Source organism: Polyodon spathula, chromosome 18 (genome assembly GCF_017654505.1).
Source record: "Polyodon spathula isolate WHYD16114869_AA chromosome 18, ASM1765450v1, whole genome shotgun sequence".
Lineage (NCBI taxonomy): Eukaryota > Metazoa > Chordata > Actinopteri > Acipenseriformes > Polyodontidae > Polyodon > Polyodon spathula.
Genome location: NC_054551.1, coordinates 27946442 through 28059047, shown reverse-complemented (window position 1 = coordinate 28059047; position 112606 = coordinate 27946442). Strand labels below are relative to the sequence as shown.

Genomic DNA, 112606 nt, shown 5'->3' with positions numbered 1-112606 from the left:
CCATGGCATTTAATTGTTAAGAAAAACAAGGTTGTTGTCAGTGTTCTGGTGTAATTCTAATACAAGTTGGCTAGATTTCTTCATTTTAAACTTTCCAAACTCATAATTAAGGACAGAGCATTGCTAAAAAGAAGATGCCTCATTTCAGTGGATCTATCCCACATTAGCATCTTTAAATAAACTTGTACAGTTCATCTGTACTTCCTTTGGCCATTTTTTGGAGGGGGGGAGGTGGCTCATTCGTGCTTTCAAGCATTTCTAATGAAGCTGTTTTGATGTCAGTGTCTTTGTTGCTTTAGTTTTCTCATCATTCAGTGGTCTTCTTGTTTGTGCAGAGTCCCTTCATCTACTTACAACATTATTTTAGGATGTTGTCTGTATTGTTGCCAGTTTACAAGGTCACCCTTCAAAAATAAATCCGTAATCAAAATGGGTTTTTGTCTGGATAAATTAAAGGATAATAATGGGCACAGGCACATTTTATTTCAATGAAAAAAAGGGTTGTTTTCTTTATTTGAGTAAGGATATTGACATTTGACGACCAGTTTTCGGGAGAGCACATTATTGGCACACCTTATTTTAACTTTTGTTATAATATGTTCTGCAGCATGTTTAGTTTTTTTTTTTAAAACACTTCTTAGTCTTTATTGTAATTCATTGTTTTAGGCTATACATTAAAAGCACAACAGAAACATTAGAGTAATATAATATAAATCCCAAAAGCGTGCTTAATCTTCTGCATAAGGTGTATGTTTAATTCTTAAACATTTGCGTTATAGTGTCAGAATTGAGATGAAAGGAACAGAGATTAAATGGTTAAATCCAATAAATAAATCTTCCACCTCACCTCTTTAGGAAATGAACATATGTGCTAAAATGGCATCTCTGTAAATATATTCAATAATAGATGGACACTTGAATTACAGCACTTATGCTTTCACCCTCCAGTTGTATAAGACTTTAAAAGGAGAGTTCACAGAACATTCATGTTACCTGGAAGCCACTTTCAAGCACTCAGCTTCAAAGCAGTACTGATATGTTGAAAACACCATTAGAATCCAGCCCTGCATTACTTTCTACTGTAACTGTACTAAAAATTGAGAGCACTGATTTGTAATAATGAAAAAGCAAGAACTGAAAGTTTACTTTTTGAAAGAAATCATACCCAATGTGCCCTTCTTTGTTGTTGACTAAGCTACTGGCAAATAAAAATGAAAGCAAATGTAAATGTTTATGGTAGTACCGTAGCAGGTTTTACAATATAAAAAGAGATTATATAATAGTCTGACTACACCTGCAAGGTGACACCACTCAATGAGTACAGGGGAAATTACCTACCTGTCTCAGGTTCTTTTCTTTGGCACTGAAATGGGTTTAGAAACAAATCCTCATGGAGGGGAAACAGGACAACTGAATGGGCTGATCTGAATAATTACAGACCGTTAACTCTAAATATTCAAAAGCGTGATTATTATATTATTGAATAAAATCAGATAGTATAAAAATGGAAGCTTTCCATATTAAAAATAAATAAATGACAATTTAAAACCAAAAATAAATATATAAAGCACAATCTGTAACTTGATAGTATAAAATAAATAGAAGCTTTGTATAGTAAAATAAAATAAAACAAGTATACAGCAATAAACCATACAAGGTACACTGATCAATAATTTTTTTAAAAAAGACTAGAATAATACTAAAATTCTACAAAAAAAACTAAATAAATGGCAACAGAGAAATACAATATAAAATCCACTTGTTCTCATACTGAAACACATCATAAAGCAGTTATAAGGATAATCACACTACCAGGTAATGTTAAATCCAATCACTTTGTATCACACAATCTTTCTACCATAAATAAAGCCTAGGACACACATGTGCGGCGCGACACATATCGCTCATCTTTTATTTCTTATAGAGTGCACACACATTGACGCAAAAATGACGTTATGGAAAATTGTTGCAGCGGCAAATATGGGTCTAGCCAATTAGGTCCATGGTCTGAGATACGTCATGTTCTGATGAACTCGAATGTCGATCAACGTGGAGGAGGTACTGATAGCTGAGGATTCTCAGCATCCCGAGCTATTTGATTATAAAAATAAGAATTTCAAGGATGTTGGTTGTGAGTCTATTGAATGATCTTAATAATACAGCAGCTTCTATAAAATGTGTAACTACAGATAGGCCCGCAGTACCACAGCCCAGTCTTGTTAAGTGCGGTGCTAGATGTATAATAGCGGTTTCTTTATAGAAAAAAGCTTTCACATTGTATCCCAAAATAAATATTTTTTACATACATTTCCAATAGAGCGGTGTTCTGATAAAGGAACTTACAACCTGATAACATTTTCTGGAGATGGACATGGTCGTTCACTCTGGGTTCAAGCAGTAAAAATGATATACATTTTTTGGGGGGTTGTGTACAGTGCTGCGAAGTGTTGGGCTGTCATTCTTTTTTTCTTCCCTTTTTTTAACCGCCACTTCACAGCGGTGATTTGTGTCCACCATGCAAAAGCGGTATTGCGGCGCGCCGCCCTGCTTCGCTGTAAGCAAGAGGTGCCGCACTGCTCACGTGTGTCCTAGGGTTAAGACGATGATAAAGATAGTGCACATTGTGGATTCAGGCTGCTTCGGCGAGATCAGAAGATATAAATAGAACTGGCACGCCGGTGGAGTTTTGTAGTCCTGGCAGTGACTCTGTGCAGTACCCTTACAATAAAAGGCGACGGTGGAGGAAGAGGAAGAGGAAGAGGAAGAGGAAGAGTAGGCGGCGGTATCTATGTAACACTGCTACCTGCATCTACGAGTCTGACTTTTAAACCCGCCCCAAGATCGCTCAACAGGTGAATCTTGTTAATTAATAGATATTTTTGTTAGGGAGGGGGAGAAATGTCCGTGACAAACAGTGCAAATGCTTTAATTTACCAAATGTGAATTATATACAGTAAATCAAATCAACAAACACATGCACAAAGCAAACGTGAATAAATAATGTGTCATTTAAATAATAAAATAAAACTAAAACTTACAAGTATTCAAAAGAAAAGGTGATAAATTAAATAACGAGCCATCGTTACTAATGAGGTGCAGTGTTACACTAGCAGGTGGTTTGCACATTGTGTAGTCTAATAAGAACTAATAAGAATTTTCATGTTCTATATTTTCAGCATTATCACAAGTTTCTGAGATTTTTTTAAATGAATATATTGTAAAATACATAGGATTTCAAGGTGTTTTAAATTAAAACCATGCAAGTGAGATTTGTTGTCAGCTTTTCCCAGGATTCCTATAACAACTCCTTTGCATGACTGTGCAAGTATTATACAATAATAATAATAATAATAATAATAATAATAATAATAATAATAATAATAATAAACAGAAAAACATGATCAGTCAATTTGAATATTTTATTATTGTGTAGAAAATGTATTTTAAAAAGGGCCTTTACATGTAAGAGTAATTCAAGCTATGCTTAACAATTTTATTTCTCATTATCCACAGAATCATGTCAATCTAAGTGTAACACACCACCCAGTTTGTGTCTTCTCTCCCAGTATATTACTGTAAGCATGTGGCAGGCAATGATTCTTGTAATTATTAAAGAAAATGTACATCCAGAGCCATAGAGTTAAGTTATGTCTTTGATGATCCCCTGCGAAAGATTGTGCACATGGTCAACCAAAATAATAAAACACACAATGTGTAAACCACGTCCAACTCCGAAAACAGTTCAAACTGATTAAAACCACTGTCCCTTGGTATGGAGGCCTCACTTTCAAATGTTTAGTCATTTTCGCTAAAGTAACTAGCATTCCAAAAATCTAGATAGAGACAGTATATCATTTTAAGCAACTTCCACATTACACAGCAAGGGTCTAGTCCTGTGGTACTCAACTCTGGCCCTCAAGATTCAATCCAGTCCAGGTTTTTACTCCAAACAGGTTCTAATGTAGTTAACTGACACTGCTAAGAGGCGATTAACTAATTTAAGACCTGGTTGGGATAAAGACCAGGACTGGAATAGATCTCAAGGGCCAGAGTTGACTACCATTGCTCTAGTTTATGCGGGAAATAGCACAGAATACTAAGAAATGCAACAAACCCACCCTACGTATACATTAATTTCCTATGGCTGGAGTTTGTGCTGCGTCTGCCCTTGCCAGGTCTCCTCAAGGCATTAATGTACCATAACCTTTGATAGGCAATCATAATAAATTAGCCCGGTCTATAAACTTTCCCTCAGATGTCAAGCATTGAACCTTGCAGAACCCTTGCAAGTGTAAAAAAAAACCAAAATCCGGAATGTACGCACATCCCCGCACAGTTTCTGTAATGTGAAAGTTAAGGTCACTGCGATTCTTCTTTCAGAAAGGCTTATGGGGTAACTGAACAAAAGAGAGTACAATTGCTGATCGACTGCAATGTTTTTAATATCCTGTAACTTGGTTGCCTCTTGACCTGGCCACTCTTAAAAAAAAAAAAATCTGTACTCTTGATAGGTTTTCTCGTAGCTCATTACGGTAGCTAGTAGGAAACCCCAGCAAATGGTAGAAACGTCAGAAAAAAAAAAAACATGCTTGTCTGTTCCTCTTACCAGAACTCTTTAAGGAATGAGATAATTTTGTTTCAGTTGTACTGTTTCTTGTTTAGACCAATGAATTGGCCAATTTTTCAAGGAAGCTTATAACACTGCAATAGTGACATATGTGATAAATTAAAACAATTACGACACAGGTCAAAAAAGTATAACTTCTCTCTATGGCTTTGCTCTCACTGAAAATTACCTTTGTTTTCCAATTTCCAGAGACTGGCACAAAGCATTGTCGGTCCAGCAGAGTACAAGTTACAAAAAACTGTATATATTGCAGTGCAAATTTCAGATGCTGGTGTTGTCATTGACCTTCTAGATTCTGACTCATTCTGAAAACTGAAAATTATATAGAAACGGATCATTTCTAATGCTAAACATGATAAAATTAAAATGCTATTTAAAAAAAACAAAAAAAACAATAGTATTGTCCTTTATCCTCTCTCCCCTGTTAAGAAACATGTTTAATCTAGTTTGGCTTCATAAGCTAACTTAACTAAGTGGACTGGCATCACAACCAGTTGTAGACCATCGAGTAAGATGTGCAAAGACACAGGACCACTAATGCTTTGTGCAAGTAATAAAAACACAAAATCAACAAATAACCTCAGAAACACAAAGAATGTTTTTTTTTTTTTTTTTTTTTTTTTTTTTTAAGTCATAGTACGGTACAATGTCACAGTAGGTGATTCACAAGATGAAAGCAGGGTTAGGTCTCTCATGATACATATTTTAGTCTTAGAAGTTATTAGATAGTTGGCAGCAAGGGAGACAAAAGAGCTCATACTGTATCATGATTCCCCCATAAACAGTATTTAAAGATACAAGTACTTTCACAGCTAACAGAAGGCAAGCCTATTTCAAAAACAGATGAACCACAGACTAATATTGAAAAAAAAGTATAATCCATTCCATGTTGGCCCCCCACACTTCTGCAATTAACAAAAATTATTTATGGCACTGGCTCTAGTTTCTAACATATAGAGGACTACTACTGATCATTTACAGTTGGGGTAGCCAAGTGTGTTGTCATAATCCTGTCCCACAGCTGGTGCTAATTTAAGTCAGGGCAGTAACTGGTATGTATACAGTATTTGTTTGTGGTTAGTCAACTTCAAACATGAATGATAACATCCAGTGTGCTCAATAACCTAGTCAAGTTCCAGAGGCTGAAAGATTTGGCAATATCAGACAGTCAGACACTCATGGAACAATCTATTGTACATTATTTATGACCACTGTAGGAGTATCTGCAGCAGGTCCAGGCTAGAAAACATTTAAACCCTCAATTCTCTGTGCTTTGGGAAGGTGGAATAGTACAACATCACCACGTATGTATACATTTGTACATGGCTAACTGTACACTTGACAGGTGTGGGTCCATGTCTTTATTGTATTTGCCATGGTGAATTTGCACAGCAATTTTAAAGGTCCCCATGCTTTCTCCATGCTTACAGTATACTATGCATTTACTTGACTTTACCATGGTTTATACTGTACCATGCTGCTCTGTAATTTCAGTTGCTTACTTATGCTTTACCATGCTCTCACAGTGCATTTACTAGGCTTTACTACACTTTGCTATGCTTTTACCATATTCATCTTTTGTAAGGGATATTGTTAAGACAGAGGAGCCTTACCTCTATAGGAGTTTCTGCCTCATATTTTTGGAAGGTTGATAAGGAGGTTTGGTGAGTCTAAATAATCACCCAACACCCTGCTAGTGACGCCCCTTCAAGAGAAGCAAACATCACACAACAAAGACTTTAGGTGTGGAACATTGATTTGCTGAAAGAACATTCCTTACGCTTGTAACAACATTCTGACTACTCTTACAGTTCGTTGAACAGTGTCCATGAAGCATACGTGTGACAGCAAATGCATAGGATTGCCATGTATTTGCTGACATGTTAATGCTATATTAATATGTCCCATCAAGTGAACAAAGGCCTATTTCAAGCAAAACAATAAGCATCAACAACAAAAAGTAATAAAATACAGTACAAGGATATCTCCCATCTTTAAGATGTAGTTTATAATCATTAACCTTAAGTGACGGGAGACCAAATATTTCAATGTTAGGATACAGAAAGGTTATTGGTCCACATGGAATAAGAAGTGGGTTTTTTCCTAAAGTCTTGATCACATTATTCACATTGGAGGGTTCCTCCCCATCCTTACAGAATAGGACAAGGGGAAGTGAGAGAGTGCGAAGAAGCGGAGACAGTGAATGTTGCATTGGTGAGCCAGAGTGCTTAGGGTACAGACCATGAGCAGGCAGGGTTTTGGGGGACAATGCTCTTGTTCTTCCCGCTATTGGGCACTATAGTAACTAGAGACCAAAAATAGTGAAAATATATGCACTTTTCTATATAAATTAGGTACCAAAGCACAAACTTTTGGTAATTTTACATCGTCCTAAAAGCTAAAATGGCCAAATTAAGTTAGTGATAACAAGCAATGTGTTTGTTTTTCCTGCTATGTCCTATTTAATATTCATTAGCCAATTAAAATTCCCTCAACCAACCTCATTTCATTTCTAATTTCACAATTGAGCAAATTCAGCTTCAAGCCAAATTTACCTTCATTTTTACAATAGTCTACTGTTATGCTGCATCAAGTAGCTGGTCCCTGGCTATCTATCAAAACATATTTTTTTAAGATTCATGGCATTTTTAACACTGTGTTGTTTTTCCTTGTTTCGATTGCAAATCTTTGGTTTCATGCCAATCGTCACCATGCAAACAAAAGTATAAAATTATTTAAAACAGAAAACAAAAACATTTGAAAGGGGAAATGAACCTTTGTTTTTAACCAACCCTAGGTTGGAAAATCTCAAGGCTTCCAAATCCAGTTGTGAGGGGGCAGTGCTCTATAGTTATTGTGTGTATATTATGTCTACTTGAAAACCTCACTTAAAAATTGTAACTGGTCCAAAATATGAAAACAAAACAAAGATCGAGAAGGTTCACATGCTATACAATTATACAGATACAATGGAACTTTCAATTGACTGGCTTTACTTTTATACTGTGTATTCACGAGCCAAACCTTTAATTGAATGTCTTCAAACAAATAAATACATAAATAAATACAATCAAATGCTATGCTACTGTAGATTGGTTGCTGTAATAATGTAGTGTTCAGTTAATATTATTGTTATTTTGTTCAGTACATTGATGGTGTAATCAAGCAAAAATAAAACACATAAAAACTAATGCAAATGCTAAGGACTTTTTTTTGTATGGAAAGATACAGTCCATAAAGCAATGTTAATGACTCTGTATAGAAATCGCTATGGTTTTAGGGGATATATTATATTAACAACCAACTCACCTCCAATAACCATGGTGCATCACTATGATTAATACACATGTACTTGCTGTACAAGTCATCTTTAGGCACCCTGATATATCTAGAAGACAGGCACAAAATAAAACACTCCATGTTGTTAAAAACTTGGTTCAGTTCCCCTTATGTGCATGTGAGCCTTTCTGTACGACCATATGACTATTTTGTTTTTTCTTAATGCAGAACTACTTTCCTTTTTCCCCTGCTTAAAAATAGGTAGAGCTAAGGGGTTTGCAGTGATTATAGCTTTGTGGACCTCCTTCTTTTCCCGTTGATATTGCGATAGTTGTATGGCCGCATCTTCATCTCAATAAAGGGAATGGAGAACTCATGGCCTTTCCAGTGATACCAGTTTATCCCCTGTAAAAAAACAGCTGGGTTAGAATTTGTTTTTAATGTATATATTACACATGCGGCTTGCTACTGTACTTACAGTTAAAAGAAAACTGGTCTAATGAATATACTATACACCAGGAGAACACATCTAGGCTTCTTTAATGCAAGTTTTCTGTTGCTTGTATTCTTTATTAAAAGAATGTCACTAGAAAGTAGAATATGTGTTAAGGTCTAAAGTCATCATAAGTGTTTATCTGAAATGCAACAACATCAGATATTCTTGGTACATTAGAATACATTTTAACCACCAAGAACAGAAAATGTGACATAATGTAATTGGGTTGATTGCATTTAATAAAGCTGTCTGTCTGTTTTATTTTCATTTCAGTCAATTTAAAAGGAAATCATATATACAACATCTAATAGTGCACACACAAATACAAACTTTCAGAACACAGCTGGACAAAAGAAAATGATTCTTTACTGTAACTGCTTAAGCCCTATATGTTTATTTCATTCTCTGTGCATGCCAATTGCCTAGAGCAAATGTCAAGTATAACTGTTTCAGCTTTGGTTGTAATTTTAAACCTAACACCTACATGCAACATCTTTTTTTTTATGTAAAAACAATTCCTGCAGCTTTGATACTGAAGTCAACATGATGTCCACTGTTTCATTTGCTGACTTCATACTCTACATACCATAACTTTGGAAGAAACGATTTCCCTTATAAAAAAAGGTACTTCATTTTTATTAAAAAAAAAAAAAAAAAACCCTATAAAAGGTGTGACTACCTTTCTAAGATATGTTTTCTGTTTTTCAAGTACAATTTGACCTCACTAAGAAGTAAAGCCAAGGGAGACTGTTAAAAAGGATAGGAGTCATCATCTGCTCCACCGGCACAGAGCTGTGGGAACTGGTCTCTTGTAGTCAAAATATCATGCTTATGGTGCTATTGTTGAGATTTGATTCTAATAGTTTTTTTTTTTTTTACTTTCCTTTGGAAGCAATAAGACTTAATTTGAACAGAGGCAGGGTATAAGCTGTCTTACATTTTTCTCGATACAAAAAGTCCAACCAGTGTGTTTTAATGCTAAATTAAAGAGCGTAGAGTAGTGCCAGACTACAATAGAGCAATGGGCAGGCTCTGTTCTTTCTCTTCTTTTCTCTGCAGTGAAAAGAGAATCTGGGACAGTTCGTCACCCTAGGGCATTACAGCAATGCAGGTCATCAGCAAAGGAATAAGCAGAGCGCAAAATGAATTTCTATTAGAGCAGTAACATCCGCAACAATGGGTGACATGTGAGGCTCAGGTACAGATGTGGGACAGGCACAGACAAGACAGACACACTCCTAAGTCTGTTTCCATATTAAATTCCAGATCTGATTTCTACGCACCTGACTGTGTCTAGACTCTCCATATTTGCCATTCAGGTTGGCTCGGTGGCAGTTCTTGTACCACCATGCTCCCTTGTACGACAAGGCACAGTTTGTGACGGCAATGTCATTGTCTCTGTCCTTGGTGGAGAAAGGGCGGCCCTGGTGGTAGGTCAGTGAGTCCCCTGAGGGCAGAAAAGAAACACACATATTACTGACATGTGTCATTTAATATGCCTCTGTATCCCACAGATAAACTACAAATACAATTGTGAAGATTTGTTAAAGCACTGTAAAATTAGAGCAAGCCATACACGTTTTAAAATATAGCACTGTACAAAGCTACTGTAGGAAGGTTCTCTGCTAACATGTCAAGAGAATATGAGAGGTTTCAAAATGCCCTGCAGGTTGTACATGCTTATCTACTTATACATGACATTTCTATATTAGGGCACCCATTTTTAATTTGCATCACGTAGATGAACCAGTAAATCCCAGAGCACATTTTACCAAGATTACTCACTTCTAAATCTCCATCATCTTCATTTTCCCAGGAGAAGAAATCATGTTGGTGAATTCAGTTAAAATGCAGATAGTTCCTTCTCCAGTCTTTAAGAACACTGTTGCTTACCTGCAGTTCCATTATACTCCCCTATTCTGAGCTTGTAAAGATTCCTTGCATCTCCAACGAAAAATTTATCATAGCTGGCATAAACCGAATCTTGTCCATCCCGCATATCAATGCGAAGCTCGTAACGACCCTGAGAAGAAACCCTGTGAATATTGTCCAGCCCTTGGGGGGAGGAAAAACAATCCCAGTTTAATTAAACCACATACCTGGTCGATTCATTTCAATATCTGAAATGTTAATGGGAACACAATACGGTATTATAGTCTCAATTAGTGTCCATTTAGTAAAGGTATAGTGGGTGCACATACATCTCTGAAAACCTTAAATTGGATTAGTAAGGTCTCTCCATTCTTATATGCAAAAGTAAGCTGAGTGATGTGTTGCAAATTATTCTTTGCACTTTGTAAATTGGTTGGTTTGCAGAAGGAAATGTCACAATTACATTGTAATTATACATGACTCAATAATCATTACATTGCAGTTAACTATAAACTGTATATAATACTGTGAAACCAAAGTTGCATGCTTTATTCTGTGTAGTATTATGAATTGATAAATTTCAAAGCAACGTACACCCAGCCTGTTTAAATCCCAGCTCAATGTACAAAACATCATTTCTTTAACCACATCCTTCTGTGCACTCAGATTTCTTGTAACTTGTTTCTCAGGGGATTTCTTTAATAACACACTTGCAGCTTTCCCAGTGCTTTATCAGTGTTAGTTCCATTTACTCTCTACAAATAATGCTGTCTGTGAATTATTAAGTTATTGAAAAATGAGCAAGGTTGTTAACATGTTTACAATATTATTTTTCTGTGTATACCATTATATTAATTTATGACAACTTCAATAAAAAGAGAATCTGCTGTGGCCCTGCCGAGTTCTTGCTGAACTTTGTGATCCCAGTCTGGAGAAGCAGCCTGAAGACTCTTAATTCTGTGCTTCATTGCCCCAGTTTTGTGCATAAACACTTACAACTCTTATAAAGACATTCGTCGCAACGACCGATTACTAAAAGAACACTTGGTCGACCTCTTCTTGACGTGAGATTAGAACGTTTTCTGTGAGACATTATCGTCGCGGTGGAGGATCTGTCTTTAGACCAGTTTGCCGCCTTGGAAATACCTGAAATGCAACGTTGGTTATTATATATATACGTTATTATATATATATATATCATATATATATATATATATATTACTTATATATATATATATATATATATATATAGTATTGACACATCAGCAATGTGTGATCTCTTTGATTGGGATTCAATGGGTAAAACTCATAGATACTAGCTTGTCTGTCCAGCTTCTTTACGATCTTTAATAAACAAACAGTTCTTGTTTAAATAATGCTGTTAAAAGCGTTCTTGTAACTGACTAGCTCTGAGAAGATTGTGCTTGCACCCTTCTAAAAGTTTACCACTGTATTTCTGAAGTTTTTCCCATGGTTATGCTATGCATTTACCATAGTTTACCCTGGTTTGCCATGTTTATTATCATGCTTTACCATACCTTGTAATTCTTTACAAGAATTACCTATACTTTAGCATTATTTCACAATGTTTTATTGCACTTTGCTATGCTTTTACTCCGACAAGCTTTTCTGAGGGTATTTATATTTGTCTGCAGTATGCTTGAAGAGTCCCTGCATTATGGTACTTACAATCCATCCCCCGCCATCTGTGGTCATATCGCAGTACACCTGCATGCTTTGGCTTGGGTCCCTGTTCACATAAATGGTGTAAACCCCACTCAGAGTCTCTCCGTTCAGGAGATGCTGGGCGCAGTTCTGAGGGGTGGCAAACAGACGATTTCCTGGCAGGGAATTAATGTAATTAAAATGTGCAGACATTTAAAAAAGGGTAAATATCATCCATTTCCAACAGAGGTTCATGGTACAGAGACACTTATTTGACTATGCTATTGTATAGTTATCAGATAACTCAGCAATGGTTAAATTTGTTTTGGGAGACCTTAATAATAAACCAAAATGTGATAATGCTTGGCAGACATTGTTTTACAACAAAGAAAACCATTGGAAAATCATAGTGAAAATGAACAATGAAGGTGCACATTTACGAGGGTACATTTTCCAAGGGATTATACAGAGGATAATGTAGTACATTGAGTCACTGTGCATTTGGGCATACCAGTGGAGAAGACAGTGGAGACTATGGCACTGGTCTCTGATCCCCGAGCACTCTGCAGCCTCACAGTGTACTCAGTAGTTTCAGAGAGACCTTCCAGCCGGATCCATGTATCTTCAGCATCCAGGATCAACTCCTGTTTCAAAAGGGAGGCATGGATATGAAGAGTGTATTTGACAAGGAAGGTTTCTCTTAGTAGAGAAAGGGTACTGTTGTGTCAAAACCATTGAACACTTTCCTTATTTTATTGTGCCCCCTTGACTCTTTCACAAGAATAACATTTCCATGTTCATTAATGGATAAATGACTATTTTAACCGTTTAAAAAAAAAAAAAACTGTATAGCACAATTGGTACAATAAAAACTATTTATATATACTATATATACTACACACACACACACAGTGTGCTGCTTAAAATAGCAAACAATTACCCACCAAAATAAAAATAATAATAAAATACAAGACTAATAGCTATGACTTTAAAATGTATTTTACTAGTTAGCCCTGATCTTGTGATATTGCAAAGGTTATTGCCTAATGAGTAAGGAATCCAATATTTATTGTTAAGCTATGGCATGTTAAATGTATACTATGCTACAATAAATTAATTGAGAGGGAGAAAGAAGAGTTATGCAAAGATTCGGTGTTAAAGGTCAGAGTAGACTTCATTACTTAGAGTGCTCTGGTCAGGATTGCTTTTCTCCCACATGCCTTTTCAGTAATACTGACACCAATTTAAAGAGAAATCCTGCAGCTAAGACTTTTCAATAGGACTTTATGAGGTGATATACTTTTCAAATGAAGTCAAACCTTAACCACCAGACTATTATAACAAGGGTTTTAAACAGTGGGGAACTCTACTACTGTAAACACTTGCCTTCCTGCTGCCGTCCCCGGATTTGTATGTGAGCTTGTAGTTGTCGATATCTGTGATGGGTGGCTGCCAGGAGATGAGGGCACTCCTGTGGGTGATCTCGCTGGCTGTCAGGTTCTGAGGCGCATCCATAGCTGCAGAGAATAAAAGATTCAGCTGCGTCAGTCACTCAGTCACACTGCCAGACAGAAACAGGACCAATCCATCTTCTGTCAGGTTTTCAAGAGAAGTCACTCACAGTTACTGATGACTTCTCAACATGTCAGTAATGCACAGGCGGTAGAAATGCCCAGGTTATAAGGGATCAAAAATAAATGCATCTTATTCCTTTTAGTTTGCCTGATGAAACTTAGTGGACTCTTTATGTGTGCATGTACCCATAGTTTTTGCAATACTATATTTGCATACACAGCACATTTTAAATGCTTTTTAAAAGTCAGAAAAAATACATATTTGCTTATTCAGTTTGTTATCGTTTAGCCTTTTAAAACATTTCTTACCTTTCACACTGCAGCTGTATATGGTTCAGCTTGTCAGTTGTTTAGATTTTTAGAGTTTTAGTTTAAATTAAACTGCTGATTCAGCTCACACACCTCCTGTTTCTCTCTGGCTACAGGGAGGATTTTTAATGAGACCTCTCCTTCACTTATACTCAATGAACCAAGAAGATGTATGTGTTGCTGATATTAAAGACTGTTAGTCAATTTTAAACAAAAAATAATGAATTTCTCAAACTGATCAAACTGAAAATCTAAACTTCCTGAACCCATGCTACACTGAAATGTAAGTTAGAGAGCACCATAATGCAAGTATCCATTACCAAAATAATACTTACGTGTTATAAAGTTGGCATTGATAGTGCCACTGGTGAGTAGTCCCTTAGTAGCATACATGGTGGCAGAATAGCTAGTGCTTGGTATGAGATTGGTAAGCTTGTACTCTTGACTGGTGCCATCTACCAGTATGGTATCAGCTGCTGCTAAAATGAAAACATGGATGGAAGTGAGAAATGTGTCCATACTAATCTCAGCCTGTTCACATGTGCCTGAATTGCACATAGAAAAACTTTAATCATAAAACAAATGGAAACTTTCTATATCAAGCTACTTTTATTTACTATAATTACAAGGTAGAACTGACCAAACACTTTCACTTTGGCTTCTGTATATTTTTTATTGTTAAGTTGTTCTTCAGAGCTCGGTTCCTCCTACCCTGGTAATGTGTGAGAATCAGAACATAGTTGTCCACACTGGAGAGGGGCTGTTGCCACTGAAGAACAGCATCTGTCGCAGTGATGTTCATAGCAACCAATCCTAGAGGGCTGTCCATAGCTGGAACAGAGGTGAGAGAATATGGACTGTGAAAAAAGAATTGACCCAATGCACATACACACTGTATGTTTTTCAAAGTTGGCAAATGAAAAACTAGGCAGCAAAGTTGCAGTACAAAAGTTTTTAGAGATCACAAAACCTTATTATTAGCTTATTTCCTCAATTAACACCTAGTTGGGACTGACTTTATGATTAAGCATAACCAACTTGTTATTTATTTATGGGTACCCTTATCACTTTTGTACCTTTTCAATAAAGTACAGTAAGTAAGGCATTTAACACATTGGCAGTATAACCTGTGGGGGCCCTTAAGCAGCAAATTAGATACTCAGCCACACTCTCTGTGTCAGGGAACTGGGAATTTAACTTTTAATAGTTATCGATGATTCAATTCAGTTCTCTGGAGGCTTTTCTAGATATCTCTACGACATGTTTAGCAAATGAAAAAAACAAGTCAGTGATGAAACATTATGTATTTTCAAGTAACTGGTACAACCTGGAGATTTTTTAAATTCATTTTAGTAGATGTAAGGTATTGAATGTCCAGCAGGGGTCAGTGGTATACTATACTTATGGTTAGTTTTGAGTGTATTCCTTTGTGATTTTGTTTGGTTAATTGGGTCAGTGGTTAAAACAGAGGTGTGAGATCCAAGATATCCTGGGATGAAATCTAATCTTGGGAGAGGAAATACTTGGTCTCCACCTGGTAAACAGAAATTACAGTACAGGTTCACTTGGAATAAGAAAACACGGGAGCATTTACTTCTGTCAGTGCCCTGTAAGGATGCAGTTCTTAACCCTATTAAGCACAAAAGTGGGGCTCTCAATCCTGCATTTGCAAAACATGAACAAATAAAACAGGCTTTTTAGGTGATACGTAACCGACAAAATTTAAAGAAAATACCTTTAAATACCTTTTGTTTTACAATCAATATTAATAAAGCGGATATGATTTGGAACTCATTATTTGCTGTTCGATATTACTACACAAGAGAGCAGAAAACAGATTAAACTGGAGAAAGGAGATGGTCAATGGACTTCAGTATATTAAACGTATTATATTAAAACTTATTGTTACTATTATTATTGTTAGTACTAGTAGAAGTAGCAGTAGTTGTAATAATATTAAACTATTAATATTATGTTAACTTCCTAATAATGTTGTTATAACATATTCATTTTTAAATGATTTTAAATTACTGTTTTATTTTCCCATTTAAATTAAATAAGCAGTTCATGCGGAACTGAGAATATCTATAACTAATTAAACCACCTTCATGCTTTGCTTAATAGCCTTAAAAGTAATTTAAACCTTTGTTTAAAAATGCATAATTTCCATAAAATAACGATGAAATTAAATCCTCATGCCTCGCTAGCACTGTTACTGTATGTTGGATGTAAATGTAAAACCCCACACCTGTGTGCACAGTGCAGCTGATGAGCTCGCTCTCCAGGCCCCCCCTCACTGCATTCAGGTTGATCTCGTACTCCGTGGCTGGCTTCAGGTTGCTCAGGGTGTAGTCAGTCATGTGACTGTCAATCACAATGCTGTCCACTCTCCCTATGGCAACCAACAGGAAGAAACTTTGAGACGTCTAGCAGGTAGGCCCCAAGCACCAGAACAGGACAGAACAATTAAGTTCACACAAGGAAAGGTTCAGAAACTCAACTGCAGCCATCAGCCAGTATCTCAGGCCAATGGACTGACCAGCTTATCAGATCTATTGCAAATGTATGGTCCATTCAAACCACTTACATGCTCAGTGAGAAATGGGCATCTTTTGATCTTTTCATGTAAAAAAAAAAAACCAAAAAACCTACAACTGTAGTCATAATCAAGTCATATAAATAATAAAGAAAGAAAGAAAGAAAGAAAGAAAGAAAGAAAGAAAGAAAGAAAGAAAGAAAGAAAGAAAGAAAGAAAGAACCTTGAGTTGTCTGGTAGGACATCTTGTAGTAATCAAACGGTGCTATTGGTGGGACCCAGGACAGTGTCACAGAGTCTTCAGTGACATTGGATACAGTTATTTCCCTTGGAGGGTCCATCCCTACATGGGGAGAAAAAGGTCAAGTCAGAATTACATTTCTTCTTCACAGAAACAAAGTGGACACCTGAAATGAGTTGCACGGGAACACTGGCAAAGAAACAAGGTTTTCTGCGAACACTCACGAGATGATGAATGAAACTAAACCCTTACAGTACTTGCAATCTGATTCACAAATTATGTACCATCGCTATCCAAGTATAGCACTGTGTTTTATTCTGTAGAGACCTGATATTTCTGCATATAGGTGCTGTGTAGACAATTGTGTAGAGTTTGGTAAATTTAGAAAGTTTAAACTGGGAACTGCAAAATAAGATACATTTTATAATATATATTTTTTTCTGTCAAATATGATTTACAAACAATGAATATGTTTGTTTGCTGTAGTACTGCATGGTTTATACTACAATATTGTATGCTCATAAAATGTGGTAAAACTAGAGCAACTAAATGTATAAAGGTATCACACTATATGCTTAGGATAACCTTTTTTTCCCTATTAAATGGATACCCAGTGCCCAACCCCTTTAATCCACACTTAAGAACATAATGACAGTTAACAGTAAAGTTTTTTTTTTTTTTTTTATTTACCACTCCCTTACATTGTGAATATGAAAAGGTGATTGAGAGGTTTCTGGTACCTATAGTTCACATAACTATGTGTTATAATCTTATTTTTATTTTGTAAAGTTTTTAAAGGGGTTGTTATAACCATTCTTTCCTATTCTTACCATAGATTTGCACAAGTACTCTTATCTCTATTTCTAATCAGTGTCATTATTCTGCCCTTTATGTATGTGTTCTTGAAAAGTGTTTGGAACTGCTGGTGATTTTTTTTAAAGGAAGGGATTAAGTGATGCACTGTGTTAGATTAGATTCCAATTCATCAATGTTGTCATAAAATAATTGAGAACTGAGAAATAATATTACAGGAAATAAAACACCTCAAATATTATTGGGGTGCAGTGCAGTAGTTTACACACAGTGGGGTCAATCCAATTGATCTAAATGGGGGTGGATATTAATAACATCACTGATGAAATTATTTAGCCCAGCTTACTCAAACTCTAGCAAATAGCCTTTATAAAAAAAAAAAAAAAAAAAACTGACAAAAAAAAAAGGAAATAAAAAAAGAGAGAAACAATGTTATGGGTTTGTAGGTAACAAATTAAAATGTAAAAGTTAATAATAAATACAAATAAAAATACATCTCTGAAAAGCCTCATCTCAATTCTGTAGAAAGCCTTAGGCAAAGAGTATCATGCAGGTGGTTTTGTACACATTTAAAAGCAAATGAAAACAGTCAGAGCTGGTGGTGCTCTGCTTAAAGTCATCAAGCCCATTCTGCTCAAAACTGTAAAGGGCTCATTCAAAAACCCAATGCTGCAGCTACATACTGACCCCAGTCTTTCATCCTTTATTAGATTTTGTTTCTAGGGTATAATTGTTGGTTAAATGTCAATCTGAAATTCATAAATATACAAATACTTCAGAGTAAATGTTTGTACTAAAACATCTGCATATTGTTTTGTGTTTGGTGGAGTACCTGTGGTTATTGATCCCACTACAGGTTTAAATGTTACAGTCCCTTGTATGGTGACCAGGGTAACAATATACTCTGTGGAGGGCAGCAGGCCAGCGAGGGTTGCTTGTGTCTTAGAGCCATCTAGGGTGACCTGCAGGGTATTCTCTTGGTCCTGTGGGTTGTAGTTAAGGATAAACATGTCGGCTGGTGGGGCTGGGGCACTCCAGGCCACCGTCACTGTGGAGGAAGTGATGTCGGAGAAGTATAGCTGTGTGACGGGCCGGAATCCTGGAACCCAAAGCGCTTCATCAAGAACAATACTGGCAACAATATATGCAGCACTGGTGAGACACCTTGCGGTTATTCTCAGCACTGAAGAAACAGTATAGTCGTTCCTTTTTGGCAACATGAAAGAAGATGAGCAGTTCAGAAGCAATGTGGAACAAAATGGAACAATGCGGCAGACAAGAGAGACAGAACTTCCCAGAAGACATCTTTGTTCCACTATTTATGAGTAATGAATTATATTCTAGAAGCAATGAACACCAGCTAAAGTTTTAAGCTAAGATGACAGCTGAGACAGTGCCTAAAGCTTAGGAAGTTCAAGAATGTCCAACAGCAGGTGTGTCTTGACATAAATTCCATTCACCAGTAACTTTCCCAAACAAAGAGATGGAGAGGAAGAAGGGGGTGGAAATGCTGCATAAGTAAAAGACAAGACATGATATCTTTTATAGCAGCAGTATATGGATGAAGGAAGTAGAGAAAGACAAGGATGTCAGAAGAACATAAAATGTAATGCTCAGTAGAAAGAAGAAAGCTGCATGAATGGTGAAATAGATGCATTTGTGCACAACAACAGTATTGCTTAACAAATAAACAAGTTCATAAATCAACATAAAAACAGTATTATGAAAAGGGCAAACATCAGGTATACTGCAATACACAACCAGAATTACATTTTGCAGCCTCAGCAGCCACATGTTCCAACCTGCTGCACTCGTATTCTAAAGCTGTGCTCGGCTAAAGCGTCCATAATATAGGCATCGGTGTCTCTGGGGATGTCATCAATTTGTCAGCTTTAACAGACTCAGTGGATAAAATCAAAGAAGCTAATGTGAAATACCAGTGATTAACGGCATTCATTATGTAGAATATTTAGGCAATTTCTGGTAAAATGTTACATAACTCTCTATGAAAACACAAAGTGTTTTGCATCTAAGAGAATATGTAGTTATTGGTGTTACTGTATAAGTATATGTGTAGAAATCCAGATATTCAAATAGGTCTGGCAGAGTTGTCACAAAGGGCAATCTGTACCTGTGAATGCGTCAATGGTAGCAGCAGTACTCTGCTGCCGGCCTCTCTGTGCTGTCACTGATATGGTGTACTCTGTCCCAGGCTCCAGGTCAGTCAGGGTGACCATAGACACATCCTTGGGGACGGTCACTTCAGAAGCCACACCAGTGGATGTAGTGTAAGTCACTCGGTAGTGGTTGATGGGGCCTTGGACCTTCCCCCAGAGCAGGGAGATGGTATTGTCTGTGGAGGCTGTCACCGTCAAATCCGTGGGGCAATCAAGACCTGCATAGACAAGCTGAATCATGCTGACTGGAAAAGATACAGTTTATTTACACAACCCTTGTTTTCCTGTTGTCTTTGTGTGACAGGTTTCCCCTTGTACAAGAAAATTCCTTGTTTAAAAACACACACAGTATCAATTTGTAGAGTGAAAATGTATTGGTAGCCATATGAAAGAAAATGTGCTTGCATACAATTCAAAACTCTTGTACTCGCCTATCGCTGTCTTGACCTTTCTGCTCTCTCCTATCTCCAGACTATCATGTCCCCCTACACCCCCTCTCGCCCCCTCTGCTCTCCCGCCTCCAGAGACTGCTCCTTCTCCATCCTTGCCCTTCAGTGGTGGAATGGATATCACCACTGCTCAGTCCCTGACCGCCTTCCGATGCCTGTTCAGACAGCATCTGTAAACCTCAACTCTCAACTATACTGGACTATATGGAACCTATTTAAACCAGTTCTTGCATCAGATTGTACTTGCATGGAAATGCGCCATACCTTGCCGCATTCAACTATTGCTCCTACCTATAACTGTATCTTTTATTTGATGTTACTCTTATAGGCAACCGTACTCATGTTTTTTTTGTATTTGCTCTTATTGGGAAATCATTTTCATCCATTTATCATACTGACTACATGTTCTTACTGGACTTTACACATATAAGCAAATATTTACTTTAAGTTATAACTGCTCTTAGTCAAACTTGCATTTACTTATACCTTACTGTATTCTTTATTTTGCTATTACTTAAATTTGATCTTATTGCACTTTCATAACTGCTCATCATTATTATGACATTCTGTAATGTGATATTTTATAATGTGATAACTTGTAATGTGCAAGAAATCTATGGGGATGGAGAAAATGTGGTAAACAATTAACCACAGCAACCTTGTAAAATAGAGTAGTTTGTGGTTGGTTGCACTGGGATGGAGTAACAGCGGAATAATTCATTTCTATTATAATTAGTAAGATAACAGAAACAAACTGTAGTCACATATGCTTTGAGCCTACACAAAAATAAATGCCAGGCATAGAGAGCATACAGAGAGAAAGAAGCTCCCAATACCTCCAGATCATCTGGAACATCAGTGTAGCATCTGAGGCTGTCGCTCTAAGGGTTGAGGTAACAATTGCCTATCTCTGTTAATACAGCTATTGTATTGTATCTTAACAATAATGTTCAATGTAGAATGTAATGTGGGTATTTGGAATTAATACATGGTAAACATTGTTAAAATTTGAAACATGGTCTAGGCTCATCCTTATAGCGTAATAAACAAGTTAGTTCCATGTTTACCTTAATTCACAAACCTTACACTGTGAATTGTTGCCCAAACACAATGGTAGAACCCCATTCCATTTTCATAACTGGACATATTTGAAGCCCTCAAGACAACAGTATGTTAACTCGTATTGTATTTGGCAGTTTTTAATATAACAATGGAATAAATGTTTGATACATGACAATACAAGGATTTGTCTTAAGACCAGATTTGGTAACATATGCATACAATGTTCTGGTTTGAGACAAGAAACCATTTCTGAAAATATGAGGGTAGAATATATGCTGTTCATTAAAAAGTGATCAATGAAGACAGAATAATTATATCATAGTAGTTAACACACACAATTCATCACAACTCATATGACTTACCAGTTCTGGCATTCATGGTTGCTGGAGCACTTTGATTGCTGCCCAAAGTTGCTGATATCCCAATGCCATACTCTGTACCTGGCAGCAGATCTGGAGGTAAAATAATATTAAATAGTTTACCGTAATTTAAAAAAATCCACATGATTACAATGTGTAGTCCTTGGCAGGAATGCCCACCCATCCAAAGGCTTATAGGACAAGCTAAGCTAGTTTACCATTGTGTTATGGAATGTTTGGAGGTATGAAATGAGACTGAATAAATGTTTATGTGCTGTGCAATCTTCAATAAAAACATGTTGAAGAGACCTCATTGACAAATTATTGAGTTTTAAAAAAGACCTTCTTCCACTGTCCCGTTCGTAATTGTTCAGGCTCCCGCTTCAGTACAAATAATTATAAATCTTGCTCATCAATTAGCAGAATCTGAGAAAGCAGCCATTGATTGCTGTATTGTTGAGAAGAGAATTCAAAACCTGGGTAGTTCCAGTACATTTGCATTGAAAACAGATGACGAATGCTTTGCAAACTAATAGATATGTTTCTCTGTTTGGATTGTGTTTGCAATAATCAAAGTTTCTTCCTAAATTGTATTCTGTACACAATATAAGGGCCATGGTAAACGGGCCCTAGGGTATACAGTATACCCACCTGTCAGTGTAGCCCTGGTGGTAAGCCCATCAGTCCTTGGCACAATGACCTCATGATACTGATCTCCAGAGAGTGTGCTGTACACCACCCTGTAACTCTCCACCTCAGCCTTGCTGTTGTCCCACTCCAGTTCCAGAGTCCCGGAACTCTTGGAGACCACTTTCAGGTTCTTTGGAGCATCGATTTCTGAGAACACAAAGAAAGCACTACAGAAATCTCTGCTTAGACGACTGAGTTGATTAGTTTTTTTTTTTTTATTAAAGGATGGGGCAGGATTACTCACGTACAAATCAAAATGCAAGCTCTGTTTGGTTAAAGAAAATTTTAATTTTAATTTCACAGCCACTGAATTATTTACTGTTGTCTGTTACAGGATTGTGCAAATAGTTTAGCAGAGAGAGCCTCTCTTGGTGTATCCTCAGTTCTTAAACATATTCATTACGATGCTTTGTTCTGTACAAGATACCGTAAACACATTTATACCAGTGACTTTCAAGAAATTGTTGTATTGCATCGTATACACTACATCGAGCTATTAGCCACCATTTAAGCAGTCAAGTTATTAAGCAAAATTGAATGGCAAAATTTAGCAGGAGGATGTCACTGCTGTATGGGGTGAATATCATTCTTTACCAGTTGTGAATTCAGCTGAAACAGAGTCACTCTCGTTCCAATTGCGGACACCGGTCACTGAAACCTTGTAGTGGGACCCTGGCCGCAAGACTTGCAGGGAGTACTGGCTGAGAGTGGGCTGTAGTCTGAAGGTCGTTCCGGGTACCTCCTCGTCCACCGGCCCGTACCTCAGCACAATTTGATCAACCTTAGCCTTCGGAGGGGTCCACTCCACAAAGGCCACTGTATCTGAGACATCCCGAATGGTCAGTTGGCTTGGGCCGTCAATCACTGAGAACAACAAGAACAGTGGGTTTATATGAGATCAATCTTTTTGCAAAAAGGATCCTGGCAGATTGGAACAGAGTTGCAGACCTGCTATTGAGCCAAGCACAATAATTAATTAAAAACCCACCCTCTGTATCAATTACAATTGAAATAATAACTGGTGGCAATGACAACAGCATGCCAAAAACTTGAATATTGTGGGACAAAATGCTGTTCTTATATTTATCATCAGAAAATGATTATATTTTTATTAATTTAGAAATGTCAAATTAGAATTGTCTGCCAGACCTCTCTAACAGATTATGCAATTTTGATGATGTTTAAAACATTTCACTTGAATAAAATATCTACAAATTACCAGTAAAGTACAACATTATACAATACAAATTGTTTTACAAAAACAAATAAATATAGTAGAATATTCTTTTCCAGGCCAGCATTTTACTTATTGAGACATCTGAACAAACTACAGGGTGCTCTGCAGGACAGTGCCTCTGCCAGGAAGATGAGTAAGTCTTCAGTTGGGAATAGGAACTTATCCTCCATATGGACAATTTTACAATGTACTGTTTTATACCCTATATTATGGCACCTTCAGGAGGCTTTGAGAACATAACAGGTTCCCAAGTTATTTATTGTTCTTCTTGGTTGTGTAGCTGTATTTTAATAAGTCTGTGAATGACATTGGGAAGAAATGCACATCTGTCTTTTTTTTTTTTGTTTCAGTTTCTTCAAAGTACCAGTAGTCTCTTATTTTATGTAATACAGGGAAGTCTGATTTTTACAGTTGTTTTTATTCTATTTACTCACTGTGGTCGACTCGATTGTGTTCAGTTCAGAGCCTACTAGTTGCCATGGTTTTAACTTACCATAACTGACCTGCCAGTGCTCGTGTTTTATTTTTCACTGATGCAGCCACAGAAAATGATTTGTTTTAGTGGTAGGGGGTCATACCAGAGCCAAACCTGTGCAAAATCTCCACAAAACAAAGAACTGAAGTATCTAGTGTTCCCTTTCAATTGGAAGACAACCAACAATCATATTTTTTGGATATGCCTGCCACAGTTATTTACTGAGCATTTTATGAACTAACCTCTCCAATTGCATGACTGAGTCTTTGTGAAAGAGCTCTCACTACGAGTTTTCTGCTAGTTCCCCAATTTATTGCTGGAAGTCGGCTTGCCACTTCCCCAGAATCGGAAACTTGGCTTCTGAAGACTGAGCTATAAATGCTACGCAACTGCGCTCTGCTTAAAATTTTAACAGCCTACATCGCTTGGCGACTGTAGCCTGCTTTTCTAACCCTATAGCATCTGTTGTCTGCGTGTATTTTCTCTGCTTTTTGCAGCTAAAATAAATAAAAGAGAGAAAAGAGAGACACGTATTTGATTCCATCCCACTGTAGAGTAAACTCCACAGATACACTGACCCACCCATCTCAGTGCGTTGGGTCTTTTTCTATATATACTGTCTGTAGGCTGTGCTTCACTCCACTGTAAGCTATGTGCTGCTCCGGTTGTGTGACTGCACGTGGTCCAGACTATACACCCTGCTCAGTAACCTCAGTGCTTACGCCTCCGGTGCTGGGTACCCTCTGTGCCCTTGGTGCCCTCAGTGATTTGGCGACCCCCAGTGTCTTGGTGCCTCAGAGCCTCTGTGTTTCGCTGCCCTCAGTGATTGACGCTCGGTGCCTTGCTGCCTTGGTGCTTCGGTGCCACAGAGCTTTGGTGCCTGTGCTTAGACTCTCCCTGCCTCAGTGCTCATGGTGCATCGGTGCCTTAGAGCCTTGGTGCCTCAGTGCTTCGTCGCCCTCAGTGCTCCAGTGCCTCTGTGCCTCAGTGCCTCTGTGCTTTGGCACCCTCAGTGCTTAGATGCTCCCTGCATCGGAACCCTTGGTGCCCTTGGTGCCTCGATGCTTCGCCGCCCTCTGTGCCCCAGATCCTCAGTGCCGCAGTGCTTTGGCACCCTCAGTGCTTAGATGCTCCCTGCATTGATGCCCTCTGTGCTTCGGTGCCTCTGTGTTTTGCCGCCCTAGGTGCCCCCGAGCCTCAGACCCTTGGTACTTTGGTGACCTTGGTGCATAGATGTGTCATACTTCGGTGACCTTAGTACCTCAGGGCCTTAGTGCATCGGTGTTTAGCCCGGCACATCAAGATGTCAAAATTCCACCCTTGCACATCCTGTAGAGTGATGCTTCCCCCACAAGACAAACGTCTCCTTTGTGTCAGGTGCCTGGGTAGACAGCACGCCTTAGGAGACAAGACGTTCTTCTCAATCTGCGCAATGTCCCAGCCACGGACCCTGCACAGGAGGCTCGCAGAGTTTACGGGTGCAACTTCTTCCACCAGTTCAGCTGAGTGCTCTTCAGCATTGGGAGCATTGGGAGCCCCGTCCTCCACATTGTCCACCTGCTTTTGAGCCCATCACTTACCATACCCTGCGCACAAGCTCCAGCCCATCGAGCTCACAATCGCTCAAGATCTCATTCGAGACAATCAAAACAGGCAAGGACATCTCCGAACTGAAGAGCCAGATGGCACAGGTTCTGGAGTAACCTGGTCAGGCAGCAGGCTCTCCTCCCTGCTCCTGTCCCAGCTTTACTTCTGGCATCTGCTTCGGAACCGACCCCGCCCTCAGAGTGAGACGTGGCGATGAGCTAGGAGGAATAGGATGCAATTTCAATCACGGATTCCTGGGATGGGGACTCCTTCAGGTCCAAAAGCTAACCCAGGTGATGGGCTCCAGCTCTGAGGTTCCCTGAAAGGCAGTGCCTGAACAGAGCCACACTGTTTTCAGAACGAAGCAACTTTCAACAGAATTCCAGCCGACCGCCATCGCGACCCTGGTGCGAGACCCTTCGGTAGGAGGTTTCTCTAAAGACCCTGCATGTCTTAACGGCCAATGCAGGATAACAGAGGCCCACCTTATAAAGGTGTGTGCAACTGAAGCTCAAGTAACGTGCCTGGCCAACATGGCAGGTCTCCTCATGGTCTACCTGGATGGCATATTACAATCGGTGCCTCTCCCTGAATCAGTAGCTTCAGAGCTGTACTTGGCCTCAAGTACGCTGCTTCAAATTTCAGGCTTCCAAGGGCAAGCCCTGGGCAGAAGCCTGGCAGGCCTTCTACTCAAGGTACTTCCTAGTGCCAAAAAAGGATGGTGGCCTTCACCCCATCCTAGACCTGAGACACCTCAATGGGTTCTTGAGAGAGAGGAGATTTGAAATGGTTATACATCGCCACATCTTTCACTCTGTTCGGTCCGGTAACTGGTTTACCACTGTGGACTTAAAGGATGTGTATTTTCATGTCCCTATTTGTACAGAGCAAAGGAAATATCTCTGCTTCGTTTTTCATGGAAGCATCTTCGAGTTTTCCATGCTGCCATTCGGCCTCTCCTTAGCCCTGCCACACGTTCTTAAAGTGCGTGGATGCCATCCCAGCCCCCTTGTAGCTGCAAGGAATCAAGGTGTTGAATTACCTCTAAGACTGGTTGATTTTCTCCCAGTAGCAGAAGAGAGCAGTGGCCCACACGACAATAGTGAAGGAGAATCTGGCGAGACTGGGTATCACCATCAATGATACCAAAAGCCAATTAATACTGGTGCAATCCCTTCCGGCTACATCCCAAATGCGACAGACACTGTGTGTCTTGCATATGCGCCCTGCATTGGTGGAGGTGAGTGATGACAGACACATCCTGGATTGGGGTGTGGTCTGGGCAGGCACAGGAGTCTACGGGTCCTGGTCGGGTTGCTGGACATCCCTGCACGTAAATGCTCTGGAGCTACGAGCGGTTCAATTTATAAATAATTAAAAGAGCTTTAATTCATAAGTAACACTGATGGAACTGTTAAAAAAAATGTAATCTGTTTTCCTCTACTAACATTGTAAAACATTCCATTTTGAAGTTTACATTAAGTGCATAATTGATTTTCATCATTATGACATTTCATTTTAAATATAGTTTTACTGTAATCCTCTTCATACTCTTGAAATGTTGCTTTACTACAACAAATTATAGAGACTAGGAGGAACAGTTCAGGAAATCACAGTTCAAATCTAACTTAGCTCACCAGTGAAATTAGTTTGGTAGTCTTAACATATCCTATGGTGCACATATGTGCCCTTTACAAAACCCTTCAATTCTGCACATTTCTCAATCTGAATGGCAGTGTTGGTATTGACTGAGGTGCTGTGAAGGGAAGCTCTTATGGAAAGCAATGACACTGTAGTGCCATTGTTCACCACCTTTTGTAAGCACTACATTTACAAAACATCAAACAAGTCAACCATGAAAACTATAATATTTTATATGTGTATACACAAAACTGGTTCTGCCACAACACACAAATCTCAGCAATTTGGACATGGAGCAGGGGGTTTGTGGGTCCATAATCACAGAAAAAAGAGACACAATATCCAAAGAAATATCATCAAAAGGAAAGGATATATATATATATATATATATATATATATATATATATATATATATATATATATATATATATATATATATATATATAAAATTATCATAATAATCGTAGAATTCGTAGAATTGTTTAATAATTATATTCCATAAAATATATAAAATCGAATATTAGAGTATTGGATTACTCTGCACCAGAAATTGAGATAAAATTGTCAAACAAATAGATAAAGATGATTTTTGGGTGAATTTAAACCTTAATCCTAGAGATCTACTCACAGGTTGACACGGTCGCTGACACTGGTGGGCTCCTGGCTTGGTCCTTCAGAGCCACCACACTGACAGTGTACTCTTCTCCTGGCTTTAGGCCTGTCTGGTTGAAAGAGGTAATGGAACTGGGCAGCTGAGCGATCATTCCACCTTCATTGTCCTTAAGAAAAACAAAATAGTTTACTGGGCCTAATAACTACTGGTATTTTGTTGTCGTATATATTGGATGGATTACTTTCAAAGCCCCATACTAATTTTGGACAAAAGTCATAACAGAAGTATTTATCATGCTTTGTAATCCAATTCATGGCCCTGGTGTCGCTGATACAGTATTTTCCAAACACAAAGCAAAAGATTAAGTTAATCCATTTTCAACTGGCTACAATAATCATATTTTAATAACAAGCACCTTAGGGCCTTATTTTCAAAGTGTTTTCTCCATTCTTGTAAATTTTACAAAATGACATACAAAAACACATTGAGAGTGCTACAGAGAACTTGAAATACATAACTTTTTGTTTTGTAAATTTAACAGGTGTTTTACCTGTCTGAATAAATAGGAGTTGATTAAAGACTGGAGTAAACTCTTTGAAAATATAGCCCTTAGTCTCTTATACACAGTACATTACATTGAGATTAGTTTTTTCCTTCAAAGCACAGTCAGTTACCTGCACATTTGAACTTTTAAGAAGACCTTTAAACACACTTCAATATGCAATTCAATAAAAAAGAGACATTTAGTTTCTTCTCAAACTGGCTATCGAATGAGACCAACAGAGTGAAGACCCAGTTGTACTATTGAAAAGCACAACTTGTGTAAAATATTAATTAGGTGACAAAAGCCATTTTCTACAAAAGCTGACAATTTAAACTGAGATATTGGAATATATGTACTAGTGTTGTACTTCAATGCATTTAATCACCTCTGTTAATCTGCAGGCCACCACCTTTAAACTGAAACTGAAGGTTGGCCAGGGTGTCCTGGGCTCACCATGCACCAGCGACCCCTGTAGTCTGGCCGGGCGCCTGTGGGCTTGCCTGCTAGCTGCCTGTCCTCCTGCGCTGTAGCTCCTGGGTGGCTGCATTGTAAATTCGAAGTGTGTAAAGAAGCGGTCGGCTAACGACACACGCTTCGGAGGACAGCGTGTGGGGTGATAGCGGTGAGCTGAGCCTAAATAATAATTGGCCATTTCAAATTGGGAGAAAATAAAAATAATTGGCAATGACTAAATTTATTAAAAAAAAGAAATATACTGAGAGTGTAGGTGGAGAAAGTAGCTGATGAGCTAGTAAGGTGCAAGCAGCAAGGTATAATTTCTTCCTAGTATGTATTTGTGATGATTAATCAATCTTAAATATCTTTAAAATGTCAATGTTGTAGCAATTTCTAAAGATAAAAAGGTTAAGACAATAGTGTAGCGGAGTGGACAAAACTAACAGCACAACTGATGTGATTCCCTTGCTTAATATGTGCATTTTTAAAGCCATTTCTGCTGTTGGAGCATCTTTCAGAGGAAGATTTCTTACATTGCTAAAAAATTTACAATATTTATTTTCATGATCATGCTTTTTTATGGTGAAGAATGACAGGTTTCTCTCAAGTTTGTTTCATGTAAATGCTGGTTATACCACCTTAGTAATCCTTACCTTTGGAATGAAGCTGATTTCCCAGCCATCAAACAAGTAGGAGAATGGCTCCCACTGCACCTCTACCGATGTCTCAGTAATAGATTTGAAAAGTAAACCCTCTGGAGTGGAGAGATCTGTAAGGCAACAGGAGATATAGTATCGCTCTCCATCTGCTATCTTTTCTATCAATCAACATCTCAGCGGCAAGACCCATCAAACTCCCTCGGGATAAATGTAGGCAGCTAGCAATAGTACGATTTCTAACCAAGTGTTTTTATACTCTAGTTGTTCTGGTCTTTCAGATTGACTGCTTCTAAATGGACCACTAAGTCACTGGCTACTTGTGACCTACTTGGTAATACAGTACTCATGCTTTAGATTCAGCCATCAGTATCCTGATCTGACTCTAAATGCTATAAATAAGCGGAGACTTTTTTTTTTTATGTATAACGTATATTTTCATGAACAGGCAATTGAGAAGCATGCTTAAAGTTTAAGCATTTTGGAAAAAGAATTATGTCCATAATATTTGCTTGCTCAACAGTGCTTAGGAAAGTATATTTCTAAGAAACTCACTTTACTGCTGTATTGGAGACAAATTTACCATTAAATTAATTCTTAATGTTGCATATATCTAAGAGATATATACACACACACACATTCTAATTGCAATTTTGTAAGGAGGGGTTTCTTTGGTTTCCATGGTCACCCCAATGCCTATGCTCCCCCTAAAATTATCTACTGTATTTCACCTTCTATTAAACATCACCTTTTTGCCTTTGAGTTCCAAGATTAACCACAAGGTAAAATGCTTGCTACTTTGCCAGAAATCTGCTGAATCTCTTTATTTCTGCCAGATGGGCATCTTGGACCCGAGGCAAGTGCTCTTCAGTGCGAGTTCCCTCCCTCAACAGTCCACAATCCGCAGTGTAACATATTTATTCTACCTGATTTTGGAGGCATGGAGTTGAACTTCTAATGTAATTAGAATTATTATAATTATTTCCCAATTAGCTGCATCTTAACAAAGGTGGCTGATGACTATAATATAGGCTGACAGCAATGTGCAATTGACAATATGTCCATCTGGCCAATAAGGGCCCATATGATTGCTTGTAGTTAAGTGGACATTTTAATTTCATTACATCAAATTTTCCAAAGCTCAGTTTAGAAAAGCATGCCTAAAGCCTGACTGCATGCCAGGGTATCTGGCTGGTGCTTCTTATACCAGATAGCAGATGTCTCCTGCCTCCTAGGTGGCAGACCTTTCTGTCATTGAGGAAGACTGCACTGTCACAGATCATTTGTTTGACATTTTACTGTATTATGACCTTGCTCCAATACCATTGCATTATTTTTGTTTCTGTGACTTTCAAAAATGAATTCTGTTGTCTGTTATGCGATAAAAAATAAATAAAAAATAAAAAAAAGTTATGCATTAGAAGCAGGGTGAGGTAGCCTATAGAATATATTGTATTTCTTACATGAGAGGACACAAACCCTTCTGCACCGTTATCCAAAAATAAGCATTGACAGCCCTGAATTAGTCATTCAAATCTAGGAGCAGTGCCAACTGTGGGCCCAACTGCCATTCTGTTTGCAAGGGGAAAAACAAGGTTAATATTATAAAATGGCCAAGAAACAACATAGGGGCAGGTAAGAACAATTCAATTAACACTGGGTTTCTGCTTAGTAGTTTTATATGTCCTTTCTGAAGGAAATGGGGGCAAACCTGATATAAACAGAATGAAAATTGGGCCCAATAACTGCATTCCTACAGTCAAACTAGACAGAAAACACACTGAATTAACTACCTTGAAAATATTTTATAACCCACTTTGTTTAGTTTGTTTGTATTTAGTTAAGTTAATAAAGTCTGCTTTCCCATTCAAAATGAATACCTCAATATTATAGTACAGTGTAAGATCTGTATTTGTCATGCGTGCACTACTAGTTTCCAACAATACTAGCAGGTTTGAAGGATCACACTTATCAACATGGTCCCTGTGGAAATGCTGCATTCTGCTGTTTTTGTTGGTATCTCAAAGATGAAGACCCTCCTTGGGACGAATAGTGGCTATTGTGTAATGTTAATGCAACAATACAATAAACGATGGTAGCCACAACGTCTGTACAGTGTATGCATTATCAGGTGGTGAATGGGTTTTTCTTAGCCCTTGACTAATAAATAAGAAGTTTACTGTAGATAACTCACATATTCAATTTGCAAATGTAGTGTAACACAATAACAGTGAACATAGTGTTCTAATTGCCATTGAACACAATGGACCAGGGTTTGTTTTATGGTACATCACTAGCAATGACCTCAGCAGTGACAATACAGCATACAAACAACTCTGCTTACATGTGGAGACTTGGGCGTTGACTGGCACACTAAGCGACTTGTTGAGAATAGCGTAGACATTGACGTTGTATTCAATGCCAGGCTCCAGCTCCCTGATGGTGGAGCTTGTCCAGTTTCCTGGCACACTCAGCTCCAGCTGGGCACCCCCAGGGCTAGTTGGCACATAGGTGATGAGGTACTCTGTCACCACGAGGGGGCCTTCCCACTGCAGATCAATGGTCCGTTCAGTGACTCCCGCCACATGGAGCTTTATAGGTGGAGTGACTACAAGAAGAGAGGCATTTGTTTATGTAATAGATCAATTTCACAAGATGTCTCAACACCTACTTTTTTTAAAAAGTATTTGGCAGACAAGCAATCTATCACAGCACTAATTTTTTTTTCCGGATAGCTAATCAAGCTGCTTCAGACAAACATGTAAATACAAAGACAAATAAGATTAAGTCCATTCAAAGGTTAGAAACCTTTGTATGGGCTAACACAGCTCTGAAGAATATATGTAACTGGTGGACACAATGAATCAGATCTGGAAATACAGTTACAGGCTTCTATATATTTTATAGTTTTTAAATCAGCTTTCCTTTTGCTTGTCACAATAACACATCAGTGTTTTACTTTTCCAAAAAATAGTCAATTATCATTACAAGTAGATAACCCAAAATTCCTCATAAAGGGGGAAAGAAAAATTCAAACTGGTACCGTAGATTGATAGCCGGGCCGTATATACAACATAGGGTTTAATTACAAACACCTGACAATTGTTTTATATAAGTTACCTCCCAATGTATATATATATATATAGGTGTATATATATATATATATATATATATATATATATATATATATATATATATATATATATATATATATATATATATATATAGTGGTTTGCAGAAGTATTCACCCCCCTGCAAAGTTTTCACATTTTGTTGCCACCTGAACGTACTCCATGATGCTTTCAAATTAGACTGTAAATGTAGAATCTACACAAACTACTCCACGTTGATAAAGTTAAAAAAAAATGCATATAGAATATAAATAAGTAAGATTTACAAAGAAAAACAGATTCATCTCAGTTGCATAATATTCAGCTCCTTTGCTACTGCAGCCCTAAATCAGCTCAGGTGCAAATTATTTGTTTGAAAGGTCACAAAATTAGTGAAATGGTTTTAGCCTGTGTGTACTCAAAGTGGTTTAACTTGTAGATAATTTCCCTCAGGTATATAAAGACTTTCAAGCTGTAACTCACATAGAGATTCAACAAAGCAACTATGAAAACCAAGGAGCATTCAAAACAAGTCAGGGATAAAGTGGTAGAGAGGCACAGAGCAGGAGAAGGGTACAATAAAATTTCAAAGGCTCTGATTATCCCTCTCAGCACAGTGAAGTCCATCATTAAGAAGTGGCAGATACATCATACCACTCAAACACTACCCAGATCAGGTCGCCCTCCCAAACTGAACAGCCAGGCAAGCATGAAACTGATTCGGGATGTCACTCTGAAGCCAAAAATGACCTTGAGAGATCTGCAAAGTTCTGTGTCTGAGATGGGAGTCAGTGTTCACACATCAACAATAAACCAGTCCCTACACAAAGCTGGCCCCTATGGTTGGGTGGTGAGAAAGAAGCCATTACTCAAAAAGCTTCATCTTAAAGTGCGTATGGAGTTTGCAAAAATGCAAGATGATACTGCAGACGTGTGGAAAAAGGTTTTGTGGTCAGAAGAGTCAAAAGTTTTACTTTTCGGTCTAAATTCCAAGCGTAACGTCTGGTGCAAGCCCAACACTGCACATCACCTAGTCAACACCATCCCAACTGTCAAGTATGGTGGTGGCAGCATTATGTTATGGTGATGCTTCTTTTCAGCAGGGACTGGGAAGCTTGTCAGGATAGAGGGGAGAATGGATGGTGCAAAGTACAGGTGAATCCTTGAGGAAAACCTGTTTGAGTCAGCCAAAACTCTGAAACTGGGGAGGAAACTTACATTTCAGCAGGACAATGACTCGAAGCACAAAGCCAAAGCCACACTGGAGTGGTTGAACAAGAAGAGAATTAATGTTCTTGAGTGGCCCAGTCAAAGTCCTGACTTGAATCCAATCGAAAATTTATGGCGAGACTTGAAGATTGCAGTCCATCGACGATCCTCAACAAACTTATCAGAACTGGAGCAATTTTCCTGTGAAGAATGGGCTAAATTTTCCACCTCTTATTGTGCAAAGCTAGTAGAGACCTATCCAAAAAAACCCATAGCAGTAATTGCTGCAAAAGGTTCTTCTACCAAGTACTGACTTAAGGGGCTGAACACTTATGCAACCAGTAAATTTCATTTTGTACATTTTCTTTGCATGTTTTGCTGACATTTAACCTACTCCTCATATAACAACGTTTAGCCACCACAGCTTTGAATAATAATAAAAAAAAAAAAGTTTGTTTGAAAAATTTTGCATAAATTATTTGTAATTCAACAAAATGTGACATTATTGGTAGGGGGTGAATACTTCTGCAAACCAGTGTATATATTGGCTTATGTACCTGTTGTAAACACATCTACCTATTCAGCTTGTTCTGTTTCATACTGTTGCGTATTGTTTTCTGTAGTAATTAATATTGCAAATGATTGAATGTTTTCTGAATGTATACTTTTATGAACTTGAAGACTGTTATATACTTTTTCTAAAGCCCACAGCAATCTAGAAGAGTTTCATAAATATCAGACTGTTTTATAGTAAGGATAACTGAAGAGTTCATTATTTGTGATCTGGACCCAGTGTCCCTGTCACAGTGTCACTAAACAACACAAGAAGACAGCACCGGGGGGAAAACAAAAGTCTAAAAAAGGGATGTCCGTTTTGTAAAAGTCAGATTCACTCATTTGCTGCGAAAGGGGGATAATGAAGTGCATTTTTTTTAATTTATTTAATAATAACAGTAAACAATATGTTACCATTGATAACAACCCACTTTTTTTTTTCTTTCAGATATTCATATCTTGCTTTACAACTGTTGTAAACCTATGGTGAAATAGTACATTAAACAGGTGTCTGGTACATGGCAAGAAAAGTATTTCAGTATTTCAAAAATTATTTGAGCAGTATCGTCCATAATCTTTACAGATATTTGTTTGTGCTCCTTAGTCGGTATGGGCCTAAAAGATAGCTACCTGGGGCAATAGAACTATTACTAGCTATGCCACATGAGATAAGGGAAATGATTCTCAAGCAGATGCATGCACACCAATATATTGAGCTGCACTGTTATTTTAATTGCCTTTATTGAAGTATATTCAGTGAGCTTGCTTGAAGACCATCCCTTCGAGGTTCAAGTCCAATGTATGCTGCAATTAAATAAAAATAAAAAAAATGTATTCTATTCTATTAGGAAGCTAAAAAAAAAAAAAAAAACAGGCAAGGTGCCATAGTGACAGCTAGCAGAATGCCTGTAAGACTACCCATCTTCTTTTCATTTTTTGTCTTCCAATAAAATGTTTACACAGAAACTAATAACACCATGTCCCCATATAATTGGCATCACTAACCAGTCTCCTTATTTAAACCCTGAAGTATTCCTTATCAATGTTTGCAAGCACTGATTGCACCTGTGTCTACCCAACCTTTGTAACAGACGTTCACCCTGTTTCCTTAAGTAAGCAAATCATACTCCAAAACAGAACTATAATCCCATGTGTAGAAAATGTATCGCACAGAAAGCAAAATGTATTTTCCTCCAGCAGGGCACACATCACACTCCCAGTCAAAAAACCCTCGACACAGCTTGCCTGCGACCTATTAGCTGTAGTATTAGTATTAACACACGTTATCCCAATAACCTTTCTTTCTCCTGGCTGACTTTATTTTAACTGAAATGCAATACATGTTACCAGCTTCACCAGAAACACATTCCAAATATGTTAGAGAGCCTTGGTGGGTTTGCAATTTAGGCATTTTCCTGTCAAGAAATCTACAGGAACCAAAAGAAAATACTCCTTTAGCGATGACAGCTGCCTAGAGTCATACAACAGCATAGCACTCCCAAAAGCTGTCATCACAGGGAGCTTCCTAAATCTGTCAACGGGTTGATTTAAGAGTTGATTCTCAAGTTGTCATGAGCTGTAATTATACCTGCATATGCCAAAAATTATTATCCACAACAAGGAATGGGGTAAATAAGTATGTATTCCCGTAAATGGGCACCAATTTTACAGAATTTATTACAGACCTCATTACAAACCTACATTTTCTCCTGTTGTGTAAAACAAGCCTTCAAGATGAACTCACATATAATCTTTTTGTTCACCAAATTATTTGTTTTCCACAACTGGGAGTCTGTGCCTTCCAGGCAGCCATTTTACAGTAGTTACCATTTTAATAGGGCACTGCTTACGTAACAAAGCTGATAAAAATGCTGTATACCTGTAATTTGATCATATTGAATACAAATCGTACCTGATGAGCAATCGTCGCCTACATAACCTTCCTCACAAGTACAGATGCCCTGCTTGCAGCTTCCTTTCTGGCTACAGTCATTAAGACAAATCAGCTGCGAACAGTCTTCACCCACGCTGCCCTGCTGGCACTGGCAGGTCCCGTTGACACAGGTGCTCCGGTCAGAGCAGTTGTTGAGACAGCGGGCTTCAGAGCAGTCCTCCCCAGTGTAGGCCTCCTCACAGACACACTCTCCATCAATGCAGAGCCCTCTGTCGCTACAGTCTCCTGGACAACGCATCTCAGAGCAGTCATCCCCCATGAAATCTCCATCACAGACACACTCCCCCTCCAGACATAACCCCCGGCCCGAGCAGTCTCCTGCGCATCGCGACTCAGAGCAGTTCTTGCCGGTCCAGCCCTCCTCACAAATGCAGCCGCAGATATCCATGCTGAAGTTGCCGTGCCCTCCACAGTGTGGGACATAATCCAGTAGACCTGTAGTGGAATAGAAACCAATATGCTCTTATTAATTTGTGGTCTTGACATTTAAAGAGGTTCTATTTCTCTTTTGTTTCAACCAGGTCCAAAATTTGTATTTATTTATATCCGTAGCTTTCTATAAAGAAGACCGATTGTGTCTCTGGTATTATTTTGTGCATGCAACGTTACAAACTTATAATAAAAAAAGATAATAGTATGGTTCTGTGGGCCTGGTGGTAACTGTTGGACTTTAACTTTTATTCTTGTAATCTTCCTGAAAATGTTTCACACATATTTAGACATTGACATGGATGAGTAATGCATATTATTGGTGCTTATACAAAACCCCTTAAACTCATGACATACCTGTTGCTGCACTCTCTCCACAGCAATTGGAGCTGCAATGCTGCCTCAGCAAGGACACCTCCCTTTCAAGCACCTCGATGCGGATGGCCAGGTCCTGCATGGTGGATGAGCTAGGGCATGCACAGGCCTGCTTGGGGATGTTGATTCGGTGGGTGAAGGTGACCTGGCTCTCCATGTCTGCTGTCTGCTCGGTGTACTGTGAGACCCCTTCCTGCTCCTCCACCTTCACCACACTGCTTGGGGAAGACTCCAGGTTGACAGCACAGAGCGACTCCAGGGGAACGTTGATGTTGTACACGTGGTTGAAGACCACTGGCTTCTCCTTCAAGCTCTGGTTGACAAAACGACCCTCAGCTTCAGTTGTGTCCTTCTTTACTCTGATGGTCTTCACAATCTGCCCTCCTTCCTTGTGACCTGCAAGGACTCCCACAATAGCCACAGCAATGCTTAGGAGCAGACTCCTCAAAACTGCCATGCTGCTGTCATTACACGCCATCAGCTCAAGGCTGAGGTGCACTTTCTGGAATCCAAAGATAAGCCTGTGAACGTGTCTTTGATGCGTTCTAAAAGAAAGAAAAAAACAAGGGGTAATAAACACACAAAACCTATACAACTGTTAAGCTGCAGAATGAAATGTTATGTTAGACTGTGCTTTATTTGAATTCTGCAGATCCTACAGAAATATTATGTTCGCAGTACATCAAAGTTAGGACAGACACCCAAATAATATTTAGTGAACTATACAGTTCAGGGAGACAAGGACTAAAAAAGGTACTCTATTATTATTATTATTATTATTATTATTATTATTATTATTGTTAAGGTACTCAAGTGTAAATCAAGGTGGCTCACCAACAACCTCAGGACAGAAAACTAAACTCAAACATGCTGTTTGCTGTTTTATATTTTAATTGTACTTTATTGTGTGCTATATTTGTTATAACTTGTTTCAATCACTGGAAATTGCTGCCTGCACAGTATCGACAGATTTTTCCTGGTAAAACGAATTTAAATAGATATAATAAATACATATGTGCTGATACCACTGTTTTTCAGAGAGTTTGTGTACTTCTGTAACTGAGTTATTGCACCAGATAAGAGAAGCTCCTAAGCTGCTATTTGATCTCTAGTGCCCTGAAATTGATTTGTGGACAGCGAGGAGCTGTGATAAGAATACAATGCGTTTCCACATTTCAGTTAAACTGTTTCTGTGATGGCTAGGGCATCACACGGACAAACCACACAGACAAACCGCTGAATAGGAATCAAGCACTGAAAAGCAGTAACTGTGTGGGAGGATACTGCAGCTGCTCAATACCCAAATCACTCACTACACACACCAGCAAGAGTGTTTGAAGGTACTGTATGGGATGCAATTTGTAAGCTTTAATTTGAATGGGATCTCTAATTCCAATTAAAAGAGTTAGTGTGTATTTGAGGTTATTATTTTTGATAGCTCCTTCCCCTGACTCAAGAAAATTAAGCAAAGGGAGGCTGTCATGCTCTTAGACTCACGTGTTGCAGTTTTATTGAGACAAAGTCAAAAGTGGATGTTACCAAAGTTCGACGTGGGTAAGACTGTGCTACAACAGCTAACAGTCCATCTTTAGCAGCAATAACAACAACGACAACAAAAACAAAGTAAAATAAAAGAGAAATCTGAGGAAAGGCCAGATCTGGGTGCACAAATTGGCCTCTCTGTTGCCCAGAGTTCTTCTTCATCAATTCAAGACCATATCATTAAGAGGCTGAGCCATGTTTCTGCACTGTCTGCTGGGTCTGTTGTAAGCAATTCAGATGGCCATTGTTGACACAGTAGGCGCTTTCATCAGTTAAAGATGCATTTTTTGGGGATGGGAGGCAGTGCTCAATTAGTAGGTCTGGATCACACTGATGAGCCTCAGGAGCAGTTCAGCTGGGGGGCTGCGTTTCCAAGCTCCCAACGTCTCGCTGCATTGTTTCATTCCAGTGCAGTAGTTCTTAGTGTCTTCAGATAGAATTACTCTTAGCACACATCATCCCTAAACTCCATTGCTAGGAGAATTGATACAAACCACAATTACAGTTACTATGTAACTACACACAATTACAGTGCATTTACAGTGTAGTTAGAGACATTACCAGTTAAGCTAAGGATTAAAATCAGTATAATCATGATGAATGTAACTTTGTGTTGTGGCCTGTTTTTCATTGGGTCAAAAACTCTTACAGATAAGTTACGTTTTAAAACAAAACCCTTTGTCTTTCATTGTACCTATAAATCCTTACATAATCAGAAGTACATATAACACTTTCCAATAAATACCTCTTCATGATTCTGAATCAACGGAAGTCAGCATAAATCACACATGATTTATGGAAACCTGAGGAAAATGAACATGTATCTGGGGAAAGTCATTCTCATCTATATGGATTCACATGACAGGTCCTAGTAAGACCTTGACTGTAATGAAAGGTAATTTTGAAAAATAAAATTTCCTAAAATAGCTTTCTTTATAGTTACAGTATGCTACAAATCCCATTTCTAAATACAAATGTCATGATATAGAAAAATAGAGAGGTGTTAATTTGTTATAAATATATGATTTATAAAAAGTAGAGTTATATAGTTATTGAATGGTACAGCTTGATTGACAGTTACTAAACCTATAGAAAGAAATGGATGGAAAGTAATTTACATAAAATCTAGATGATGTAAGTGATCCACCTCATGCTTTATATAAAAAAAAAATCAGATATTCTATAACACTGTTTTTTTTAACACATTTATTGAGCCTAAGAGAGGAAGTGGATTTCACCTTGGTACAAACACAATATTTAACATCAAGGGAGGCAACTCAATTTGTCCTCAGCCTTGACAGCGATTGCAGTTTTCACCTTCATCCACAGTGTGTGTATACACTAGCATGATTGACTCTTGTGTGCCACTTGAATTGCCTTTGTTCAGTGGTGTTGTGTGTTCATCCTCAAGAAATGTTAATAAATGATATCTATTCCATATCCATTTCTTTTACTGTTTTATTTTTTTGTGTGCTTTTGGAATTTTGGATTTTGTAACTAAACTTGGTGACAGTGTACACTGCAAAAAGGTGATGCATTATTTATAACTATCTGTGCTTGTTCTAAGTGGTTAGCACAAACACTACCGATGACTTGCGGAAGATAAAACCGCAGAGCGACCTTCTTTTACCTTAACATTTCCCATGTGTAATCTTTAACCCAGCTACTCCAAACACTGCGGTCACCCCTCTTAAATGTGTGTGTCATTTTATGTGTATACCATTACCATACACTCATAAACGTGTATCAGCTTCATGCTCTTGTAGCACTGTGTCCATGTCATGTTTCATTAGTTAGTTACTTCAAGAGCTCCAGTTAACATGGCATGTGGTTCTTGTCACTTACAAATTACACAGCTCCCATCGTTCCACTGGCAATTTTCTGAGGATTATAATCAAAGGAAGAAACATAAAAAAAAAAAATCTTCATTATCAGTGAAAAGTGTGTGTTATGTGCTTTAAGTGCTGTTCAGGGTGGATTCTGATTTGAGTTCTCTGTAATACAAATGCTTGCTATTTGAGTTATGTGACAGAAAGAAAAACGCACGCTTGGCAGGTACTAAAGTAAAAAGCCATTAACTTGCACACCCTTCATCCCTGCATGAGGCTAATCAGACAGAGCTGTGGAAGTTGAACTGTAGATTTCCATCGTGGGCGAGACAAGTGGAAGGAGGGGTTTTGTTGATGATTCATCCATTTCCTTATGTCTATTTGATAGCACACAATTAATGCACTATGTAGACAACCTAAATGTGAACAATAATAAAATTGCATGTTTCTTCGTATTCCTGCTATGTTATTATTTTTACTTTCAATTTATAACTATAAGTGTTTCCAACTCCCTTGGATCTGAGCCCAGTTATCTCAATAATCACTAGAAAAGAAAACTGCCTTTCTTTTTGGTTAGTGATAAATATAACAAGGGCTCTATGACCAGTGAAAAAAATGATAGAAAAATAATACTTGGTGAATAGCAGCGAATATAGTCTTTAAAAAGCTTGTGGCTTCTTATTTGAGGCCCATGTTGAAAACAAATGGATAAAGAGGTCTTGCCATACTTGATTGAGATCACAAAGCTTGCAGCATTGCTAACTGAAATGTTATCTACAGACAGACATCAACGCTGGGAAGTGAATCCGCGACCTCTATTTGCAGTAGGTTAATGCACAAACATCTTGGCATGCTGGCTATGTTATCACACCGTTTTTGTTTGCATGAGCTACCCAGGTTGTAAATTCTAATGTGTAGCTTCAAATTAATACTAATGTGCAGGCCTTCATTATCTTGTCTATCTGGATCACTGGACAATGCTCTCCTCCCCCACCTGTGATCATGCAATAAAAAACAATGTTATTCTTAGCCTGTTCATCTCTTTGAGACTAAATGCAACAATAAATAGCCAACTGCTTACACGTGTGCAATGCAATGTACCTATAACAGGAGTGACTCATACAAATTCCTCTAATGTTTACCTTGCTTTACAGCCAGTCACTAAGGTCCTTCCTTACTCAAAGCTTTTTCTTTTTTCTGCTAGTATCCAGATAGCATGCAGAATACATTGGCAGGAGAAAGATTAAGCAGTCCCTGAGTTCTTTCAATTGTGAATAACAACATAAAAGGAAAATCTGAAATTTAAAACACAATGTATTTATCCTGGGATATCATCTCTAAAAATAAACAACTAACTAAAATATCCGTGAACTAATTCCAAAATGCTCTTTGCTAGAAGAGCATATTGGAATCAAGCATGTCCAGGGACCCATGTAGTTACCCCAGTTTTTTGCCACTTTCATCACAACATATACTTTCCTGTAAATTTGTATTTATTTGATTATAAAATCTTGTAATTTTGCCTAATGAATAAATGTCCAATTCTCAAAAAAATGTAACTGTAGATTAAAATGAGAACAGCTATGTGAACCATTGTTACTTTTTTTTTAATGTGGTTAAAGTAGATTACTTTTTTTTTGTTGAAAGGCCATGGTTCTTAAAAGGCAATGTATCTCTTATCCTGCCTTTTAATAAGGCATTGTCTGAAAGTGAACAACTTAATTTAGATGCTACAGTCCCGTCTTGGTCAACTCCATGCTACTGTGCTTTGTGTGAGATTGTATTTTATATTGGTCTTCATCATGGTTTCATTCATTCCCTGCACACAATTTTCTGGTTTTAGCTCTCTGTTTTATTCCCAGATGATTAACCCTTTCTTTAGCTTCTTTTGACACATCTTACTTAACAAGCTTGGAGAGGCAACCAATCAAGTTTTGCTGATCTGTTCAACGCGTGAAGATGGATTTTTATGTTAGTAATGAAGAACCAGCTTGTTAATAAATTCTATAAATGAACACACAAATTATTCTGCTTGATAACACTTGGTCTCAATACAGCTTATTACAGCAACTTTTAACAATGACTTGTTACTTAGGACCATGTGGCCTTTTTACAAGGGATGTGAAAAAATACTGCAATTAAAGAACCCTCATTATTTTTCTTCCTCCCCAACATTTTTATTTCATTTCCTCTGTTTTCAATTTTCTAATATATTTCTTTAAGACAATGGCTGTTAATATACCAGCTTGTCATAATTATCAAAATCCTACAAGGTTTAAAATTCACATTTATTTATTTATTTATTTTTTAATGAAGAGCACATCTGTGCTACAATCCCTATTCCGTCTAACTAAAGGCTTGACACAGGAATTTATACCAAAAGCCCATGAAGTATTTATCCCCTTCCTTTGAAAGGCATACAGCCCTTTCTATCTCTGTCTGACAGATTGTATTGCATCTAAGTTGCCTTGACTGACAGGTATTGTTCAGCAATTCATGGAAATATTAAAGTCCTTTCTGTGCCACAATGTACAATAACAGTATACAAAATGCTTAAGACAAATATCCTAAACAGTTTTTATATTAGTGTTTATATTCAATCTAAAACCAAAAGTGTGCTAACTAGCCCTTGACTGCCTGCCTCAAGTGTAGATATACAGTATAGATATACAGTGGTATGTATAGTTACCCAGAAAGTATAGCACGTATAGTAAATCATTATTTATAGTATGTAAATCACAATGAAAACATTATGGAAAGACATGGTAAAGGTTAGCTTATAAAGTTTTACAAAAACGCATCATATTATGTCCTACTATTCACACATGAAAGTCACATGCAAATATTCTGCAAACCCACAACGTAAATGGGAAAGTGCAGTATTTTGCAATATATTTTCAGTCAGAATACATTTGGAATCAGGGGTGTTGCAAAGAATAATGTGGGAATACAAGTATTACTGAACAGTATATTAGCAAACGATAATAATACACTTTGATTTGTTGAGAGTGAATATACTGTATGACCAATACTAAAGCAAGGCTGGTCTGCTCATTATGGGGACCAACATCTGCCAGAAACATCCAGTGCTAGCAGTCATACAAAATAGCTTGACAATGTTGTCTGAGAAACATATTTCAAAGGACAAAACATAGTTCTACTTACAGTATGAAGATTATTATTATTATTATTATTATTATACAAGGAATCTGGCTGCAATGCCCAATACTTAACACCCAACATCACTTCCTAACGCACCTGCTTCCAAGATCTGACAAGAATATACCTCCTTCCCATAGACAGGTGTGCTCGAATTGGTCTGAATTCTCTCCCAAAACTTGAGTTGATAGACAACTGGAATTGGGGGAAAAAGGAGACGTTTCCACGCTTTTCTGAGTTACCCAAGTTATCCCATGGGTTGGGTAGGAAATACTGGCAAGTTAAAGGTCAAGATGTGCAGACAGTATTACAATCAAATTGTCAATGATTTAAAAGATAAATTCATCTAGATATTCTTTCGCATTTGTTTCATGCTGTACATATAACTCTGACAGACTGGTATGCAGAACTGGGAAAGAAGTAGATGTCAAAGTAGATATGAGAATTTTAGTGATGAAGCCAATTTGCTTGAAAACATTAAAAGTAGACCGGTCATTTCCATCAAAGGATTTAAAAAATCTGAAATTGATCTGATGTGATCACGGTAAACTGTGCCTGCTACTGTAGTAAGACTGTTCTTTTTTATGTTAAGCATTTTTAATTTTTTTTTTTATTACAAGGGTTTAATTAAGTAACGGCCAAAATTGTTGATGCCAGGCTTGTTAGAAAGTCTGTAAGAAAATGGTTGATTGTTATTGTCGATACAACTATTACAGAAGGCACTCACTGTGCAGGTACCCCCTTCTTGCCTCAGGACAGACTGAGGAGTGAAATCGGACCAGAGAATTCGGGTTCCTGTCCGAATTGGGAGCCAACTTGAGTAATTTAAAAACATGGAAACAGAGGCTTGGGGGCAACTCGAGCATGTATGCTGTTCATGGAAACATTGTATTAGAACCCTAGGTGCTAATAAATTGTTTCCACTAGTTGTTTCATCTTTGAAGTCTGCACTATTAATGTTTTGCCCACCACTGCCTACGGAAATGAATAATGGTGTAATTTATCAATAGACACAAAAGGAGTTGGTCAGAGATCATTGTCGCTAGGCATGGTTTACTGTGGATTTTGACAACAATTCATCATTGTACAAGCTATTTATTACAATCCTAATCATGCATGGCACACGCAGAGATGGTAATCCCCATCAATTAGCGACTTGTTATCTCTTGTACTGTCCATATGCAGTTTCTTTGATACAATACATACTCTAAGCATTTAGTAAGAAACATAAAATATGCTAAACAAATATCCTTATAGCCTATAGCACTGAAGCCTTATGCTGTGGCTTCAGCTCCTGCAACCTCCTATAAAATTCTAGAGTAGTAAAAAAAGAGGAAATCTTTGATCAATGTAATGCAAAAAATGTGCAAAGAGTCTGGAAGGATGTCCCAGGTCCTAAATGTGCAAAAAATAGGACATATTTACATGAGAGCTAAGTCAAACATCCCAAGGTGTAAAAAAGCATTGAAAGTGTTAATGAACAGGCTGCCTGGTTTAAAGCACAATTAGCTTTCTGCTTTCATTGAACGTATGAAAGACTTAATCGCGATTGCTTTGATATTTTTATTAACATATTCCTGGTCATAAATCAGTTTTGAGCAGTTATTTTTGCTTCACATCGGTTTTGAATTGGGTCTTTTCATCAAAATGTCTTCTAAATTCACAACATCGGCACACACATTTCATGATTTAATTATATTGCTTCCATACCAACTATTTACAATAATTGCTAAGCACTCACAGTCTGTACCATTTCCATTTGTTTTTATTTATGTGACTACAGCCACATAACCAATGAATCTACTGTGTCACATTCCAGGCAAATAACCAAATACTTATGCTTGGTAAATTAATAGGGAACTAAAGCCTAGAAAGGGACCAATATGTGTGAATTCAATTACTACTTTCACAGTTGCTCTGCACTAAATATACAAAAGTGACAAAAGTACATCAACCTAGACACATCGCAGGCATTGGATATGCCGGTAATGTTGTCCAAGCCATCTTAAAACATGAATTATCTTGATTATGTCTTGATTAATTAATTTGTGCGGCATTTTCTTGTTTTCAAATTCTTGTGATTAAAGTGAAGAACATGTTACGAGTATATCATTATATCATTAAATGTAGTTAATAAAGTTAATCAAAATACCCCATCATTATAATACTACTACTGCTACTACTACTACAAACTACTGTATTTTTACATACTACTAGAAACTACCCTAGGAACAGTGGACGGTCTGCTAATGCAATGACAGATTCTGTCACAGTAGGTGGGTCAGTGCCCATGCCTTTTTGGGGCTCATTTTCTAATCCAACTGGGTTTGGCTCCTTTGTGCCTAAATACACTGCAACCTACTGTACAATTCAACAGTTCATTTTCTTTCTCTACACATCCTGTAATTTGTGAATCCTGTTGTTGTTTTCTTTGTTGAACTATTGGTTTGCTAAAGCTTATTATCTCTGGAGATCCCATTTCATATGTGTTGATGTTACTGATTTATTTCTCCACTTCAGCTATTTATTACCTGTCACGAGAAAGCTATTTTTGAAACACAATATAAGACTTTGAAAAATGCACTTCAAAAGAAAAGAAAAAAAAAACAACAATCGAAGTAGAAACATTCTTTATAAAATGCTTTTATTCAAGCTTAGATTTTCAGCATTGCAGTCCTTAAGCACTGTGTGGTAGTATATTATAATTATGTAATTGAGGGGGATCAGTGGAGATACTATATGGAAAATTATTGCATCCATTTTGTTCTCCTCTTTAGAGTAATGAGAAATACTGAATTATTTAATATAATCACACTTAAGGTAACTGTCAAGCAAGGGCAACGATAGAAATGATTATAGAGTGTCCCGAAGCACCATTTTCGAAGAGGAAATAGAAGCAGAGGGAGTAAGTGGTAAAATAATACAATCTAAAATGGAGTAAAAAAATATAGCCTGAAAAGAGGAAAACAAAATGAATGTTTTGGCCTGTAGTAGAACTCCAGGAGTTATGTGGGAAGAGAGTGTATGTTGTTTTCCCCTACTGTTTTCCCTTGTAATATAATGTCCTTTTATTTTTAAACTTCTTGCTTCAGGCGTTAACATCACACCCTTTGTTTTGTTATAAGAGTGACTCTGTGACTACTAATGTCAACATTGTGTTTTGCTTGTATGGTTTACTGAATCCCTTTTAAAAAATTACCGCAGTATTTATACATGGTATACCCAAACCCTAATGTGCAGACCCTAACCCTAAAAAAATATACAGATTTCAATTTAGGACACCCAGAAAACCATACAAGCCAAAGAAACCTATTATAATAATATTTTATAATAATATTTGAGATAAGAGAATTGAGCATAAACTCCCTGATTTATAATCAACTGCCTGGCAAACTAGTGGTTGTAATGCCACATATATTTAATTAAATATAAAATGGTTGTTTCCTGTCTAATATAAATCTAAAAATATCAGCAAATGCCTCATTAATTTTGCTTATCAATGCTGAATGTTTCTGCTTTTGATTGGCACTTTTGATAATTAATTAGCTATACCAGTCAGTGAGATTAATAGTGGTGAGTTTTAAAATGAAGCAGAGGTTTACTGAGCAAATCAAGCATACAAGCACATATGAAAACTGCTCTGGAAACTCTGCGACCATACTGCAAGTACAGCACTGATGGAAATAAGACTCCTATTGCACAGCAGTGTCACCTATTTCAGATTTTAATACAAGGTTGATTAACCACATTGTACAGGTAACAAGCTAATGTGTGTCATATTAAGGTCATAGTAAAACCAGGAATGGATCAAACCACTATGCAATGGGAGTCTTATTTCTATCGCTGGTATAGCCCAGGTAGGATTAACTTTAAATAATTTGACGTGAGTTCTTTCGAGAATCAGAATGCTTTTAATCCCAATAGACCAGTAGAACTGGCAGCTGTTATCTATAAATAATGGACATTTCAGGTCCCAAGATTAGATTAGATCAATAAACTGATCAGTTGTCATGGCTACAGCAAATCACAGTCAGAGTGATGCTTATGACAAAAAAGTAAACAGAGTTTCATACCTAACAAGGAAAGTAGCACAGTTGCAATGGGCTTAGATATCGTCAGTGTGCAAAGGACAGAGATTACTGAGCTTTGAAAATGTCAGCACATGGATTTGAACTTGGCATGACATGGTTTCTCCTCACTCACTCACTCTGTCTCTTTGGAAAGCAATGCTTTCTCTCAAGATATTTTACATCAAAATCCATGAATTTCGACATATGTGAAAACAACCAATTCTTTGCTGTCCTTAAAAACAGTGGGGGCTCTGGAATAAACAAGCATTTTCACAGAGCCCCAAATCTAAGCCACAGGGAAATGATCACAGCATCTGCATCAGCTTTTAACTCCAGCAGATATAAAGAGAAATAGCTGGAGAGAGAAAGTTGCATCTGTCAATCAGTTGCTGTTGAACTCTTTCAGAGCAGTAGGTAATCACTAAATGGTTGAAAAGTGACAGTCTGCATACTTTTAAAAGTTAGAGATAGACCCTGCTTGGACTTCATCTGTCAAAGTTTGACTATGATGAGGACACAAGGAGGATGTGTTTTATTCTTTTCATGGCTCAATAACCTCTGAACCACTTAACAGTCCAAGTAGGTTTTACAGACATGAAAGAGTGAAAAACACTGTGTCATTTGGAAGAGTGTAACCCTCCCTGTACTGTTACTCTGTTGTTCAATACTGTATATTTAACTAGGATTCTTCCATGGGGTCTAACATTTCCCACAAGTCCCATTGAATTGAAAAAAACTACTTTTCAAGCCTGATACCAGGCCAACACACATACTGTACATCAGGTTGCATTACAGTAGGTTCAGAGCAATTACCATTTCAAATGGAATGAACCACCAGGGCATTTATAAATTGACTACACTCCTGTCATTATTAGCTGCAACATTGACAATACAGTTTTGGGTTTTTTTGTGTTTTTTTTATCATGAACTTTTACTGCCAATGTTTTTTTTAAAAATTGATTGCACCATAAAACACCACATCCAAGCACTTCAGATTTGCAGTTCTCATCTTTTAGTTTCTTTTAAATTCTCGCAAACACCTGGTACCACTCTTTGCTTCACTTGGAAAGCTCATAAAAGATAAATTACAACCCAATTCCCTGGCTTAACACAACCTGGCCTCTCATCTGAAGCGACTGTCTCTGATATGCATCTGCTCCCTCTGAGCATCTTATTTATGATAGAATTCCCTCAGAATGCTTATAACTTTTTAGTTTTCTTGAGAAGTATTAAGCTCATAAAGCAGTCTAGACAGTCTATGGTTACTGCTAAATACTGTAGCTAGAGTGAAAGCTAAAAACAAGGTGCCAATATGCAAGTAAAATGCATAAAGGATATAAATAACACAATACAGGTGTAAGCAGGTAACCATGATCATCCATAGTAGGTATTTTATTATTATTATTATTATTATTATTATTATTATTATTATTATTATTATTATTATTATTATTATTGTTTATTTAGCAGACACCTTTATCCAAGGCGACTTACAGAGATAATAAACGCCCATGTCGTTTCATCCCATTTAGGCCAGCGGTTTTCAGGGTCCAAAACTCATACAAGTAGGTAAGAATGACCTACTCATTCTGAAGAATGCCCATACCACATTTCACTACAATTGGATGAAAGACTCTGTCAGGATATGCATAAAAGGTAGGCACATTTGTTTTGCCTCTGTCTTGAAATCCCTCTGTTTATAGCAGTTATATTCTGGTAAGATTTAGCATGGTGCAAGCATTCAATCACATGATACACATCATACAAAATAGCCGCTACTCTGATAAAGAAAGACTGGGGCTGGTGACTGGTTCTGTCAGAATTGGCACAAGCTGGTGTCATGCTTATCACTTAAGGCACACAACCGTTCAAAGGTGTCAGCGCTTCAGCAGAACAAGAAGCTCTCTTAGCCTCTAAGACTGTCTGCCAACACACTGATTGCATTTCAACAAGTCGAGAGGATGATAGCACAGAAAGCAATGAAAGGCTGACCTTCATGACATCTGATTTGGAAAACATTTACAGCAAATATTTTTATAATATTTTAAAAAATATGAGATTGCATCAAAACAAAATCGAAATTTGTAGCGGACCTTAGAGGGTTTTATTATAGAACTAAAAAGGCAAGCAATGTTAGGAATAAAATATATGAATAAATTGGCAAGCAAATTGTACCAGCTGACAAGGCAGTGGTCGGCAAGGTGAATGAAGGCCAGAGCAACTGTGTGTCAAATGCCTATGTGGAGATGTGTATATTGTAGATGGGGTCAGGAAGTAAATGTTGGCAGGTTAGTAGTGAAATGCAGCTGTCACAAGTCAAATCAGTTCCTCAGGGGGGATAGTTCCCTTGGTTATGCATACTGATGTGACCTTAAAGGATGTGAAATGTGCTACAAATGTCATGGAGTTGCCCAAGTCTGTGGAATATGAAATAACATAACAATAAATAAACAGTGAAAGAGTCATGTATTCTACCCCAGGAGTCAAAATATCATTTGCTTCCTTTTTACTGAGCCTGATGAGGCCTAGACAATCCTTTCTACAGAGAATGTTCAACTGTTCTAAAATATTTCTCTAACTTTAAAATTGACCAAGAAGTAATTATTCAGAGTAGCTGAACCTCTGATTTTCCAAAGGTAACATGCCTGGTCTCTGGAATGAATTCAAAGATGAAACTGTCTAAAGAGACCTTGAATATGAATTGCATGCTTTCAAGTTGGTATCTTGTCTGCACCAGTGCAAATGAGTTAGTTAATGAAGTATTTAGGCAGCATAAAGCCCTGGCTTGGAGTCTCAGTGGCATCCTCAGGCCCTCCAGGAGATACTTATAGTTTTTTGATGCCATGGCAACTACAGTCACTCATTTCTATTTAAATCTTTTAATCTGTCTCAAGCATTATGATAATGAGCCTATCCATTTATTTTCGTTTATCCTACTGAATTGTACAGATGTTACCATCAATTAAGCACCTGCAAGCACAGGTGTTTGAGCAAACCTGCTACCAGTTGTCACAACGTTCACTGATACAAATGTTTAGTCTTCATCAGTCAAACATTTTTTACAGTAACACTTAAGTACTTGCTTACACTGCATTTGCACATGTATCAGTATTGTTACAAAGTAGTTACTATATAACTACATGTAGCAGTGTAGCAGTGTAATGACTATGTTAATACATTGTGTTTGCTGCAATCTGTTATAGGTCCAGCACATTACCATTTCTCTAAATGTGAATTGTAATATGTGAAGTGAAAAATCTGCAAAGCTTCCAAATGGTTTCTGTGGGCAAGACAGAAGTGATCGGTCATTAAATTAAATCTCTAGGTATTTCATGAGAGCGTGACTCCTCTATCTGTGAAGGTCAATGTCCTTTCAGCACCCTCACCTGCTAAACAACCTCTCATCAGTGTCAGCCCAGATTTCCTATTACACCTAAAGCAATTACAAGCAATAGGGAATCCAGTTGAAACCAGCAAAAAAGGCAACAACTGACTGCTTATGCTTGAGATGAAACATCTTCATCCACTCACAAAACCATTAATATATTAAGAAAGCCTGGGTGCCTGACGAATGGGTAGTGTAATGGGTAGTGTAACCGAATGAATACAGATTTCAGTTTCTTGCTAAAGAAGATGGCTAAACCCATGAAATAATTATTTAAAACATATCCATTGTTGGAGGTGGATGCTCTCAATCTTACCCCTGGCAAGTCTGCAGATGACTTTTATTTTAGAAAATTGCTGATTCTGACTTGGTTCAGATCCAGAGCTATTTTTTTTAAGTGTGGTGTGAGGAATTGTGATTGTAAGCACATTCTGTGTGCACAGGGGGACTGAAGCATGGTAACGTCACAGCCCAGGCTGGCTACCGGCAGGAATTAGACCCAGAGACAGAAAGCTGCAGTTTAAGCATATATGCACACATTTATTAAACACAAAAACAAACAGGAACAAACAAAACATGGCACATGGGCCAAAATAAAAGGTTTTTAAAAAAAAAAAAAACACTTGGCTTGACATTAGTCTTCACCACCATGTTGCAAAACAATAAGAAAAAAATCACAGCACAAACTCTCGCACTCACCCCCTCTCCTTTTTATACATGTGGCCTCTCCCCAATTAGCATTGAAGAATGGCCGCGCCTGTGATTGCTGGCAGGGACATATTTAATCCCATCCCTGCCAACCTTACATTCCCACTATTTACACCAGCAAGGCGTCTGCCCTGCCACAGGGACTGTCCAATTGGCAGCAAGAAACAAAGGCTGGGTTTACATGCACGTGAAAATCGACTCTACAGTCATGACTGTGTGACATTGTCACACATCGTGAAACAGCACGACTTTAAGGTCAGGGTCAATTGCTTTCTTTAAAAACTCATGTAAACCTGAGCAGGAATTGTGGTTGTGGCTCACAAGATTTCAGCAGTCAAAATCCAGTTCTTCTGACTTAATCTCACGCAATCCCCAGCAGAAAGGACAAACAACAAAACACACACACACACACACACACACACACACACACACACACACACACACACACACACACACACACACACACACAAATTGTACATTTATGAACACTAGAAGCACCATGGTTATGCTCATTATTACATATTAATATTAAAATGAAAGACAAACTGTTTATAAATAAAAAATAGAATACTGTAGGTTATATTCAAAATAAAAACATGTATTCTAAAAGGCGGTTCTAGTGTTAAGGAAATTTAACTTTTAGATGTTCCACAAACATAAACACACACACAACACACGCACGCACACACACACGCATGCACGCACAGAAATATAAGTAGTAAAACTTGTACTTAGTAGAAATCATATCTTAAATAATTGTGTGTCTGCATGTGTGTGTGTGTGTGTGTGTGTGTGTGTGTGTATGTGTATGTTGGAAAGGTAACCAGACAAATAAATAGCTAATGTGCGGCATAATTCAGAATGTGCGCAACAACACGTGAATTAATTTCTCTTGTTAAATGTTTTTATTTTCATGGCAATGCATGAAGCTCTCCTCACGATATTCAGAGTCCTTCTTTTCCTACCTAGTAAGTAGACACAGACATTTAAATATCCCCTCCCCTAAATGACTATGAATTGAGTAATCTGCAACGAGCAGTGCATTTGCTAAAAATTACGGCAAACATTTTGTGAGGAAAACTGGCATGACTTCTGCATGTAAACGTCGCCGGAGAGTACAGTTTAAAATGACTCCAATCAGAATTTCATTGCAGTTTCTGTACATCAAGAATGGTATGCATGGCAAGGCCCTGGAGTCTGAAGTATGGGTCAACTTAATATTAGAAGAAAAAAATGCACCTGTGACTAAAATGTTACTTTATCTCAAGGGTAGAAATCTGATGATCTAAACTCTGCACACCAAGGCAATATTCCACAAGCCTAACACAGCTTTTATGTATGCTGCATTTTCAGATAGATTTCCTGCATCTTTTATTAGCTATCGAACATCTTCACAGTTTGACTTAATATGTATTCCACTGGAGCCATTATAAAGAGTCCGCACCTATGGGACGAGCACAGGATTCAATGTTGTTTGAAATCGTTTCCCAGTATTGGACTGGAGCCTCCTGGTGATCTGCACTAGGAAGGTTTTATTCCCTTTTGTAAACTCTGTTATTACGTCTGTTTCTGCTGAATAAACAACTTCTCTTGGGTAAAGCACTGCAGCCTCTCTTTATAAATAAATATCTCCTGGATTTTAGTTCCATTATAATTCTCAGAAAGAAGGCCTGTTCAAGGTGAATTCCACAAGCCTCGAAAACAGCAAAGCTTTTACCCTTTTTTTGAACAGGAATTTTCATATATAAGACGTTCCCAAAGCAATATATTGACTAGAATGTAACAAGACAATATGATAAAACAGATGGAGATGGTGTTAAAGGACTGCATTGCACCATCTATCCATCTGTCCAAATTAGTTCCATAAGTGTGATTTGTTCTAGCAACACCCTGGATAATTGATGAGTTTAAGCAAATTATAATCTAATATTTAACCTACACCTGTGAACCTCCAGCATGAAATTCATACAGTTGGCCAAGCTTCATCAGTTTCTATGGGCTATTTTAATCAAAACATTATTCATCTAGCCTGCTTTATTTTTGTATTTATTTGTGTATTTATTTCTTTATATAAATGTTGTTTTTTTATTTTACTAATTAAGATTTAGAATGTAAATTAGGTTCCCTCACTGCTGTAAACTATACACCTAGGGCAGGGCTGAAATTCTCAACAAAAAAGTACAGGTACACATATGCATATCCGGGTGTAAACATTTTAAAAATTGAGACAATTTGAGTGCCAATGAACACATACTTAATATACTAACAAATGCCTATATATTTGTACACGATACATATATAAATACAAAATAAACTTTACAAAATAACTGATCAATTATAACCAATTCACCACAAACAAAGCATCTGAAAATACTGAAAGATTTGTGCCCTCTGCATGTATCACTCAGTCATGTACTGTAATATAACACTTAAGTTAAACCTTAAATGACAAGCATTATGAAATGTTACGCTATGTGGTAACTGCTGTAGAGAGGGAGTTTTGTTTCAAGATATCCTAAGAAGGGGATGATGTTATAAAAAATGGTCTAAAAAAACAACAACTGCTATGAAAAAATTATACAAAAAGGTCTAAGTCAAACAATGCACAATAGGGCTAAAATACCCCTCAAATTTATTATGTAACAGGCACTACTACTACTAATGATGTACTTGACCATTTTAATCTCCATAGTATTCTCAGCAATCATCCCCATACTTTCCAGACCCTGGGTACTCACTTACAACAGGACCTGGCCATGCTACAATAATAGCCTTGGATTAGAACATAGATCCCTGTTTCTTTTATTGATTTTGTACTTATTACTTATTTTATAATAATATATTCTGTGTATTTCTCTGTTGTGTTTCTGCATAGATTAATTACCATAATTATGATCTATTCCATAAAAAGATTCCATAAAAAGATTTTCCAGGCAGAAACAGTATAAGAGTAGACTTTTTATTTTATCCCTGGTATTGTGGTTTCTGCACAAGAAATAAAGTAATATCATTACTGTGGTTTACTTCTACCTTTTTTTTAGATGTGCATGCAAGTGAAAACACACATTTAACACTCTTCGAAATGTTTGAGAAAAGGGGACATTTTTGTTTATTACAGTTATTACAGAAAATACTAGGATCACATCAAAACAAAACATTGATCACTATGCTTAACATGTACCTTGCAAGCGTGAAGCACACCTGCATCTGTATCTCGATTCTGACTCACTTACCAAATCTGAAGCAGCACTTTCTTGATCCTGTTTTTTTAATGTTAGTCCCTACTGTCCCACACATCACTTGCCATTTTAGAAACTTTCACGGAAATTCTGCCAATGTGGTAAATCAGTGCAAGGCAAAATGCCTTATGATAATTATTTCTAATATTTATCAACTATGTAATTTATGGTGGATTTTTATCTGCATCCTCTATTAATGAATTAATTGATAATAATTTATGAAAAACAACATATAATATTCAGTGAAGTTAAGAGCCAGAAATTACATAGCATAACAACTGGGTAAGGGTGTCTTCTAATAATAATAATAATAATAATAATAATAATAATAATAATAATAATAATAATAATAATAATACAGATGGTTCAGTAAAATATTCTGAAGCCACCTTTTAAACATAATAGGTAAATAAAAATGCATGACCTTTAGAACTGTGAGTGTGTCCACCATGATGTCGAGTTCTTGGCAGAACAAAGCCAACAGGCAAATTAAATATAAAATGAAGTCAAAGTGTCACTTTTTATAAAAACAGCCTACAGCAGTAAACTGAGCAGTGATATTTTTGCCCGATTAGTGATATACTCCACAGCATTACAAATCTCCAAATGACTTGCTACACAAAGCATTGCTTTAGACAGGCAGAGGTGAAACAGTGAGCCAGTATGGTGGCGAGATAATTGTTGTCAGCATGCAAGGTGCCACAGATGTTAGGAATCGGTTTACACAATGATAAGTCCTTAACAGCATAACACAATATGTTTCTTTTTAATTTGAAGGAATAAAGTTAAAATATGCACATTTCATATTAAATAAAGGTATGGAGTAATTCATTATTGCCCTTACTGCAAGTATTTTCATTTATGTAACGTGCTGCATTGTATTCCATATGTGTACCTTTTTAGATTGACAGTACATTTATTGTAAAGCAGAAACCAAAGCATTAATCCTTCCTTGTGTATGACTTTAAATTGCCTGAATGACCACATACAGGTTTGCAAAAAACAGTAGTCCAATAGATGGCTACATGCTGCCAAATTTAAACAGAAGCATTGATGCACTTTTAATCGACCTAGATCATTCAGATTCAAAATCTCTCTCATATCAATTGGTCATTGTCCCAACAGTTCTCGCACTTGGACATTAAAACCTCCAACCATTGAATATTAGAACGTGCAGGTAATTGGAAAACTGAAACTACAGGAAGAAAACATATGGTGCAACATAAATGGCCCCACTTTAGAAATGCCAGCTGTCCAGTCACATAAGCTGTCATAAAACATCCTCACAGGCAGTTTTGTAGCAGTTTCTATGAGCAGCAAGGCAACATGTTGTCAGTGTGAGACAAAACAGAAGGCTAAATATCAATACATTCCTCTCTAACAGTATTCATTAGTTTTAAAAAGTGACAAACTTTAAAGAATATGTGATGTGTTCATATTCATTCCAATGAGCAAACCAAATGAAAAACAAATTAAGTTAAAATTCAATTCTAATTGGCCTGAAATAGAGAACCTTTGCAAGGGGGCACAGTGTGCTAACAAGTCAAGCAACTGAAGCTCCTTTAATGGAAACTGTCTGAACTTACCCTATAGCAGAAAAAGGAGTTTGTAAAACCAAGTGGCCTTCGCCAGGTTTGTTTCAATACAAAGACTATACAGGCTATATATGCTAGGACCATTATTTTGTGAGTGCAGTGAAGTTTTCATGGGCTCTTCAAAAAATCTAAAATCCTTTTATCATTGTAGAAGTTGAGATTATTAAGGTTAGGTTTATGGTTGGGTTTGGGGTTAGGGTTAATTCACTGGCTAATTCAGTTGGTTATACTTTTTTCGCACAAAATACCTTTTCACTCATGAAGTTTCTTGACTAATTAAAATTGAATAGTACTTTATTGCTATCACTCTAGGGAGCTACTCAATAATTGCAGACTACTGTATTAGACAGTGGGTTACACCCCATTTGTAGCATGAAATGGATAGTTATAACAGTCTTACTTTAAGTTGAAATTCAGGGATTATTATTATTATTATTATTATTATTATTATTATTATTATTATTATTATTATTATTATTATTATATTATTATTATTATTAATGTATTTGTTTGTCTCCCAAACTAATTAATTTGTTATTGTCTCCTCTTTCAAAAGATCAGCACTAATCCAATGTTGCTTGTAAAAAATAATAGCATTAACAGTGATTGCACCTTGGAAATCCTACCAGCAGGGGAAGCTAAGGCAGCACTAATTAAGACACTACACCGGTTGATGTCCTTCTTACGATATCAGTCCACTGACCATATTACAGAATACAGTCTTTTTAAAAGACATACACTAAACAGATGGAATAGAAAAGGACTACCAGCTTTTATCAGTTAACAAAGATTTAGAGTCTGCAGTATTAGTAAAACCTGGTATCAATTGACCCCTACATGTGACACCATTTATGCTCAATTTGATACCATTATGCTGCAGTTGAGAAGCGCATTTCTCCAATTGGCACACATACAACTCCAGCTGACAATAACAGAATACTAATCATCAGTATGGGCAGACATCTTAGCTGAATGTGAATGGTAGAAAAGATATTTGTTTTAAACATACAATAATGTTGAAGACATGCAAGTAGAGGAAACAAGCATCCTTTTAAAGATATGCAAATAACCTGCATATTGTTTTCTTGTTTAAGGATTAATTGATTAGCTGGATGAGCCATTGTGCAAGCCCCCTGCAAGCCCTGATGTGGCCTTGTAGATGGGGTATTATCAGGTAATACTGGTAGGATTGAATTTATGACCTTCAACTCCAAAACATGCTGTCAATACATGTATCACAGCATCCAACCAATGCCAGTAAAGCCTGAACAAACACCAAAACAGCTTGGAAAAAGAATGATTGCAATTTCCCTTTTACAAGTCATTTGAATGTGATAATGTTCACAGGTGGGAAAGGCCAAAATTCTGACAGTTCACACCTCTCAGGGCTGGGTTTTCCCAATCAGTCAAATCTCTGACATCAGTATTGTAGTACGGTTTTCACAGTATTTCTAAATATACAGTAAATATGCCCCTTCAAAACTACAAATAGAGTCAGGATATACCTGGAAAGCAAAACCATGCATCTCAGCAGATCACCTGTGTCTTGTATGGAACACAGATTTAGTCAGTGGAGCTACAAATCTGGACAACCCTAGCTCAACGCCTAAGCCTTCCACCTCTATTATTTCACTGACACCTAGATAAAGTGCTTAAGGATATGAGTAGCAGCCTCTGCCTGCCATCAGCAGAATCCATCAAGAGGGCAGGAGTGCTGAGTGGGTATTACTCTGCTGTAAGGTCTATAAAATCTGCAATTACATGCAAATGGCCCTTTCCCCTCTGTCCGCTTAAATTAAGACACACACTCGCAAGCTCTGAAATGAGAACAGAAAATTAAAGATTGAAACTGTGTTATGGGTCTCTGAAGGTGATTAAGTGTCCAATCACCAGAGAGCTGGTGCCCAGTACTAAGCACAATGGGAGCATGTTGAAGTAGAGAAGGCGCTGTACTTTTAACACCTCATATTGACACAAGTTTTTGCATGAATGAATGAATGAATGAATGTACTTTGATACATGAGCATATATTAATATTATATTTCTAACATATGCATTGGGTATTTTTTTTTATTTGCATATGTTGTGGTATATGTTGGCAACAGGTGTAAATACTGTACACAGTCTGGCACAAAAGTCTTAGACCACCATTTTAGAAATTGTTAGAAGCTGTTAATGTTACTGGTATATACAGTACTGTACAAATCCAGTATATTCATGTGAGATTATAGTGGTTGCATGTCCAGTAGAAACAGAACTGAGTCAGAACTCATTCCACCCATTTTACTTTTATATCACTAGCCTGGAAATGAGAAGGAGTTTATAAGAATAAGCACAAAGCACATTTTTTAGACGACCACAGGGTAAGATAGTCATTAAATACCCATCTCTCAAAAGAAAAATGTATTCACTATAATTGCTTCAATTATGCTCAGTCTTTTATTGTATAACTTCCAACACCCACTTAATACTTTAATGTGGCTTCCAAATACTGGAGCAGTATTTATCTTATGTGCCGTTTTACTGAATTGCTGTGCACACTGATACAATCTATGCAGCCTGAGGGAGTTGGAATGTTGGGTGCCTTTGGTACTAGGACTTTGTCCCAGCTATTTTTTTTATCAACATGGAACATTATGAGAATGTAAATGCAAGAGCTTGGCCAAACCCAGGAAATTCCAAACAGCAGCATTCATTTTCATAGGTTAGAACTAATCTGGGTACTTATAGTGTATGTCTTCTTCCATAACTACAACAACAATAATATTAATAATAAATTAATAAATAGAATGTTGACTCTTATGGAATTTAAATAGGCAATCAGAAGATTCTTCTAGATGTTAGTAGAGCACAATCTGGATCACTCAGTGAGATTTAAATGAGTTTAGAATTAATCAGCAATCACGTACATCTCGAATCATTTACCAAACCTTAATAACCTTAAACCTCACAATTGCTTTTGCCATGTTAGGGAAAAGAGTTAATTACAAATCCAAGAACAGTTCCTACCTTATTTAGAAAAAAGAGCAAAAGCATACCAATGCAGCTATCAGAAAGGGTAGGAAAAACCAGTAAAGGAGGATGCATAGCACACAAGTGTAAGTATCATTTTCACCTTGTATCTACTTCCTATATTTCAGCCTTCTAAGTATGAATTTGTATTATTTTTTGTGCTCGCTTCTGGTTTGGACTCATGCCAGACTCCTGATGACTGACAGCCAATCCACTGTGCCATGTCATTTCCCTGTGGACTGTGGGCCACTCTGCAGCTAATTCTTCTCCTGTCACATAGTGAAATAGTTCCCATTCATTAAGAACTGTTCCAAAGTCCGCTGATATCCCCAAATAAACTTATAATCAAGTCTGGATGTAGGTGTTTAATGCAACATGCAGTGACTGGAAGGAAGCTCAGCAGAAATACATATTACATATACACCATTAGCAGAAAAAATTGTTGAAAAAAACCCCAAAATAACACCCACATTTTCTAGTTTACAAAACAGCGATCAGAGTATGCAATACACGTAAAATGCTTTAACATGCTGGCAATGTGTTCTGAACCTTGGGGGTAATGGGTTTGAATCTCACTCTATCACCTCACAGAACGTGGAGCTGCTGTGCTTATACAGATCAGATTCCTTTCTTTAAATGAGATTTACTTTAAAAGAGCCGTGTAATTTGTAAATATTAACCTTTTCAGTATTGTCATTGTTAATATTTCAGACATTCAGTCAATCTGTAATTGAATCCAGTAAAAATCCAGTAAAGTACTGGTACAGTTAAAATGCTGGAAAATTACTATCAAGAAAAAAAAAAAAAAGTAATTGAATTGGACTATAGGGCACAATTCTGAAACTAGTGCAAAAATAAATAAATAAAAATCCTTGAAAATAAAAACCTTGAAATGATATAAAAGCCAATTAGGTTCTGAGTAGAGTGGTTATTATCCCACAGGTAGATGCTAACAAGACTTGTATTTTTAAACATACATTAAAGGGTGAAATACATTTCAAGCAGCCTCAGCTATCCAGTCCAAAATATAACCTTAAATTATCTCTAGAACGATCAGTACCTGTAGATAACTGACCTTGTCTCTTTGGCTCATTTAATCAATTTTAGACCCCTTGTTATAAATTCAGTCAAAATCATAAATGTCTTCACTGGGGATATGTGAGGATCCAAGGCTTTTCAATTGTGAACTGTGCCCTGTGGGGTGAGCCTCTACTTTCACTTCTCAAGGATTCAGGGATGCTTGGACAGAGATCAAAACAACGCATTTCATCTGGTTTAATATCCTTCTCTCGAATCGGCTGGTGGTCTGTCCCCATTTTGGGTTCATCCATGTATTAAGAGGTAAATTCCTGTACACTCAAAATCTAATTTTCTGGTTGAATTCTTGTTCAAAGAAGCAAGTGGCTTGTAGTGAAGGCAGCAGGCAAACTGAAATTGCAAGGGAGTGCCAAAATAGTAAATAATGTAACAATATACCATCGAGAGCAGAATAAAATAAGATGCAGCCAATCTAGATGAGACTTCATCTTTAAACCTCTATGGACCTAAGACAAGTGCACACTAACCCACGCACTTAAAACAATGCAGTTAAAAAAAGCAAGTTCCTTAATTTAAATGTATGTGATCATTTAAAGCTTACCTCTACAACACTGGGAAACACAATCCAAGTTAGGTCATCGATAAACTTTCATGTAGCATATTTATGCTGCTTCATTAAACAAGTCCCATCATCTCACCTCCAAAAAACCTCTTGCAGTAAATCAGGTTTCCAATATTTCTGACTGGAATTATGCACAGACTGTTTCTAATGGGCATTTCATTCCATAAACGTCACCGGTGCATTATTAAATTCTCAGCAGAAGCAGCAGAGAGAATTAATTAGGAGTAAATTCCAATTTGCTAGTGGTGTGTTCTAAAAACAACCTGGGAGTTGGCTCACAGGAGATAAGAGCTCACGACAGAGTAAGTGGCCAAAGGAAAAGATACCAGGAAGAGTCTATAGATTGTCAGATATAAATGTGTACAATGGTTTAGTCAAAGTTGGTTACAAGGAGACTGGCTTTTGGTACAAATTGTATTATTATCAAGTCAGCTTTAAGACCACTGCTTAACTATTTTGTACAGCTTAAAGATTTACTAGTGATTGGACTGAAAAATATAATTGCTAAACTTAAAAATAAATGTATCCAGATGCTATATAAATTTAGTCAGTCATTGACAAAGCACTTTCTTCAATGTACCTTTTTAGCCATTTTCACACACAAACAGCCGGTACTGAGCCATCTCAGAGATGTCTCAAAAATTCCTGAAAAGACCAATTCACAAAAGCACAAAATTGCACCATCTATGCCGATATAATATCATCATAACCCTTCCACACAGCCAAAGGGAACATGAGAAAACAACTTTCAAACTTGTTAGTCAACAAGTCGTTCTCATGGCAATGGAAACCACAACAAAAGCTTCAGCCAAAGAAAAGGGTTTTGTTTGCTTTTCATTTTCAATTACCTTATTCAGTAACACTTTATATTAAGGTGATGCTTGTTAATGTTTTACAAATATATAATATATGCTTAATAACTATGGTAGAGAGTATTAATAAACATTGGTTAGATGGTTTATAACCATGCAATAGCAGTCTCTGGATTACCTCATGAGACGGTTTAGAGCCATCATAAAATATGTCAGCTCTCAACTATGTTTGCAGTGCAAAGTGGCCTCCAATCAGAATACAATATTCTTCAAGAAGCATCTGCTGTACTTCCATTCAAGCTTCCCTAATGTATGCTGTCAAAGTCTATTGTCTTTGAGAGGATACACATCCCTAAACTTCAACCAAGACATACAATCTTTCAGCCCAAAGACAACAATGCCATTACCAAACCTTACTTAGATGCTAAACAGAGGTTCCCACTTGTCATTTTAAACCAAAAATTATTCCAACACTGGATGACAACATTGTTTGTGGTTGGAGTCTATCATGAAGAAACGACTTTCAAACTTTCATCATTCCCTCCTCCCAAAGCTCTTATGGCAATCTTATCATTTATCACATATTGATGCAATGATTAAATTAAGGAAAAGCACACCCGAGGTCCGAACGGAAATTTGAAAAAAATCTGTCATTTTCCAATCTTTACTTGTCATGCAACATCCACATACCTCCTGCCTGAGGCTGCTAACCTCACACAGAGATTTAGTTTGTGTTTGCATAGCTACTGACAAACTACTGTTTCATCATACATTTTCAAAATATCTGTTTTCACTCATAGGAAAAAGAAAGGATTTTTCTTTTAACTTAGCTCCCTATTTGAAATTCCAGCATGACATACAGTGATATAAATCATCTGACCTACAGTTAAATGAATTATACTGTTATATATTTGTTTGTTTGTATTTAAACATTTTCAGGACATTCTCAATGCACACTATTTCCAGGGGGTTCCTACATGCAATATACAACAAACTCAATATGATCAGCAAGTAGGTAAAAATTGGAAAATGAATACAAATAATTGATAAAAAAAAAAAAGAAAAATAGCGTGTTTGTCTATTTTAATAATCATAAACATGGAACTTCAGGAGCATATGTATATTATTCCCCTGCCTCTGATTTTTTTATTATTTATCCTGAGCTCTACATGTTTCACAGGAGAATTTAAAATAATTTCTCAGCACTATAATGTTATGTTATATGAACTAGCCTTGGAATTACCCTATGACCCCAAGTAGAAAAGGTTAATCTCTTTGATTCAAAATTGAACAAAACCCCAGTTAAATAGCTGGTTAGGAATAATAATAATAATAATAATAATAATAATAATAATAATAATAATAATAATAATAATAATAATAAAACATTTCAACTCCTGCTTTCCTTCCCTACCAGGAATAAAAAATAGGATTCTTTTGTCTTTTTTTAAAAAAAAAGCTGCTATTTCTCATGTCCAGCAGAAAACAAAAGAGAGAGCCTAACTCAATTCAAAGTGTTTCCTTTTAAAACCAATCAGTTCATCATCCCTAGTTACAGCTGCTAGAAAATATTTTATATTTCTGTTTAGTTAATGAACAATTGATGAAACAGAGAGGAGAGGAGATGAGATTGAAACTTCTAAAATAGTCTTAGACAATGATACTGAACTGTAGCTCTTGCCAACCCTACTAGGCTTGACCTCTGTGTTGGTGTCCTTCACATTAAGGTAACAAAACTGAGTTCTTAACACAGACACCAAGAATTGTCAGCCTATAACATTGGTGGCTTGTGACAGAGATTTTTGTTAGCAATCTAGACATACATGCATCGAAATATCTCTAACCTTGCAGACAAAACTAAAGGTGTTGAAAGCAATGTAGAATGCATCACTGTGCTAGAAAAAGAAAGATGTTCAAAATTCCCACGATTACTTTCTCAACCATTCTGAAAAAAACGGAATACAATAATATAGGCCTATGAACAACTAAACTCTGCAAGTCATCCAGCTTTCTCAATATCCTGATGTTAAGGACATGTTTGTGGTTTAAAAAATCCTGTGATGAATGAGACATGCAGATTTCAAGTTGCAATGTATATGTTTTAAAAGTGAACTTACAATTATATTTTCAGTAAGATGCACAGAACTTGTAATTTATAATACTACTCATTGCACTGTAAATTGCATTTGATTTCAGTGTTCTTGTAACTTCAATAAAAACTGACATGCATTTGGCCTAGACTTACTGATAAGACGATACCTTGAAATTCCTATTAATGAGTTGATTGCATATAGTCTATCTATCTATCTATCTATCTATCTATCTATCTATCTATCTAAGATATATATAGATATGTGTGTGTATATGACTTGAATAAGGTTACCAGCGGGATCCCTGTCAGTTTCTACTTTATTACTTTTCAGGGGAGGTCTTATTATTCTTCCATATAAAACAAACACCTTGTCAATAAGGGATTCCCACCTGCTGTTTTCGATCAACAGTTTGCTGTCACATGTAGTGCCCTGACAGTATTAGCAGGGTGCTACCAACAGGCTTTGTGACATTAAGCAGCAATCAAGTGACATGCCTGGTAAATTCCTGAAATACAAACATTGTGTGTGGTAGTTGAAGGTTTACAGATTGATGACATTTTATTCTTGTGACTTTTGAAAGACAACATTTAGAACTGGGTGACTGTATCAGGAGTGGCTTTGTGGTGACGTCAGACCAGGAAATGCAAGACACAGTATTGTGGTTGAATGCGCTGCTGCATGTTTTAATGATAAATAAAAAGGTTGAACAATCAAAACACTTCTCACAAAAGTAAATGGCATGGTGGCCAAAACAGACAAACAATACAGACACAGAACAACCAAGTATAGTGCTTTATAAAACCAGCACAGGTGGCAATTGTTTTCTAGACTTTATCTCACGACTCGCGTCTCTCATTCTGCCACTGAACACACTAACCCGAGTAAGAAAACCCTAACTCCTTTAAGCAGCTGTGTTGGGATTTGATTGCTAATAATTCAATCTGGCCCCGGCACAGTCTTCATGTGAAGTGATTGTGACTTCCCTGCACCCACATAACAACAAACATTTTAAATCACCCGTGCTACATAACCCAAACTATACAAAATAAACCAAATACACACAGCGGTGGAGAGTCCCCGTCACAGTGACTTACAGCCGACCTTCAACATGCGACATTCAGGTGTTTCTAATATAATTTCTAAATTGATTCATCAGATTTGAGTGAGGTGGAAGCTCTAGGGGATCTATCTGACCCAGTCAGAACAGCCAATTTATAATAACAGCTAGTATGCTCCTAAAACATGCATAGAGCCAGATGATCTGTAGAAGCAAATAAACTAGAATATTAAAAAATGATCAAAATCATAAGTAGAAACATATAAGACAGCCATATCCTTTAAAATTAACAGACCATCAATACTGTGGCAGCTGGGTCTTGTAATCATTTGGCACTGAAAGTAACCTGATGATACTGTAACTCAGGCTCTCTAAGTCAAAGACCACAGAACCAATCCAATATACTGTGTAACTTGAATGTGCAACATGAGTGTGGGAACAGTGTAAATTATGTTTTGTTTTTATCACGATCAAATTATGTTAATATGACCGCAGTTCATGAAACCTCACAGTCGGATCAGTTGACTGCTACAGGTTGAAAGGAATTGAGGAAACCCATGTTTATAAATACTAAATAACAGAGGTAGCCACAGCAGCAGCTTCAGATTTTGCAGTGAAGCCCTTGACTAAACAGACTATTGAAATCCAATATACAGAGTGTGCATAAAGGTTAATGTGGCTTGTTGTAGAGTAGCCCAGTCGCAGCAGCAATGGCACAGTGATCAATGCAATAGATTTCTGATACCGCTGCAAAGGAGTAAGAAATATGAATTCTCTGCACACTGAATGGTCTGCTAATTAGTACAAGACATATTGAGTGCCCCTCACATCCACATATGGAAGTAATATTTAATTCATTAAACACAATCTGTCAGACAATTTCTCCACTGTATTATCATATCAGCATCTGGCTGGCTAATGAACGAGGTGATCAGTGCGTGAAGAGCTTTCCGTAATATGACCATCATCACCGGTGTGTCCACAAGTCTGCTCCCTCAATCTTGCAGCTTTGCTGGCACTCTGAATTTGTTGGTGCCCCTCTCTCCCATTTCTACATGTTATTACACAGATGAAGAAATTAGCCTGAAATATCTACTTGTTTTAACTTACTGCATCTCAATGAGCTTGTCAACTGCGAGTTGGGATAGCACATGCTGTGGGGAGAATATGTGGGACTTTGTCAAAAGCTTTCTGGAAATCGAAATAAACCATGTCATATGCACTGAAATTATCCATTATCAATGTTGCATCCTCGCAAAAAATCAAGCAGGTTAGTTAGACACAATCTCCCTTTCCTAAAACCATGCAGACCATCTCCCAGGATACTGTTACCATATAGATAATTTTCCATTTTGCATCTTATTATAGTTTCTATAAGTTTACATATAATAAAAGTCAAGCATATTGGTCTGTACTTGCCTGGTTCGGTTTTGTGGATCGGTATTATGTTTGCAATTTTCCATTCTGTCGGTACAACCCTTGTCTCAAGAGACTGTTGCATGATCTTGGTTAGCGGTTTGTAAATAACTTCTTTCATTTCTTTGAGTATTATTGGGAGGATCTCATCTGGCCCAGGGGATTTGTTTAGTTTAAGAGCTCCTAGTCCCTTTAACCCTTATGCCTCTGTTATGCTAGTTATATAAAACTGGACGGGAACAGGTTGATATGTGGGACATCTCCTTTGTAAAAACTTGTGAAAAGTAATCATTATTATATTTGATTTTTTTTTCTCTTCAACTATAATTTTAGCATTTGTATCTCTTAGACATTTTTCTTCCTCCTTGAATGTTCTTTTGCTGTTATAATATTGGAAAAACTTTTTGGAATTGGTTTTAGCCCCCTTGGCAATGTCATTTTATGATTGCGTTTGCAGTACCAAGTACTCTTTGTGTATGGGAAATACCTGGTAACATAATGACAACTATAATCCATCTCCAGCTATATCATTGTTCTTTTAAATGATCTGCAACCTATACCCACTGTATCTGCTAACAGTTTATCACATTTTAAATGTTTTGTGTTAGTCCAGGATTTATTATTTTATTTTAGTTAGGGATTCATCTTTATTCACAGGCTTTAACTTGGTGTTGAAACACACTAGCTAAATATTATAAATCCTTTTATATATGCAGCCTTTGTCTTTCAACTCAAAATTGATACATTTGTAGTATACAGTGCATTGCAGTAATTTATATTGAAATAGATGACACAATTTGATTTGGCAAATGGGTTTATAGTAATTTCCATAAAACCTGTTATTAAAGCTGCACACTTCCTTAAACCAGGGAGAAAATTGTGTCTTACCTGAATCAAAAACATATTTGGCAACCTATTAAATGCTAACTAACCTCTGCCTCAAACTAATGTCTTTTTTATTTGTATTGCCATTGTTTTTATAAACAGTGTGCTTCCTAACATATAATTTATTAGTGTGCGATCTCAGACGGCAAACATTTTCTTTTTCCTCATTCAAATGATTTAGCTATATCTTTAAAACCGTCATTGTAAGATATCTGTCAATGCCAGTTTGACATACCATGCTAGCAAAATCCACACGGTTTCCTTATTTAAATATATCTCAAAATGATTTGAAGATATCTCAAAATAACTTCCTGTTCATTTAGAGATACCTCTAAATCATTTACAGATATCTCAAAATAAACAGGAAGTCATCTGAGGATATCTCTAAATGATTTAGAGATATCTCTAAATGAACAGGATGTTATATAGTGATATCTCTGAATGGTTTAGAGATATCTGAAAAGTATTTAAATATATCTCAACAACATTTTGAGATATCTTAAAATGATTTAAAGAGATCTTTTAGATATATTGAAATATTTAGAGCTATCTGGAAATGATTTAGAGATATCTATAAATTAATTTGAGATATCTCTAAATGATAATTTGGCTTGTCATACATGGATTCTTTACCCTCATCCCCAAGCTCTTCTGATATGAAGCTATGCCATCCAGGAATAGGTCTAGTCATTCCTTGCTTTCACTAAACAAGTTCAGCAGTGCATTTTGTCTGAAATCAGTCATCCAGGCTCAAGTAGATATTCCCCAGTCTCTGAAACTCTCCACCCATCTTGTTACTTAACCTGTTGGACAGGGCTGGTAAATAATCGCTTTGGGGTATATCCTCATATGATGTGTATTATCTTGATGATGAAGAGGGCTGTATTATGGTACTGACACAGAAGCAGCACAGGGGAACTTGATGTCACAATGATTTAATTTGCTACCGGTATGAGAATTAACAACAATGATACAAAGTTGAATAAATGAGCGAAGTCAAAATAACAGCTTGATAACCATTCATACTTTATTAAAAAATGTAAGAGGCTTCAACAACATCCCATGTGGGCTTTTTTTTATTGCATCATTGTGTTCCCCATAGCTTGTTTCCAGACAGTACCAAAATACAGCACTGCATGTTGTTTTTATTATCATCAATGAACCATGAAACTCAATTGATACCTATTATTTTATTTATAAAATTGTTATATGCACTTTCTTTCTCGATAGCACCATCAAGCAACCTAGTATCCTCTAGAGGACTCGGCACAAGGTAAGTATATGCTTGGCAATGTACAAGACTTAACTTTATTGTGTATCAAATGAGCTTATTATGCTTTTTTTTCTCAGTGAGATTTAGAGACTGCATTCAAAGAAGTTACAGAAGATACAGTCTGGTGCATTCCTTAAGCATTGCAAGGTTAAAACGCTCTTCTTTTAAGTGGACTATTTTTAACATGTTTTATATCGTTTTTTTTTTTTGTTTTGTTTTTTCTTTTCTTTATTTATTATTGCCATGTTGCATGTTTCAGGGACAGGTTTTTAAGCTGCATCAGCATGCTATGACGGTCTATCACGGATGACTGTTGCAGTTTGAGATCTGCTTCAAGAGCCTGGCAGTATAGATGAATATTATTTAGATGTTGCTCTTTTGGAGATCTGTGTCTCTGTCCCTACAAAGTAGTTTTAAGTGGTTGGAGGACTGTTGCTCTGACTTAGCATTGTGCTGATGGCTCAGTACATAGCACAATTGATTCTACTTTACAAGGTTAGGCTTGGTTCCTATCTAGATATAAACAATATACACTATATATACCAGTAAACAGTGATATTTACAGCTCTCTAAGTTTTTCTCACTATTTGGGTAGTAACTTGTGGGCAATTTGGATTTTCATGTAGTTTTCTTTTAAGGAAAGGGGTTCTCCTTCCAAATTCAAATAACCAAATTCATATTAAAATATGGGATGATATATTTGAATATTGATGTCAGTCTTCCATTTGGCTTTGCAAGACTGTTGCTATCTGTAAACTCAGTTTACAAGATGTCTTTAGGTTGTGTTGAAGAACAGTCTCATGTGGTCACCAAAAAATATTAAAAAAAGCAAGGGAAACAAAACATAAATCCAGACATAGTGTTACACACACACACACACACACACACACAGTCAAATAACTACATACCAACATTACATGTGTGTGATATATGTGTTCTACATAACATTCCCACAACGTTTGTTTAGTTTGTTTGCACTGTAACCATTGAAGAGTTTATGATGCTGAATTGTACTGTGTATCTATCAAATACATTATTATGTTTGAATCCATGCTTTTAAGGTTTTATACAGCTTCAGTGAACCAGGACATTCAAGTACGCTTTGCTATCACAGAAAGTAGATTTGACTACCTGGCCCTGTATTTAACAGCATAACACAGTAATTGAGATTGACACATCACACTAAGACTGTCTTAATCTGTTCAAAATCAATAATGTTCCGCATTCACACTTTCAACAGTGCAATTATTTATATTTATATTTCAAAAGACTCCAGACCTTGGTCAAAACAGCCGCAAACAGCCTAGCCTGTGCAAGATGACTTTGATGTTAGCTCTACTGTAGGTTTCTTAAGTATAAAATCCAGCAGATGAGATATCAGATAAAATCATGAAAGGGTTGGGGGAAATAAAGAGACCGCCACCTTTGGAGAAGCTGAAATTATCATTTAAATTAGACTTTCACTTTTAGGCAACTGAAAATGTATCCTACTAAGATAATATGATTATTGTCTGATGTCGTTTTTCACCAAAAAAATAAATAAAATAAATCCTCTTAGGAATGGCACACATACATTATAGGCTAAAAACAGATCTCTCAACAGCTGCAATAGAAAAGTGAAATAAACCTTATGTATTAAGCTACACTACAATAAGTGCATTATGTTTTGAGGCACAGCTTCGAATGGCACTACCCTAGACTGGCCTGTATTTAATAAAGTATCTCTAGTTTCTTCCTGCTCTTGAATCTCCTGTTTATGAGATAGCACCATGTCCCTCTACAATCTCAGTAACCACAGCATACTGTCAATCATCTTAGTAGGCATGACACAGGATTTTTGTTGATTGGCTCTAGATAAGCAACTACAGTATGTCAAAAAATAGTCAGAGGTGGCACGTTGATTCCTATCATAAAATTACAACAATTATCGCTGCACATTTTTGACGATGGACTATCTAGTGTTTTGTTTAAATGATATACATCTATCTATCTATCTATCTATCTATCTATCTATCTATCTATCTATCTATCTATATATATATATATATATATATATATATATTATATATATATTATATATATATATATATCATACTATAGTATATATAATATATGCCGAATTATCATGTTATTAAATTACAGGCTTAATATTGTGTGATAACTTCAAAATGTTCAATGTTTTGTGCAATAAAAAAGCACATTACGTTTGTATTTAATTACAGCTTTTATGCACAGTATTAGGCAGTGGTGTCTACTTTGAAGTGGCCTTCATTTAATTAGTCAAGAGAACTCAGACAGTAATGTTATTGGGTAGGATGGCACTAGGGTGTTAAATTATTCTGGAAGGATAACTGACAATTTCTCAATAGAAACACTTGCTAACTGAGTGTCCACTATGATACTGTTTGCTCTTCGTCAAAGTCTCCTTCTGCCTTGTGTGTTGTATTAATAAAAAAGGATATGCAGCAGGGCTAGGCAGCTTTTATACAGTATATTAAAGAAATACCCATGAAGAATTTAAAGTCATGTGAAGGACAGCCAATTAGTCAGTTATGCGAATGACATTTACTGTACTCAAAAGTATGCGCTACATAAAACAGGCGCTGCTCATTCTATTTCTTTTTAAACTGTTGCCACCATTTCGGTTGCTCCTAAAAGTAATATTTTAACAGCACTTTGCGGCTCTTATTTCTAAAAATTTCTGAATTAATTAACTATTATGAATTGCACAAAATGTAATAGGCAAGGCAGGGAATTTAATGGATTTCAAAATTAGCAATAGCCTTAAGAAAATATCAGTAAAAAATTACATCTGCATAATATTATATAGTGACTACTGTATTTTAGCTAAAACTGCACAGCATTTATTTTTGGAAATACTTTTGCAGCCATTCAAATGCAGACATCTTGAGATATGAGGAGCTTGTTTGAACTGCTGGGATTGTATAAAAGTGCACCACACAACACAGCAGGACCCTTTACACTCCTTCCACAGCGAATGGCTGGGTGTTTTCCTGAGGAGAGCAATCTGTTTTGCTGTATAATAGAACCACATCAAATTGCATAGGAAACCAGATGCTGAAAAAGTGATGTGGATAACTTAGTGCTATCAAATGTAAATGTATTTTCTCAGAAGCCCAAGAAATGAAAATTAGATGGTGCATCTCTGTGTATCTGTCCTGTTTGCATGCTTATCTTCAGATTTCTACAGCAAGCACTCAAATGAATACTTTTCTATTGTCTGTGTACCTTTTTTTAGTAAGGAGTTCCTATGGAAATGTGGTGAATGTGATGTAAAAACATACAAAGGGTTGTACAGTAGAAATAAACTGTTACCTGCGTTACAAGATACTTGAAGATTTTCTTGCTTTTCCATCTCAATTTAAAAGGTTTACAGGAAAGAGAAAGTACAATTTTGCTGTCGCCCTCTGCCACACTCTCAGTGTGGCACCTCTTTTGCTGCCGAGTCCCCGCTGTGAAATAACACCTCAGACAACCCCAGCTAACTCAGACTGGCTCGTTCCATTTGTCAGAAGAAGAACCTGACACTATTTTTCCTCATTACAGCACAGCCTTGGCGTGCTGCAACTCATTTTCCCACCAATCCCTCTGAGAAATCTTTTGCAAATGAGTGTCTGAATGGCTGACATAAGTCATTTTTATAACAAACAACCAGTGTCCATCAGACCGGGCAATGACATCTACACCTTTCTGGGAAGGTAAATCTGCCAGGTTTAATTAAAAGTGCATTTTATTTCTCTTTGTCCTGGCGTAGTTAATGGCCTGTAAAAACTATATAGCCAACCATTGGTTAGGCCAGATCCTATTTCAGCTATCTTTTTGGGAGATTCAGTTGCCTTTTTTTTTTTAGTGCACGTTTCAAATCTGGGTCTTCGTACTTTCCTATACAGAGGAGACTCAAACTATAATTCCATTCCCTTTGTTGTTAAATTCTCAAGTAGCTAAGTGAATTTTACAGTTATACCACTAGTCATCTGGAAACAATCTGCATTATGCTTCTTGTATTACAGATAGCAATTTATTTTTTAATTAGAATGAATCCTGCATAGCATTTCAGTATCACTTTTAAATGCAGAAAGGTGCATTTTAATTGGAGATTTATGGTAAATTAGAATAGTGCAATTATTCACATTCCTACTTTGAGGCTTATTTACACACTACTGTACATCTGGTTTGCTTCACCAGATCTGACCTTCACTTTAGCCATCGTGGTCTCTGTCTAGTCCAAGCTATCCCCTCATAGATTTGGATGTTTAGAACATTATACTCAGTCAGGGGATACTGAACATCTGAGAAAGCTTCATTACACTCAGGTGAGTCTCCCACAGGCAGGTACCAGATGAAATTAGATGATTTCTAAATATACACAAAAAGATTATAAAAATCCAGCCATGGCTGCTTAATTACTTCTGGGAACTCCACAGCTCATATCACACTAAGAATTCCTATTGTTTCAATCCAAGAAAATATGAATACAATACAATTATTTTAAACCAGATTTTGCTTCTCTCTTTCAGTAAGTATTTGTCAACTACAGGTTCATTTTTTTTGTTATCCGCACAACTTGTACCTTTGCTGGCACATAACACCAAGTATCAAGAACTGTCCAATCTTCTGTCCTCTTTATCATTTCTTATTTCCCTTGTTGCTGAGTGAAAAAAAAACAAAAACTGGTTTGTGATCTTCCATGCGCATTATTTGTGGCAGTGGAAAATAAGATATATTTACAGCTACACAGTTCTACTTATTTTGTTTTTATCATTCCCATCACCTAATCAGTTTCCAGCTTTCAACCACAAGCAGCTCAGACTGCACATATTGCAATTTCTAGTAAAGTATTACAGCTTAAACAAATATGCCAGTAGCATACATCCCACACCATGCTGTAAATACAAAATTAGAGCTGTCACTATCCTGTACAGAACATTCTAGAACAGTCTAACAATTATTAATCGTTTTAATAAATACCAAGTTTCACAGGGATAATATGTTTCTTGTCGGTCTATTGTCTAGCTGCTACTTATTTAATGATTGTATGATACTGTTCAGAGCAACACTTTTATTTCTAATTCAAGGAATTTTTTATTGCATTGTATAAATACTAAAACATGATAATATACAGCTACGGCCAAAAGTTTTGCATCACCTAGAATGTTAAGATTGCGACATAATTAAAAAATACATAAATAAAAGCTATATGAACATAGAGAGTCTACCGGAAGCCATAATAGTATTAGTATTTCATGTTAGGTTTCTAAATTTCACATTTTTCAATTCTTGACAGTTTTCCTTAAGTATATGGAAAATTGCAAAGTGTATGTCGTTGATGTTAATGTAACATTATTCAGCAGGTTTCATTTGACTTATATGAAGCAATATTTAGGGTTATGCAAAACCTTTGGCCATAGCTGTACTATTATCAACTAGTATAATCTCCCCTTTTAGTTTATTTTTTTCTTCTAGTTGAAAGGTACCTTATAATGATACATCACTTCAGTTATCCAACTATGATAACGAGATTCAATGCTGTATTGTCTAGCTACTAGATATACTTTATCAGCATGTGTATATTTGCTAGTCAGTAAGCATTGCCCCATTGATTTATGCACACAGTGCAGTGTTTACACTTCGGATATCTATTATTTTAACAGTGGCGCTATTGTTTTATCATGAGTAGTCCACTTATGTAGCTTGTTCTTTGAGAAAGGTTTCATTCATTACAACTGGCATCAGGCGTCCCTAATTTTACTGTAGATAATGTCTTTATTTAGGCCTTGGTGGAATAAACTTCGCAACACACTGCAGCTTTTATAAGGGGGCTCCCCCAACAACCCCCCCCCCGACCCCCCCCCCACGTATTGAACTTTGACTTAGAGTTGTCAAGATTACTACGGATCGCTCGGACATAACATTCTTGTTAATAACAAATTTCCCAATGTTTTAATCAATAGAATGGTTTGGAGTGTGATTAATGCCAGAGAGCAGTTATGTTACAATTGACAGGAAATGACAGCAGTGTTTCCCAAACAACAATAAAGTGCATGTACAAAATAGGATTTCGTGCTTCTTTTAAGTTTTTATCAGTGGTGTCATGGTAACTGACACTGATGTCCTAGCTTTAACTCCTTATAAGAAGCTTCACTCATGAATCACTGACCAGGACTGCGCTCATACACAGACACATACACACAGACCTCTTTACTGACCACTGGACATATGTTAATTGTTTGTCTATGTATAACACATTTTCTATCCATTATAGCTTACACAACAGAACTTTGACAGCTATTATTAATTTAATTCAAATACAATCCTGATTTCACAAAGGCCACTTGCTGTTCCTTCCTGAGGCCAGAGATAACAAAGCATAAGCAATTTACCTTTTTCACTTTCAGAGTTCTGTGTCCATTGAAACTCCTTGGGCTTAAGTAAGCTAAATAATTGAGATACTTATAGAATATTTTAAGAGTCTCTCTCAGAAATAGCCCTGCATTTGGAGTGCCATCTGAAAGAGGTACAGCAAGATGAGTCTAGCTTTGCCCAGTGTCATCATCGAGGGCACTATGAGGTGGAAAATAATGACACTCTGACATGCAGCCTGAAACTTGTTAATAATAGCCAAAGGTAAAGTATGGTAACTGAACTATTGCAACTCTATATTGGAATGTATATTACATTCTTTTATTGAAGTAATTGACATCGAAAGAACACATGCATAGTGTGTTGTTTACATTGCATAAATCCATGACCTGAGAAATAAAGCAGCTCGGTGTTCTTCATCCACTTCATTACACTGGGTCTGCCACAGACCACTGTTTCATTTATGCAGCTGAGCATCTAATGAACAGGACTAATGCATTACATGCTCTGACGTTTTCTACAAACAGTATTAGCACACATAAAGATATGGACCTCATTTCATTGTTATGTTATATAATAAAATCTAAAATCATGTGGGAGTAAAACACACACACATATATAGTTACCAACAGGGGTCTACAATGCCCGAACCACAGGTAACTATAGTTCTTCGAGAGGGGCCTCAAGTTTCCCACTATGAGCCGAGGTCTGCAGTGCATATTTGTTTCATGAATTAGTCAAGAAAGTAAGTGAGGCAAGGTTGTGTACTAAATATGATGTTATATATTTTCTTTAAATATATCTGTTACAGAAGGATTGTCTACCATGTTGCGTTGTTGTGTGGAGAATGGGAATGGCATTCAGTGTGATGATGTAATTTAAGAGAGTTTGTAAACAAAATATTAACCGAAAGCAGTGCACAGGGGTCATGTGGTGAGGTTTTAACCATTTCTAAGGAGTGATTCATATATAGATAGACAGATAATAATATCTTTATTTAGTGCCTTTCATACTGGGCCACCATCACAAAGCACTTTACAGAGGGAGGTTGTGAACTGAGCATTATTAAAGGACATAGATTTAACATCTCATCTGCAGGATGGAACACAAAGAGGTTAAGTGACTTGCTCAGGGTCACACAGTGAGTCAGTCAGTGGCAGCGATGGGATTTGAACTGGTGACTTTCTGGTTATAAGCCCTGGACTGCCAGTTTTGAGTGTGTGATAAACTTTGTCTCTGCATGTGTCATCGAGCAAAGAACACTTGATTTGTCATTGCTGTTAACTTTTTATAACTGTAGATATGAAAAGTAAAATCATGTAAAATAGTATACAGTATATAACAGCCTACATAAATTATATTGTAATACAGCACAGTAAAACATACAAGTTAAACAGGTGTGTACAGTACCTTACTATAGATCTTGGGACTACAAGTGGCAAAAAAATATTTGATGGAAGTATGCACAGTATTCGGCCGATTGCTGATAAACAATTGTAAAAGAAAAACTGTCATGACTGACAACCATTTGCCTCCATGAAGGCTCACACTGTGCAAGGCTTAAGTTTTACAGATTTGCTTTGTCATTTACTGTATCTTTCTTACTGGCTTTTCCCACTGTCAAGCCGTTACTATGTGCTCTACGTTACTGCTATTGTTGCTATTTTTTTTTTTTGTGTTTGTTTAAACACTCGAATGTTGTTTGCATTCTGCAATTATCCAAATTAAAATGCAATGCACAATGGACTTCGGGACCACGCAGCTTCATGCAATTAAGTGAATTATTCATTTAACTGTATAATACTATCATAGATAATGATGCACTAAAAAGCGGGAGCAGCTGCATCGTATGCAATTAAGCGATGTATGCAATTATCCAATATGCAAATAAGTGGAATTGAATATATATCTATATATATATATATATATATATATATATATATATATATATATAGAGAGAGAGAGAGAGAGAGAGAGAGAGAGAGAGAGAGAGAGGAGAGAGAGAGAGAGAGATGGAGAGAGAGAGAGAGAGAAATAATAGCTGGGCTTCAGTGAGTTACAGGAAAATAATTCCATCTAAGGTCTATGTGACTTCATAAACTACGAGACCGTTAGGTCCTAGAAACCCGAACGATATTGTAATTATGTGGTTTTCAATCCTGGCACAGCATTAAAAGTTGCAATTAAAATTATTTGTTTTCTGGCTTACAAAACTGCTGGTTAATTTTCTTTTCTTTCATAATAATGACTGCCAGAATATTCTATTAGTCATACCAGAAAGTAGTATTATTGTTGCTTTTATTATTATTTATTATTATTATTATTATTATTATTATTATTATTATTAAATTATTAATATACTATAATAAAAACATTCTCAAGTTAACGTTTCGTTCAACAGAAAATGTCCACAAACAACTAGTTGTGTGTAAGTTGTTTAACTAGACTCACGTAGGTAAATTTTCGTAGACAGTGGTAATTGCATCCATTTAAAAAGCATCTGTTTTCCCAGAAGATTAGTAGATTCTTGATTAATAAAGGATAAATTTTACACTATTTTTAATTAATGTGATAATATATCTATTATATATATTATATATATATATATATATATATATATATATATATATATATATATATATATATCAACTATTGTATCTTATTAAAATGTTGATTTGATGGTTATTTCTACTAATGCACAAATACATCCACTAGTTTCTATTGCTTCTAATGCCCCAACAAAGCTAAGAATCCAAAAGTCACTATAGGTACCGATCTCAAACATCTTGATATTGTACATAACCTTTAAGATGGATAGCACATCTAGCCAATTGATACAAAAGATCACATTACACAAGGCTCTCGTTATCCAGGGGAGAAAGTTGGTTGGTGTGAGCTGTCTCAAGAACTAGTTCTACAGGCCATTAGTTTTTCAATTACAAGAAGTCGTGCACACTGAATTTTAACAACTATTTGGCTATGTTATCATTTTCCCCCACCTGCCTTTGCCTGGGAGAAGTATACTACTCAGAGCTGATCAATTCTGTCATCTCCTGATTCATTGAAGCTAAAAAAATTAAATAAAAAATAAAACTAAATTTCCAGATGTCTGTTCTGCTTTATGGCCAAAAGAGCCACAAGGTAAGAAATTATCTATTTCTATTCCTATTCTGAAAAACCCAAGAATATTCTTCCCTATAAAAAAACAGTGTAGTTGAGTAATCATAGATCATGTATGATAAGAAGTATAAGCCATTACCAAACCAATTTTTTGTCAATACTGGATAAAACAATAACATTATACCTGTGTTGGGTACAGATAGCAAACTAGCCAGGCAATATAGGTCTGGGAGAAAAAAAAAAGATAAATTCATTCTTTGTAGTTTAAAATTAATGTCTTGTTTCTATTGTGTGTTATTCACATATCGGTTTAAAATTAAATGTAAATGAATGCCCCTGATGGAAGTGACAAGGTTTTGAGAAAGTTTTTCTTGTAGGTAGTTCTTTTTCATGGGATGTTAGGATTGCTTCCTGTCATCATTCTTCCACTCTGTCATGTTATAGCTGATCGTCACAAACAACATAAAAGCAAGCTGCCTAAAGGCCAAACTAAACAGTTGTGGGGCATCAGATTATTCTAGATGAGTAGGCTCAGAAATCCAGACCTGTTAACAGAGGTCATTTTTGTGAACCAAAGGTGTACATTTAATACAAACTACCACTGACATTTAATAAAAACAAATACTTTATTTGAACAATGCATAATTAGTTGTTTTTTTATTGATTTATTTAAACAGCTGGGGTGTATTTCCTGCAGATTCCTTGCAAGAGCATATTTAAATCCTACTTAGCAATAATGGTTTTGGGGACTGAATATTGCTTCTCAGTACCTGAGACACTTCTATAAATGAGGGAAACACCACAGGCAGTAGAAGCATATTGAGCAAGTCAGCATGCATAAATGCTAAGCCCTTACATCACTGAATAGCATTGACATAGACTGACTTTCAGTCACATCTTAAAATACTTATTTTTTTTTTATCAATGTGGCAAAGTGGTGAGTGGATACAGGTGAGTGCAGTGCAGAGCGGATTAATCACACAGACAATTGCTTTCAGGTACAAGGGTGTTTATTAATAAATGACAATGTCCAGCGCCAGAAGGCAAACACGAGTAAATAATAAATGTTGGAGCGATACAGCAGCGTGTTTCACCGGGTTTGACCCGCAACCAAAAGTCCAGGTTTTACACACACCCACACTAAACACAAAACACAAACACAAAACAGTGAGTGAAAAGGTGCTAGTGGTGATTACAGTACTCTGTGAAATGCAGGGGTGAAACTGATGTCCGGGTTGATGCTGGCTTGCGCTACAGCTCCGGATCGTGTTACTGGGAGTCTATTGAGACAAACAACAGTTACAGCTGACACTTAATAACACAAAACAAACACTCACTGTTTCTAGTACAGCACGGCATTCCTTCAAGGCCAAATCCAACCATTTACAAAGGAACAGATTACTTTGCTACGCCCCTATTTTATACCATCGCTCATGACCCCTTGGTTAACGAGCACATCCGCTCCTCCAATCCGTGGATGCCACACCGTTTCCCACTCAGGTCATTGAGTTTGGGTACCGTAGCTCAGTCCATTTTCTAACCGGCCGACTTCCACCTACCCACGGGAATAAAGTGTCACGCCTTTTAGTCCAGGGTATACTGTTCCCTTTATCTAGCACTGTCTCAGATTGGGAGGGGGTTCTAATACCAGGCGTCATTCAACCTCTGTCACATTCAGTTTTATTTATTTTTCCAAAAAAAAAACTATAAACTGTGCATGTTCTTCATGTACCTACTGTAAAGCATTAAAGGTAACAGCAAATGCTGGTAACCTCTTGACATGGAGATACTTACAACCTGTTACAAAAAGGACGTGGTGTCTATATTTGTCTGAGCTAAAAAATAAAACCAGCATGACATTTAGGCTTGCCATTCAGGATTGAATCACTGTCATGACATGGTGGATTCTGTGTCTATTTTGTACAGTGTATAGCTACAGATCAGGAGTACTCGTCATTATTTCAAAGAGATTTGATTGTGTATTGTAATAATGGTACATTTTAATTTAGGATTAGTTTAGTGGATATACGAAAGGACAGAATTGGTCTGGTCAGCATTTTTTATATGTAGATACTGTATATTTTGATCAGGTAGTTAAAAACAACAATGGAATTGTCAGAAGAATCATATCCTTCGACTTTAGACAGACATCTGGCATCTACAGACATTAAACTCTGCTGCAGTTCTTCATAGATGTCCTGGTTTTGAGTAAAAGAGAGCTTATCTAGAACAACCCTATGTCACAGACAATTACCTAAAACAACAAGATCAAGTAGGGTTTCTGAGCACAGCCTGAATCATTACAAATGGATTTTCAAAAAGCGTGCTAAACTCTAGGAAAGTAAACAAGCGAATGCACTCTCCCACAGGCTTGGAAGAAATGAGAACTGGCTTATTGAATTGTTACTTGTAAATGTGTGTTTTCTTTCTCCTGTAAATCAAATAAAAAGGAATAAAGGCCAAATGACTAATACAATGTACGTTTATTGATTTTTTTTTTTCTCTCCCCTCCAAAATGTCTGTGAAAGCATGGCAAGGACTCTTTTACCTAGTGAAACACAACCCATGAAGCTGTCAGAGCTTTTCCACACCAGATGTACTTACTAAAACACTTTTCAAAAGGTTTGCTTTGCTGTTACAGCCCATAAATTGAAAAAAAAAAAGGCGAACAACACTCAGATTCAGCATTTTATGGGAGTCGTCCATCACTCTCCTTTGTTTGGTGGTGAATCTAGGCTTTGAGCTAGTGTTGCACTTGAGGAATAAATGCCAGCTCACTCGCTCTAATTTTTTTCTCTTTTTGAGTTTATAAATTTATACAATCCCTTGGTCAGCTCACCAGACCGAAACCTCGGATATACACACAGTTGTCTGAGGAATTTATTTTCTTAATTCCATGGCTCTGATCCCATTTATAACATACAGTGACCAGAAGGATTTTGCTTTTACAGGTCTGATGGTCCTATGGCCTTGCACCAGCTTTGAGATGTATATGTGGGAACTGTTTATATATGAACCTGGAACACGCCCCCCCCCCCCCCAAGGAGATTAAGGATCAGCAGCTGGTCAATCACCGGCTGCTTTTCTCCGCGACTCAACACAGCAGGTAGGACTGTTAGGTTGATATTTAAACAAAATCAACACAATTATTTACATGCAGGGCTTCAGACTTCTATAGTAAATTAAATCCATTCACATAATCACTGTGCTCTTTCACTTTCCATGAATAACTGCAGTTATCAATCAAGGGAAAAACACATCACTGACATTATCAGTCTCATTTGGAGACATGTGTCAGCTCATTATATATTCTCCAAGTGTCAGTCTAAACAGTAACCCTCATGTAATCTAATAAACCATAATACGTTAACATCTTAAGTTCAGTACAGTAATTGGAGAAAACCTTGTAATTAAAATTTAAGTTATTATTGACATGACCTTTGAATAAACTGAAGCTTTTTTTTTCTTGGCTAATCCTTTCTTTTTTTTTCTTTTTTTTCAGTCCGTCAATATTAAATATAATTTAGTCCATCTCAGTCAATGACAACACTTTTTTTTTTTGGAAACAGTCCAAACATTTTCCAATGTATTTTTTCGTGAATGAAAAACAATTTCTATGCTTTTGTAACACAACAACCATTGTCTAATATTTTGCTAACTGAATTAAGACAAAACAAAAACACTATATTCAAAAACATTAAAACCACAGCCTGATACAATAAAGCCAAAATTAAGCTTAATTAACAGTGAAGCATGGTAATGCTTCACTGCTCTATGGAAAAATGACATCAAAATCTGGGGCATATGTGTTTCTTTTTCTATACTTCAGCTGTGTGGTACAGCTTGTGAAGTCTTAAGGTTATGCTGTTGTTTATTACCAGCAGACATATTCAATCTCCCCAGACAAATGAGAATCCCCACTGCTAACAATTAGTTATTTTCAACTTTCGTCCCTGAGGTGGAATATCAATACTTTTTAATGTGAAGTGACAGAAACAGCTGTAGAACTGTCATATCACAAGAAGTAAAGCTATCTGTCACAACTGACTCAAGGCCTACAGTACACTGCATGAATACATTCCACAGAGGCAGTTTGGTTGTTGGAAAAAGGGCATAGGAGCAAATAGATTTTGGGGTAGGGTTACTAACATGTTGTGCCTGCTGCAAACCAGTTGCAAATGAGTCAGAAGTCTTGGGTGATACTCTGCATGAGGGTTCTCAGGTATTTTAAAGAGATGTATGAAAGCTGCAGGCAATTGCAACACTTACAATTGCATCCATTTTTTAAGAACTTGAAAACACAATTTAAACAGTCGCAATTGTTGCTGGCATTTCCCAGTCCACTTTTTCTTGTGCATTGCCATTTCTGCTCAATACATTTTTGAGGCAAAAAGCCAAATAAATAAATATTTCTCTAAACGCATGATGTACTTACAAGCCTTGAAAACAAATTTCTATGACATTTCTGGTTTCACCCAATGTGTTGGGAGCAATAGACTGCACACAACCTGTCGCTAACCCCTCCAGCTCATTGTGAAGATCTGTATAGGAATAGGAAATTCTTATTAACGAATATTGACTGTCCTCTTGTAAGTATCATAACGTGTGCAGCACCATGGTCTATTTTGTGTTAACTGTCTAGGCTGCCAAGTTAATAATAATAATAATAATAATAATAATAATAATAATAATAATAATAATAATAATAATAAAAAAAACAAAAAAACAGCTAAAATCATTTAGTTTCAATTAAAATAATCTTTTATTCACATTATACACCAATGTGTACAATGCAGCAGCATGATTTAATTTGTGTTACCATACTGGTAGCTTACAAGCTAAAGTAAAAAGAAAGTGCTAGGTGTTCATTTCATTTTACTGCTGTACTGTATACTGTATAGGCGTAAAGTACAGATTTATATTTTTACAGAATGTTATGTGTAGCCTATACGAAACACATTGATGTTATTTCAGTGCAATGATTTATACATTTAGAAATATAAATGTATGTGTGTTAGATTGTATTTTTTTACATAAATGTTTGTGTGTTAGATTGTATTTTTTTTTAACCCGACACCTTCTAATTTCAGACAAACATGTCCGGTTTAGTGAGGGGCTACGTTATGATTATGAAAAGCTTTTTGATAGAAACACAATTATTTGGAGGTGAAGGTGGGGGCCACGCTATAAAAGATTAATTTACAATACTATGTGGTCACAGCGAGTAAGGTCATGTGACAAACACGCCCAATGCACACACCCTTGGTATGATGTAACCTCAACTAACCAATAGAGACCTGAAAATCGTTTCCATCCGAACTTGTCGACCTCAATTAATGTGCCAGGACCTATTTCAATCAGGACAGCTACATTGGAACTACAACTCAAGGAATGCTATCATCAAGTGGAGTGTTTCTCATCCTGTGCCCTTAAGGAATTCTCACTTACACATAGAGATGCCTCTTTTCCTGGCTTAATATAAAATATTGTAATCAGGGTGTGTAGGTCCAACATGGTCATTTAGCAAAGCTGGTAAATATTCCAGAAAAAAATGTTTTGAAAACTAGGGATTAACAGAGTAAAGTCAATTTGGGTCCAATGAGACCTCAGTAACATGTACACTCCCAATAAAACCATAATTGCTTAAGGAAGGCAAAACAAAATGTTGTTGATGTCTAAAGAAGGTGGGAAGGTATTGTGTTATGCAATTTGGATATTATATGGCTGATGCAGTATTAAGATCACTGCTTTTGGAGCAAACACTGAAAGAAGGATAGGAAAAAGTTTTCTCTCTCTCTCTCTCTCTCTCTCTCTCTCTCTCTCTCTCTCTCTCTCTCTCTCTCTCTTTCTCACCATCGTTATTGATTCTGATTTGCAGCACCATCGGTCTAACTTGCTCCTGCTGTCTGGCCAATTTGAAGAGCAGGACACTGTAACTCTCCTGTTATTCACCCTATCAACACAGCATGGCTCTCCATGAGGAGAGAATGTATTTGTAGCAGATCAATACCTTTCCACTGCAGAGGGAAATGCTTCTGACCTATTCAAGTGGTACAATAATATAAACAAAGTGTCCTTCTTAGGTGACATTTAGACATGATTTTTTAAGTATTGAAATTAAGTGCAGCTGTCTGAACTGTAAAATCCTGACTAATAGAAGTGAATGAGGCTTAAATGTAGAAAATGAATTCACAACAATAGAGAGCAAAGCCCATTTCTTGTGTATATGTTCTATTCATTATATGTTCTATTCATTGGTATATATATATATATATATATATATATATATATATATATATATATATATATATATATATATATATATATATATATAAAATCAAAAAATGTCCTATGTCAAGGAATTGCAACAGCGATACCAATTTCGTGTTTTTTTTTTTTTTTTTTTTTTTTTTTTTTTAAATGAATTGGCAAATAGGTAGGGGTTTGAGTTGGGATATGACAGCATGTCCTGAAAAAGTGCTGGTTTGTTCATTGTTTATCAGTCCACAGAATAATACAGTTCTCTCATATGCTCATGCACAATTTTTTTGCCTTACACCGCATTTATAATTATACACATACTTTTCCATTGGATTAAATACAACAAATATGGAGTGGGTTGTGCGATTGGTTGAGAAAACAGAAGTGTGAGATAGCAGAGCAGATGGGAAAGGAGGAGCATTGGACACTTTTCAAAGCTCTGCCCCTCACACACAGATGTAATGAAGACCCCCTATTTTGTAATTTACATGTTTTTTTTTTTTTTTTTGTTAGCACTCAGGGGTTTTGGTTGTAGCAAAGTGTATTTACTATTTCTGAATGACATCTTGTACTGGTAGATAATGAAGAAGAGCAGAAATCAGTCAAAGATTGCACTGGAGAAGCCTGGTTTCTGGAGGAGTGCTGCTGGCAGAGGCACAGCATCACTTGCACATGTCGCTCAAAGATCTTAAGGATATGCTGTATTCACTTTCTGCTATAGTGAGAATCAATTCACTATTTTGAGAGATCAAAAAATAAATAAATTCTAGCATAGATGAATGTGTAATTAGTCCTGCATAAATTTATAAAAAGGGGGCGGGATACTCATCAATTTATTAAGAACTTTTGAAATGTTTTAAACAGTCGGAGTTGTTGCTGTCATTTCCCAGTCCGCTTTTTCTTGTGTGTTGCCATTTATGCTCAATGCATTTTTGAGGAACAGCCAAATACCTATTTTTTCCCTAAAAGCATGGTGTACCTACAAGCCTTGAAAACAAATTTCACTGACACTTCCGGTTTCCCCCAATGTGTTGGGAGCAATAGACTGCACACATGTGCCGCTAACCCCTCCAGCTCATTGTGAAGATCTGTATAGGAAAAGGAAACACACCTATTCTATTAATGTGCAGGTGGTTTGTAATTGTGCTAAATTTAGCACTGCACCCCTGGCTACTAATGATAATACGAATTAGTGGTATAATACAAAATCTGTTGCTGGTCTTTTGAAATTCTTATTAATGAGAATTGACTGTCCTCTTGTAAGTATTATAACTTGTGGCAAGAAGAAGAAGAAGAAGAAGAAGAAGAAGAAGAAGAAGAAGAAGAAGAAGAAGAAGAAGAAGAAGAAAGGCTAAATTCAATTTAATATAATTTGAAACTAATTTGAAAGATGCTAGATTTGAACAGTTAATAACACAGTGTTCTCTGTTTTTTTTTTCTATCTGATATCACAAAATTTAGAAATATTGAAAACAGTGAATTAGTATACAATTTACTAGCAATTTAGACTAACCATGAAGCAAATTTGTGAAATATCGAGGCGCACTGCATAGAATGTGTATACATGTTCAATACGAAAAAATAGTCCAAATTTCTTTAAATTTAAAAAATACAGAATTGACAAAGCAAAAAGTCATTTTCAGTATAGCATGCACTGATAAAACAGTCTCCTTTCCTGTCATAATATTTACGGTGATTTAAAAAAAAATCAATTAAGTAGAAATGTTAGTTTTCAGCAGAGCAATGTTGCTCTATAATGCATGGCCAGGGTACATGAATTCCCTCTGCAGTTACTCACAGTGGATAACAAACACATGTTGCACTAATTCCTGCAAGCTCAAACTCCATCATTTTTTATACGATTCCCACACACATTTGATAACCAAAACCACTCAAGCATAATTAATTACATCCTTGAGTACTGCAAAAATGTACAGTAAGTCAAATGCAAAACTTAAATTTGACATATTTTCTTTTTTTTTTTTTTTTAATAACTACTGTATTTATCTAGTGTGGAAGACCAGGACTCCTAATATTACTAATTCTTCTCAATTTACAACCCTGGCTTGTTCAATTAAACAGCAAGAAAAACTTGCAGCACCACCAGCAAAATGTAGAAAAGGTAAGCATCCATATGTTGTGCTATAGTACATTTGCCAAGGGCAAGGGCAAAGTGATTAATTGCTAAGCTGTAAGCAGAGTTGAAAAACCAGTGTTATTCCCATTTACAAGTGCCCAGAGTCCCATCTTTATTAAAACTGAATGGCAGGGCAGTGCTTGTAACTCATTGAAAGTCATTGCAGGTTATGAGAAAAGCATCCCCTGTGGCTTTGGCAGCAGCTTTCTTAAGTGATGGGGAGGGCTATTCTACAAAGTAAAGGAAAACAAGAACTTTGAGGACACCAGATCTGGTAAAGCCAGTCTATGCATTGAGGTTATTTACTTGTATTTAACTAAGTGAGACGTTCCTTCTTATGGAAGTATGCATGCAAACAGTTTACAGAATATAGTCTTCCATCTAGAGAGATCAAGACAATTCAACTTAATTGGTCATCCCACCCTGATTGATGGGACTCAGATCAAGTATCTAAGCACATCTTAAAAAATATTATCTGAAAGCAATAATCTGACTGTTTAATGTGTTAGAGTGACACAGTATTCTATCCTAATATCTCTGTGCATAGCCTTTGCTCAAGAATTCCAGGGGCCAATGGTTTGTTCAGTCAGTTTGGTTTAGTGATATTAAGGACTGTGGTATTAAGCCTATACAGTTTTGTAAATAAAATATAGGCCATATTAGCCATATCCTTTACAAATGTTAAGAGTGCCATGCCATATTTCAGTGAAACACAATAGCATGAAGGAATTAATTCCCTTACATGATAAATGAAACAATACACTATGACTACAATATGCCAATAATAGTGAGAAAAGGAGCAACTGCTCCCCTTTTGTTTACTGTAACCTTGTTATTCATCATTTGAGCTGAGGAAGGTGATATTTAATCATCCAAATGGCATTCAGGTGTTTAACGTAATGGATTTAATAGTTTTGAGGTGCTGTACAGTAGAGAGCAGCTTGTGCACTTTTAAATCTGGCTCAAGGCTGATCTGTTTCTGTTAGCTACTATTGGACACCATTAACATCAGTATAATCACTGCATGTTAATTGGCTGAGATTCACGCTTTTCAACATGGGCCCAACTTGCAAGGTACATGTTAAGTATACTAATCAATGCTTTGTTTTGTTGTGATCCTAGTATTTTCTGTTATGGGGACTGTAATAAACGAAAACCAAAACGGTGAGGCGTTCTTTCATTGTACAATCCCCCTTTTTCTAAAACATTTTAAAGAGTTCATTTAAGTTAAAATGAGTTTACTCTTAAGTGTACATCTATAAAAGCAGAAGTAAACCACAGGAATGATATGAAAATATGAAATTTGCCACTTTGTTTATTGTGCAGAAACCACAAAATCAAGGATACATTTAATTTTTTTTTAAGTCTACTTTTATGCTGTTTCTGTCTGGAAAATCTTTTATGGAATAGATGTGTAGCTTAAAATTACCAATTATCATCAATCACACTTTTCTCTCTGGCTCATAAATATTATAATCTCCTGTGCTCTGTAGTCACAGAGGAGACAGGCATAAAGCCTAAGATTTTAACTGACTGTAGGATTAACTTTGGTTGGACACACTGCACAGATATTCTATTGTGAAGCTAGAAATATTGTCACCTAATAAGATAAAGATGTGAGTGTGTGAGGGTCGGGATGAAGTCTGTAATGTACATATTTACTGCAGCTTAACATTTCAACATTGGTCTTTATCAGGGAATTGTTGGTGTACATCTTGGGAGTAGTGGCAAGGTGAACCCTGGCAGAATTAACAGTGGTTACATTTATGCTGCGTTTACACTGCCACCTCGGACCTAAGCAGATTCAGGTCTAACTGATCGCAGAGATTCTTACCAATTTTCACGTAGTGACAGGGATGATGCGTTTTCCCAAAACCACAGCGGTGGAAGAGGCAGAGTGGTATTACAAAAAAAACAATACAGTGTCGTGTTCATATTGCGGGGACTTCTCTTAAAGAAATATATACTTATCTTGCAATCTACGAGAAAAATGGCTACTCTTTTAGACAGTGTTTGACCCAACTTACAGGTTCTTTCGCCAGACCCGCTGCTATTTCTCAGTATATGTATTTATTTTGTGTTTCTGCTTAGAATGCACTCTTGATTTGAGTCTCGCCCCACAGCGCTGTGGCAGCTCTGCTTTCTTGCACTCCCCAGTTGTCAGAAAAAAAAACAAATGAAAAAAAAAGCATTTGTGAAAAAATTCCATGTTTTTAAGCTAATCATTGGTACAATCAAAATATTTATTTAAATAACAATAAAAAACAAACTACAGATAGACTGTGTGCTAAAGCATGTTTAAACTAAACCAATAACTAAGTGATTTACAATAAAATAACTTGGGAAAAAAAAATTGTGTAAAATTATTTTTAATAGCATTTTTTTAAATAATTCTCACCCATATACTCAAATGTTACACTTTTGGTTCTTAGACATCCACCGGCATCTGTTTAACAAAGCAAAGAAGTTATCATCAAAAGTTTACATAGAGCAATGTTTGGATATTTGGGGTATGCACGCTTTTAACAACTACTAATAATAAAACGTAGATATTTACAAATACTCCCCAACTAACCCATGTCGTGCGTGAGCCTTCCAAAAGGCAGTGCAAACTCACCAGACTTTAGGACCTAAGATGGCGCTGAGCCACGTCTTTAGTTAACCATTTTTAGGACAGCTGAGAGTCGACCGTGTGCATTTACACTGCAGAAAAAAGACCTGAGATGGCCCAAAGCCATCCTAAAATCAGCCAGTGTAAACGCACCATTAGCACCATGTGTACTCTGTTAAAACCCATGGTGACTGGCAAGCTATAAACTACTGGTACTTAATCTTCTTTAGATCTCTTTGCTGAATGATTTATTTCATTGCTTGAGGGGATTATTAAATGTAATTACAAGCTGTTTTGAGAAATACAAAACAAGATCTGGAGGGACATCTCTTTCAGAAGCAAACCTCCTCACTGCTCAGAATTTTAATTTGTGTGTTTTTTTCTCTTGTTTTTTTTTTTTAATTATTAATAGATGCCATACTTGGCACATATAAGCTTTTTTGCCATTGTATTTATTTTTGTTACAAAAAAAAATATTAACACTATCACCAGGTAAAAATAACTGCATATGAAATGCAGTTATTGTGATATTAAACTGTTGTTTCAATCAATTCAATTCTAAACCTGATGACAAAACACAATTATAGATACTAGCAATACCATTACAGTGATATTTAAATGCATCTGGATGTAGTTCAAATGAGGGGTGTGTGAACCGCAAAAAGTTTGCCAAAGTTCTCATAAATTCAAGTCAGTTCGACCCCACTACTACTAATTCATTGACATCATCTATACAGCCCAAATTGCATAAAAATGTGACCCTTTGTTTTCCAGATGAAGCTGCAAAACTGCCACAAAAACACAAATACTATTTGACTCTGTAAGTCAGCCCTTGTTATACTTATTAGTACTGCATACAATTTGCATCCCATTTTCAAAATAGAAATTATGTAAAAACATTTAAAGAAATGAAAATTGTATTATACAGTTATAAAGTTCTCTCTGGAAAATGAAGGGTTCAATTATACCTCATTTTTACTCTCATGGGTCACATGGGAGCAAAGAACATTTCTCAACTTGTGAACATCATAGTGTATCAGGGGGATTCTCCCTCTTGGAACCATGCTAGGTGAAACATATTTTGCAGCGATATATACAACACAGCAAAGATACATTTCTAGAAAGCATTGCATAACCACCATCCACTGGAAGCAAACCAAAAACATCTAAACTGAAACCTGTTTTTTTTTTTTATTTGTGCATAGAGAGAGAGAGAGAGAGAGAGAGAGAGAGAGAGAGAGAGAGAGAGAGAGAGAGAGAGAAACTAGGGCTACAGACAGCCCAAATTGTGAGGTTGACTAATCTAGAAGTGAAAAAACGTTTTCAGTCTCTAGCATTATGCCAAGTTTTGTAGGCAGCTGCCCTCTTTGGAGTGAATCTGAATTGGGTAAATAGGATATTACTAGTGTGACATGATGGTTAGAGCTGGGGACAGATATATACATTTCTGGAAAGGTGAGGAATAATTCCAATGGCTATTGTCTTGCATGATATAGACAGGTAAGCTCCTGCAACTGAGCTTCAATCCTGACCTGAACAAGAGCCCCAGTTATTAATTCCTGAATCTCTCTCAACTGCCTGTTGTGCTGTATTATTTATGTCTCCACCAAGGGCACGTTTTACTACCTTAAATGGATTTGAGCCAAGGCCTCCAGGGCACTACTTTTGATCAGACAGCAGCAGTGTTTCGCAGTGTTCAAACTTTACTGTGCTCTTTTACAGTGAACCTACAAGCAAATTATCAGCGCTATTACATGAGAAAGTTCAGCACATCTCTATATTTTACATCTCTATTGACACTCTATTAGGTTAATTTATTTATTTTACTTTGCTCTTATTATTGATATCAAGTATGACGCAATGAGTTTCTTTGAGTACCTCGGCTGTTAGTAAATTACAGAATAATTGAGAGGATAAGTTATTAGTTACAACCAATCCTCAATTAAGATTCCAAACCACCTGTCCTACATAAGTTTACTGATAAAGGTTTTTTTTTTAAATTCATATTAGAATCATTAGAAAAACTGCATTTATTCCTCCTTGTCCCTTTAATTAACTCCCCCCCTGCTATCTAGCCGAAGCAATGCTTGACATAGGGCCAAGCCAGTCTTCTGACAGTTCTTTTTTCTTACAGCCAGGACGGAGGGCTGCATAGAACCTGAGCCAGGTCTACCCTGCCAGCCATTGCAGCTGCAACGACCCATAGCGCAGCTGCGCGGGACCCAACCAAGACTGGCAGGGAGGCTTCATTGAGTTTCTCAGGGTGCTGCCTTCAGACTCCTCACACACTTGGTACGTTCTACCGTGGAGGTTTCGTCTTTGCATCTGCTCCTTTGTTGGGCTTTTCACATGTTTCTATCGCAACTGAAAGAAGTGGGTAAGGGCCAAAACATCCATTGATTTAGTTGTCAACGTTTCTGATTTAGATCATTTAGTATTAAAAAGAATCCAGCTCGTTGCTATTAGAAATCGCAGATATGTAAACCTGCACAGCTGGTATTTCAACATTGACAAAATCACCACTGTGGCTTGGAGTGCAGTAAGGGTGTGCAGAAAGTTCAGATATGAGCTTTTTGTTTAACCCTGCTGCATGGGATTTTTTTATATTTTTCTTTTAAAATTTGACGCCCACAATATATTCTCTACACTGCGTCAGATAACACAAAATCAATATGCTTTTCACAGCTCATGCATGTAAAGGGAACCTATTGGTCAGCCATGAGAGCTCATTTTTTAAAAAAGAGCTGCCACACCCAGCCACAGAAACCCATCAGACAGAATCCGCAGGTCACCAAGCATGAGCAGCACATAATCCGCTGGGTTGTTGGTAGATCATCTGTTTAAAAAATATCCCCTAGCAGTACTCAAACCCATGCCCATGACAGCAAGTGCTGAATTCATTTATATAATTCTATTCATAAATATCATTGTATTCAGGGTCAGTCCAGCAGCAGTACTGGTAGCAAGCAGAACATCATTGGAAAACTTGTCAATCAGCGTATGAAATTAATTAGGACCAATATTGTTGCTTGTACAAATAGCAGCATTTAGAAGATGCACCAACTTAATAAAGCCATCACATTGAAATGTAGAACTAATTTCACTAAACAATTATAAATGATGTGTTTACGAAGGTTACGCAGATTTGCATGGGTATAAATCACAACTGATTAACTATACCACAGACAAATCCATCGAATACACATTTCCCAGACACTGGATTCTTTATCTTTTTTTCTTGCATATTGTGGTACTAGTCAATTTTATTAACCCCTTCATTTCTGGAATCAACTTTTCTTATAAATCCAATATACACCAGTCCATTGAAAACCACAGTAACTAATGGATATATAGCTATGAATGTAATGCAATTTCAGTGTAACCCCTCACTATTTGAGCCTTACTTATATCTCCTCAGTTGCACCATTGGTGAATAAAACAAACAAAAAAAAAAAAATAACAAAAACAATCAAAGTTCAAAGCAGGGTCTGTTGTTCCCTTGATAGGCATTAACATGTTGCTCCCTACATGGAATGGATCTGCTGAAGATACAGTGTCACTAAAGAGAGATCAAAGCATGCTTCTATTCCCAACAGAATGACCATCCAGCCTTCAGTGAATTATTAATTCAGCTCACCACTCAGAATGACTGTTCCACAGGGGCTGGTTGAAAAAGATGCTGTGATCATGTTAGTAAAGTAATTATATTTTGGTCCTCCTACATCAGTGGCTGGCATTAAAGGTTAAGAGGAGGGAAGCAATCTGGAAACCTTAGTCTCAGTTGGGAGTAGTAATCATCAAGTTACTCCAAGTTAAATTAAGGAAAGTAAATGAAAAATGAAAGACTGTGATATCTATTAGTTAAATCAAGGTTTACCCACATACCCTTGCAGAAACATTTGGAAACTGGCAGTAATTTTGGCCTATAGCTAATAATATTGGGGTTATTAACAAACAAATGAATTCAGTGATTCTGCCCAAATAATGGTGGTGGCAAGCACTCAATATGTATTTTTTATCACACAGTAGAACTCTACTGTCCACTGGGAAAGGACAAACCCTACTGTACTTTCTCTATACTATACTATACAGCTCTACCTATTGAGTCAGTGCCTGCTAACGATCTGTCCCCAGCCATTCCATCCGTATTTAAAACCACCCTGCCTACTGCTAAAGTCAATCCCAACTCAGTCCCAACCCCAGTGACAACCCAATAACCCAAAACACACATTAATTTATCAGGGCAACCTTTGCAGTAATTTAACTCTATGCTAGTCATAGGTGATTTATGCATTCAAACACCAATCAAGCCAAAAAACTTAGACATCTGTTAGGAACTAGCTATATTATTCCTTGAAGCCATGAGCAGCATTGCTCATTATTATATGTGTGTTTCCATTCCAACTTTGTTTATTGCACTGATCATCTACTTTCAAAAAGTTTTTTCCTTGCAATGTCTTTAAAGTCTGAATGCAAGTGGATGTTTTTCAATATAAAATATAGCATTTTGAATATAGTGTATAGTGTATTAAGAATTCCGAACATAAATACGTTTGAGATAAAGCATGTTTGTTGAAAAAATGTTTCCTTCAAAATATTTAATTAGCCATCATGTATTAGTTCATGCTTAATTGCATTTTGATTACAGGTGTTTAATGTAAAGTGTTACCATTTAAAATTACTTTACATCCCTTGGTAAAGATGACTTTTATAATGTGCATAGTTTTTTGTTTTTTTTTAATAATTTAGGATTGGTGAAGAAAATACAAATAGACCTTTGCTATTGTTTTCACATTAAAATTGTAATTTTAAAAAAAGGTGCTGAATTGTTGCATTCCAACTAAAAGTCTAATTCTGATCTGCTTACTGCATTTTGAACACATTGCTGAATATTATTCAGCTATTTTAAAATTCAATATCAATCCAGAATGTCTCGAGAGGAATGTTTCACGTGTAATTTAATTTAAAAGATGTGCATACAAGCAGCAGAATGAGCAACATTTACATAAAGACTTGAAAACCCACTAGACACTATAGCCTAAAAAAACCATTGACTTATAAATGAGGCTTACACCATTGTTCAGTTAAACAGTTTCATTCTACACCTAGTGTGAGTACAGTAGATTGAAAGTAGATGTCACTCAGATATAAAAGCTTTTATATAATCTATTCAAACTTGAGCGTTCAGTCTTGTATAAAATATATTCCACGACCAATAAACAATACAATATTCATAGCTATCAGTGTTCTTTAACAAATAGCTGCATTTGAAAACAACTGCGTATTTATAGTGAGTAATCCATGAAAATCAGAAATTCAAAATGCAAAAACTGCAAGGAAGAAATATGTGTCTAAATATCCAATGGTCCCCTGTGCATTGTCAACTAAAATATGGCATAGTAACCTACTAAAATCCAGAATGACCGTTGAGTTGGTAAAAAGGTCATATTGCTGGGTAGAGGAACATGAATACCCTTTGACAGCAGTGGGTACATGTCATCAATTCGATTATCATCATCGTTCTGCTTCCCAGAGGTAATTTGTCCCAGGACAATAGCTTATTGATTGGTACCACGTCTATCCATTCATGATCAGTGGATCATAACAACTGGGACAGTATGGTTTGCCTCCTTTTCCTGGTAAAGCTGTAATTCACATCTAGGGTACAGCAAACAAGGGGATCTTTGTTTTTTGTTTTTTTCCCCACTATTTCTTCTGTAATAAATCAAACATGTGGTATCATAGCAAAAGTAATTGTGAAATAGGTGTACACTGTATAGACTATATTGGCTTTAAAAAAAAATCTATTATAATTTTTGTTACAATCATTATATAGATCTGCAGCAACATATGTGCCACTATTGTTTAAAGGCGCTGGTCTGGAAAATGTTTCAAAGAAAAAGACTCTCAGTATATGGTTCTGTACTGCTAATTAAAGTCATGCTAACCAAGGCTTTAAAATCTTTTTTTTTTTTTACCTCTTGTTAGCATTAGGAACATTATTACTGATAGTCATTCCCTTTGGTTTATTTGCTTGTTTTGTATACTTTAATTCTGGATATGCAACACTAGATTAAATGGTATTGCTGCTTCTAGAACCTAATCACTTCAGTGTTGTACTATACAAACTTACTCCAATCAGACCATGTTACCCACAGAAAGGAGCCAGGATGATGCCATTTATCTGGAGAGTTGAATTCAAAATATATTATCCTGAACCAACAGGTTTCAGTTCTCTCAGCCTGCCAATATTTGTGTGTGTATTTGACATACACACCTCAAAATGATAAGTCTTTACAACAATAATATGAATAACAAAGGACATAATAAGAATTTTTTTTTTTCTGGGGGGAGGGGGGGGTTCAGTGTGTTTCCACCTCTTGATGATTTTTTAGATACTGATTCAAGGGTTATCAAACAAAAAGGTATAATGGGTACTGTTGACCTTAGTGGCTTCCAGCATAATAGCAGTAGAAGTGCTCAGTGGTGTCTTGGTACCAATTTCTTCTCTAACTGTATTTCCCTGCTACAGATTATGAGATTGCAGTTGTGTGGGTGTCTTGAAATTATCCTGACAGGTAGGTATTTGTGTTATTTGACATGATTATAATTCACATTTCAGACTACCAGCACCTACACCTGCCAATAAGACAAATTCAGAAAAACAAATTCTTCTTCTTAATATTTTCATATAATTAGTTTGAACCTTTTCATTAAATGTCTTTTTAATGGAATACAGAAAAAAAATATCTTTAAAGGAGCTCTTTTAGGGGCTCCCGAGTGGCGTATCCGGTAAAGATGCGTGGAGTGCAGGGTGCACCCTATAACCTGGAGGTCGCTGCTTTGAGTCTGGGCTATTCAACTGCTTTCCCTGTTGAAGATGAGGGGATGTGTCTAATCTGTTAGATATGTTTCTCATCACATGCATGTTTTTAAGTGCTACACTATTCACCTTTTCAGTCTACATAATTATAAAAAGAAACAGGTTTGATGCATATGCACAGAAATAATACATTTCTGCACACTTCCAGATCGTTTTTTTCTCCCAAAGGGAGGTACATTACTGACATTTCTAATGTCATCATATATTCGTTTCCCCTTAAGGACACACGTACTGATAAAATAAATAAATAAATAAATAAATTCCAGTTAGTCTTACCAAATAAATTATTGGAGTGGAGAATCTTCTGAGAGTTGAAGTATCATTACCACATGCCTGTTCAATGAAAAACTAATGCAGAATGCATAAATAATCTTACTGTATGATACTGTGGCACTCACTCCCTGTTTAAAGATCGTCAATTTGTTCTATCTCCCTGGGACGCAGCATTTCAAAGACTAATATGCAAAGAATCTTATTATATACATAAATAATTGTACAAAAAGAAAGCTTAAGAAAAAGACAAAACAAGTTACCTTTATCTTTTTTATGTGGCCTACCAGTATTTTGGTCATTTCCAAAATCTACAATACTGTGCATTAAAAAGTAAAGATGAAAAACGAATAGGTCTTCAGTGTGCTGCAGGCTCTTTCTGTAATCGAGCAATGCATTCAGAAGACACAGAAAATGACATACTGTAACTTTTAAATGATTTCACACTGCTTATCTTGAACGACTGTAACTTTTAAATGAGTACGTACTGCTTAACCGACACACTGTTTCCTTGAAATTTCTCTTAAACAGAAGTCTTCAATTTCGTTCCACCTTACTGTTTTGCCAGTACATTGACAAAATGAAGAAATGCGTGGAAGTTCACCCCTATATATATATATATATATATATATATATATATATATATATATATATATTGCTTACCTCGAAGGTAGACATAAATATATCTATATATATATATGGGCTTCTTTACCTCGAAGGTAGACATAACTCTATCTGACCTCTAACAAACACCTTCTCCCCACCCACCAATACATACAAACAAGACACTACCAATTGACATTGCTGAGCCTTGAAAGCAAGCAGGAAAAGGAATCACATTATTTCATCCTACAAAACTAACTGGCTGTGAGGGGCATCCTAAATCTCAGAGCTTCAGGGTTTTTTTTTTTTTTTTTTAATCAGATATTTCTCCAGTTACTGAGTTTTTTGAAAATGCATAGGGATTCCAGAGGAATAAAGGTATTCTACTGCATAGAGTAGTCATGGAAGCACTTTTTGAAAGAATGGATTTTTCTGAAGCAATTGAAAATGTGATTCTTACTTTAAAAAACAATATCCAATAAAACCACTGCCTGGAAATGAGTTTTAGAACATGTTAGGGGACAAAAATATGAGATTTATTGCAGCAACCGTCACACTGAATACAATTAATACGCTTTATTCATGCACTCATTATGATGTTTGATGAGATTATTGTTCCTTAATCTATGAAGTTTTTGAAACCAGATAAATGATTTTGAAGTGTTTCTTCCTGGGTGGCAATTTATTGTTATTATTATTTATTTATTTATTTATTTTTGTCCATGTAGTTCCTATTTGCATATATTTCTGAAACAGACTGCTTTGTATAGAATTGCCAAACGGCTTAATAATCATCATGCTTTAGCTACTTTATTTAATAGTTTGTCTTAGATGGAAATTAGGTCTTTTTTGTTTGTTTGTTTATTTTACCTTTTTTAAGCAAAGTTTGAAATCTTACTAGGATGGCAAATGTTTAAATCAAAAACCATGTGTGCAATAATGGAAAGCAAAATGTATTTATTGCTTCTGACAAGTAGAAAACTTGAAAAAACTAGTAGCAAAGAAGGAGGAGCTGATGTCCCGAGTGCCAAAGAGAAAACTTAAGAAATCTGGCAGCACGGGATATATCATGTAGGAGTGTGACATCTACAGTGGTTTGCAGCAGTATTCACCCCCTACTAATAACGTCATATTTTGTTGAATTAAAAATTATTTATGCACAGTTTTTCAAACTAACAAACTTTTATTCAAAGCTGTAGTGGTTAAACTGAACACTGTTATATGAGGAGGAGGTTAAATGGCAGCAAAACTTGCAAAGAAAATGTACAAAATGAAATGTACTTGTTGCATAAGCATTGAGCCCCTTAAGTCAGTACTTGGTAGCAGCACTTTTTGCAGCAATTACTGCTATGAGTCTTTTTGGATAGGTCTCTATTAGCTTTGCACAGTAGAATGGTGACATTTTTGCCCATTCTTCACAGGAAAATTGCTCCAGTTCTGATAAGTTTGTTGGGGATCGTCAATGGACTGCAATCCTCAGTCACGCCATAAATTTTCGATTGGATTCAAGTCAGGACTTTGACTGGGCCACTCAAGAACATTAATTCTCTTCTTGTTCAACCACTCCAGTGTGGCTTTGGCTTTGTGCTTCGGGTATTGTCCTGCTGAAATGCGACTTTCCTCCCCAGTTTCAGAGTCTTGGCTGACTCAAACAGGTTTTCCTCAAGGAGTCACCTGTACTTAGCACCATCCATTTTCCCATCTATGCTGTCAAGCTTCCCAGTCCCTGCTGAAGAGAAGCATCCCCATAACATGATGCTGCCACCACCATGCTTGACAGTTGGGATGGTGTTGACTGGGTGATGTGCAGTGTTAGGCTGGCGCCAGACGTAACGCTTGGAATTTAGACTGAAAAGTTCAATTTTTGTCTCGTCTGACCACAAAACCTTTTTTCACATGTCTGCAGTATCATCTACATGCTTTTTCGCAAACTTCATATGAGCTTTAAGATGAGGCTTTTTGAGTAATGGCTTCTTTCTTGCCACCCGTCCATACAGGCCAGCTTTGTTTGGGGACCGGCTTATTGTTGATGTGTGAACACTGACTCCCATCTCAGACACAGAACATTTCTCAAGGTCATTGTTGGCTTCAGTGTATAAAGTGTAAAAATATTTGAAGCACACATGGTTCTGTGTCTCCTTTAAGTAATGATGCTATTGGGACCCATTTCCAACCAATAATAGAGCTGGAATTATTAACACACTTATTTTCATGAGGTTTGTGTATTATGCTCACATCATTCAAAATCCATTTTGCTTCCTTTTCCCAGCACTTGCCAGTACGACAATTCACATTTAACATTAGTATTGTATAGCCACAGTTACAAAAGAAACCTGATGCAATTGGATTTACAACATTACAAAATAGCCCAGCCTTATTTTAATTGCACCTTGCCTGGAATCCAATAAAGACCATCCCATCTGATTGTCTGACAGAAGAACCAGCACACCGGAACGTTAACCATGTGACCAGTTGCTATTGAGCTGCATGATATAGTGCCAGTGAGATTGAGATAAGGATGTACGGAGTTCAATATGCACTTTCACCTTTGCTGAGTTATCTGTCTTTAGAAATCTTTCTATCTATTAACAAGCCTGTCCATGATTAGAGTGTTTAGGCTGAGTTTCATCGAGCCTTTTCTGTTAGTTCATTTTCAGTGTAAGCTAGGAGACCCAGTGGAAAAGCTGGGTGAAAACAAATGTTACCTACCTGAAACTTAGGATGAGCCTGCTAGATATGATATGAAAGATTAACAACACAATCTGTTGCATAGAAAAAAAGAGTCATTTGTTGCCAGTAATCTTCATGAGGGATAAAGGAACCACACTCTGTTACACTAATGCAATACTTGGCATGGTAAATATAATAATGTTTATTTTGCATGAGAAAGTCAAGTTAAGTTGTTGTTTACAGTTTGTCGTATTGGTTTAATTTATGCTTGTATTTACACATTGCCATGCAGTCATATTGGATGTTAATAATTTAGTGTGGCTGCTTCAGCGGGTGATCAACATGAGCAATGCATTTCATCACAGTCTTCATTGATTTAATCTAACCACCAGATACCACTTTTACATTTACATATTAAAGGTTCTCCATCACTGGTTATTGTCATTTCATGGTTTTGTATTATTCTTATGACAAACTAATTCATTCAATAAACATTATTTTCAAAGAAAATTGATGAAGAGCAAGACTACATGAAGTCTAGAACACATCTTGGAAAATGTGTGCCATTATTTAAACATAAAAACTTCAAGCCCTTGTAGAAACATTATAATATGTTACACACCACGCTGCTGTAACAAATATCATTGAATTAGAAAGAGATTTTTATTTTAGGGGAATGATTATCTGTTGTGTCAAAATTTCTTTTCAATTGGTTAGCATGACAGAAAACAACTTTTTTTTCTGGTGGTAGAGAAGGCTGAACAGTACAGGTGGCGACTTTTCCCCTGACTTCACAAACTTGTTGACAAATGTGTTATGCTATCAGGGTTAATGCTCAATTCATTGTCAGACTAGTTTAGACCAATCCAATGACACAGGCAAGATGAATGCAAACCATCACTAGGTAGTTAATAGCAAGTGCTTTTTCAATCATTTTACTTCCTTTAGCTTGTGCAAGTCCTTTCATACACTGATTGCTTATTTCCACAACTCAGCATCACCTGACAAGTTCTGCACAGAGTTTTAATTTGTCTTGTACTGCCACATTTCAAATCCCTAGTGTTCTTGGCTGCCAGCACAGTTGTTCCCCAATCTCATGTCATGTTCCTTCATTCAGTCAAGTGTCATTTTGGGGGACAATGTTTGCGTTTGCATTTTGAGTTCCAGCAAAGACTTTTTTTTTTACAAATCTCACAACTATAATTTTTAGAAACTTGACAGGTTTAAAATTGGTTTCCATCGGTGCGACCATCAATTCCTAAATTGTAGGAGCCTACAATACTTACCACTGGCAGTAAGCTATCTGCTATATACACAGATCAATGAGACAAAATGATCTTCCTAAAATAAATACAGGCAGGGAAAGTTAAATGGCTGTGTATTGGTATTAGCCTTCAAAAAACAGTCAGAGACTTCCCAGGGCTTTACAAATTACAGTACCGGGACTCAAACCGGCAGCATTGTGGATACGAACAGTTAGTAGCTTGAATTTTTTGCAGTAACATAGAGCATACATTTCCTATGGAAATCACAATATCAGTGAATATTGCATATTCATGTTAGGTGCATAACAAATTTTATAAATAAAAAAAATATATACATGTTCTTTTAAGCTTAATTAAAACGTTTCTTTTTGTTTGGATAAATAAACTTATGCTAATATTAACCCAGATCCCATGTGTACAGTTTTAAAAATTAATAAATTTTAATTAATGTATATCGAGGCTATTCATTACATTGGGACAATATAGAGATAGTGATATTTTTCCCATTGGTTGTTGAAGGGTATAAAAAAAAAATCAATTGATATAAAATAAAAATGTTTAAAATAAAAACCTGAAATACATGTAAAAAAAAACAAAAAAAAACAGTTATATACAGCATATAAGGTGTTCTAGCTAATTACTTATTAATAACAAAGCCATTTACATTAAAAAAAAAAAAAAAGTCTACTATGCACAACATTTGATGTGTGATCAGCTAGCACAGAAACTCAAAGAATGTTGTTCAGTAAAGGCTTCAGTCTAGTTAGAATCTGCAGATGAGCTTTGATGATATGCACCTCCAGCAACAGAAGAAATCCCCAGAGCTGAAGGCTCACTTAGACCAACAGAACATGTTTGTTTAGATACCACAAGGCACAAAGATGAATATTAATTATTTACAGAAACAAAACACATCGCCTCAATGACAAGTAATGAATATTAATTACATGAACTAAAACAAGAACCGCTAATGGCTGTTGTCATTAGGAGATGTTACCATAGAAATGCCCTGAAGTTGCTTTTTGTCATGTGTGTTTGAATTTTTAACAGTAATGCTGTTTTTTTACTTATTTATTCATTTATTTTAAAATTGTATTTCAAGATTGGAACAAGATTCAGACTCTAAACATCATTATTTTGTACCCAAGTGGGCGATTGAGATTTATTAACCCTTGTAGAGAATTGGGATATCATAATACTTATTTCCATAAAAGAGTAAAAGGATAATTTACACTGTATAATAATTAAAAAATATTTATGTGTGTATTTAACTGATATATGTTTCTTACTGAATTCCTATGATGTAAACAGTCATTAATATTGAACTCAGACCCCCTAGGTGTCACACATTTATACATACTGTCCCTCATCAATTATAAGCAATTAATATGGGGGTTCAAGAAAAATGTCATTCAATGAAAGTGTATGAAAGGAAGGATGACAGCTCTGTATAGCACACTGATGTGACTTCATACTGTCTACATTTAAAATGTTCATTTGTAATGATTAAAGTGACCACCAAGTGTTCTAAAAAGAATGAGAATATCTGATTCACCGTTTTGTAACTAACTAGACAACCAAAGAAGGTCCTTTTCTCCCACACTAACTGTATGGAAGGGTTCCTTAATTATATATCAGTGATAATACAGCACAGCTTGAAGGGATAGTTACCCCATTCTAGCACACTGTCATAGGTTATAAAGTACGCACTATGTTGACCCAGTACTTCTTTGTAGACATATACTGTATGTAGTTTTTAAAGTCTCATATTGCTTGATATATGCTACTCAGAACAAGTTAGAGATATGTCATTTAGAGTACAACGCTTCCAGAATAGTCAGGTCAGTGCTAGATCTTTTATAAATAGTGCAACCAAACTGGTTATGCTTCAGTGAAACTGGCAGTTCAACAGACAAGCCAGGCAGGCAGACAGACACACACATAAAAACAAAAAGAAAGACTGAAAGATCTGTAGAATCTGACATGTTGCACAGGAGCGCTGATGTATCTGCATAGTCCAAGTGAGTGTTTTTATTGTGATGGACTAAACCTCCAGTTGATATGCAGTCTTGATCCACACCATAAGAAATAATGGATGTACTGTAAGTGCATTAACATTTTTATTATCAGGTTCTGACTGTGAAACCAATGCTATTACATATACATCTTAACCATAGTTAAAGGAAAAAAATATATATATATATATATATATATATATACCATAGTTAAAGGATAAATATATATATATATATATTTTGGTGTATTCATCTTTTTTTTAAAGCAAGTTTTTTAAGAAATCTATTCCAACTTACCCAGGGTTTGCTCAAGCCAGCCAAATGATGCTGCAGATTCTCTGTGTTTTTCCAAAGCTTTTAGCTTCTTTTCACATAACAAATGGGATAGCAGAATCCCTGAATAATCGTCCAGATGATGGCAAGGATACTTAGTTAAAATCAGATAGGGGATGCTTCCATCTGCGTTCAAAGGCTGGTTTCTCACTGCGTGCCTGGGCTGCACTAGGGAAGCTGAGCTGTCTGTACCTTGCTCTTACTCTCAGTGCCTCTCTCTCTTTCTGCTCTCCCAGTTTCTCTCATTATATTGATCCATCTCACTTTGCAATACCTCTGCTTGTGCAGCCCCTAGTGGCCAGACTGTCTTCAAGGTTTTACATTTCTCTTTTTGGAACTCGGCAGTCTAAGAGCAAAGAGGAAGCCAAAGAGAGGAAGTTCTTTTTTTGTTTGGGGGGGGGGGGGGGGCATATTATTTATTTACTTGCACAATTGCACTCTTCCAACGATATCAGTTACTGCTGAAGATAAACATGACTTTATTGCTTTAGAATATCTAAATTAATACAATTACATTTATTTTCATAAAATTGAACTTTATTCCATAAAATGCATAAAATGTGAGGGTTAAAAGTAAATGACTACAGTCGTTCATGGTGTGTGTTGTGATCTGGACTGCTGTCCACTAACATATAAGCTGAGGTCAACAAAACAAAGTCTGCAATGTTAAAACTAGGCTTAATGCCACGCATTAATAAAATATTGTAAAATCAATGTATTTATTCCCATTGTGATTTACCACATCTTTGTGTATAAGTATTGTGGCAGAGTAGACTCTGGACATGGATATGTGTATGTGTGTTTGGTGTCTGGCGGCCATCTTGACTCAGGAGGAACAGCCTGGGGTCAAATAGCCATCATTTACAAAGCCATCCACTAAATTGGGCTTAATTGTTAAATTGTTGAATTGGAATGGGGTTATATAAAAAACAGAGGGTTCAGAGAAGGCATTGCCCAGCCTGAACAGTGTGGAGAAAAGAGAAAGAGAAAGAATGCATCGTGATAGCTGAGCTTTGGTGCTGTTTTGTAGTTTCTGTGTAAATGATTTGTTTAAACCTTTTTGTTTATTCCTGTTGTGTTTTGTTTTGAAGAATTAAAGTGTGCAAGGAAGCACTAAACCTGCAGCCTTGACCGCACACAACGTTATCACACCGTCACAGTGTATTTAGAGTATTTTAATATTTTAAAACATGTGGTTTTCAGGATAACACACACACATTCATGTGCTGCACACAAGACAAGTTTGGATTTCAGCGTGGTTTAAAGAATGTAGCTAGTTTGGCAAAGTTTGTATTTTTTTTTCTATTTTAAGACTTTTTCTCCATTATCAGTAGATGCTTTTAGATTTGCATCAGACTAGTACTGAACAATTCACGGATAAGAAAAGTTATTAATGTCAGTGTGACAGACAGTGAATGAATCCTACTCAACAATCTCTGCCCCCGATCTGTGAGGATGCTATAAGAGAAACAATGTGCCCCATACTGGATGGTTTGGCAATTCATTCCACGGTCAGTTTGAAGCAGGCCATCCAGGAAGGGGGCAGAGTCACAATACCAGAAGTCATCGCCTTAATATGGTAGGTGATGTGTCATTCATTGATTGGAGGATACGTGATTGGACTTGCTACCGAAGGGGGCGTGACTAAGGGTATTTCAGGGGATGTGATGAAGCAATCTGTTCCTTTGTTATGGTTTTACGAAAGGACCAGGAGGAGTAAAAGCGAACTGTGAGTTTATGTGATGTATTCTGTCTGTCTCATTATTGTTACTTGTTTGTCATTGTTAGACAGATAATCACAGAAGTTGTCACTATTAGGCTAGCTCTACACCTGGACAGCACTTCACCACTGTTCACCATTCACTGTACTTCACTACGTACATTAATAAGCACTCACTCTGGACTTGTGACTGTGTTTGTGTTTCGTGTGTTATTGGTGTTGTTTGTTTATTATTTCGGGACACATCTTTGTGTAGAGCCAGGTACTTATTATTTAAGAGCTGAAAGCCTGCAACACAGCCAAATAAAGAAGCGGTTTCATTGAACTTTCACTGTCTTGTGTGTGTTATTCCTGAGCACTGCACCATCTACACCTGTGCACTGCAATCCACCTGTTCACAGTCAGTCGTAAGGGAAATTTGTAATTTCAGTTTAATCACTGTAATTAATGTCACTAGAAATAATTGTTATCTTGGCTTTTAAGAAATGTGTAACAGCTATAGCTAGCTGACACATAAATAAAGTAGCATCACATTTAATTATATTGTCAGGCTGGAAGAGATAGATATATTGTTGGTTTCTTGCTTTAAAAAGCAATCCACATCCCCTGTAGAACTCCAGTTTTACACTTTATATAAGAACATAAGAAAGGAAACAAACGAGAGGAAGCCATTTGGCCCATCTTGCTTGGTTGGTTGTTAGTAGCATATTGATCCCAGAATCTTATCAAGCAGCTTCTTGAAGGATCCCAGGGTGCCAGCTTCAACAACATTACTGGGGAGTTGGTTCCAGACTCCCACAATTCTCTGTGTAAAAAAGTGCCTCCTATTTTGTGTTCTGAATGGTGCTTTATCTAATCTCCATTTGTGACCTCTGGTCATTGTTTCTTTTTTTCAGGTCGAAAAAGTCCCTTAGGTCAACATTGTCAATACCTTTTAGAATTCTGAGTGCTTGAATCAGATCACCGCATAGTCTTCTTTGTTGAAGACCGAATCGATCCAATTCTTTTAGCCTGTCTGCATATGACATGCCTTTTAAACAAGGAATAATTCTGGTTGCTCTTCTTTGCACTCTTTCTAGAGCAGCAATATTTAGTTTAAAATAAGATAATTTTTTCATCTTTCATATTTTCAAAGTGGGAAACGTTGGATGGAATATGAAAGATATTGTTGTAGTTGCAGACAAATTGTTTGAAGAACATAAAAATTCTTAGTTAAGGCTGAAGGCACTGAAATGCAACTTTGTGCATCAACTCTTCTGTGTCCCAACATATCTACTGTAGTCTCTGGGTCTGTGGCAGAGGATCTGCAATTGGATGTAAAGTCTGTCACTTCAGGGGTAGCAGTTCAGTTCAGCTCTAGCTACTGTACATATTGGCTTTGACTTTAATTCATTTCCATCTTTCGCTCTTGCTGTCCTGCCATAAAAGTGAATTGGGGCAAACTAGTGATAGAGCGAAAACTGTAAAAAAACTGCAGCTGCTGATGAAAGTTTGAGAACTGTGGGTTCAATGCAGTTTGTTATCTTAAAATGCAATTAGAATGCTATTTTATTATGTTAATCATTATGTAACTAATACAGTATGTTGCCAGCCAGTCAGATTACTCCATAAAACCATATCAGACCTCAAATAAATCAGTATAAAGGTTTCCAGGGCATTGAATAAGTTACTATTCGAAAGTATATGATGGTAACCGTATCATTAAGCATGTTTAACTATATATTTTTTGACAATGTATTACCATGATTATATGCAATTTACTACGCTTATCCCTGCTTTACCGTGGTTTCTTTATTATTTTACTTTGATTTGTGATGGTATACCTCAATACACTTTTAAAACAGTTATTATTTTGTTCTAATACAGATAACTACAAGTATCTTCATTGGAACCCATGGTACCACAATTGCACATTTTTTTGTCTCCACATAAATGATGGTCTAAAGCTGAGGGCTGCTAATCGGTTCATCTAAGTAAGACACAGGAATGTCTGTCGACACTTTGGCAGCTATAAGGAACAGCCAGCCAGCTTGGGTAAATGTCTGGTCTCAATAGAACATTGGGTCACAGCTGATTGCTCACCCTCTTATCTAGAAGTCCAATTATGCTGATAATGAGGTCCAGGAGAGATGAAACAAAGCTCTGTAGGCTTCCTTTCTGTCCTGCAATAACACCATTTTCCGTTGGCTCTTTCTTATGGAAATTGGGGATATGCAAATGAGGCAATGAAACAGAGTTGGTGAAACATCTTGATTTGATTATTGCCTTTAACATAGCAGCAAAGGCATTAGACCCCACAGAGAAAAAAAAATTAAAAACTCAAAACTGAAAATAAATACCCTAATAATTTGCAAAACAACCTGTTCACCATTTTTCCAATTCCTCTCTACAAGCAGTGGGGGGCAGGCTTCATTAAACATGTAAAGCAATGGAATGCAGTAGAAATTCAAATGGTGCTTAATGGCACAGTATATTCTTAGCTTAGACAAAGGCAAATATTTCAATCCTATTAGCAACACTCCAATATAGTGGTCTTGTGCTTGTTTGTCTCACAGAGCAACACTGTAAAATGGATGCAATGTCGCACCTCCTTTATAAACACTGCCCTTTCACCTCCACTTTTGGGGGCTTGGTGTTATTCTAAGGATAGCGCTCAGTAAATTGTACTAAATCCTGCTGACTTACTAATCTTATAAAGACCAAGTTCACATTTTCCAAGTAGTTCTTTCTCCTCTTTCTTCTCTCAGCTACCTTTGCAACTGCATCTTCCTTTCTGGGTCCCCATAAGCCATCCTTTGTTGAGGCTGCACCTTATCAGCCTGGTCAGGTGAATTGTTAAGGTTATTACGAATCTGTAGTTTTTGAATGGGTGCTTATATGCATAGATAGACCAGTGCTGGCATGGCAAGCATGTAAAGAAATATGCATGTACAGCCAATCAGATGATCAGTGTTAGTTTCTAGTTTATAGATTTTCTAATTGTTTATTAGTTGTAAATTAAACAGGAGTGTACACATTTAAAATACTTTGTTCCTGCTCTTTCACTTCTTAATCCAGCTATAGTAAATAGGATATGGGTCTGGATTGAAACTGTATCCATGGTTCTTTTAATTCCTTCAATATGAATTAATTTCCAATATGTGATAGAGACATCTTCCTTTTTTTCGAACCTGTCTACTTTTAAACTGCTCAGACAAGTTTCAGGGGTCACATTATAAAACCAATATATTCCTTATTTTAAAAAGAGGATAAGGGAACCCGAGGGAAACTGACTGAATGATCTACCTTGTCCCATTCTTGATTCATACCTCCCAGTGCTGTCCACCATCACAGCAACACTGCATTGCAGGCACTGAAACACCTAGCCAATAATATATAAATAAACACTTAAAAAAAACAAAGCATCATTAATGAGAGGCCATTAAACTAACTTTCAGTCCATCAGCTTATTTACTGCTCCAATTCAGGGAACCAATTATCATTTGGGAGAAAAAGAAGACATTAAGGACCATACACAAATCGGCATTTCTCCCATTTGTAAATGGGCAAAATATGTAAAACATAATTGGGACCCCTAAATTAACAGCTCCTTCAGTATCTGCACTGTTTATCTGCATTGAACAATACAAAAAAAAAACTGTCTCTAGTACATTTCTTTACTGTGTGTGTTGTGAACCTATAATGTGATGGCTGCTGAATGGGGCACACCTAATTGTTAATGGAAGTCAGATAGAAAAACATACAGATTGACACACAGGCAGGCAGGGTGACCTACAAACTCTTAACTGAGAAATAGTGTTCTGAAAAAATACTTGATACCCATTAAATCAACAGAACAACTTGGATTGAGTGCTGTGTCTCCTGCTTTCTCTAGCTTATGCCCCTAATGAAGCTCTTTGACTGAGTATCTCTAGACCATTCTCATCTGGGTGAACCTTATCTATTCCAATTTAACAAACCCAGATGGCCATTTAAGCAGTGTATGCGAAACATGAACTATTGCAGTTAAAGGTAATCACTAGGAAGTCACACACAGAGCCTGAAAATGACAGTGCATTGATTTTTTTTTTTTTTTTTTTTAACTAAAAGTCAATTTCTAGTTCTGCAGCATTTACTTTGTTGATGAGCTGAGCACTACTTTGTTGCTAATATACAAGTTGCTCAACTGATTAGCTGTGACAAAGTCAATAATGTTTTGCTTTAGTTCTCTACCTTCCTACTGTCCATTTACTGTTTCTGTATCTGCTTGCTGTTGTAATTGTTTGTTTTTATATAGGTCCAGCATGGACTAAATTCTCAAATGTTATATTTGTTATGTTTTTTTTTTAGGTAAAACAAAATGATGGACAGGTCTCTAATCCGCTTTAGTATTTTCGATAAGACCTGCCATTTAAAGCACGTTCCTCTTACTAAATTGTTGAACGCTATTCCTCTTGTCTCTGTTTCTAATGTTCCATGACCAAGCAATGAAACTATCTTCAAATGGTTATGTTGAAGGGTTAGCTGATAAAATCCTATCTAACATAAGTCATTTCACTACATACTACATTTCTTAAATGCAGACAAACCACTTGGTGTAGTTAATCCTTCTAATGCTCTGTCCAAGGTCCTGATTTTAACAGTGGTTAATATCTGAATATACCATAACTGTGACTCTATTTTTGAACTTTCAGCTCCCACAATTTCTAATTTCTTTCCTAACAGGAATACATACTACCAAGACATAAAAGACTCATTGAATCAGGGGAGAAAGGGCAGTCTATGTGTAAAGCAAGGTCAAACTTTTGAATCTAGTATAAACCCTACAATAAAGCAAAGTTTTTACACTCCTGTTAATGGTAGAATTACAATCAGTTCCAACCAATAGTAAGCCGTTTAGGTCTGTTCTTCAGGTAGTGACAAGGTAACATCAGACACTGTCATTGATTCTGGTTGTAAATGTAATAGTGCTGTCACATGCATGCATACATGCATGCATGCAAGAAGTTTATTGATAAACGAAACATGCACTGGGTTAGTGTGTCAGAGAGATCGCATATTGTGAAACAAAGTAGGCTAAAAAGTAATGTGCTTCAGTAATGGTGTAACTAGTGCCTCCATTCAGAAGTGGTTGGAGTTTTCAAACAGCCATATAAGAGTTAACAATTAATGGGGTGGCATTTGCCAATGTCCCAGTATCTAAATTTGGTAACTGGCTCCATGATAGCATATCAAGTTTTCATCTATCCATTATGGTTAAACATAATTTGTTTTAAGAACGTTCATTGTCAAATGTTACCTGTTGTTGGAGATCTTTGGAAGGAAGTCAGAGAATAAAACAAAAGTAATGAATTAATACTGAAAGTATAACACCAAGACAGCCAGTCTGTGAAGGTAGTACTCTGAAATGAAGTTTGGATTTTTGTTGTTTATTTTTATTTATTTTCCTGATCTATGAAAAATAATATCACCCCTGTGTCATCAAATAAATACCTGTTGGTTTGAACCTCAACTGTAAGACACCAGTATCACATGTTTATTACATCAGCACGGGCATCCCATCACAACAGATAGATAGACAGATATATAAACAGACAGCTAGATAGATTGTGCAGTACATAACCACTTATAATGAATCCCTAAACTAAAGTGCTACCTTTAAAAGCATATGAGAGGACAATATATATTTTGTTTGTGCTTTTTTCCCATCCTCTATATTCTCAATCAAGCTTCTTCCAATTCACCTTGCCTTCCTCTTTCTCCCTGTCCACTGAAGCCTTCATTCTCACCTAATGTCCCATGTCGTCACAAGACAGATGGAAGTCACTCTAAACTGAATTGGATTCAAGCCAGTGCAGTCGCTGGAGCTGATAGTTAAAAAGGTGGTGCAGGTTACAGCTGTTTATCTCCAAGTGTTAACCATGCAGAGCGTTCTTCATTCTCCCAGAGGAAGACATCTCACTTCATCTCTTCTCGTTATGCATGATAGATGCAAATTCTCATCTCACACAATCTCTCTATCTCACCTCCTCATTTTGAATAACTTTTTTTTTTTTTTAGTTTTTTTTTTTTTTTTTTTTTCTAGTTGGTCAACTTTTTAAACTTTTGTTACCATACAAACTTTACATCACTTTTTTTTTCAAAGGGAATGTTCATATTCCTAACCTTAGTTGTTTTTTTCAGCGTTGAACAAGTTTAAAAGGCATTGAATCGCAAAAGGATACTCAGTACTGTATCTCCAGCCAAGCCCCACCCCTTGTTCACTGTATTTTTCACATGTACCTCTTTATAGATGTGCATACTGATAAATCCTCTCCTGATCACTCATTTTATCACCAAACTCCTCAATAATGCGATCTAAGTCATTATTTTATTACTATAACATATCAAAAAGCTCTGCAAATGTCTGTGATATTCTTTGAGTGCTGGATGCAGAAGCAGCTATCTCTTTTGTATATGTCCGTGTTATCTCTGTAGTGTATGGGACCATGAGATACGCCCTTTTTTTAAGCTTCATTTGGCTCCTATTGATCTCTATCATCCATTGAAAGGTTTTCACTGCTTTTTCTGTAGAAAAAAAGACTACAGACCTGTGCTTTATATCTTTTTGATGATGTCGGACAGGGTCCAACACTGGACTGGAAAGGGAAAATTGTAATGTCGGACCTGGTCCACAAAGGGTTAATTTATTAGTCAGTAAGGGCTGCTGTTTGATATCCAGTGGTTCCTTTTTGTTTTTGACCAGGTTAAAATATCTCTTGTTGTTTATGTTGTTCATCTGATACGGCTGTTTGTCCTACATTTTCAAGGCCAGAGTCTCTCATTTGGGTGTCGTCAAGCAGGTGGACTCGGAAAACACACAACTCCTGCAAAGTATCCCACCCCCATAAATCTCAGCTGTCATACAGGCTAAAGTATTTTCAAAAAGCATAAATCATCTGTAGAATATTCCCAACATAAATCGTAAGCTTCACAACTTTAGGTTATACAATTTTAATCTTTTGTTACCAACTTTTACTTTTAATCTTTTACCAAGGTCATTTTCAGTTTTGGAGGCACTCATTTATTGTGTCTGTCTGTCCATGGTGAACAAGATAACAGCTTGAATTCTCACAAATCTTTTCCAAACCTTTATCATGGACTCTTAGTTTCCTATACCTTTGCATTGCAAATTTATTAACTGACACTTATATATAATATATATATATATATATATATATATATATATATATATATATATTCTTGTAAAATGCTTATCTCACATTTTACCAGTGCAAAAGTTCCTAAGATAAACCGTCAGCTTTGGATGGCCTATCTAACTAAGCGGCCCACAAATGTGAAAACAATGCTGTCTTTCAGTCCCCTTCAGCTGTTTTATAATGTTGGGGCCAAAGTGCTTAAATGGGCCTTTAAAGCGATTAAACGGCCTTTAATCTGACAGCTCTAAAGAACAATCCATTCACTTGGTATGTATCCAAACTTTGAGCCCATGTTCCTAATTACAGGGCAAGATTTGGGGAAATTTAGGGGGAATAAAAACAGTTCAGACATTCACTATTCAGATTATATTCCAACTGACAGTTATAGGCAATAATGGAGACATGTAGAAGTAACCCTATGAAAGCGGCTCAAT

At 36.6% G+C, this 112606-nt stretch overlaps 1 protein-coding gene across 1 annotated transcript; it reads right to left on the bottom strand.

The window, feature by feature from the left end:
• Nucleotides 1-3437: 3437 nt before the first annotated feature.
• LOC121330719 (tenascin-R-like) lies at nt 3438-103493 on the bottom strand. The gene is made up of 21 exons (XM_041277440.1): nt 103239-103493; nt 36973-37535; nt 36145-36621; nt 31703-31966; nt 29356-29471; nt 27718-27868; nt 22744-23013; nt 22111-22296; nt 21463-21552; nt 19544-19807; nt 18245-18511; nt 16582-16701; nt 16071-16214; nt 14534-14653; nt 14158-14301; nt 13326-13456; nt 12451-12583; nt 11964-12115; nt 10296-10488; nt 9686-9849; nt 3438-8311 (listed from the first exon to the last, which is right to left on the bottom strand). Exons 2-21 carry the CDS (start codon nt 37466-37468, stop codon nt 8192-8194), a joined length of 4002 nt encoding a protein of 1333 aa, XP_041133374.1. The 5' UTR covers nt 37469-37535; nt 103239-103493; the 3' UTR covers nt 3438-8191.
• Nucleotides 103494-112606: the final 9113 nt, after the last annotated feature.

What these genes read in the sequence shown, in the direction of transcription:
- LOC121330719 (XM_041277440.1), bottom strand. Translation starts at nt 37,468, where the DNA reads ATGGCGTGTAATGACAGCAGCATGGCAGTTTTGAGGAGTCTGCTCCTA. An exon ending in GTCAGCGACCGTGTCAACCT is followed by an intron (nt 23,014 to 27,717) that starts GTGAGTAGATCT and finishes TGTTGTTCTCAG; the next exon opens with TGATTGACGGCCCAAGCCAA. An exon ending in AACCATGAATGCCAGAACTG is followed by an intron (nt 19,808 to 21,462) that starts GTAAGTCATATG and finishes TTGTCTATGCAG; the next exon opens with GTCTTGATTGCCCCACGGAT.